Raw genomic sequence first — 124,482 nt, forward strand, 5'->3', positions numbered from 1 at the left:
CCATCTTATCTTCAGACTTCATCAATTTTTGCAACTTGTTCCAATAATATTCATTACAGTGAAATGATCCAGTTCAGGATCATGCATTGCATTCAGCTGTCATGTCTTTTTTTTCCTTCAGTCTGAAACAGTTCCTCAGTCTTTCCTTGACTTTCATAACTTTAACACTTTTGAAGACTAAAGGACAATTGTTTTGTAGTATGTCCCTCACTTTTTTTGTCCTTACTTCTTCAGGATTAGGTTCAGTTACGTATCTGCGACAGGATTACCACATAAGTGATGCTGTTTCTTCCTATTGCATCCTTTCAGGTGGCACACAATTTTGATTTATCCCATTACTGAAAATGTTTACTATCATCAGTTTAGGTGGAGTTTTCTAGGCTCTTCCACCAGAAATTATTCTTTTCTACTAATACGCCAGCGCCCACGTGTACTGCTTGCAAATCTGGAATCATATGAAGTCATTGGACATCTCTGCGCCTTTGCTCAGCCTTCTCTTTCTACCTAAAACGACCCTTTTCTCTCCCCATAATCCCCACATTCGTTGTTTTGGAACCGTCTGCAGCTTGTGAGTACGTAAAGGCCTAACTACATTCACTCCCCCTCCCCCGCAAAGGCCAACAAGTCATAAGTCGTCTTCGGACGCCTTATCCTGAGTAGCCCTCACTCTTCTCCGTATCACTGTCTGGTCCCCTTTCTGTCACTCATTGGCATCTTGCTCTCCACCTTTGTCGCTGCTCGAACGCAAACTCTCGCGCACTCGTTCCGCTCCGTCTGTCTCAGGGCCGCACCAGCTCAGCGCACCCGCCTCTGCCCGCAGTCCGCAGTGCGCATGCCCGGCACCTCCCGGCCCGCCCCAGGCGCGCTCGCTCCTCGCGTCGGTCCACCGCTCAGTTACTCCGCCCCCACCCCGCCCCGCACAGTCCGAACACAGAAACCAGGTTCAGGTCCCATCGCGGGGCGCGGGTCCGCCCCCTCCCGCTTCCAGCGAGACTTTCGCCGGCCGTAAAGCGCGGCGCCAACTGCTGCAAAGCGCTTTGCGACAGAGCCCGGGGCCGAACTACAGCCGGCAGCCGCCCCCGCGTTAAACGTTAGGCTATCCGGAGCCGAGGAAGGCGGCCGCTCGCGTGTTTGACTTCCGCACGCGGCCTGCGTCCCCCGGAGGTGGCTCGGAGCCGCCGCGGCCAGGAGGGGAGGGCCCGCGCCGGCGCCTCCCGGCCGCCATCATCCCGGCGTGCACCGCGGCGGCGGGCCGAGCTGGCCGCCATGTTGCGATAGTTTGTTGTTTTCTTCCTGAGGAGAAGCAGGCTGGAGGGCCAGATACCCGTCGGCTGCCCAGCCCTCCGCCCCCAGGCACGGCCTGCTGCCCCCCGCGTCTCGTCCCCCGCCGCGTGTCTCCGGGCCCCGGCTGGCCCGGCAGCCCCCCCAGCTGGCTTGGTGGGGCGAGGCTGAAGGCCGGGCCCAGCGAGCACTATGGCGGCCGCCCTGGGAGCGGGCGGAGGAACCGGCGCTGGAGGTAAGTGAGCGGCCCCGCGAGGGAGGCGGTGGCGGGGGGCAGCGGGCCGCTCCTGGCCGTCGTTGTGCCCTAGTGTCCCTGCCTTCGCGGCGGTGAGGCGTCAGGCTCACCTGAGGCGGCGGGCGGCCTGCGCAGGGGGGACAGCGCCCGCCCCCGGGCCCTTTGGGGGAGGGTTGCGGCCCAGGGGGGGTTGTCTTGTCGGGCTCGGGGTGGTTGGCAGCCCCGCACTAGACCCGGCTAAGACTCACCTACGTGAGGGGATGTGTTTGTGCGGCGTTTCAGAGAGCAAGGAGTCTGAAAAAATAATCTCCCCGGGCTGGTCTCATTTTCCATGAACTCCTTAGTGGTCTGATACCGACCCATTAGGGCTTCGTGATCAGCATCTTACAGAGATGGAAACGGGGCCGAAAAGGGTCAGCTACTGATGCAGTTCCTCTGGGTAGTTTCTCTTGTTTTCCGAGCGTAGATGAGCTTGATAGGGGACCTAACTCAAAACAGATTTCAGGTCAAGTCACTTTGTGGTTGCAATCACATTTTGTTGATTGAGGTTTTTTTTTTTAACGTGGGAAAAACACTTGAAAGTGACTTTTACGATTGTTCGAAAACTTTGGTAAAGGAGTCCCTTAACTGGTAAAGTATGAACAACAGCAGTGTTTGGGCTTAGTTCTCATTATTGAAAGGTCAAACCATCCTACTGCGTGTTCTTTAGGAATGCCTATTTATGAGTACATTGCAATAATCTTGTCTAGGTCTAAGTATTTTGGTCTAAGTATTGAAGCGCTCATATGGCGCAATGGAAAAACCCACAGAGACTAAATGCAAGAAATGTCACTTCTGGCAGTATGATTTGGTGTATGCCATTTTTTTGTCACGTGATTTTTTTTCTGAGGCTTTCTAGTTAAATTTTGAAAATACTTGGTTCACCTTCCTTACTTGGTTACTTTCTGGGGTTCAAAATCATGGTTCTGTATTATTTTCAAAGTGTAGTCTGGGAACTCCTGGGTCAGAACTGTTTCCATTAATAGTACTAGTGTCACTTGCATGTTTCGCTCTTTCACTAGAGCATAGTGGAGTTTTCCAAAGGCTGCGTGACACGTGAAGGCATCGTTGTACAGGTGGCCAATGGAATGTGTGCTTGCATAGCTTTTTGCGTTTCTCATTTTTAATTTCGAAAATAGCAAATGTCAGTGAACGTAATTCACATAAACAAAAGCTTTTTGGTGTCCTTAATAAATTTGAGTCCAGAAAGTTTTTGAGAATGGCTATTTTAGAGGATTAAGTAGGTTTTGTCCTTGATGATTTGGAGTTTTTCTTTCCATTTTGTCACAGGTGCCTGGTTTCCCATTGCTCTTAGACTAAAGCCAAACTCCTTACCAAGATTTGCGAGTTCTGCATGACTCGGTCCCCCAGCCTCCCCAAGCTCTTGGGTCAACCTGCTTCCCTCTAGGAGGACTGCTCCTGCCCTCCCTCTGGCTCCTCATCCCCCAGGTCTCAGGCTCCTTGGGAGGCCTTCCTTGAGCATTCTTCTTTCTGTCTCAGATATGCCCATCTCTTGCTTGTGTGCCTCCCTCACCTAAATTCTGTGGCACCCTCCTTTCTTCAGAGCATTTATCTGAGTTTGTGATTTTATTTATTTATTTTTTTAAAATCTCCCTTCCCCAGTAGCCTGTAAGCCCCTTGAGGACAGGAATGCTGCCTGTTTTACCTGCCGTGTATTCCAAGTTCCCGGCATGTAGTGTATGTTCAACAAATATTTGACAAATTAATGATTAAAGAATAAAATATTTTCTTTATGAATCCCTTTGCACCCTTTTCTGTGCATATGTAAGTTGCACATTTACAGCTGTGTGGCTTTTTATGGTATGAATGGAATCACGTAGTGCGCCCCAGCTTGTTCACTTAGTAGTAGGTCTTGGCGACCTCTCCTGTGTTAGTAGGTGAGAGTTACATGGATCCACCGTTTATTGATTAACCATTTTTGTATTGATGGGCATTTCAGTTATACGTCCTTTTCCACTGCTATGGAAAATTCTGCACTAAACGTCTACAGATACATCTTGGTGTGCTTAAGCAAATATTTCTGGAGGATTGATAACTCTAGAAGTGGAAATACGGTGTTGTAGGCTACATATATTAAAAACTTTTTTTGTGTGTGTTGTTTCTTTGTTTTTCAGCCTTGTACGTGGGATCTTAGTTCCCCGATCAGGGATTGAACCGATCAGGGATTGAACCCGGGGCCACACCAGTGAAGGCCCGGAATCCTAACCACTAGGCCACCAGGGAACTACCCCTCCACCCAAGTGTTTTTAAATTGAAGTGTAGTTGATTTACAAAGTTGTGTTAGTTTCAAGTGTACAGCAGAGTGATTCATTTATATATGTTTACACATATCTATATTTCCTTTTTCAGATTTTTTTTGGTCACTTGTTTTTCATAAATTTTTTTCATAATGGTGTCTCCGTGCCAAGAGTTCCTCTGTGCTTTTAATACTTTATGCTTCTGTGCTTTTTTATGTTTAGCTTTTATTGCATATGGAATTTTATTTTGGGTGTGGTGTGAATTTGGGGCTTCTAACAGTTCTAATATGATTTATTGAATTCTCTATCTTTTCCAACTTTATAACATTAAATTCTCATTCATAGTTTCAAAAAATTACTGCTTCATGGTGTGTGACTATATATATTATAGCATGTTTTTCAGTAATTTCGATTAGCTCTGCATTTAAAAAAAATAAACTTCAGAATCATCACATTTTATAAAGAATTCTGCTGAAATTCTTACTGGGATTGCATTGAGTTTATTAATATAACTTTGGGATGATGGATACTTTTACAATATGGGTTCTTTCATTCAGCAGCAAGAATGTCTCGCTGTCAAGCTCTTTTTTACCCGTCAGTCATCTGCCACATTTCTGAGCACCTGCTCTGTGCTGGGCACTGATCTAAGAGGTTGGGATACATAAATATTGGAATAGAAGAGATTGTAGATACGAAGAAAATTTTACTTAAGGTAAGTTCCATAGGAGAAGGGATCTCTGTCTTCTGTGGAACGTACCTTAGTAAAATTTTCTTTATATAGTTTTCTTACATTTCTTGTTAGTTTTATTCCTAGATATTTTGTATTTGTTGTTGTTGTGGATGGTATAGTTTTTCATCCTATTATATTCTGAAATTTGTTACTGATCTACTATAGAAAAACTTTTTTTTGGTTATTGTGTATAACTGGCTTATTGGAATCTTGTTTTAAGAGTTTGGTGCTTTAGGTTTTCTAGTCAGACTGTCATATCTGCAGTCTCTTCTATTTCAGTATTCACGTCTCATTTCCTGTACTTCTCGTTCTAGAACCATTCCTTGTCAAGTCCTCCAGTATAATGTTGCGTGATAGGGGTGATGACAGGCATCTTTGTCTTGTCATCTTGTTATGAGTTTAATGAGTGTTCTTTTAATGTTTTACCAGTGAGTATGGTGTTTGCTGTAGTTTTCTGGTAGTTATTGTTTGTTTAGCTAAGAAAGTTTATTTTTTGAGTTGGGGTTTTAATTTTATCAAAGCCTTTTCTGCATCATTGAGGTGATCATGAGGCCCCTTCTTTAATATCTTACTGTGATGTATTGATAGATTTCCAGTGCTGAATCAATCATGCAATCTTGGGTTCAAAACCTTCTGGTTCTGTAGGTCCTTTTCAGTGTTTTGTTGCTTTCCATTTTAGGATTTATCTGTGATCATAAGAGAGATAGGCTTATAGTTTTCTTCCTTTGTATTTGTGTGTGCACATGGTGCTATCCTGTTTTTTTTTAAGATAGGCTGACTTCCTAGAATGAGTTGTGAGATTTTCTGGACACTGTAAGAATCTCTTTATTAAATGTCAGAAGAGCTCTTGTCTGCAAAGCCATTTGGACCTGTTGCCTGTTTATTTTTCGGTTTCTTCTGATATTATTGGTCTGTTTAGCTTTTTTAAATCCACGGGTCAATTTTGATAAATTTTTCTGGGAAAATTATTCTTTATGTTTATATTTTCAAATGAACAAATATAAAGGCTTCAGTTTCTTAAGAGTGGGTGTGTTGAAGGTAGGTAAATTTTTGAGACCCATGCATGTCTGAATAAATTCTTACTTTATTTTCATACTTGATTGATGATTTGGTAGGGTCTCGAACTCTAGATTTGACTTAGATTCATTTTCCTTAGATTTTTGGTGGTACTGCTGTGTTGTTCTCTGGCTTCCAGTTCTGCTCTTGAGAAGTCTGATGACATTCTGATTCCCTATCATTTGTATGTGACCTTTTTTTTCTTCCTGGAAGGTTTTAACAGTTCCTCCTTACTGTTACAACATTCATTAGCATAGGTCTTTTTCTGTTTCTTGTGCTGCATTTGGTGGATACCTTAGTCTGGAAATATGCATCCTTCAGTTCTGGGAAATTTTCTTACAGTACTGTTTTTCTCCTTTCATTTCCTCTGTTCTCACTTTCTGAAATTCTTATTACTGGATTTTGATGCTTCATTTATATACAAAAGATAAGCATGATGAGGCAGTTCATTAGGATTCTTTTGGAAGGATAGATAGTTTGGTAGTTCACAGAGTCAGATAAAGTAGCTGGACAACTAAGACTGCAGAACAACAGCAGTCAGGGTGGTGTGGGCCTTGGGCGGGCTTGCAGCTGCTGATGGGGCTTGCTCCAGCTCGGCTCTGTGGCTGCCACTTCCTCTTCAGTTACTTTTCTTATAGACACAGGAATTTTGTTCCTGTTTGGCCAGGTGCTGTTCATCTTTAGCTGATTTAGCTACAGCAAGATGTGGGTCCACTGTTCTACATCTTTTGATATTTTTATGTTTTTTGAAAGAAGCTGTAACTCTGGCACTTATATATAATTATATTTTTAAAATGTTGGCAAGCAAGTTGATTAAAAAAGGACAACGTAATTCAAAGAGAGTGTGTGTCTTCTAGGCCACCAGATTGCAACCTGTGCTTTAGAGTGATTCTGCCTTCGTGCTTTTGTAGGTTCCATGAATTAGTGATCTTCCTACCTAAACATTGAGGAAGTTATGGTTACCCTTTAATATTTTTACATAGGAAATCAGAGGGTTTGTTACTGCAGTTGCTTCCTGAATAAATTCAAGAGCATTGTACTTCGTGTTTGGTAGACCAGAGTTTAAATCTGATTTTGCTCTTTACTAACTTTGATTAGTCTTAACTTTTCACATCTTTAGAAGGAGAATTTGGGGACGGATTAAATGAGAAGACAAATATAAAAATGCTAGCTTGCTGAAGTAAAATGAAGCCTCTCTTCAGCTCTTCAGTAGTGCTAGGCTTATTTGAGCTTTATCAGTCTTGTTTTAGTTAGGACAGAGGCCATGCTTTGCCTTCCAAGTGTGAAGGGTTTTAACACAGGATTTAGAGGCTTGTACAATCCTTGGAAAGGCTGGGGGTGTGATGGTCAGGAAAACTTAGTCTGGTTATCTGATACTGATGGTCAGGAGCTTGCCCAGAAGCCGTTGTAACTGAAGACTATTGCGGAAGCTCCAGTGGACTGTCTCAAGTCTGCAGCACTGGCGGTGTTGACTTCTGATGGTATTGAGTCTCAAGAAGCCCCCACTGACCGTCACAGCTCCTGCAAGCCCGGATGCCACACATGGTTTTCAAGAGCACATTCTGACCTCTGAGAACCTCATATCTGCAGTGTGTGTGTCCGTCTGTCATCTGTCCTGCCTCTGCCTCATCAGAGTAACTGATGATAATTGTGACTCAAAGCTCCTGTGACAGCCTTACCTTGCATACTCTAACTCAAAACCACACAGGGAAGGAGGCTCTGGGAAGTCTATTCCTCCCATTCTCTGCACCATTGCGTAGAGCGGAGGGGACCACAGTCTCAGCAGAGCTGTTACTTCTGTTTGTGGAAGGAAAGACAGATGGGTGGAAGGACTTTCTCCCTTTCTTTGACATTTCTTCCCGTACACTTCACCAATTTAGCAACTAATCTTTAGCAATTGAGAAGGTTTCCCTTTTTAAAAAGAAGGTGTGGATTCTTGGGAAAAGAAATGGGGTGTCATTTCCTCTAGATTCTAAGTCATGATGGGAACATTCAGTTGGCTGAGCTCAGACTACTTGTCCTCTCCCAGCCTGCCCGGGCCAGCAGAGAACTCAAGGGCCTAGCTTTTATGGCTTCTGTAATTGGGAGGCAGAGCCCTGCCCTGTCTTCCTTCAGGACTCATACTGTGATTAATTTCCAACACAGGAAGAGGAAATTCAGTTGTAAGACCTGCAAACAAATTGTCAGTGTGCACTGCACTTCATAAGCGAAATACAAAGTTCACTTCAGGGAAACCTCTCCAGGGTCCCATGAAAGTAAGAGAGTTTTAGAACAAGACTACAAATAGTTCTTCAAGTACATGATGTAGGGGTGCTTTCTGAAAATTTTGCTTGGTTACTCAAAATTTGATAGTTATACTGTAGGGCGAAGATGCTCACTTTGAATGTTCTTAAATATTAGTCCAATTCTTTTCTCTAGTTGCTGTTTAAATAAAGGGTCTGGATTTCCTCACTTATAAAATATGGAATTTTGACTCTGTTAGTGATTCAGAATATGAGCATGTATACATGAGAATGGTGTTGAGGCGAAAGAAAGAAGGTTAGAACCTTTGGACTAGAGCAAAGATTGGCAAACTTCGTAAAGGGCCAAATGGTAAATATTTTAGGCTCTGCAGATCACAGGGCTTCTCTTGCAATCTTCTGCTGTGCCTTGTAGCTTGAAAGACCTATAGAGAATATGTAACTGAATTAGCATACAGTGTTCCAATAAAAGCTTATTTCTATACATCAGGCAGTAGCCAAATTTGGACAAAAAGAGGTGGCAGACCCTACGTGGCCTGTGGTCTGTAGTTTGCTGACCCTTGGACTAGACAGTTGCTAGAACCCTGTTCCAAGCTAATATTCTGTAAAATTTCTAATCTAAGCTGCAGGTTCCTGGAAAGGATGAGGAAATAAGAATGATAAGTAAAAGAGTTGTGTTCGTTATAGATATCTAATTGCTGTGTAATTGAATATTGTAAAAATTCCAGTAGCTGTTTTTAAGTCTTGCTGATGAGGAAAGTTGATTCCCTTAATAACATAGCATGTCTGGTATAATGTTTAGCCTTAGAAGGAGAGTTTCTAGGTAAAGGCATTGACCACTCTTGTCCTGCTGAGTTAATCTTCCCCTTGGTCTTCAGGGATGCGCTCTTTTTCCTTTGAAACTCTGGATTAGTGTGGACATGTTTTGTTCTCTTGGTTCTGCTCAGTATGACAGATATAAACTAGAACTTTAAAAAAAAAAGGATTTGTTTATATTCTAAAGGAGAACAGAAGGGGAGTGATGCAGAAAATGTAAGAAGAATAAAAATAGGCATACAGAGTTCTTGTCTTAGTTTGTTTCTTAGGATTTTGAGTTAGAGTTCTTTTCATATCCATTTTTACATTCCATATTCCAGGTGGAAAGAAAGTATGTTTTTGTTTTCTGCCTTATCAGGTGTGGTTTTTCCTTTGCTTAATGTGGTTTTGTCCAAGCACAAGGTTACCCACATTTACAACCTTTCGTGTCTCCTTTTGGGAATTCTAGTTATTTTCCACTTCCTTTAGGTATTTAGTTTCTCTCGGCAGTGTTTCATAGTTCTTAATTAATAGGTTTTTCACAGATTTTATTATGGTTATCCCTAGTATGTATTTCATATTTTTATGCTAGTGCAAAGGTTTGTTTTTTAATTTCCAACTGCTCATGCCTTGTACGTAGAAAAACTATTGATTTTTTTAATATTGTTCTTATATTCTGCGACCTTATTTCATTCACTGAATAGTTTCAGTACCTTTTCTTCATAGATTCCATATGATTTTCTACATAGTTGATCATGTTTGCTGTGAATAATGACAGTTTTACTTCTTCCTTTTCTATCTGAATTCCTTTTATTTCTTTTTCTTGTCTGGTTGCACTAGGTGGAACTTCCATTACAGTGCCGAATTGCAGCGTAATGGAAGCCACAATCCCAGTCTTGTTCCTGATTCCAGATGAAAGCACTGAGTCTTTGCCTTTACCTGTGATGTTTGTTATAGGTTATTCTTACAGATGCCCTTTGATCAGGTTAGGGAAATACTATTCTATACTTAAATTTGATGAGAGTTTGTATAAGGAATGTGGATATTGGGTTTTGTAAAAATAATAAATTTATTTATGTATTTATTTTTGGCTGCGTTGGGTCTTGGATGCTGCACGCGGGCTTTCTCTGGTTGCGGTGAGCGGGGGTTACTCTTCGTTGCGGTGCGCGGGCTTCTCATTGCGGTGGCTTCTCTTGTTGTAGAGTGCAGGCTCTAGGCGCTCGGGCTTCAGTAATTGTGGCACGTGGTCTCTAGAGCGCAGGCTCAGTAGTTGTGGCGCATGGGCTTAGTTGCTCCGTGGCACGTGGGATCTTCCTGGACCAGGTCTTGAACTCGTGTCCCCTGCATTGGCAGACGGATTCTTAACCACTGTGCCACCAGGGAAATCCTGGGTATTGGGTTTTGATTAATGCTTTTTCTTCTTATATTGAGATGATAATTTGGTTTTCTACTTTTAGTGTGTTATTATGACACATTACATTGATTTTTAAAGAGTATTGATTTTTGGATGTTAAACGAACCGTTCATTCCAGGGATAAACCCATGTGGTCATGATGTGTATTATCCTTTTAATGTATTATTGAGTCCTATATGCTAATTTTTTAAAAATAGTTTTTGCATGTATGTTCATGAGGAATAATCGTCAAATTTTTTTTTCTTTTAATATCTTTGTCTAGTTTTATAGTGGCCTCAGAATGAATTTGAAAGTGTTTTACTAGTGTTTCATGTATCTCTGCTGTAATCTTTTTTTTTAATGGACACAGTTTTCTCTTTTTTTTTTTTTTTTTAAATGAAATGAGGTTAAGGATTTTTTTTTTTAAGACAATCAGATTTTTTTTATTTTATTTATTTTTTTATGGCTGTGTTGGGTCTTTGTTTCTGTGCGAGGGCTTTCTCTAGCTGTGGCAAGCGGGGGCCACTCTTCATCGTGGTGCGCGGGCCGCCCCACCATCGCGGCCTCTCCTGTTTCAGAGCACAGGCTCCAGACGCGCAGGCTCAGTAGTTTTGGCTCACAGGCCTAGTTGCTCCACGGCATGTGGGATCTTCCCAGACCAAGGCTCGAACCCGTATCCCCTGAATTGGCAGGCAGATTCCCAACCACTGCGCCACCAGGAAGGCCCAGTTTTCTCTTTTAAATACTTATTTTATTTTTTATTATTTGTTTATTTTTGCTGCACCGGGTCTTAGTTGTGGCATGCGGGCCTCTTTTTTTTTTTAATAAATAAACTGATTGATTGATTGATTGCTGTGTTGGGTCTTCGTTGCTGCGCGCAGGCTTTCTCTAGCTGCAGTGAGCATGGGCTACTGTTCATTGCAGCCCACGGGCTTCTCATTGCGGTGGCTTCTCTTGGTGCGGAGCACGGGCTCTAGGTGCAGGGGCTTCAGTAGTTGTGGCATGCGGACTCAGTAGTTGTGGCTCGTGGGCTCATTAGTTGTGGTGCGCAGGCTTAGTTGCTCCGTGGAATGTGGGATCTTCCCGGACCAGGTCTTGAACCCGTGTCTTCTGCTTTGGCAGGAGGATTCTTAACCACCGTGCCACCAGGGAAGTCCACATGCGGGCTTCTTAGTTGCCACACTTGGACTTCTTAGTTGTGGCATGCGGACTCTTAGTTGTGGCATGCATGTGGGATCTGGTCCCCAGACCAGGGATCGAACCCGGGCCTTCTGCATTGGGAGCGTGGAGTCTTACCCATTGGATCACAAGGGAAGTCCCTCTGCTCTAATCTTTATCATTTACTTCCTTTGGCTATGTTTTGGTTTAATTTCCTTTTCTTTCTCCAGTTCCTCAAGATTTAAATTAAGGTTGTTGATTTGAGATCTTTCTTCTTTGTTAGTGTAGACAATTATAGCCATAAATTTTTCTCCAAGTACTGCTTTTGCTGCATCCCATAAACTTTGGTGTGTTGTATTTTTGTGTTCATTTTTCTCAAAGTACATTCTTATTTCCCTGTTTCTTATTTCTTCTTTGACCTGTTGGTTGATGAAGCGTATTGGTTAATTTTCATGTATTTGTGAATATTTCAGTTTTCCTTCTATTTATTTCTAGTTTTATTATACAGTTGACCCTTGAACAATGCAGGGGTCAACTGCAACACCCTATGCAGTTGAAAATCCACGCATAACTTTGCAGCCGGCTCTCCATATCCATGGTGCTGCATCTGTGGATTCAACCAATCACGGATTGTGTAGTACTGTAGTACATATTTATTAAAAAAAAATAAACACATAAGTGAAACCTATGCAGTTCAATCCAGTGTTGTTCAAGGGTCAACCATTTTTTAGTCAGGTTTGTATGCTTTGTATGATTTTGACCTTTTGAAACTATTAATTAGGAATTGTAAAAAAAAAAAAAAAGAATTGTTTTATGGCCTAATGTATATCCCAGAGAATGTTCCGTGTACACCTGAGAAGAATGTATATTCTGCTGCTGAGTTGAGTGTCCTGTATTTATCTGTTAGGTCTAATATCCAGTATAATTTCATCTTTTTAAAAAAATGATAGTACTGTACTATTTATTTTTAAAACGAGCTTTGCAAAGTCTTAAATTTCTATTTTACTTCCAAATACTCTCATCTTAACTTGATTATGTCTGCAGAGACCCTGTTTCTAAATAAGGTCACATTCATAGGTGGGGGAATGGGGAGGTAGGACTTAAACATGTCATTTTGGGACACACAGTTCAATCAACTACAGAGTCAGTTAACAAATTTCTTCTGTTTTTGTTTAGCTGTGAATGTCTTTTTTTCACCTTTATTTTGATAGTTTTGCTGGATATAGAATTCTTTGAGCACTTGGTATATGCCTGTGACCTCCATTGTTTCTGATGAGAATTAGTTGTTAATCTTATCGCATTTGTAAGTGCTGAGTTGTTTTTCTCTTGCTGCTGCTGAGGTTTTCTCCTTGTCTCTGAAACATTTTGACTATGATGTGTGTATTTGTAGATCTCTGTGTTTAGTTTACTTTGAGTTTGTTGAACTTTTTGAATGTGTAGATTAATATTTACAAATAAATATGAGAAGTTTTCAGCTATTATTTCTTCAGATATTTCTCCCTGCTTCTATTTCTGTTTTTCTCCTATTACACATATATTGGTGTGCTTAATGGTATCTCACGTTTCTCTGAAGCTATGTTCATTTTTCTTCATTTTTTCTTTCTGTTCTTCGGATTGGATAATCTGTTGATCTGTTTTCGAGTTTAGCAGTTCTTTCTTTTTTGCCAGTTCAAATCTGTTGTTGAGCCCCTCTAGTGAATTTTTCATTTTAGTTATTTTTCAATTATAGAATTTTTTTGTTTCTTTTTTATAATTACTGTTTATTCATACTGTTTATTTGGTGCAACATTGTCATCATACCTTCCTTTAGTTCTTTAATCGTGGTTTCATTTAGTTATTTGAGCATACTTATAATGGCCTATTTGTCTGTTAAAGCTGACATTCATGGTGTGTGGGATCTTAGTCCCCTGACCAGGGATCAGACCCGTGCCCCCTGCATTGGAAGTGCAGATTCTTGACCACTGGACTGCCTGGGAAGTCCCTCACAGGCAGTTTCTGTTGCCTGCCTTTTTTCTGATGGGTTATGGGTTGTACTTTCCTGTTTCTTTGCATGTCTTGTAATTTCTTGTTGGAAATTGGACATTTTAGATAATATTTTGTGTCATGTCTGAGTGCTGGTCTCCCCACTTCTCCACCCCAGGCCTGTTTTTACTTGCTTGTTTACTTGTTTGGTGACCAGCTAGGTTTTAAGTGAAGTCTGTTCCCAACCGACACCCCACTCTGGGCAGTGTGAAGCTTCTGATGTCACTCCTCAAGGGGGCCACAGCCTTGGGCATGCCCATAGTCACCCTGGGATGGTGGTGCTTTGGCTGGACTCCTTCTGTCTTTTTCTCTGACCACACCTTCCACAGTGCCCTGGGCCATAATTTCCTTTATAGACTGCCCAGTCAAATTCAGGCTCCTTTGATTGGATAGTGTCTGAGGTCAGTGACTGAGATCTGTTATAAGTAAGTGAGGACACTGGCCCCTGTCTCCTCATTTCTCTCTGGTCCACTAGGCATCCTGCAGTTCAGTCATTATCTCCAGTGACTCTTAACTTTCTAATAATCTGTCTTCGAAACCTTCACTGTTTGTGAGAGCACCTTTTGCTTAGGACTTTTTTTGTACTCTGTTCATAACGAAGTTAGTTTCTCTGAGAGAGTTTTGGAGCTCTGTTGTTACAAGGTTTGCTTTGCCCCTTGGGCTGCCTCTGAGCCCCAATTCTTGTGCTGTGGGTGGGGACAGTGATGCACTTGTCTCTTGGGTGACACCCTTGCTCTAGGAGCTGAGTGCCTGGGTGGCAGCAGGGTGGGGGGCGGGTGCTGGCAGTAGCCCTGGATCTGCTTGCTTACCTCTCGGTATGAAACCCCCACCTCGTGAGCTGGGGCAGGGGTGATCTGGGCGCCGGTGGCGTCTGTACCACACTTGGGGCCTGGGTGAAAGAAGGGAACCCCCCCCCCCTCCTGCTCACGCCCGGGAGTTAAACTCAGCGCCAGGCGTAGGGGGAGGAATGCGGAGGTCTGTGTTCTTGGCTGCACTGGTCTAGAGTGGATGGAGTTGGTGCCTCACTGAGCTGCGAGGGGGAGGAGTGAGTGCGTTCTGGTTCAGAAACCACAGAATCCTGTAGCCGTTCTTACCAGATTTGAGTAGGTTTCTTGGATGAGTGTTTTCCATTTAATGTATGCATTTAGAATCAATTCCAGAGATATTAAATAGTCATTTCATTAAAAATAATTTTCACCAGTTTCACAGAGAGTGGGTTGGTGGAGCTCCTCCTGATGTCATACTGGAAGCAGAATTCCCCAAGGATGCTAATTCTTTAATATCTCTCATTCTTCTTCTTCTTCTTTTTTTTTAAAGCACCTATTCTGTTTGGTAGTGTACGGTAGGAATTGATGTATTACTTTGCTAGAACTTTATTGGTTAATTTCTAGCCCCAGGCTGGAAAAATTCCTGGGGTTTTATGTTTATATCATCTCGCTCCCCTAGGTAGACTCTCTGGGGAGACATATGCTGCTGCTTCTCAAGCCTCTTTGCTTGCATGTGTTCTCAGATGAAAAACTTGAATTCCAATTCTTTTATTTTCCTAATAATAAAAATAAATTTGAAAATGAGGTAGGAGATGTGGTGTATATGTGAAATATATACTCAGTATGGAAAAAAATGTAAAATATCTTAATCTTTTCTGTATCGAGTACATGTTATAATGATGTTTTTGATACACTAGGTTAAAATGTTGTCAACATTTAACCTGTTTAAATTTCGTCTTTATTTAAAAATTTTTTTAAGTTCTTTTTTAAAAAATTGGCGTATAGTTGATTTACAGTATTCTGTTAGTTTCAGGTGTACAGCAAAGTGATTCAGTTATTTTTTTTTCAGGTTATATTCCATTATAGATTAGTATAAGGTGTTGAATATAATTCCCTGTGCTGTACAGTAAATCCTTTTTGCTTACCTATGGTAGTTTGTGTTTATTAATCCTGTACTCTTAATTTGTCCCTCCCTCCCTCCGTCGCTGTCCCCTTTGGTAATCATAAGTTTGTTTTCTATGTCTGGTTCTTTTTACTTTTTAAAATGTGAACACTAGTAAAATTTAAAATTATGTATGTAGCTTGTATTGTATTTCTATTGTTTGTTAATTCTCTACATTATCTCTACTGCCCTTAAATAGGGTGTTTTCCATGATTAATTTGGAAAAATGTAAAAATTTCAAAAAGTATTAGAAAAGTCTCTTTAATTTTTGCAAAGTCAGCAATTTCCCCCTTTTATATAGTTGTAGTAAAAAATATGTACTCAAAAACCATTGTTTTATAAAGAAAACAGTTTTACTTAAATTTATGATTTAAAAATAACTATTCTGTCAGTTTTCATGCCTAATAGTGTTTAGTAAGTTGATTTTCTTTAGGTAGATATGTGCTTTAAAATTTTTTAGTTATTAAAAATGGCTAAAGCATTTATAATTGGTGTATATGAAATTTTAGTATTTTAAAATGTCGTGTCAGGAATCCCTAAATGAAACAAGTTGTTTCAGTATTTGAATGTGTGTCTGTTTTAATTTAGTAAGACTGACTTTCGTGGCCTCTCGCTCACAGATGATGACTTTGACCAGTTTGATAAGCCTGGTGCAGAGCGGTCCTGGCGGAGAAGAGCTGCAGACGAGGACTGGGACAGGTGCGGAAACCCCTTGTTATGTGCAGGGTCCATGCTGATTTATCTCCTGTCGCTAGGGCACACAGAGATCTTTACTGAAAGCAGCGTGTTAGCTGCTGATGCTCTTTCCTGGGTAGGCTGGTCCTTACTGGGCGAAAGTAGGGCAGGGGCGAGCACTCCAGGTGGAAGGCTTTGTAGTGGGCTTCTACCCCAGGCCTGTGCTGTCTCAGGGCTGCCAGTGGAGCACTGGGGGTCTTATCTCTCTGTTTTTATACAGTGATGGTACTGACTTGGTGGGCATCCAGAACTATTGTTGGAGTAATTGTACGCCTACAACAACAATAGCAACAGAATTCCTCCACATCCTACATAATATTTGGCTAGACGTTAACATTTTTGCTATTTTAATTTGTGTAAAATGGTATCTCGTAGTTTAAATTTGTATTGCTCTGATAACTAGTGAAGATGGAAATCTCCCTTTAGGAACACACACACACACACACACACACACACACACACACACTCTATTAAAAATGTCGACAGTTATGATAGATGTCAGTTCCGTGTAGTGATTACTTCTGGGAAGGCGCTCTAGTAGGGGTTAGAGGGATGTGCACTGGAGAAGCGCACAGAGGCCTTCATTTGAGTTGGGGGAGTTCTCAAATGATGACTACGCGTTACGTATTTCTTACCATCTTAAATACTGTGTTGAAAATGTGAACATTACCTTGGAGTTGCAGTCAGAAAGTTTGATAATGAAGGTCAATAGACCTGAATAAGGAACAACAACGATATACTGCTGTGAAAAGAATACCTGGTTGCCGTTTGAAAACTGTGATGTCCCAGAAGTTTTACTGAAAAATCTACATTAAAAACTATGTAATTCTTATAGTCTACATAAAGTTGATTACCCTCAGTGACTCTTAAGGTAGTCCATAAAAAAGTGAGAGCTTAGAGCAAAGTTTTCTATATAAGCAGTGGTCCTATTGGGAAGTACTGATAACTAGTTTTATTTAAAAGACTATGATGGGGAGCTGAGTAAAGTCTTGTGTATTTTCATAGTTTACTCATCATTTGGACTTTCTGTTCTCTGTTAGTCATCTGGTAGTATTTATGTCTGTTTTTCGTTTGGGTTGCTTGTCTTTTCCTTATTGATTTTAGGGATTGTTTATACTTTTTGAAATTTTATTTTTGCGCTTAGAGATATCTCCTTCCAGTCTGTGGCATGTATTGTGTTAAACTTAATAGTCTTCAAGTAGATTTTTATAAATAATATCATTATAATCTTTTCCTGTATGGTTTTTGTTTATTTTTTTAAATTAAAATATGAAAAATGTATTTGGAAATCATTTTCAGACTTATGGGAAAGTTGCAAGAATAACCCAAAAATTCTTACAAGCCCTTCTCTCAGACTCACAGTTGCTTTTTGTCATATTCATGTTATTCTCTCCCTCTTTACACGCTCACATACACACACATAGAACATTTTTCTTTCCTGTACCATTTTACAGTAGTTTGCAGTAGTTTGTATCATGCCATTTTCTTCTGAATCTACATTGGTTATCCAAGGTTTGTCAGTTGTCCCAGTAATGTGCTTTCTAGCCAAAAATGAGTTTCTTTTCCTCCTCTTTGTTCTTCATCTGGAAGAATTCTGTCTTTAAAGACTTCTGTAAAGCCTCTGTCTTTAATGACTTTTGACATTTTTGAAGAGGACACACTGTTTATCTTGTAGCAGCCCTCAAGTGTGGCTTTGCTAGTGTCTCCTCAAGCCTAGATTCAGGTTGTGCATTTGGTAAGGAGCACTCTTTGGTGACACCGTGGCCTTCCTGAGGGCACCTCTCCAGGAGACAAGTGATGTCAGTCAAGCTGCTTTCTGCCTTTTGTCCTCAAGAAATTCTTCCCTACCTTGTATTCTGTATGTTCCTATGAAAGTTTTAAAGTGTTTTTTGGTCTCCGTCCCTCCGTCCCTCCCTCCTTTTCTTCCTTCGTTCCTTCCTTCCTCCTGAAATTGATTAAATTGATTGTTTTTTTTTTAACTTACTGAGAATTTCAAGTGTATATGAGAATAGTACAGTGCAGGCAATATACCATCCTTCAGCTTCAACGGTGTCAGTAGGAAGCACTCTTGTTTTATCTGTGATCTCTGTAACCCTCCTCACATCACAGACATAATTTCATCTGAAAATATATCAGATTGTATCTCTCTAAAAAATAAAGGATTTATAAATATAGGCATAATAGAGTTATATCTAAAAAGAAGTCCCTTAATAGGAATGTCTTATTAATGTTCACATTTTCCTGATTGTCTCATGTATATATAAGTATATCACAAATACACACACGTATAGTGTGGATATGTGTCTGTGTGTTCTTTTATAGTTTGACTTGGAGTCCAAATAAGATCCATATTTCATAATTGATTGGTAGGTCTTTTAAGTGTTGTTTCATCTGTAAGTTCTCTCCATAGTTTTTGTTAGTTCCCTGAAGTTTTTGTTGAAGAAACAAGGGGTTTATCTTGGAGAATTTCTACTTTTGGTGATTGCATCTCCTGGAGTGTTTTTAGTATGTTCCTTCATCTCTTGCATTTTCTGTAAATTCATAGTTAGATCTGGAGGTTGATCAGATCCAGGTTTGAATTTGGGCAGGAGTAGGGGCTCTCCAGTGTCTCAGTTGGTGGTATGTTCCTCCGTCAGGAGCTTCACAATGTCTTGTTAACTTTTTGTGGGGTTACCAGCCATTAGATGATGTAAGTGGTGATATTCTCATTCTGTCATTCCTTCTTTTTCTGTTAGTTGTGGTAATTCTGTAAAGTACTTGGTTCTTCTGAGGTACAGAATAAGTGCTTGATTCTTTACTTTTATTTACCAGTTTTCAAAATAATGGGTCAGTTCCTTAGCATCCTCCAGAGGTGAGTTCTATTTTTGAATCATTTCAAATGCATAGATTTAAATACTGCATGTGTTTTTTTAATCCATTGTAGTTACTATTCTTACTAATGTTTGAATTGTCCCAGTATTTGTTCAGTGGGAATTTATTTTGGTTGTTGTGACATTTGTTGGTCTTCTGCTATGATGGAATTGGGTTTTGTTTGCGGTGAGACAGGGCTCTAGTTTTTCTTGTTCTTTCCAGTGTGACTAGCATTTGTCCCAGTGTCCTCTCTTCACCTCTTCCATGTACTGGATGGTAGAGGAGAAGTTTGAAAGTTTAGGAGAAGCGTGAGTCAAAACGTATCAGTGTACGTCCGGTAGGAAAGAGCATGTTGAGGAGGTCTCCACTGAAGGTCATTTGATGATGGGGACGTTGACAGGGCCGGGCTAAAGAAGCAGCTGTGGCACTGGGGGAGCAGCAGCAGGCCCGCGGGGGAGGGGTGTCCGAGGGCCCAGCCAGGGCTGCGCTTGTGTGGGGGGTGGAACTGGAGCTGAGCGGGGGTGGGGGGGGGCATCTCTCCTCCTGCTTTGTGACATTCCGTTGGGAGCTCCCATGGCCGAGCCCATCCAGAAGAAAGGCCGGGGGAACCGGAGAGCCCGTGGGGGCCGTTCCCGGAGACCCTCTCCAGGGCCTGGAGCCGGCAGGGACCAGACGAGGGTGGCCTGGAGTGGGGAGGCACAGAGACGATGAACTCACGTGCAGTCTTTGTTGTCACTTAGATTTCTCATTTTGAAAGGCTGCAGCCAGGTGACTGCCTGCAAAATACCTGTTTCCCGAAAAAGTCTTTTAGTATAATTCTGTTTGTTAGTAAAAATGTACTTGCTCCCTAAGAGCTGGTTGTCTCTCATCTTTGATAAGAAATACCTGCCAAAGAGGTTGTTCTTCCTCCATAGTGTTTACTGGTGAAATCTTGTGGGAGCTCTGCCGTTGAATGCAGGAAGCCTCCTCATCCTTTTGGTACTCCTGTCACTTCCTAACAGTTACCGTATTGTCCACGAGCATTACTGCTCACCCCTTTGAAAGGACTTGATTTGGACCATTCAGTCCCATTCATTCATTGTTGTTTTTGGTGACCCTTGCTGTAATTTCGGTAGTGTTTCGTATTTTACAAGTTTCTTCCCTTTTGTGTACCTCTTTGTAAGGATCCAACTTTATGATAACAATAGAGAACTAACTACATTTAACTTTTGTGGGGTGTGTGCATCGTAGTTAGTATTTGGACTCTGGAGCCAGACTTCTCAACTCATCTACTGGTTTCTGACTTGGCCGCAGGGTGACCTTGGGCCAGTTCTTTAACATCTCGGCCTCTTTGTTTTCACGTTGAAAAAAGTGGAGAATGATGTAGGTGTCTGGTTGCTGGGGTTGTGTTATGTCAACAAAAGAGCGAGTATGTGTGAAACGCGTGGAGTGATTCTTGGCATGTCGCACACTGAATGGGCGTTAGTGATTTCTTGAGCTATAATTTATGCATATTGTAGTCGCGTGCACTTAATCCTCTGTCTCCCGTCTTGCTTTCTTATTTCATGCTATTATTGCCTTTGTTAGTCATGGAAACAACTGTTCTCCACCTCTGTACACTCCACTCATTTACAACTGGTAAAGTTTTCATTTATCTTCTTTTAAAAAATGCTTTTGTTTAGAAAAAATAGGTGGCAGTCCAAGACTGATTTCTTATTTCCATATATTTGTCAGCAACAAATACTTTCTAGATTTTTGCTTGTATGATTACCAGCACCTGTTCATATTATGGTTTTAAGAGCTCTCCTCAGTTAGTTTCCCCTGGGCAAATGGTATTACCTTCCCTTTTCAGTTACTTAGAGGGATGCTCCAGAGGGGTGCTTGTCCCCAAAGGGATGCTTGTATTTTTGGGGGGTAATCTAGAATCACATTCTCAAATGCGCTTATTGTAAATATTGTGACTAGAAAGCATTTTTTCCTCGTCCATGGAAAATGATTGTAACACTGAAGATACAAAAATTGTATCTGAAAGATGATTAGATGATTTGTGAATTGAAAATGTTGGAAGAAGTTATACATTAGTCTCTAGTAACCGTTTTACTTGTACAGGTCCATGAAAGATTTTTTTCCATGAGCTAAGTTCTTGTCCTGAATCTGTCTCTGCTGTGTGACCTTGGGCAAATCATTTAATCTTGTCCTTATTTTCTGTATCTATAAAATGATGGTATACGATTTATGTAGGGTAACATAAGATAATGAAAGAGGTATTCAGTGCATGAATGAAATGACTTGTTGAGTTGTTTCTGGTTCTAAAAGGTAGTAAATAGAATTTCTGTTGTAACTTCATATGTGCATTCCAGGATATTCTGGCATTCTGCACAGTAAACATGGGTTTTGGGTAAAATAGCACTCAAAACTTATAGAACTTATAGATATTTGTAACCAGAGCCGTTATTTAAAAAGTAGCAAATCATAATAAGAACATTGGTGCAGTTAAATCTCCATTGGCATTTGTACCTAGAATCATAGTCTAATTGCGTTTCCTCCTTCTAGATGTTGGTCCTTAGTCATTTGCTTTTAAAAGACGTAATTTAGTGGTAGCCATCTTCATCAGTTAGAGGAACATACAGTGGGAAATGTCTTCAGATTTTTCATCTGGTAAGGGTTTCTATTTTAATTATGAGAAAAACTTCTGATTGCTTCAAAACATAAACATGCTGACAAAAAAATTGGAGACAGCTGACATGACTCCCTTGTTATAAAGATAATTCTCTTAGTTATGATTTACTTGAATGTCCTTATCAGCATTGACTTTTCATTTTTAAACTTTTTCAGTTTTCGCAGTTTGAGTGTTAAATGGTCTTTCAATGATTTTGGTTTTTAATTTTCCTAGTTAATGACGTTGGGCATCTATCTTTTCCTATTTCATCGTAGGTAAGAGAAAGCATAGATATTGTATTATAGTTTCTTCTTTTGCTCATTAATGAACAAGTCCAGAGAAATTAAGATCTCATATTGAGGTGAAAAAACTAAGATTAGAAGTCTAGTGAGAGCCGCTAGTTATAGCAAAGCTTCCCATACTTAAAGGACCAGATGTTCCCTATATATTTGAAAATATGTTTTCATTATTAATAAAGGAAAATGTAGCAAACTTAATGTGAAAGTACCCAAACCCTAAAGTCCTGGATAAATTTCCCAGTGGTCTACAAACTTTGCAGTGTGTAATAGGAATAATACATTGTCATGTCTCTTTTTTTCCACAGTGAACTTGAAGATGACTTACTTGGAGAAGATTTGCTCTCTGGCAAAAAGGTAAGAAATACAGATCTTCCTGAAATTAAATGATAGTTATTTAATTGCATTTAAAATATAGGAGTACATCTTATGCATGGGATGTGTTACTGGAAAGTTGGGTATAGATTAAAATTTTGTGAATCGAATTACTTTTTAAATGCACAAAGAGTTGAGTGTTTAATTTGTAAGTTCTTTGATAACTTAGAATTCAAGCCCTAAACCCTTTGAAGCAAGTACTCTAGCTCCTGCTACGCCAAGGCACTCTAGCAGGCACTGAATCTATGAAGGCGGCAGCAAAGCTGCCACTTGCCCGAAGGAAGTGGCAGCTCCTTCCTTAACATTCAGTGGTTAGTATTTGCATACTGGAGCTGGGATTTACTTTTTGGGAATATTCAGAGATAAGCATAAAAATAAACATACTCAAATATGATAAATATTCAGATAAATAAGAATAAAAGTCTAAAACCTGATGTAGGTTTTTCTAAACTCTTGATCAAGTAAAATCTTGGAAGCAGTTATCGTTGATGTGTATATCTATTTATATATCGTGTGTGTATATGTATATATGTAACTCTACATATATATATATATATATATTTATTTTTTTTTTTGACTGCGTTGGGTCTTTGTTGCTGCGTGTGGGCTTTCTCTAGTTGTGGCGAATGGGGGCTGCTCTTCGTTGCGGTGCGTGGGCTTCTCATTGTGGTGGCTTCTCTTGTTGTGGAGCATGGGCTCTAGGTGCGCGGGCCTCAGTAGTTGTGGCGTGTGGGCTTAGTTGCTTTGCAGCATGTGGGAACTTCCCGGACCAGGGCTCGAACCCGTGTCCCCTGCGTTCACAGGCGGATTCTTAAGCACCGCACCGCCAGGGAAGTCCCCTGCCAATATATTTTGAACAGTATGAAACATTAAAAATAAAAAGCCAAAAATTAAAGTGAAATACTGAATTTTTATTTTACTTATTAACAGTTTAAAGACACTTGTTATTCTCACTAAATATCAAGATAGCTTTTCATGCTTAGTTTTTTTAAGTCTTCAGATTGTGATGGCTCCTTACTGTCAGTTGTTTTCAAGCTCATTGTACTCTTAGGTGATTGGGCCACATCAGTTGTCTGATCTATCAGATCTGATTACATTTTCCTTTTCCTTTTATAATTTAGTTGATGAAGGTCCAGTACTAGAAGTACCAGCTTTGCCATTTTCCTGTAACTTACTATGTTGCATTAACATCTTCTCTAATACATGAATTTGCTGTAGCCGCTCTCTTTTCTGTTTCTTATTGCACCATAGGCCTGCAGGTGTCTTGGCTTTGGCCTCCCCCAACATTTTCTCCTTTAAAAAGTGGCTCTGTCATCACCTGTATCTCTAAGTAAGGATTAGTTCCTGTTATCTGTAAACCCACTTGATCATAGTGACTGAAAGTGAAAAGCCAGGGACGGTGCCCCTCAGCCTGCCCATGTTGAGCTTGTGCTCTGGCCTCAGGATGCCGCATGTGCAGTGTGATTTGGGGGGCCAGGGCCAGTCCTTCTTGTGTCATGGTCGTAGAGGGGAGGGGAGGACTGTGTCCTTTCTGACTCAGTGAATTAGTTTGCACATCCTTGAACTGCACTCACTGTACGTGGGGCTCCACTACCCTAACGTAGACACATTTTTTTCCTTTGTACTTATTTAAAATGCTTTAGTGAGGAATACCAATTACATGTTACAATGTTTAAATGTAGTAAAGTATTTGGACATGAAGTTGGAGTTCTACCCTTGGGCAAGGCTGGTGTCTCATAGTTTGCCCTGGGTTTCTATCAGGGAGCCCACCTGGCCCTAATGACTTCACAGGCGCTCTTGGCCACTCTCTCTTACGCTCTTTTGCCCTGCTTTCCTGCAGACCACGCTGACCAGAGTCCTCCCTAGCTATTCCTCTCTTGCCTGAGGAAACACTTCACTCCAGTTCATCTTTAAGTAGGAACTCAAGTCCTTTTTTCCTCCTCTTTCTTCCCTTGTGTGCATGTTGTCGGGGAGTAGTAACGCACACACACCACAGAAATCATTTTGATAGGGTAGGGAAGTGTGAGGTGCCTCGGGATCTAAGAGACCGGCATGCACGCATGCAGCCTAACAAAGCCTGGAACTGTAGAAATTTGACCAGTTGGCGGAATCACTAGGCTGCTTCTACTTACTGATCTGATGAGTAGACAAGCCTGTCAAGAACAGGAGAGAGGGTCTAAGTTGTGTTTATTTTCATGTGTTCATCCGTACTGGACAAACCAGAGTTTTCTTTTAGTCCATTACCATTTCAGTTGGGCACTCTAGTTATCTAAAATCTGCTTATTTCTAAAATTCCACTATTTTTTTCTTTTGTTGTGCTAAATATAGTCAAATATTAAGGATACCATTTTTTTTTTATGATAAGAAAAAATTACTTGTTTATAGGGTACTGACAAAGGACTCGTTCCTTTTTTTTTCTTTCGTTAAGAGTTACAGTAAATATGATCATTATGCTTGCTGCTTCTATACTTATTTGACTGTGCATCTAAAAATTAGTCTGGGGCCTCCCTGGTGGCACAGTGATTAGGAATTCGCCTGTCAGTACAGGGGACACGGGTTCGAGCCCTGGTCCGGGAAGATCCCACATGCCACGGAGCGACTAAGCCCGTGCGCCACAACTACTGAAGCCCACGCGCCCTAGAGCCCGTGCTCCACAACAAGAGAAGCCACTGCGGTGGGAAGCCCGTGCACGGCAACGAAGAATATCCCCTGCTCGCTGCAGCTAGAGAAAGCCTGCGCACAGCAATGAAGACCCAACACAGCCATAAATAAATAAATTAATTAAAAAATAAATAAATAAAAATTAGTCTGGGGTAGTTAGCCAGTAGGCCATATGTAGAATCTAGACTGTCAAATGGTTATATCAAACTGAGAAAACTTTCTGAATGGCAGATGTTTTAATAACAAGGTTAGAAACAATCCAGTCAATGTAATTTTGCACTTTTGTAACAAGTCTTTTTTGTGGAAGTGACATGCATTAATTAGATTTCTTACTTTAATTAGAATCAATCGGATTTGTCAGATGAGGAGCTAAATGATGATCTTCTACAGAGTGATAACGAAGACGAAGAAAATTTCAGGTACTCAATATTAGCTCATTAAAAATGTTCTTTATGTAACTAAATTTCTAGTAACTAATTTATAATTATAGTGGGATGTAAATGATAATGTACTGTATCTTTAACATATGATTATATTGTAAACAGGATATTAATATAACTTTGATGTGGAAGCCATATATATTTTTCTATAAATACATCAACTGTTTAAAGTCAGTGTTGGTCTTGCATTTAACGACCTCTGAGAGCTCTGTTGAGTGCTGGTTATAGAAGTTCAGTACAGGTATATGCACTGCTCTTTTAAAGAATTCCTTTATTTGGACGGGGGGCAGTGGCCTCCGACTCTTAATACTGTTGGTCACAGTTTGATGTTACTGCTTTTGTTTTCATTTTAGACAGTTTTTATTTATACATATGTAGTAACTGAATTGCCATTTTGAAAATTCCTTTGGACTGTACTTCGACTCTAGTTGACTATCTGAATATAGTGGTTTTAGTCTGTTTGGGCTGCCATAACAAAATATCATAAAATGGGTAGCTTACAAAGAACAGAAATTTATTTCTCACAGTTCTGGGAGCCGGGAAGTCCAAGGTCAAGGTGCTGGCCTGGTTGGGTTCTAGTGAGGACCCCCAGCCCTCTCACTGTGTACTCACATGGTTGGAAGGTGGGAGGGAGCTCTCTCGGGTCCCTTTTGTAAGGGCACTGATCGCATTCATGAGGTTCCACCCTCATGACCTAGGCATCTCCCAGAGGCTTCACCTCCAGACACCATCACGTTGGGTGTTAGGATTCAACACATGAATTTGGGGGGGGTGGAGCACAAATATTCAGTGCATGGCAATAAAGAATATCTTTCTGTTGCTGACATAGTAATGCAATTATAAGAAGAGGAAGAGGCATTTAGTATACTCTGTTAGGTGGAGTAATTTTTTCAGTTTTATGAGGAAACATTTATTGTGAAAATATAGAGACACTTCTTGCTTATAAATGTAGTTAACAAATATATTCCATTCATTGTTGAGCTATAGATTTGTAATAGTTTTTCTAACATAAAGTAATTTTTATGGGTAACAAGTTTTAAATTAATCTATTCTGTCAGTTATTTGTTTCCCAGTTCCATTCTGTGACATCATTATTATATTTTGATCTTTTGAGTTAGTTAAGTTGCCCTTGAAATAAACCTTTGGAATTTTTTTAGCCATATGTCTTCAAGTGTATGTGGCATGTTCAATTTTTTGTTAGGATTGGATACTTAATAAGTGTAAACTTAGATCTAGCTACAAAACCTTGCATTTTAAGTGTTATTATGCATTTTTAATTGTTTGACATTTATCTGTTGTGATTTAACAGGTGGAATATGATTTCTTTTTTTGCAGTTTTAAAACTGCCTTCGTTTATTTTACTCAGAAATTAACTGTTTTTTTAAAATTTGTGGCTAGTATAAACTTTAGTTGAACATTGAAATGTATTTTCATGCAGATTTTTAATATTTTGATTTTTTAAATAGGAGTTTATAGTTTGCGTCATAGATTTAAAAAAGAAAACAAGTTGTTCTTAAAATTCCATCTGTGATTTTATAGAGTAATACCCCTAGTTTTACCTGGATGTTTTAGAAAATAGATACCACCCGTTTCATTTTGGAAGTTAGAATGAAACGTAGTCCATTTGCTTTCAGTCCTGGACTTTTGCCAGGTAGACCTGTTTCTCATGGTTGGTCTGATTCTCCCGGTCAAATAAGCTGCAGCTGATGATAGAGGGGGCACCTTATGCAGTAGGAGTCTGGTGCTGGCCCTGTGTACGTATAGCGCACTGAGCTCTGCGGTGTGCAGGCGGAGTTTGTAGTGCTGGCTTAGTAGGTAGCACGTTGAGTTTTGCTTTCAGTCATTGTTGTTGTCAGTGTGCCTTGATCAGTCACTGGAGTAACTTTTCACCGGTCTTTCTAACAGTTAACTTATGCAATGATTTAGTTTTGAGCTTCACTCCAGTTGCCTGCCTTTCTTTGTATTTTTGTCCCCTCTAGTTCTCAGGGTGTCACAATTAGTCTGAATACCACATCTGGCATGGTCACATCATTTGAACTGTCTGACAACACTAATGACCAGTCTGGAGAACAGGAATCCGAGTATGAACAAGGAGAGGATGAACTCGTTTATCACAAGTCTGATGGATCTGAACTGTATGCTCCTGAGTACCCGGAAGAAGGACAGTACGAAGGCCACGGTGCTGAGCTGACAGAAGACCACATCCAGTACGTGGGGGAGCCGGAGGAGGAGCAGCTGTACAGTGACGAGGTGTTAGACATCGAGATCAATGAGCCTTTAGATGAGTTCACAGTGAGTCTCTCTCCTTTGTATGGCTGAAGATAGCATGGCTGCCTGGGTATAGGTTTCTAGACTGATTTGAAGTCTGTTTCCCTCCCCTGGGAGGGCGGGAAAGTAGACCTTATTATCACTGTCTGCCAGTTTCTTTATCTGCGCTATGACAAAGTTTGTGTTGACAGCTTGTTTGGCCAGAGGTAATGCTCCTTTGTCATCCTGGAAGGCTGCACAGAATCATGACCTTGAGGAAGAAAACAGCTTTGTGTGGTGGAGATACACTGTCAATTGTTAGAAGTACTTAATGCAGGGCTTTTATCCAGGCTTTAGACAAGATCTGATAAAGTCCTTCTAAGGTGAAAAGATTATTGACCTGCTAAAGACATCTTTAAGGCGCTAATATTCCAGAGTGATTGATGTCCTGTTCATTCATCCTTTTTTGTAACCGAGAACTGTCTAAACATGAATAAAGAGATTGGAGGTTAGTTTAGGAAATGTCACACACAATTTGTTATCTGTAATCAGGAAGCAAAGATTGCACTGATTTTTATTTCAGAAAGGTGGTTTTGGTTGGTAGCTTTTTTTTTTTTTTTTTTTTTTAGGTTGAACTGTCAAGAAAGAAAAAGGTATTAGTGAAAGATGGCTCATCTGTCTTCATGATTTATCATTAAAAAAGATTTGTTTTTGAAATAAGCACTTAACGAAATTTATGTTGGAAGGACATGACCTCCACAGGTGCAATCGGATCTTAGGGTTTTCAGGGTGCTAGTCTCCCCCGAGGCGCAGTGTGAGTGGGGCTGCTGGCGTGGGGTCCCCCGAGGTGCAGTGTGAGCGGGGCTGCTGGCGTGGGGTCCCCCGAGGCGCAGTGTGAGTGGGGCTGCTGGCGTGGGGTCCCCCGAGGCGCAGTGTGAGTGGGGCTGCTGGCGTGGGGTCCCCCGAGGCGCAGTGTGAGTGGGGCTGCTGGCGTGGGGTCCCCCGAGGCGCAGTGTGAGTGGGGCTGCTGGCGTGGGGTCCCCCGAGGCGCAGTGTGAGTGGGGCTGCTGGCGTGGGGTCCCCCGAGGCGCAGTGTGAGTGGGGCTGCTGGCGTGGGGTCCCCCGAGGCGCAGTGTGAGTGGGGCTGCTGGCGTGGGGTCCCCCGAGGTGCAGTGTGAGTGGGGCTGCTGGAGTGGGGTCCCCCGAGGTGCAGTGTGAGTGGGGCTGCTGGCATGGGGTGGAGGCAGGCAGCGTTCGGGCTAGAGTTCTGCCTTTATCTCCTAATGTTTCCATTCAGAGTAGGTAATTTTTCATTTGAGAAAAAATGTGTGTGTGTGTGTGTGTAGTTTTGAAAGACACTAATTGTTTATGTGGAGCCTTAGAATATTTAGTTCCAAACACAGTTGCGTTTATATATCACAGTGTTGTTTTTAAGATTTATTCTTTTTGAAGGCTTTCTCTTTAGTAGATACAGTAATGAAAAAATGTTTCTGGGTTTGGTAAACAGAATCCTGTAAAAGGCATCATGGGTCCTTGTTTTTTCGATAACTCTGTAATGATTTGTTTTGGTAATAAACCCTTCAGTAGTGTGGACAGGTGCTCTCTGGTTTACTGGTGTGTCCATATACTATGTTAAAGTGAGACACTGTGATTTAAAATGATTCTTAAAAATTAAGCCAAGATCTTTTAAAAATGTGCCCCGTTATTTCCTGGTTAGAGCGTTTTAGTATTTCTACTGCTCATCCCTAAAATAAGATGGTCAGTCAGTCACATCCCTTGTAAATTCAAAAGCTCAACAGATATTTACCAGTGTCCAAGCAGTGGGGATGTAAGTATTGCTGAAATATGAAGCATGAAGCATGGCCCCTGCCTTCTGTTAACTTAGACTTTAGTGGAACAAATCACAGTGTGGAAAGTGCTTGATAGCACTTATACATGGTCACGTAAGAGGTATCTCTCACTTTGGTGTTCTTGCACAGTTTGTTGTAAAGAGAATTTTTAGTAAGTGAGGACTTTCCCTCTCTTATTTTCCAAACTTGAAGCTACATTTAGGCCCCTCGTTGTATAAAATCCAACTTAACTATCCAGCATCTTGTGCCTAAGATTCAGGTATTGAAAAGAAAAAAATGCAAATTCAATATACTCACAGTACTTCTCCACATTAAAATAAATTTTTTCAGAATTAAAAAAAAAAAATCTTAAAGTAAATAAATTTACTTAACTGAACGTGTCCAAATATTTTCACAGAGAGTTGTGAAGTTTAAAGGTAAGGCGAAGTTAGACGTCTTCCTGTGAGCAGTATCGGCTCACCTCAGTATATCCAGCTTTATAGCCACACTCGTTCCTTCCCTTCTTCCCGGTTTTTTGAAGATTATTGGTTTCTTTATAGTTATCACAGTGGTAGAATCTGGCACCGCCTCTTCTTTGCATGGGAAGAGAAAAATGGACTTAAGCTGTGAAATACTTTTCTCCAGCTCTGCAGTACGGGCCTCTTACTGTCTTCTTAGGCTGTCACTGGTGCACAGATTAATTAATTATTCATTATTAGAGTAACGAACATATGAGTAGATTGCAGTCCTGTGTGTCCCAGTGGTATTTTAGTTTATTAAATGGTTTATTTAACTGTGGTTCATGTCCTAGTTAGGACTTCTTAACTCGTACTCTAAAGCTAGAATTAACTGTACTCATCACGAGTATGTTCTATTTGAGCTCACACGTAACGTCACAGGGAGGAATTTTGTGTATAACTGGGAGTGGAATCATAAAATCGCAGAATTTTACAATTGGAAGGAACAGTCTTACGTATGAAGAAACTGCGTTTTCCCATAAAAAGTTGGTAGTAAATTGTGGTGTTCTTTCCTTTCATACTCAAAAAAATTTTTTTGAATTTTGCTGTCCTAATCTTGAGAGTGAATTGGGATTTGATGTAAAAACTTGTGTTCTTGTATTAGGAAGAGATGTATATTATTTATTATTCAACAGAATATTAGAACACTGTCAGATGATTTATACTTTTGAGCACAACCAGATTTACTTAGTGCCTTTGAAGTTAACATAGATTGAGATTTCATAAACATTGTTCTGTAAAAACAATTTCAGATTGGTAATTTATGTAATGGATAGCAGATTTTTGTTTCCCAGTGAGAGTTCAGTGGTGTAGACTGTTCTCCATTGTATGTTGGCTGAAAATTTTGATTAGCATCGTATCTGACAGTTTTGCTCTCCATGAATCATGGGTAGTGATAGTTGCTCTTTTAGGTAGGATGGTAACAGTTTCTTTTGGGAAGTAAAATGCAGTGTGTTTGGACAGTCTTGAGAGACAGTTGTGGGGACTAAGGTGGTCTGTCACCTTGGGTACAGCTGCTGTTCTTTGTAGAGAGACTATTGGATTCTGGGCAGTAGGGCTGTGCAGGTCCCGCAGCTGGTCCGCTCTTCCTTCCTGCCTATTGTTCACTTGAGCTGGTGGCCAGGGGCACTGGGGAGTTCAGCTCCCCTGGAGGGGATCAGATCATGTTACTTGTAGTGATACCTGTAGGAGCCCTTCTTTCCTTGCAGTTGTTGTTTCTAGCCAGCTTGCCTGCTTCCTTCTCTATGCCCTCAAGAGATGCCTGCCTGCTGCCGTGCCCTTACATTTCATGCAAACCTGGAATCATCCTTCTAATTCAAGGGAGCGGCTGATGGAGCAACTAATTCTAACATGTAATTTTAATACAGCTCCTGAGTTGAATTGAATTGCCCATACTTTTGTTGTCTTCTGTTGCTGTAAAAACGGTTCGAGTTGGGCATGATTCCAGCCCGCGTACTGCTGCTGAGCTGCTCTGTGCAAGCACATACACACTTTCTTTTAAGATTATATTTCCTTAGTGTTGCTTTGAAGAGGAGCTACTTGTCAGGGCCCTTGGAGGTTGAAGCAGGGTCCGTGTCACTCCCTGTAGCGACTGGGTTGGCGTACTGCTCTCTCGCTCTCATGAACACCCAGGGGAGGCCCCATTCTGGTTTTGTGCTTAGTGCTTTTCTGCTCAGTCTGATAATTGCCATAGTAAAATTTGCTAACATAACTAAGCATGAGTCATGAAGGTGAAAAGTGCTTAAAAACCCCAAAGCTATATGAGAAAAACTTACTTTCTCTTTAATGGCTGTTAGGATGAAGAATACTTGCAGGCTTGTGGGCAACAAGGGATGAAAGAGCAGGAAGACTGTGTTGCTGAAGAGGAATTAGATGAGATTACTGATTCCCAGGTTGCTCCTGAAACTGAAGAGGTATTTGTTCATCTTTTAAAAAGAGTCCAAAAGTTTGCTGGAGTTTTTTTTTTTCTTCTAGATTTAAAATGAGCATCCTTTTAATATTAGCGAAAAGTTGATACATCTCTTCTTTGAAGTATGAGTGTAGTTTAAAAAAACCCACAAAAACAAAACCCTGAGCTTTCTAGAATCTTTGGACAGTGAGTTCTGGTTAGCTGTGGCTTCCAGATAGCTGTTTGCCCTTTGAGTGTTAGAATGTTTTAAATGTTTTATGGGAGTGTGGGTAGAAATGTTTTGAAATGCGCAGTATATGTTAGTGCTTTGAAAGGAGTGCTGTAATTATTTCAAATTAGTTAACGTTAGTTAATTTTGACCATTATTCAAAAAATACTGCAGAGTTCCCTGGATTTAGGTGCTGTGTTAGGTATTGAAGAAACAAGGATGATTGAGAAGCTTGGTTCTTGTGCTCAAGGTACTTGCAGCCTCATAAAAGGGAGAGAAGACGTGGGCAAATTCCAGTGATGTAAACATAGACGTAAACCTCCCGGAAGAGAGGCTCAGGTACATGCTTTAGCAGCTCACACAGGGGACCTCTCCGGTCGGGTGTGTGTCTTGAGGATGGATTGGGGAACCGGGGTGGGATGTGTTGAGGCTTTATGGAAGAGGTAGCCTGTGAAGTAGGTCTGGAAAAATAGATGTCATTGGACGAATAGAGGTGTGCTCTGAGATGGAGGCTTATAGATTCTGTTTTCCAACCTTAGAACTTGTCCCATGGGTCAAGCATGTGAGCCACAAAATCATTCTATAGTCTTAGAACTTGTGGGTTAAAATTTTTTTTTTCCATATTAATGTTTTTTCTCACTTATTTTCCTTAATACTTTTTTCCCTCTTTTTCCCAAGAGATCATGAAAAGTGGTATTTCACTGGCTTAGGTCATTTCCTTTAGGTTTTACACCAGTGCTTTAGAAACTCAGTATACAAAATATTTAGCCTTTCTTTTCCCTAATATAATGCTACGGCAGATTATATGAACACTTACAGACACTTTCTGGGACACATCCTTGCTTTTCCCCAACGAGCTAAATTTAACTTCTCTTTTTGTGCTTTCTCTCTGTCTCTCTTGCTATTTGAAATAATTTGAAACTTAGAGAAAAGGTAGAATAGTAGAACGCTCCCTTTTCCCAGATTCTTCAATTGTAGGCAAATATATTTAGCCCAAGGAACCAAGACAAAGCTAAAGAAGATGTTAAGTAAGAAATGGTTCTCCTACTGGTGACTGCTCTGTTCTGAGTGACGAGCCACGGAACCGAGGTTCAGGGAGGCCCGATTTATGCGGGTCGTGTTTAGCACCACGTTGTGCCCAGCGCAGAGCCAGTACGAGCCTAGATTAGGTCAGACCTGTGAAAGGGTGTTTTGGCAAAAGATCTCTGAGAGAGAAATCTAAGAAGCTGTTAAGGCGGGGGGGACAGACGGAAGTGGCTGTGGAGGTCATTCTGGGGGTGAGTAGTTGAAAGGGAAACCTGGGAATCCAGCGCCCATTAGTTAGTTCATGTCCTCTTCATTAGTTTGTAGTATTTTGTAGTTGGAAAATTAATGCCATAGTTTTTTTTTTTCCCCCCAGTAATTTATTCTTTCAGCATTTTAGGTAATACTTCTCCTTACTCTGATAATGTATTGTGTTTGTAGCATATTTTAGAGTGAGAAGAGGTTTTGTAGATTTTAAGCTTTAAATGATCTCTGGAGATATAAACTATTTTATTGTAAAGCAGTTAAAGAATAAGAATGCTAGTAGGTGTTATGCTATTGCTTGGGTGCCTTCTGGAACTGATAAGGTATGACTTGTAGATCTAGATGTTTCCGACTTTGGTTCCTGAACTGTATTCATTAAAATATTGAAGCAAAAGTGGATTATTATTTAAAAAAATGGTAATCTTACCTTCCATTTTCAGTGTCTTCTGAACAGAGAGATTGAGGGAGAGAGTTATCTTTGGAGGAGCATGAATGATCAGACCCAGCCCTCAAGTAAATGGACTCATAACATGTATGAGTTAATATAACAATATCTCAGACATACTTAGGAAGGCTTAATCATTGGGGGAAAAGTTAGATCCCTTCCTTGTACCTTATGCCAATATTGATCTCAGATTAATTCACACCAAACTTTACATGTATTAGAAGAAAATGTTTTAATGTTTTAATAATGGTGTGTTAGCCTTAGGCTTATCTGCAAAACAGAAAACTCACCAAATAGTACAAGTTTATTTCTCACTGATGTCAGAAAATTCCAGAAGGCATTTCAGATCTGGTATTGGCCTCATGAGGTAATCACGTACCCAGGCTTCTTCCAGACTTCCGTGGTACAACTCCAGGGCTGCTGGTCTTACCATGGTCCACATCCAAGCAGTGGGTTGCAGGAAGACTGAATGAGACCATGCCCACCCTTTGAAGACACGTCCCAGAGTTCTCAAACAACACTGTGTAAACATCTCATGAGTTACGTCTTAGTTACGTGGCTGTACTTCACAGCAAAGGAGACTGGTGAATATAGTGTTTTATTAGGTGACAGCATGTTCAGTTAAAAGCTGGGAGTTTCATGATTAAGGACGTGATAGAGAATGAGTAAAAATGAGTACCAAGTTGTCTTGGTTTCACTACTCTACTACTCTTGGTATTAGGCCTTTTTAAGCCATAAAGGAAAAGAATGATTTGATCATACAGAAATACCCCAAAACACTATGAACAAGTTTAGACAATATGAGGAAATATTTACACATGAGCCTAAGAATTAATATATGTAGTAAAGTTAATATGTTCAGTATGGAAGAGTTAACATATTCAGTATGTTCCGTATATACAGATGAGCACTCCTGTAGAAAGAAGGGCAAATAATGTGAGAAAGTAATCCAAAAATAACATAAGCAAATGATCACTAAGTATATAAAATATATTCAATAAAATAAAAATTATAACAGTTGAGAATTCTAACCTGTCTTAATATTGGCAAAAATCAAAACTATTGGTCAGGTATTTTTTATTCTGTTGGGATTATTTTGGAAGTATTGACTGCCAGAAGAATTTTCCACAATTCTGTCATGTCTCTGCATGTTCGGGGGAGCAAGGCACCTCCTTTGTTCCCGACAATCTTTTCAAGGATGTTTTTGTAGCAGCATCTAGGAAAGACGCATCTTTCCCTGGAGCAGGAGGCAGCCATGCCTTCTGCACATTATAACAGTTCCCTAAACTCAGTGCCCCTCCTGTAATACAGCTACCTTTGCGCAGGGTCACCTGGCCTTCTTTGTCAGATGGCCCAATGGGAATTGGGGCTTAGGGAGCTGGGCCCAAATGCTACTGCTATTGTTAAAAGTAATGAATTGTCCTAGTCTGTGGCTGAGAGTCTCGTGCCTTCTCACAGCCTCCATGAAACAGTGGCAGGCTACCTTATTAACTTGCAAGAAGAGTAAAATTACAGACCCTACACTGTTCGTGACAGTATCAAAAGCCTGAAGGTCCTTGGCTCAATAATTCCACTTTGATGAAGTTATCCAAGAGTTAATCTAAGATGTGTTCAAGGATACGTGCACCGGGTATTTGTTTGCAGCGTTGAAAATAAGTGGAACCAATGTAAATAGATTTTTCTAAAAGGTTGAATAAATGATGGTCAGGGAACTGCAGGTTGCCAAAGGATGCCCTTGCTCTGTTGGACATGGAAAGAGGCTCGTGATGCGTTAAGTGAAAGAGCAAGCTAACAGATTTCCTCCCCTTAGGTTCCTCCATAGTTTTGCATGTCTAAATGTGTGTGTGTGACTCTCAAACACGTGTCTGGATGGATAAAGACAGAAATGGTGATAGTGATTACCTCTGGATGGTGGGATTATTTTATACTTTGTGTGTCAAATATTTTAAAATGTTTTTGCCACGAATAAAATAACTTTTGTGAACAGAGAAATACAGAGTGGTTAAAATTTGATCCTTGGTGATTTGGAGGGGAAAGAAGTAGAATGCATTTGTTTAACTCCTGTGATTTCTAGTTGCTGCTAACTCTCACTTGAAACATCTTAATGCTTGTGTTTTCTATGTGACTCTTTTTATAGAGAAGAAAGTAAACTCTCATCCAGATTACATAGTTTATACCATCTGTTAAGAGGTATATTATTTGCTTTTTCTTTTAAGCTGTATGTTCCATAATTTAATTTTAAATATAGTATTTAAAAATATTTTTAAAAAGTCACTCATACAGTTTCCTTATCCTCTGTCCTTGATTGTTGGTTTGTTTATTACCTTGTTTATGCTGCTTGTTTTTGTACTGACTGAAAATTCTTTGTATTGCTCTTTGCTCTCAGGACTTAACTAGTCCTTCTTGGAGGCAGGTGTTGTGCTGGTCTTTTCTCCTGGCAACAGATGTTTTGGGCTTGTTTTCTTCCTCGTAGTGGAATCGCTGAATGTCAGTCAAAGAGATCATTATTGAGAACTTGTATGCACGGTACTGTTGTAGGTGCTGGGAGGTATTATTTCAGTACCTTTTGGTAGGCTTTGCTTTTGGAGGGCTGTCCTCCCATCTTTTTTAGAAGTATAAATAAGTTACAGAGTCCTCAGGGAAGAGCAGCAGTTTTATTTTGCCGCATACACCTGTGTTTTGGTGTCTTGCTAGTTTTTTGACCCATTTTCTTAAATTAACTGCAGTGTGTTGATGAACCAAACCTTTGCACTCCACCTTGCGTTGCAGCGTTCATGGCTCTGGGTTGCTTAAGACGGAGGTGGAAGGCATATTGCAGTTTTTCAGTTGACTTCTTTCTAGGAGTTACGTTTAAGTACACATTAGAATCTGAATTATGGAACTAAAAAGTAATTTCAGTTGAAAAGTCTATTTTCAGTGGCTCCTTTTATTTAACTAATGTTCTTGCTTGGTTAATACAAAGGAATCACTGTACTCGAAACAAATTAGAAAGACCCAATTACGAAGACTAACTCTCAAGCCTTTCTAATTATACAGCCACTTCAGTGTCAGTGATGCTTTTGTCTTCAAACATGGTTAAAAAGGTTTTGGCTTGTATAGAGGAACAAGTGAGAAGTTTAAAAATATCTTTGCACTATTTAAATTCGAAATACTTTTAAAATTGTCATAACATTTACATTCAGTGATAGGCACACATCTGAGGTATACGTTCAGTGTTTTGATACATGTATACATCCAAGTTACTGTCCTTCTGTTGGTGAGAAACAGTTCATCATCCCAGAAAATTCCCCCTTGTTTCTTTCTAGTCTGTCCTGACTCCTCTCAGAGGCAAGCCGTGTTCTTAGTTCTGTTGACTTAAATTAGTCTTTCCTAGTCTAGAACTTCATGTAAATGTAATCATACATTTATGTAATCAGTATGTGATGAGGTAATGCTGTGTGTCTAGCTTCTTTTGCTCACCGTAATGTTTTTGAGGTTCATCCAAGTGGTCGTGTATGTCAGTAGTCAACAGTTCATTCCATTTTATGGATATACCTATTTGTTTTCTCCTGATAATAGATATTTGGGTTGTTTCCAGTTTTTTTTGTTGTTATTATGAATAACTCAAAGCTTATTTTACACGTCATTTTGTGAATGTAATTTTTCGTTTCCCTTGGCATTAACTAGGAGTGGAATTACTGAGACAGGGTGGAAATGTGTTTAATGCTATAAGAAACAGCTGAATGGTTTTCCAAAGTGTTTGTACCGTTTATACTCCCACCAGTTGCGTATGAGAGTCTCAGTTCTCCCATTTGTTTGTCTAGTTTTTGTCCCATTATTTGTTGTAAACGCTTTTCCATTGAGTTGCCTTAGTGCTTATGTTGAGAATCAATTGACCACTTAAGTTTGGGTCTCTTTCTGGAATCTCTTTTTTGTTCTATTGCCAATACTACACTGTCTTGGTTACTCTGGCATGAAATCAGGAAGTGTAATTCACCAGTTTTGTTCCCTTTTCAAGATTGTTTTGGCTATTCTAAATCCTTTGAATTTTGCATATAAATTCTGTAATTCACTTGTCAATATCTATTAAAAATCCGGTTGGGATTTTTATGAAAATTACATTGTATCTTTAGATCATATTGGGGGAAAACTAACATCGTAATAACCATGTTGCCTGTTGATAAACACAGTTTAATTCTTCCTACTTGTTTTTTTTATTTCTTTCTTTTGCTGTGATCTCCAGCATTATGTAGGATAGAAACATTGAGGGCACTAGTTTTTGCCTTGTTCTTCATAGTAGGTGTAAAATAGTCAATATTTCATCAAGTAAGTAATATAAGCTACTTGGAGGTTTTTCAGTCAAATTGAAGTTCTTTTCTATGTCTAGTTTGCTGAGATTTTTTTTTTTTAAATCAGAAATGAGTGTTGAATTTTGTCAATGCTTCTTCTGCATCTGTTGAGATAATCTTGTGACTTTTATCCCCCGTTTTATTAATGTGAATTAAATTAGCTTTAAAAACTGTTAACTATATTCCCGAATTAATTTCCATTTTGCAGGTTTTTCCATTAATGTCCTCTTTCTATTCTGGGATCCAGTCCAGGGCACCACATTGCTGTCTTGTCTCCTCTGGTCTGTAATAGTTTGTTGGTCTTTCCTTGAGTTTCTCGACCTTGATAGTCTAAAGAAGTACTGGCCAGGTGTCCTGTGGAATGTCTCCCAACCTGGGCTCGTCTAATGTTTTTCTCATGATGATACTGGGGTTATGGATTTTTGGAAAGAATACCATGGAGGTTAGGTGTCCTCATTCCATCATACCACTGGGTACAGGACCTCCCTGGCAATGTCACCCTTGATTATGTGGTGAGGTGGCCTTTGCCAGTTAAAGATAGTAATTCTGTAAAGTTACTGTCTTTCACTTTCTCTGCTCTCTTCTTTGGAAGCAAGTAACTAAGTCTAGTCTGCACCCAAGGCAAGGGAGAGGAGGGACTTAAGGTCCACCCCTGGAGGAGGGGAGAGTATGTACATATATTTGGAATTCTTCTCGAAGTAAGATTTGTTAAATTGATTTTTGAATGTTAAATCAACCTTATGCTTCCGGCTAAACCTCACTTGGTCGTGACGAATTTTCCTTTTATTTTTTGCTGGATTCCATGTGCTTTTATTTTCTTAAGGAATTTTGTCTCTGTATTCACGAAGGAGGTTGGTCTGTAATTTTATTCTCTTGTAATTTTTGCACAATTTAATTGCTCAGTCTTTCCAGCTTGTAAATTTTAACTGTTGGTAGAATTAGATACTTTTTGTATTTCATGATATAGTAAAGAAATATTCTCTATCAAATATTTTGTAAGCACTAAAAACTTTTGGGAAGTTTTTTAAAGCAGTGTTCTCTATAGTTGTTTTCTATTGGGTTGGCCAAAAAGTTCCTTCAGTTTTTAAACTAAAAATAAAAGACACATTTTTCATGTTCATCAAGAACTTTATTGAACAACACATTCACCCTTTTGTTCCACTACCTTCTGCCAAGAACTGCAAACAACTGTTCCAGGTGCCCTTTACAATCTTCCAGGGAATTGAAATGTTTTCCATTAAGAGAAGTTTGTAAATGGAAATCCGAAGATGCAATGTCTGGTGAATACGGGAGATGAATTAGAACTTCCCAGCCAAGCTGTAACAGTTTTTGCCTGGTCATCAAAGAAACATGCGGTCTTGTGTTACCCTGATGGAAGATTATGTGTTTTCTGTTGACTGATTCCGGATGCTTTTCGTCGAGTGCTGCTTTCAGTTGGTCTAATTGGGAGCAGTACTTGTTGGAATTAATTGTTTGGTTTTCCGGAAGGAACTCATAATGGAGGACTCCCTTCCAATCCCACCATATATGCAACATCACCTTCTTTGGATGAAGACCGGCCTTTGGCGTGGTTGGTGGTGGTTATTTTCGCTTGCCCCACGATTTCTTCCATTCCACATTATTGTACAGTATCCACTATTCATCGCCCATCACAATTTGTTTTAAAATGGAACATTTTCATTGCAGTTAAGTAGAGAATTGCATGCAGAAATACGGTCAAGAAGGTTTTTTTGCTTAACTTATGTGAAACCCAAACATCAAAGTGATGAATGTAACCAAGCTGGTGCAAATGATTTTCAACACTCAATTGGATATTTTGAGTATGTCGGCTATCTCCCACTTGGTATAACATTGATTGTTCTCAATTAATGTCTTGATTTGATCGCTGTCAACTTCAACTGGGCTACCCGACCCTGGAGCATGGTCAACGGAGAAATCTCCAGCACGAAACTTTGCAAACTACTTTTGACACGTTCGATCAGTCACAGCACCTTCTCCATACACTGCACAACTGCACAAATCACTTTTTGCATTTCAGTTGCGTTTTTACCTTTCTTGAAATAATAAAGCATAATATGCCAAAAATGTTGCTTTTTGTCTTCCATCTTCAATATTAAAATGGCTACACAAAAATTCACCAATTTTGATATTTTTTTTTTAATGTATGCTGATATGACAGCTGTCACAATACAGTCTAACAAAATTGTTTTGAATGAAGTTAGAGACAACTACGTGCTCCTGGAGCCACCTTACAGGAAAAACCAAACGAACTTTTTGGCCAACCCAGTAGTTCAGAGAACTGCCTAATTTTTTTTTTCTTCAGATTTGGGATGGAATATTGAATTTTCTTTCAAAACACTGAGATCACAAGTTCATTTCAGAGTTAGCTGGAGAATGTAACAAAATATACAAGTCTGGGTCTTGCTACCCCTTAGGGTTTCTAATTATTTCTGTGTTGATGTTACGGGAAAACCCGAACGAATTTTTTGGCCAACCCAATATATATGATAAGACTTTAGTGGACTTATCTATTTTTAAAGAACTTTCATGATGATTTTCATATGCACCCTCTGTTAAGCATTACAACTACAAGTTTCAGGTTTTCAAGATAATTAAATAGCTAAAAATCAAACCTTCAAATATTTCTGACAGTGTCTATAATGAAATCAGAGATTTACATACGTATTTAAATTCTTACAAAATATAATCTTAGGCTAATTTAATTTTTATATTGTTATCCAGTATCACCCTTCAGTGGAATTTTAGTTGTGAATGGAATATTGTGAATATGTATGAATATTCCATTCATAAGTATTTCTCTGCAGAGAAAGTCAACATTTGGGCAGGTAGGTTTGTTAGTTAATTCTGTAAGCACATAGCCAAAGGAGATGCCCAGTATTTAGAATAAGAGGTAGTGACCAGTGGCTGAAGGAGCGAGTCTAGCTTAGTGAATGTTGCCAGGTGGCCTGTACTTGAAGCAGCTGAGACCAGGTGGTGGTTCAGTTTCAGCTCAGGGCTTGTCTAATCCTTGATGTAGTTCAAAGCTGAACTGGACCCTGCGACTTGGACCAGAAGTTTGCATTCTAGGACATTTCATCTCTCAGAAAGCTACCTTGTGCCATCCTTTTTGTAGTCAGGCCCTCCCTCCATTCCTAATCACTGGTAACTAGTGCAGTTTTGTTTCTTGGAGAGGGTCATATATGTGGAATTGTCGCAGAATATCACCTTTTGAGTGATAAACCTTTTGACTTCTCTCAGTCAGCATGACGCCTTTGTGATTGAATCCCAGTTGTTGTATCAGTAGTTCATTCCTTTTTATGGCTGAAAGAGCATTCCATGGTTTGGATGCACCATAGTTCGTATATCCATTCACTATTGTTTCTGTTTTCGGTGATCCAAAAGAGAACTGTAAACATTTTCCTGTGGGTTTTTACGTGAACATAAATTTTCATTTCTCTTGGGTAAATATCTAGCAGTGGGATTGCCGGGTCATAGACTAGAATTGTTTGTTGGTTTGTTTCTGGTAGCCTGTAGTATTTGTTTCAAAGAAACAATTTTCAACTTGTCTGTATTGTATTTAGATTTCTTAGATGGAGATTTGTATGTAGAATAAACTATTAGCTTCAGTACTGTCGTGTTTCATGTTAAACTTGCTTGGAAAGTGTTTGAACTGTAATTGCTTTTAATGGTTGAATTAGAAATGACTATTGTAATAGAATCTTTGCTTTATTGGTAGTGATTTCTTTTCCTCCTCTGTGGCCTTGCTACTTAAAGTGTGGTCTGTGGACCTGCATGTTGACTTCACTTGGAGCTTCTTGGTAATACAGAAAGTCAGACCCCACCCTGGACCTGTGGAATCAGAATCTGCATCTTAGCAGGATTCCCAGTGATCGATATAAACCTTAAATTTGAGAAGCACTGCTCTGGAGCATTAATGGCGGTGGAGAAGAGTATTTTGTAAATGAGTTGACGTTTGCTCAGTTTGAGTGTAGCGCAGCACAAACATAGCTGGGTCCATCTCGCACGTCACTCATTCTTGGTTTCAGATATTCAGTAAGACAGAAGTAATGGTATTAAGCCAACAAAATGCCAAAATTTTGGTACTTTAAAATTCTATAGTGGACTTCCCTGGTGGCGCAGTGGTTAAGAATCCGCCTGCCCATGCAGGGGACACAGATTCGATCCCTGGTCCGGGAAGATCCCATGTGCCGCGGAGCAACTAAGTCCGTGCGCCACAACTGTGTTCTAGAGCCTGCGAACCACAACTACTGAAGCCCCCGCGCCTAGAGCCCGTGCTCCGCAACAAGAGAGGCCACTGCAATGAGAAGCCCGCGCACCGCAAGGAAGAGTAGCCCCCGCCCGCCGCAACCAGAGAAAGCCCACACGCAGCAACAAAGACCCAACACAGCCAAAAATAAATAAGTAAAATAAATAAAAAAAAAAAAGAAAGGGACTAAAATTTAAAAAAAAAATTCTATAGTATGCTGAGTATCAGAATACTGAAAAGTGGTTTTGCAATCATTAGGCTAAAAGTTACAGTTTACATTCATTATTTTATTTTCAGGCATTTGATTCTCTACTTTAGAGTTTATAGCAATGAGTGTGTGCATTTTTTACACAGAAAAATGTTGGGGAAAGAATCCAAAATGATTGTATCTTTCTTTTTGCACACTTTCTAATGAAGTAGTTCATATTTGTTTCTGTTAAGAGTAAAGGACATGTAAGAATTATGGATGAGACTGAAGGAGTAGTTTCTGGGTCTTTTTTTTTTTCAAGTTTACCAAAAGTCTAAGTGAACCTAACGGTCAGTAGGTACCTACCTTATTACCTAACAGTAGGTCACTAAGATGTAACATGAGGCGAAAGTGATTAGTGTCAAAAGGAACATGAGTTATACAGAAAGAATTGTTGATGAAGAAATTACTGTTAGTTTGGGACCAGATTAAGCAGAATTTTTGTAGGAATCCTGATGTAGTGAAATATAAGATAAAAACTGGTTTTAGTGTGATGTGAATGAAGAAAAAAAATAGTTTTATGGTTAATAATCTGAGCCAGAGGTGGTAATGAACGAACACTAGGCAGTGGAACGAAGTGGAAAGGGTTGAGAAATGTTACAGGAAAGATTATGGAGGCTGAAAAAAAAACAAATCAACCCAACAGCAGATTTGGAGCGCTTGCCTGGCATTGGAAATCAAAGTAGATGGGGTCAGGAATTACAGGAAATGTGGAGCCTGTTTAACGGGAAGGAGTGTGCTGTCATCTAATGTGAGTTACAAGGTGGGTTATAGGCTAATAAGCTCACGGGAACACTAGTGTTAATTTAATTAATATTTTGAACTTTGTTTAGCTCTGAATTAGACTCCAGAGCAGCAGGGATTTTTGGAATTCATGTTTGTTCTCTTAGAAGTATAAGTAGTAACAATGTGTAAGACTTTGTATATTAACCAGGAGGAGGAATTCGAATTTTTTCTAACATTGTTAATTTTTAATGTTTGAGATTTTGTCTCCTGGGATCAGTTTAATGTTTCACATGGCTTTACAAATAGGACATTTTGCAGTATTTTTACATCTTGAATATAAAGAGCTTTTATGTGTGCATACACATATGTGTATACATAACCATTATTCAATATTTAATTCAAAAGAATATGAACTCACTTTCCCTCCTCTTGTTTTTTGTATGTCTGCAATGTAGGGAGGCATGGAAACTTTGGAGCTGCAGAAGGACATGAAAGAGGAGTCAGATGAAGAAGAGGATGATGATGAAGAATCTGGACGATTACGTTTCAAAACTGAAAGGAAAGAAGGAACAATTATTAGGCTCTCAGATGTAACTAGAGAGAGAAGGAACATTCCAGAAACTTTGGGTAACTTTTTTTGCCTGTCTCCCATCCTTCACTCCCATTTCAACTTCCTCCATAGTACTGTTATGATTAATGAAACAGATTAAAAAAAAGTTACCTTTATAGAGTATTATGCATGGCATTCAGAGGGTGGATGGTCTGTGTGAGGTGAGAGCTGAGTTACGGTGCTGTAAAGGTCGGTCTATAAAAATGACTTGTCTTCTGGATTAAAACATGTTTGAATAAAATATTTGATTGTTTTTTTTAATAGTTTTTCTTTTGGAGTCTGTGGCTTAGACCTGCTCTCATGCATACTGTGTGGTTCTTGGTTGGCTCTGGGAAGGTGGTGTGGGGTGGTACAGGGTCATTTTACCCTTCCCAAGACTGTCCAGGTTGCCAGGGCTAATTCTGGGCCAGACTGTTTTTATTTTGTACCTTTTAGTGTTATTATAACCATCTCTTTTTGTTGTTGTTCTGTATGCCATTCCTCTCAGTGTTTAATGAGACAAGATGACTTGTTTGTAGCACAATCAGTTGAACGTCATTCCTGTTACAGACCTACTGCAGGCTGTTGCTAATCAGCAGAGCCTTTTCCAGTATTGACCCCCCGCCCCCCCCTTGTCTGTGGTTCTGTCTAGTGCCCATTGCAGAGAATAAAGCAGTGGTTCTCACATTTGAGCAGCAGAATCACCCAGAAGACTTGTTAAAACACATATTTCTGGATGCATTCTCAGCTGTTCTGATTCAGTAGGTTTAGGGTGGGGCCCAAGAAAGTTGCATTTCTGGTGAGTTCCCAGGTAATGCTGTTCCTGCTGCCCTGGAACCCATACTTTGAGAACCACTGGGATATTGTCCCGTATTACAAGGAGGAGGGTAGGAGGGTGGAAGGATGGAAGGACAGAGGGTTGTTGTACTTGTTCTCTGGTCTTGGTCAAAGTAAAAGTCAAGAAACTAACCATTAGTTACTACCATTATTACTTCATAAAACTGTTATTTGTAGCCGTGTTCAGTCGGAACCCTGAGTGTGTGTCTTTAAGTGGCAGATAGGAATTCTCTGTCAGGGCACTAAGCTCACAAGATGCCAGAGTTAACAGTAGTGAGCCAGTCTTATCATGTTCCTTTACTAAGTGAGGTTTGTGGAAAGATTGACCTAGAGACTTAGTGTTCTCCATTTCTTCTCCCTCCAGTTTCCTCCTTCTGCCTTTTGGCCCAGGATTTCCCTAGACTGTTCTTAAGTTATGGTATAAAGTTGCCGGTTGGTCTGAACCGGTACACCATAGGTTTCTAAGAAAGCGGAGCTGAAAAGTTGGGCTTGGGTAAAAGGAGATGAATCAAAGGTCTTAAAAAGGGGATGAAAAGACCAAAAGTATCCGTCAGCAGGAGTAATTGGTAACATTATGGAACAAGCTTATTGGAATAGATAGACATCTCAATCTTGGGCTGGGATAAGATGAACAAAGGAAAGATGGCGCCCCTGGCTGAACACCAGAGGGCAATGGGCAGCGGCTTATTAGGGAAGGAAGGTGCCATGTGGGGCGGGTGGTGGTGGTGAATCATCTCTTTTCTGCTTCTGTGTAGGTGGGCTGTGGCTTTGTTACATAAATTGGGGAACATGTGTGTCACATCTTAGTAACTGGGATAGCTACACGTTCTAAGGATGTGAAACCACTTCACAGACACCGTCAGGAATGGCGACCTTCCCCCTCTGCAGCCAGCTCCTCGTGGGCCCTGGGGCCTTGCATGGGTCACCCTCCCCGCATCCTCAGCGCCCTTGCTTCTCCCGTCCCCTGCTCCTCAGCTACGGTCTTCTCATCTCTTTTCACTTGACCTTGACCCAAGCGCTGACGTGTTCTGGAATGTCCAGCTTGCCTGTGTTCATAAATTGTACTTGTTTCACTCCTGCATCTCTTTCTTTTCAGGATCTTTGCCTCATTTCATTCTTTTCAGGGTCATTTGTATTTACTTTACTGAAAAGAATTTGTGTTGAATCTTTTTTTTTTTTTTTTTTTCCTTTGCTTTTTTTCTTTTTAAGGCATTTCTCAGTTGCTATAGTCATGTCATCCTGAGACAAGAGGGTGGAAGGGGGGTAGTGATGGGCAGGTTGGCCCTTTACATATGGGCAGAGAGGGCCTGGGGTTCTTAGAGGCAGAGTGTCTGAAGCATAAACAGTTTGACCATTTACCATTTTTTTAGACGTTAAGAAAAAAGGCTTTAAATGTATTTGTGCAGAATGTGATTCTTTGGCTAGATAATAGGGCAAGTAAAAATGATACTTTAAAAGTATCTTTCTCTGTTCCCTATTTGTAAGCCCTAACTTAAGAAAGCTTAGTGTTTGAAAACATGAGTTTTCTAGTAACTGAAAAGTTAGGATTATTCCCAGTACAAAAACGATTTTTCTGTTCATTTTAGAGATTGGTTTCCTAAAGCAGTGAGCTCCCTTATTTCCTTAAGACCCCTCCCCTCCAACAAAAGGTTAATTTTATATAGAAGAAGAATATTCAGTGAGAAAGAGAAGCTACTACAGTACTTGGTATACTAGAAATTCACATAAATTTGTACTCATCACTTTGTATACTCCTGGTGGTAAAAATATCAGTTTCAGGTTCTGTATACAGATGCTTGCACTTATTTGATTGTATAAAGCTGCTTACCTACTCTTTGTAATGGGATTAAAATACCTTGCTACCAGAGTATATATGTCGTCTCATATGATATGTGTTTCTTGACAAATGATGTCTTTTAACATTCTGAATACAAATAAAAACAATTATTTTGTGATATCATTGATTAATGTTAAGAACACTCCACTCTAAAAAGAAGAGGGACTTCCCTGGTGGTCCAGTGGGTAAGACTCTGTGCTCCCAATGCAGGGGGCCTGGGTTCGATCCCTGGTCGGGGAAGTAGATCCCACATGCATGCCGCAACTAAGTGTCTGCATGCCGCAACTAAAGAGCCCACGTGACGCAACTAAGACCCAGCACAGCCTAAATAAATAAATAAATAAAATATTTTAATATAAAAAGAAGAATGAAATGATGGTCTGGCATCCCCCATTTCTGACCCTTCCATCTGCATGTGGACTAGTGAGTTCTTTTCAAAATCTGGAAGGGCATTTGGTCACTTTTAGTCTTCTTTCCATTCAAATATATGATGTCATCCTTAAATATGAAGAACACTAATTCATATTTATGACAGTCTTGACCATTGTAGAGCCTAATTCACAGTTGTTGATCTGTATTTTGAATTACAGATTGGATTAGATATGGAATTTTGGGCTTTTACCTGAGTTATGATCTTAAGTAGTGAGCTTTTATCCTCAACCAGGATTCTGGGAATTAAATACCTTAGAGAAAACGTGACCATTTCTCAGTTTTCCCAAGGATGGTACAAAACTACGTACTTAGGAAATACATTCATTCATTACATAAAAAGGACTCCATTGGGTAAAAGGGCTTAATTCTCTCACAGAATGCAGTTGAGAAGGGTTTCTAGCACATGCATGTGTAAGGGAAAGATTTATTTTGAATGGAAATGTCAAAAGCCATCTCTGAAACGTGGGTGTCATTGACCAGTTACCCTGAAGTGTCAGCACAGCAGTTCAGAGCTGCCAGTTCTTTTGCCCTAAGAGGTGGACCTCAGATTCTCTTTGGAAGCAGTACAAGCAATAAATGAAAGACTATGTTTATTTTAGTTAGGCTTTGACAATTCTTTCTCTATGAGGAGGCATCTAGATTTTGCCATATTCTCAGTTTCATTGGCACATGTAATGTGTTAAATTATGTTTTACTGCTTTAGCCTGAAGACCGTTGTTATTATGCCCACATAAAGTTCTCTTGAAATAATATCCTCGGTTAATTTTGCTGAAGGCAAAGGATCTTTGGGAAAAATATTTTCATCTAGTAATAAACAGTTTAAGGTCACCTAGTACCAGCAATAGGATACCGCCTTCAGTTTACACGATGGTCCTTGTATTTGCAAGATTTTCACAAATTTCTTGATTCAGTTATCTGTTTAAAAAAAAAAAAAAGACTGTCATTTGTTTTTATTTTGCCAAGTAAACTGTGTTTTATAGATATTCATTATGTATTAGTTCAACTATTATAAAATTATTTATATGTAAATATGTTTTTCTTAAGCACATTTTAGAAAGGGACAACGCTGTAAAACCTTGTTACATTGAGCTATATCTCTTTACTTTGGAATATGGACATAGTTCAGAAAACACTTAAAGGGAAATTAACATTTCAGTTGAAGTTACAAATGTAATTTCCATCCTGTCATATTTTGGTGACCTTTTGTGACAGCTTGTCTCAATTGGAGGAAAGCATTTTTACTTGCTGATTAAAGATGTCATTTGAAACCATTTTATTACTGGGGATAGTGAAATTAATCTTGACACTTAGAACCACTAGCAAAATAATTGCTGATTCACTGCATAAAATGTGTATGTGAACCAATCATGTAGTCAAGATGAGAATAAAAGTCTGTGCTTGTTAAGAAGAGATTAAATTTTCTTTTGAACGGAGTCAGAGATTCATTTGAAGGGGAGGGGAATACCATAGAAACAATTGCAAGAAAATGAAATGTGGCTTAGAGATTTTGGAAGAGTTTGGAGATGATTATGGAATCCAAGGTAGGAGATAAACTGGTAATATTTAAAATTTACCCTTCACTGTGGAAGAGGGCATAACAATCCTTCTTAGTAGAATGCAGTGAAATCTTTAGAAGGTATTCATTTATTAATGGAAGATATATTATCATAACTTAGATAATATTTTAAAATGAAGGAACCATATATGAATAAGTTAGCATTTTTCTTCTAGGAATTCAGAATAACGTGCCAACTGAAGTTTCTTAGGGCCAGAGACTATATGTTTCTTGTATCCCTAAAGCATTGGTCAGAGAGCTGAGCAGCACCTACTGGGTGTCCCAGAAATATCTGCATTAATGGGTTTTTTTCTTTTGTGGCTTTGCTCTCATTTGCTGTAGCTTCCCTCTCAGACTGCATGGCTATAAGCCTTTCTTCACAGAGTTAAGTTGTTATTTTTTAAAAAATAAATCTGAAAATCTGAAATGACAGTATTAAATAAGTTTCCATTCTTTATGAAATTAAGTATTTGACTCGAGAGTGATTTTATTAGTTTTGCTTTTAAAGCAGAACAATCAGGAACTTGTCATTTTTGAGTCTCTTGTGCCACTGTGTGTTCACTAATACTCGTCCTGGTTCCGCTTAGAAGAGTGTCCTGGTTTAGGACTGGGGGAGCCAGGTCTTGACCAGCGTCATCCGCCATCACTGCAGGATACCTAGCAGATGAAGGGCGGTGGTGGGCTTGAACTTCAGCTTCTCCTTCTTAGCTTCCCTCAGCACAAATGAAGACACTTTAAAATTTACAGGAGACCCTTGTATTTTATTACGAGGGAAAGGCACGTCTTCCATTTAACTGGTCTCACTCATGGGGCCTGCATGTCTCTGTGATCGTATCCTGCTTGATGCTGCTAGTTGAGTTGTTTGTAGTGGGTGAAGCACTTGCCGTTCCTAAGTTTCATCGTCATGTATTTCTTTCCTGTTTTTCCCTGTAAGTCTGATTTAGGCTATTGGAAGGTATCTAACACTTATGCATCTTTTCAAATAGAGCTTTCAGCAGAAGCCAAAGCTGCGTTGCTTGAATTCGAAGAAAGGGAGCGACAGCATAAACAGGGACGCTACGGCTCAAGGCGGGGAGGAAGGAGAGGAGGTTCGTCCATGTGTCGTGGAGCCGGAGACCAGAGGAGAGAGAACAGTGAGAGGGGAAGAGCCAAGGATCACAGGCCCGCCCTGCTGCCCACGCAGCCACCTGTGGTGGTAAGCTTTACAGTTTCGTTGTGGGAGCTTGCGACTTGAGAACAAATGGAAATACGCTTTTGTGTGGGTATCATATTTTGCCTTTATCTTAGTCTGAAGTTGAAATTTGGTAAAAGGCATAGTGGCTCAAGTTTCTTTGTAATCTATAGTATGATTTCGTGTATGGTCACACACATTCAGTCCTCTAGTATTCAGGTAGTGCAAACTAATTCTCTGCACACGACTGATAAAGAGAGAGGCGATAAGGAGACCTGGTGTCCTCCAGTGGCCGAACCACAGGGAAGCCTTGCTTTTACCTTCTGCTTGTGGGCAGGTGCTGCTCCTATGAGCACCATTCGGAAAATACTGAACGTCTTACATCTAGAATCTAGCAGTAATGGTATATTTTATAAAATATTTTTTCTTATACACTGCTTACCGTAGGTTTTTCCTTAAATGTAGCAGTTTCTCTTACAGGTAACTGTCATATCCTATCCATAAAAACGGAGATTGTCGTATCCATAAAAAGTTTTCATAATTTAGGAATAAATCAAGTACTTGTAATTTCAACTTCATTTGAATTTCCTCTGTATTTCAAAGATGAGACATCTCAGGAACAAAGACAGGAGTTGTAGTGATTTTTTTGTTGTTGTTCCTTTAGTTAGCCTCAGGATTTTATAGCTTTTTCCTTCAGAAGTCAGTCTTCAAGGACAGATTCATTTAATATAAATATGTGTCCACACTGTCTACCCTCCTACATTATTATCTGAGTTTAGGGGAAAACCACACTTTGCCTCCGTGTAGAAATGATGTTTTAGGAGGCATTCATTTGTGCAATAACAAAGTAGAAAAGATGACTTACTGGTTTTTTGTTTTGTTTTATTATTATTACTTTTAATTAATTTTTATTGGAGTCTGGTTGCTTTGCAGTGTTGTGTTAGCCTCCAGTGCACAACAGAATGACTCAGCCGTACACATACAGAGATCCCCTCCCTTTTGGACTTCCCTCCCATTTAGGTCACCACAGTGCATTAGGTAGAGCTCCCTGTGCTGTACAGTGTGTTCCCATCAGTTGTCTATTTTATACATAGTATCGATAATGTAAATGTGTCAATCCCAGTCTCCCAATTCCTCCCACCCCACTCCTTTCCCCCTTGGTGTCCATACATTTGTCCTCTAAGGATGACTTACTGTTTTAGCATGAGAATTCTAATTTTGATCTACAGGGAAGAGGGTAGGTGGGTTGACTACAGCATAAAGAGGTTGATGATATTAATAACTGCTTTCTGCTCATACAACTGTTCTTAAGCTTCTCTGATAGCGAGAAGACTGGCCCTTCAGTTTTTTCTTTTTCTTCTCCATCCCATCTCCTCTCCCCCAACCTCCACTTGCCATGTACTGAACAGCCAGCTCCGTTATTTTGGCCTCCTGGGGGGGAACCAGCCACACAGGAGACCAGTTTTTTTGCATAACTGTGTCTCCATGATCCTGGAAAAGTAACTGAACTCCCTGTTGTCTTATCTACATAGAGAGGAAGTATGTGCCCCTATGTGTCTCCTTCAGAGAGGCTCAACTGGGAGATCTGTGGGTGCTTTAAAAACGTTGCCCAAGTGTGAGTTGGCCTGAGTCCCTCCCGACAGTGATGCCGTGTCTCTGGAATTCTGTAGGTGCTATAGGGCTCCCAGTGAACTGGGGCTGCACCCACTCCTGGGGCTTTGGCATATATGCTCTATGCTCATCTCTGCTAGTCAGTGGTGTTTTAAAGCTGCAGTTTACTGAAACGGTCACAGCTGTCTGAAACGACCTTAACCTCGCTCACACTTGTGTCCACCCTTGATCCTGGCCACTCCCCACCCCAGAGCTGTCTGTCTCTTTGACTCTTCACCCTCAGAGTTCTGGAAAGAATAACCTTTGCTCACCGTCTTTGCTTGTGTCCATTTTCTCGGTCCATCCTTTGCTGCCTGGACTTCGTTCTTTTCCCTCTCCCGAATGTGCTCCCAGAATCGCCACCTGACCTTTGCAGTCCGTCCTGTTGGACTGCACTCTGGGACCTTGGGCATCACCCATGAGCTCCTCTTTCTTGAGCCTTTCTTATTTTGAGTGTCTGAGCTTGAGGTGTACTCTCTTCTCTTCCAGCAGGGCCCCTTCCGTCTCCCCTGTTCCTCTGGCTGCGTTGTTCTCAGGCCTCTTTTTAGTCAGAGCTCTAAGTCGGGAGCCTTGTCCTTCCTGCCATCTGCTGTCTCCACACGAGCATGGGTCTGTAGCCCTAGCTCTTGCCAGCTCAGTGTCTTCATTTCCTAGCTGCCCTGGGCCTCTCTGCATGGGTGTCGCCCAGGCCCTAAATTCCCCTTGTTTAAAACACACGATTTCCTTAAAAATCCTTCACGCTCTTGAGTGAATGGCCCTGCGCTGTGCTCATTCCCAGTTCTGTTCAGATTTAGCTTAGCTGTCCCTCTGTCAGCATGCTCTCCATGTGGATTCAGTGGTGAATGAGATAGAAAAGACTCCCGCACCATGTGCAAATGTGCACATTACAGATGTCATGAGTTAGAGGAGGGAACAGACTGGTTTCTGGGAGCATATGTATGTATCCACGGATTTAAGCCAGTTTCAGAATCTTTAGAGAAGTCCCCCTGAGGAAGGATAGGTTAGACAAGGTCATGTACACTTTGGTTTCAAAATTCTCATTGTTCCTTTGAAATGTCTTCTTCCTGCTGCTCTTGTTCAGACCACGGCCGTTTCTTCCATTCAGCTCCCGCCGTAGCCTGTTAAATGGTCTGTCTTCTTCCATCCTCTTTCCCCTCGTCCATCTCACACACTGCTAGTCATCGTCGTCATGCATGCTGTGACAACTGAGAAGCCTCCGTAATTTGGCGTCATCCCGGGGAAAACAGCTCATTATACGAGAGACTTTGGTCGGTAGTAGCCTGCTGCCTCGACTGCTGCGTGTGGCCGGTTTGGTTAGTGGTTACAAGCAGGACTTGCGGAATCAGATTCTCTGCTCTTCTGCTTACCAGCCGCTTGGTCTTGTAAAAGGAGAGTCCTAACAAGGGCCCACTGCATAGGGTGGTTGGGAGTGAGTCAATTACTCCACATACTGACCTTTGAGTAGGTGCTTAAAACAAAAGAGCCCGGTGCCCTGCAGCTGTTTGTGTGGGTGGTGGTTTCCTGCTCTCCAGCGACTCTTCCATGAAACAGCCCGAGATCCTTGACCACCTTGAGGGTGTATTTTCCCACCTTCGCGTCCTCCGGTCTTCAGATGTGGCTGTAGCCACACTGGTCTCCCCCTCGTGTACCCAGCAGGCACGTGTTTCTGCCTCTGCTGCTCTCAGGTGGTTCTGTTCCCCTCCCGGCATGGCCCGTCTCCTTCCCCTCCTTCCTGGTTCAGATGCCGTCTTCTCAGGAGCTTCCCCCACCTCCCTTCGGGGAGCCCTTTGTCCTTTTCTGCAGCCTGGTTTCTAGCAGGGTTGTTTGTGCACGTTCTCGCCTCGCTCACTAGGCTTTCTCAAAGAGGAGCAGGGCTGGCTGTGCAGGGACAGCCCAGGGCAGGTTGTGTTCCGTCCCCAGCGCAGCGCTTGGCTCGCGGTGGGCAGTTTTGATGGTGGAACTGCATTTTTTTTCCTTTTGGAATCCATGCGTGTTATTCTGGGGCTGCTGTTTTTCCCTCCTGGCCCTGAGGTTGACTCGTGTTGTCCGACAGTGGCCCTTACTGTGAGCGGGCGGAGCAGCTTATTTATCCTGCTGTTTTACACAAGTTGTTCCTGTAAACTTATTTCCAAGTCATAACTTTTACAGTTCAGTCGATGTGAAATCTGTAAGGCATTGGCCTTTTTTCTTCTGAGTGTTGATCTCCGTGAATGTGTCTCTTTTCCGGTGCTTTTCAGGCGCACTCTCCGAGGTTAATTCCTCCGCCACAGCCTCAGCCTCCCCCGCCGCCGCCGCCGCAGCAGCAGCCGATCAGAAGTCTGTTCCAGCAGCAGCAGCTCCAGCCTCTGCTTCCCCTGCAGCACCCACACCATCCCTCCCCTCCCCAGGGGATGCACCTGCCGCCCCAGATCGAGGCCCCGAGGGCGATGATGACCCCTCCTCCCGTGACTCCACAGCAGCCCAAGAACATACACATAAACCCCCACTTCAAGGGGGCGGTGGTGACGCCCGTGCAAGGTACGTGTCTCCGTTGCTGTTGAAAAGTTCCAGGTTCCTCTGGCAGATCATTCTCATGTGCAGGTCTGTAAGGACGACGTGGATTCCCTGACTCTTCCCCCACCACTCAGATGCGCGCTGCCTGGCCAGGCCACGCTCGTTTGCTGCAACACGTGCGTCTCTTGTTGTATCATTCAGTGGCGGGTACTGAGAAGACACAGTAAATGTAAAGGGCATCAGAGTTAATTGTGGAAGTGTCTGATTGGTGTTCTTCATAAATTCCCAGGTGGGGATGTTTGCAAAGTGAATGTTCCTTTCAGGTTCCACTCGGTGTGCTTCCTTTGAGTTCCAGAGGTACAAACCCATCTTTTAGTTATTAATTCTAAGTGAATAACCTCTTCTGTTATGATTACAGATGCATGTTCCTGAAGCTGGGAAACTAGTTTTGAGCAGTTGATACGGAGCATATCTTCATGCATCTGTTCAACACAGTGTTGATTGAGATCCCGCTCTCCCTGGCATTGGAGATACATTGGTGAACAAAACAGACAAATGCTTTTTGCAGTTGTGACCTAGCTTTCTAGCAGAGACAGTGAGCAGTAAATGTAATAAAATAAGAACGCCGTGTGGCGTGTTAGAGGACGAACGTACAGTGACACACACGTGCAGGGTGGGGGGCATTGGGGTGGGCTGCAGCTTTCCATGGGGTGGTGAGGGCCGGCTTCATTGAGAAGGAAAGAGTTGAAGGTCCAGGAGCTAGTGACGTGACTCTTTCGGGGGAGAATATTCCGGGCAGAGGGGTCGGCAAGTACAGGGGCTCTTAATTCTGGTGAGACTATGCCTTTTGTGTTCAAGTAACTAAAAAGAGACCATGTAACATTAACGGAGTGATACAGGTGGAGAGAAGTGTGGCACCTGGGTCAGCTAAGACCTGGGAACCATCCTGAGAGCTTTGGCTTTTGTTCTGAAAGACATGGGCTGTGATTAGAGCAATTTGAGCAGAGGAATAACGTGATCTGGTGCATGTTTTAAAAGGGTTGTTCTTGCCGCCGTGTTGAGAGCGGGCTTGTTAGGGTGGCAGGGGTGGAGCCAGGCATTCAGCTAGGAGGTGACGCTGGTACTCCAGGCGACAGATGACATGGCTCGGGTCAGGGCTGTGGTGGTGGTTAGGGCTCAGATGCTGGATGTAATTCAAGATGGAGCCGATGGACCGGATGAGCGTGAGAGGGGGAAGAGGCGAGATGGTGCCGAGGGGGCCTGAGCATTTGAGGGATGGAGTTGCCTTCACCTGAGAGCACTTGGGGGAGAGCAGGTTTTGAGGGGCAGCACAACAAAAGTTCTGTGCTGGAGATGCCACCTAGACGTGCAGGTGGAAGCGTCACGTATGAAGTTACTAGGAAGAGTTGAGACGAGGGGTCTGGGCGCAAAGCAGAGGTGGGGGTTTGTTGGCACAGAAGTGGACCTAGAGTCTGCACCCAGTGGGAGACCCAGGCGTCATCGTGTCGGGGGGACCGAGGCCTGGAACCTGGGGCCCTCAACGTGATAGGCGGGGGCCCGCAGGGAGGCGGAAACCCAAAGAGTGTAGAGGACGGGGACAGCAGGGGGCCCACTGCTGCCAGGTCATTGGGGACGGGCTTCAGGCCGTGTGCTGCACGTGGCGGTAGAGGGGTCTTTGGGGTATTGACAGAGTGGTTTTGTTGAAGTGGTGGCAGTACACGCTGCACTGAGGTGGGTTTGAGAGGGAACGGGCGCACAGAAATGGGAGATGGTTGCACTGACAGTTGTCGAAGGTGTCCTGTTGAGACAGCTGGGGAGTGGGGGTGCTGGGCAGCATCGACGCCCACTCGAGCTGTGGGTCCTGACCGGAGACCCGGCCGCGTGCCTGCACGTTCTTCTCCAGCCACTCTCACCTTTCTGTGTCAGGTGCAGCCTAGACAGAGCTGGACTTGCTTGAGTCCAGGTGTTGGCAAAGCAGTAGAGAAGGCGCCTTGCTCATAATGAAGGGCTGTGGCGTGTACGGTGACAAGGGGCCAGGAGATCTTTGAGGGTCCAACAGTTGGAGGAACTGGGGTCCTGGAGGAAGTGGGGTGGAAAGGTAGAAGGTAGTGTGGTAAGAAGGGGGACTCGTAGAGATTGCATAAGGTCATGGATAATGACCAGGTCTCAGGTGTGGAGCTGGGACAGAGGATGGCAGCCGGGCGCCGGGGCGACAGGGCGCTGGAGCATGAGTGTCGCTGCCGAGACCTGAGACAGGGCTGGTGTTGAAGACAGTGGTGAGCTAGGAACTGAACTCTGAGACACAAGAAAGAGCAGTGGTGTGACCAGTACGTGGGCAGCAGTAGGGGTTCCTGGGCCGTGTTGTCCGATGACATGAGATCCAAATCTGGGGTCTGAAACGGCAGTGAGGACCAAGAAGGATTCCCACCCGCCCCCCCCTCCAGAGCCAGCGGGAAGAGGGCTGAGGGAGAAAAACAGCCTCATCCTGTGGGAGAGTTAGGTTTCCATTAGAGCAAGAAGGGGAAGAGCTGAGGCCATCACGGGTTCTGCTGCTAGTGAACTTGGAATTCTAAAGGGTCAGGAAGTTCCAGAAGTTGGAGAGAGGCCTGAGATAGGACTTGGAGTATGGGAGACAGCCAGGGCCCGGCGTCACCATGAAACTGTGCTGTGGCCTTGGAGCAGAGGGCCGTGAGGGCAGCTGGCTGGCCGTGGGTGTCAGTGTCCGCGTGGGGCTCTAGGGGTTGCTCTTGTTTTACATACCCGGGAGGGTCAGAGTCGGGTTGGTACCTGTGGGTCCCTGAACCTCCTTCCCTGGCCCCTTCCCTTGTCCCCATGCTGTGCTGGAGTCACTTGTTGGCCTCACCCCCTCCCAGGGGCAGGCAGTACGGCTGCTGCACTTAACCTTTGCAGTCCCTGCAGCTAGCGCACTGGCGGCCTGGGTCTCCTGCAGCAGCTGTGGGATGAAGGAGCCCGCACACGCTGCGTGAAGGGGGAGGGCGACTCACTGGGGAAGGCTGTTCCACAGCGGCTTCCCGAGACATGCAACTGCAGTAGATCTAATTTGTCGAAATAATTGTACCGATGTCAGCATCTGTTACTGTGTATTTCCTTCTAAAATTGAATGGAAAACTGGCAGTTGATAAGGTGCACAGATTTTCTTTAGCTTAATGAAAATAAACAGTGTTGGAACTACACAGTGGGAAAGCTATAAGGAAACCCCAAGCTGTCCTCTAGGCATGAAAATAGTGTGCTTTGCCAGAGTCAGTTGCCATATGGGTACAGAATGCAGGCCTTGCATCCCAACACTCGCGCCTGATTCAGTAAATACAAGATCAGCTTTCTGACAAGAGTTTTTAAACTCTTAGAACCAGCTAAATGTGTTCTCCTCAGGAAGCCAGGCGACTCAGTGCCCCACCCACGTTCCTTCTCTTTAATGTAACTTTGATCTTGAGAACCCTGACACAGGGAGAGAGAGAAATTGCCTTTGCAGGGTATACACTCAGAACACTTTTGAAGCAGTTGTTTATTCAATATTAAATGAACGAGCTTAATTAAATAGAAAGCTGCCGTTATTCTTGAGAGAGGCTGAATGTCTAGTGGTCTCCTGTACATGAGAGATAGATTAACCCGTGATTCTCAGAGCCTCAGGCAATTAAAAGGTATTTTAAAAAACTGTTTCTAAAAAATTTAAAAATGTATGCCCACCTTTGCCTGATAGTACATATTTTCTTTTCAAGGATGAAGAGTGTTCTATCATATTGTAATTAACCAGTTTTGGTGGAAATTTATCTTGTTTTCCAGATTTTCAGTATTAGAACTGTGGGAATGAATTGAAACATTAATCAGTTTAGTTCATTATTTCGTGGGACAATATGGGAAATAAATATTAAATATCAAATACAAAGAGTTCAAGGTTCAACTAGAATGCTCTGTTAGCATTACAGGTGTTATTTATTTATTTTTAAAATTTATTTATTTATTTATTCGTTCATTCATTCATGGCTGCGTTGGGTCTTTGTTGCTGCGCACAGGCTTTCTCTAGTTGCGGCGAGCGGGGGCTACTCTTCGTTGTGGTGTGCGGGCTTCTCATTGCGGTGGCTTATCTTGTTGCGGAGCATGGGCTCTAGGCGCCTGGGCTTCAGTAGTTGTGGCACGCGGGCTCAGTAGTTGTGGCTCGCAGGCTGTAGAGCGCAGGCTCAGTAGTTGTGGTGCGTGGGCTTAGTTGCTCCGCGGCATGTGGGATCTTCCAGGACCAGGGCTCGAACCCGTGTTCCCTGCATTGGCAGGCAGATTCTTATCCACTGTGCCACCAGGGAGGCCCTAGCATTACAGGTTTTAAATTCTCTCCTGTTCACAGTGAAGAAGGAGGCAGATAAGTAGAAGTGTTCTGCTTGCAAACCAGGTCGTGTGCTACGAGACTCCTGCAAAGACGCTTTGCAAACACCTTGGCAGTCTGACCACGGCCCCCCCTGGGTTTGGCTAGATTTCTGATCTGCTCCTATCACACCTGTTCTCAGATGCTGTCTTCTGTCATCTTTTGTTCTTTTTCTCTTCTTTCTCTTTCCTTGCTTTTTACAGTTGATTAAAAAAAAATTGCCAACTCATCAGAAGGCTTCTGTGTAAGAAATCTATTAATTATGACGGGATTTCTTGCTCTCATCCATCCCCCCTTCCCCCTCCCGCCAGACTTAGAGAGACTTAAAATACTTACCCTTTCATTATATTGGAATTATTTGATAGGAATTGATGTTTAAATCCAAGTTTAAAAATAAGTGGTACATATTCTTGGAGATCTGCGTATTTTCTATTTGGTAGTTAATTTTAAAAACACTGTCTTTATATTGTTGACTATGTAGTTTTTTTTTTTCTTCCTCACCTTCATTATAATCTTCTGAGGTCAGAGGTACTTTATTAGTTTTTTCTTTCTCCACTTCACAATCTAATATTTTGCTTCAGGTATATAATCCACGTACCCCATTGCCTGTTACCTAGCTGTATAAAATTTTATATTGTCTTGCACAGTGACCCACTGTTACTTTGAAATTTTGACTCATTAGATTAGACTGTCAAGAGGGATGGACTTCTCCCATTTTTACATTTTATCAAAGGAAGTTTCTCTTGGTCTCACTTTTTGGCTTTGGTCAGGCAGTTGACACAGGCCCTCACACTGTATCACTTTCAGTTGGACCTGTGGAAGTGTGATGTTAATTAGAAGCTGAGTTATGGAATTCTTTGAGTAATCATAATAACTAAAAAAAAAATTCATCCTTAGCAATCTATTTTAAAAGTAATTTTGATTGACTTTTAAGCTTTATCACTTCTGTGTTTCTCATTTACCAGAACTTTTATTATATTATTCTTGCCAAGTTCTACATGGATATCCCTTTGTGTGTGTCTGTGTTTTGACGTCGTCTTCTTATGAGGACATTGGTCATGTTGGATCAGGGCCCACCCAGGACCTCATTTTACTTAATTACTTCTTTAAAGGCCCATCTCCAAATACAGTCACCTTCCGGGGTCCTCGTGGTTAGGACTAACATACGAATTTGCGACGGGGCCACAGGTCAGCCCACAGCCTCTGACCGTCTGAGATCTTACTGGATGCATTGGCAGGACGTTTTAATGGAGGATACAGCACGCTACCGTGTAGCAGTCACCACTCGGGTGGGCATTTGTTTCACCCCCAAAATCAAAATCAGTATAAGGCATATGTTTTAAATAGCTTAAACATATCTGATTTAGTCCCACGGTGTGAAACTAGCATCTGGCTTCTTCCCTATGATAAAATGTCTGTTTTAAAATTATTTGGCTCCTTGTTCTTCTGGTAAGTTGATGAGAGTTCGGCCTGTTTAAACACAAAGCTAAGACAAACTAATAGTATTGGCATAGCAGGTTGTTGAGTAGGTTATTCTTTGTCACAGTACCCTGGGTGTGTGTATTTTCCTTTCTCTGCCTGCTTCACTTCCTCCTTCCCTCCTCCTCTCTCTTTCATGATCCTAGAGGATTTGGGTTTAAATTCGTATTTGATTGGAGTCAGAAAATATAACTCGGATTAGATAGCCTGGATAACCTGGGTATGGATGTCAAAAATAAAGTAGGTTTTTTATTGTAGAGGAATAATACCTTCTTTTATTGCAAAATATTTTAATTCTAAATAAGAATTCACTGTTGAAATTTAAGCTTCTGCTCGTGCTATTGTATACTGAAGACAGAAGTTCTCTCCCCTTTCCCTTTATGGAATTGTAAAAATATTCAGCACTTACCTTAAGTGTAAACTTATTATATGTATTATACACATAGTATATGTTTTTTATTAAGCTTAATACATTGTACTCCTTTTCTGGTGGGTTTGGATGTGTTGGTAATGAAAGGTGTTTTTCTTGCAGTGCCCTTGCTGCCGGTCCCGAGCCAGCCGAGACCTGCTGTGGGACCCCAGAGGTTCCCGGTGAGTAGCAGCTGCTCCTTCTGCCCTGATAGGGATGCGCACACATTTATTAGGAAATATTAATATAGCAAATATAAGTGGTTCCAGCTAAATATGAGTTCAAGGATTTGTAAATATTGACAATAATTTTTGCAGTGGAAAATGTTTGTTAAAAGCTTAAGGTCAATGGATTTTTGAGAATGGAATTAATTTTGTTTAACTGTAAAATTGTTGAATCAGGATCATCAGTAGAATGCCTTTCGTCTTAAAGAATATGAATTTTGATTTTATTATTGCCTTATGTTAAAGTGAAAAAGGGCCTTTATTATCGTGTGTGTGGGGGGGGAACATGTGCATTTGGGTAAGTACGGGTATGTGTGTGCAATTTTAGGGAATAATAATGAGATGTCTACTTGTTTTTAAAAAAACCCTCAGAAGTCTTCATGAGCCATTGGTTTTATATTTTAAAATGGAGGTTTTCTTTTTAAAATATCGTTAAGAGAAAACACTCCTCCCCACACTTTCCTGTAGTTCCCATAACTTTATCCATTTTTCTAACATGTTTTAATTAGAAGAAAAATGTCCATTAAATAGTTATATCTGTTTAAATAAGTAAATTTCATTTTAGTTGAGTTTTTGGTTTGATTTGTAGTTAGTTCATGGTTTTGTGAAATCAGTGAGAACATGTTCTAAGAACAATTTTGAGGAAACAAGGACCATAACATGTTAATGTAGTTTGTATGTAAAACATGTAGTTTTGTTGAGGCTAAACAATCTGATATCCAGGAAATGCCTAAATGACCTATTTGACTCTAGCTTTGATGCTTCAGTAGATACCATAGTTATGTGGGGCATTTAGCAAAAAGGTTTTAATGAAGGATATCTAGATGTGTAGTCAGATGATTATTCAAAAAATCAGTATTGGATTTAAGGTTCAGAGTGTTTTTTAGAAAATTCCTTGATTTGTAATTATTATTTATGAATTATGATTTCTGAAACTGTGATTCGTACTGGTTTCATACCCTGTATTAGCTAATTTTTAAAAATTACTTACCAAGTTCTAAAAATAGTTTTAAAAATTAGGTGATGTTTATTGAGTACAATTCTGTATTTGAAGCACTTGTCTAAATAGCTAAGATTTATTAATTGTATTACCCAAGGATAAGTGCGTATGATTTTAGTCATTAGATATATTTCTTTTGGTGAAGTAATTTAACTGCTAGTTATTGTAAAGCACTGACGTTTTAAAAAATGGACTTTTTGCTATTTTCAGGGTTGTGAGCTTCTGTGTTAGAATCCTCATTGGACTTGTGTTTATGTTTTATTTGCAGTATAGCGATAAAACTTGATGTGAAAAAGCAATTGTAGCTTAAATCATAAAGTAATGTTGTATGTAAATACAAAATTAGAATAATCATTTGCAGTTTTTATCTACTTATAATTTTTGATTGTACAGATATAATTGTATCTGATACTGGAAGAAGCAAACCTCATAATACTTGAGGATTTTACAAGAGGATAATAAAACAGAATTTCTTTGTGAGAAATTGAACTTATTTTTAAGTTATATTGTACTCTGAGGGTGGTAAATATTATTGAACTGCTTTTGGAAGTTTCTGCAAGGCGTAATGTTTTGTTACTGTTTTTAAGGTGGGATGTGTGTGGGGATGATGGGAAGTAGTTGGCCTAGAAATTAGTTGTCTGTGTGATATAATTTCAGAAATATTTACCGCTGTTTATTATGTATCTTTTATTTATTTACTTATTTATTTATGCCTGTGTTGGGTCTTTGTTGCTGCGCGAGGGCTTTCTCTAGTTGCGGCGAGCGGGGGCTACTCTTGGTTGTGGTGCGCGGGCTTCTCATTGCGGTGGCTTCTCTTGCTGCGGAGCGCAGGCTCTAGGCACGCGGGCTCAGTAGATGTGGCTCGTGGGCTCAGTAGTTGTGGGTCGCGGGCTCCAGAGCGCAGGCTCGGTAGTTGTGGCTCACGGGCTTGGTTGCTTCGCGGCATGTGGGATCTTCCTGGACTGGGGCTCAAACCCGTGTCCCCTGCATTGGCAGGCGGATTCTTAACCACTGCGCCAATATGTATCTTTAAGCCCCAAATGCTGGTTCTTAAGCTGAAGTTACAGTAAACTTGTGATCTTGAAAATGCAGTGCTCTACTTACTTCTGGAATCAGTCTCCCTTAGAGAGAACAATCGGATGTGGAATCTATTTTTTAAAAATTACATTAGAGGTGTTAGGTTTTTTAAAAGTCCATCAAAATATTGTTGGGAAGGGAGAGTAACTCTAGGCCATCTCCTGTCATACGTACGCCAAATTTTTTTAAAAAATATCTTTATGAGTATTAATTTTTAATTTTATGTAATTTTAAAGGTTTCTTTCCATTTACAGTTATTACAAAATATTGGCTATATTCCGCATGTTGTACAGTGCATCCCTGAGCCTATGTTACACCCAGTCGTTTGTACCTCCCATTTCCCCACCCCTGTAAAAAATCCCAGCCCCCCCCCCCCGCCCTTAACCGCTGGCTTGGTCTCCATATCTGTGAGTCCTGCTTCTTTTTTGTTATATTCACTAGTTTGTTGTATGTTTTAGATTCCACATATAAGTGGTAGCGTGCAGTATGTGTCTTTCTCTGTCTGACTTATCTCACTTAGCGTAGTGCCTTCCAAGTCCATCCATGTTGCTGCAGATGGCAACAGTTCATTTTTTTATGGCTGAGTAATATTCCATTGTATACATGTACCACATCTTCTTTACCCATTCATCTGCTGATGGACACTTAGGTTGCTTCCACGTCTTGGCAATTGTAAATACCGCTGCTGTGAACATTGGGGTGCATATATCTTTTCTGAGTAAAATTATTTTTTCCCTTTTCTGCTAATAGATTATACTTGGATTTTTATCAATGTAGGTGTAGTTTTGTGACCATTGAGTGAGTTTCTCCTATGCAGAATGCTCTGCACAGGGCTAGTCCTTAAACTATAAAACGTGTAAGCATAGGTCACTGGAGCCTAACTTTCCTCCTGAAGACAGTACTGTTGTGGCTTAACAAAGCCCCCTGGCAATTTCTTACTGACGGCAGTGTGCCCTGCAGGCTCTTTCTTGGTACTTTTCCATAGGGGACTTCAGTCATTTTTTGTTAAACTGAATTTTGCTTTGTAAAATGACTATACACACACACACATGCGCATGCGAGCACGCGCACACACACTCGTTGATAAAACATGTTAGGAAACCTAACTTCAGTTTCATCATAGGGTCTGTTTGAATCAGTGTGCTTCCTTGGCACACAAAAAGATCTGAATTACAGAAATGTATTGAGCAAAGCAAAGTTGATTTTGATCTTGTCTTTTCCCAGCCTAAGCCCCTTGAATGAATTCCCATTGCTCCTAGAGTAGGTCATGCTCTTGTTCACAGCTTCACACTGTATTGATGTAAGGACCCGATTCACGTCTGTACAGAGACCCAGGCATCCTGTGTCTTGTGGAGCTGACCTGACTCCGGGCCTCGTGCACAGAAGTCCAGATAAATAGTTGTGGAATAAGTGTATACAGGGATTTAATATTGAGTTATCTTGCTATTTATTAGGAACCTACATAAAATTAATAGTGTAGAGAAGGGGTATATACTTTCATTTTTTACTTTTTGTTGTTTTCAAGAATACATAAATGGATTTGCACAATAGAATTACATTATCCACATTTAACTATACAAGAATTCAGCTCTACCCAGTTGACTAAAGAGTGAAAACGGCAGGCAGTAGACAGAAGTACCACTAGATTTCCCAGTTTTAATGGGATTAGGATACAGTTGGTATTAATGCTAAGATATTCCTTCTCTTCCCCAACACTGGTAAACTTTACTTTCTTAATGGTCCAGTTTGTTTGACAATTTTGTGAAAACTTGAGAAATTCTTAATTTAGAACTAGTATGCCTAGAAATTGTACTAAGTGATAACACATCCAGTTTTTTAATTAAACAATCACAGAGGACTCCAGACAACCTAATATGAAACACAATTTTTTAGTAGAATTATTTATAGTTATTTTTTAAAATCACAGTCTTAGACCAAAATATGGTATTCTAGGCTACGCTTAATGTAGCAATACTAATATTTTTATTTCCTGTTAATGAATTTTATTTACAGAATTGAATAAACAGTTTCCAAAACAAAGGTTTGAATGTCAAAGTAATAAATATCATAAGAAAAGGATTCCTTATTTTTGATCATTTTAGAAAATACTGCTTAAGCTTTTAAGCTCACTGCCAGCACTTCTTTTGTCATGTTAGTCTTTGCATCCAGATGGGATTTTTTCCCCCTTCTTCCTTTGTTTATGGAATTTAGTGAAGTGCTTTGTAATTTAGGTTTCTAAAAATTAGATTCACGTATTTAATTTTAGTTACAGATAGAGCCATTACTGCTTTCTTCTCACTTAAGCTTTTATTCCCAGGACTATTTTAATTTTTCATATCAGAGTTATGAATCTTTTTTGGAATCGTAAGTATATCTCAGTTGATAGCAAGCATATCAGAGAATGAATCTTTTTCATACTTATTTTCATATCAGAATATTAATCTGCTGAATGTAAAATGTACCTTAGAAATAGCGACTACTTACAAGAGCAGATTGGCACAGGAGGGAAGCACGTGCCTCAGGAGATCAGGGGGCCATCGAGTGAGTGTTCGTCCTTCCTCCGTTTCAGCTCCTTGTCTTCTGCCCCATCCTGCCATCTAGCCGCCTGCTTGCCCGCAGTCCACTCCTGAAGCATTTTTGTTCATGCCACGACCTTTGAGTGTGATTTCACAGGACAGTTGTGGTTTTCTCGTGTGTGTGTGTGTTTTTGTTTTTTTTAAAAATAAATTTATTTCTTTATTTTTGGCTGCATTGGGTCTTCGTTGCTTCGCACTGGCTTTCTCTAGTTGCGGCGAGTGGGGGCTGCTCTTCGTTGCGGTGCGCGGGCTTCTCATTGCGGCGGCTTCTCTTGTTGTGGAGCACGGGCTCTAGGTGCGCGGGCTTCAGTAGTTGTGGCACGTGGGCTCGGTAGTTGTGGCGCACGGGCTTAGCTGCTCCGCCGCATATGGGATCTTCCCGGACCAGGGATCGAACCCGTGTCCCCTGCATTGGCAGGCGGATTCTTAACCACTGTGCCACCAGGGAAGCCCTCTTTTTTGTTTTGTTTTTGCAAGGGAGCGAGGATGGGGAGACTAGTTTACCTTTCTGCAGGTCAGCTTCTGTTTTTGTGTCTATTTGAATTCCGTTTTCAGTTCCATGTTCTTTGTTTTACACATTAGTTTAATAGATCTCTCTTTCCACAGAGGCTGTTCCTGATGTTTTTGTCATTAAAGTTTTAGGTCCTTTCCTTATCTATAAGTATGGCTATCCAGTTATGTATTTGTCCTCAAAGAGATGTTTGTTGTTTTTAAACTTTGTCCACTTGAAAAAGCAACAATGAAGTGTTGATTAATAATATTTTTAAAAGTGTTTTCAGTGTCAGGTAAGCATACAGATAAATTTCAAGTAACTCCCATTGTGAAGATTCTTGACCTAGGCTATTTTAAAACCTGCTTAGTCGTTCATTTTGCATTGGTGTTTCTGGTAAATGCTGCTATTTCAGGGTAACCAGTTAAATGCTGAGTAATTTGGCTACTGAATAATTTCCTAGTGATCTTTGTTTAAATTAAAACTAAAAATTATGTTTAAAAAAGACTACCATACTAAGTTTAAATTAGTCTCCTTAGTGATTACCTTATTAGGTAGACCCAGTAAATGAAATTGCCATTTGTGCTTACTGTGTAGTTAGAGCACCTCACGGGTGGGTCTGACTGCACTGTGTTTCCGTGTAACGCGGATGCATGGTGTCAGGGGGTGGTGATTGACGCTTCCTGGATGTATTTGTATGGCGTTTCATGCAAGTCATGTTTGATGAGACCGCTGCATCAAATTACATTGCTGTCTGATGATAGCCCTTGCAGATGTGAGTCCAGACCTTATTCCGTCTAGGAAAAAGAAGTCTTTCTTTTGAACCCTTTTACTGTCTTTACAACTTGCCTGCAATGCCTCGTAATTATTAGCACTTAAGATGGGTAAGGAATGATGGGCATTTTCTCTTATCAGATCTCTGAGTAGTAGCAGGTGAATGTGGGAGGAGGTCCTTCCCCCTGTCAAACATTGTCAGGCTTGCAGCAAGAGGATGCGTTTTAAAATGCAGGTGACATAATACCCAACATCCTCCATTTGCTAGTGGGTTTCTGATTAATCATGATTACCATACATTATCATACCATCAGATTTAATCATATCAGTGCATTCCCATCTGCAGCAGTAACAGGAGCAGCTAAGCACTGTGGTAACAGCTATTAAATGTGGTGGTTATAACATTCAGTGCCCTGTTGACGTGACTTGCTGTCCTGTGTGCGCTGGGCGGAGAGACGGTGGTGAGCATCCACAGCGGTACCTCGGAGGCCGGGGAGTACTCACTGAGATCGTAAAGGCCAGCCATTAAGGCACAGTGTAAAAACTGCACTGTAAAAGTGTGATGCACTATTTTGTTTCATTTTCGGCTAAGTAAAACTGTTACATTGAATTGAATACCTTTCATAAATCCTCCCAGATACATAGTGCCATTCATTGTATAGTAGACTTGAACTTTGAGTATGACTTGCCCATCTGTAATTTAATAACTCAGCCAATGAAATGTTGACAATAACACAAAGTTTCAAAGTCTTAGAACTCCTTCCATGCCAAGAAAATCTCTGTCCTGTTTTTACTGATTTGTCCTGCAAAGCACACCAATTTTTTTTTCTAATGTTTATTTTTCCAGGAGTCCTTGAAGATCCATAGTTCTGTTTAAACTTTGAAAGTGGCCCTATTTTAAAGTACCTGAAAGCACTTCTTCCAAAAGATTTGAATTTTTTTAAACTTTGAAAATTTTGTCCTTTTGATGTACACTCTGATTTTTAACAAATACATACAGTTGTGTAATCACTACAATTAAGATAGAGAACAGTTCCGTCTCCCCGAAAGACTTCCTTGTGCTGCCCCTTTGTAGGCAGCCCCTCTCCCCACCCCAGCCCCTGGCAACCAGTGATCTGCTTTCTGCTCCTCCAATTGTGGCGCATAAATGGAACCACATGGCATGCTTCATTTCGAGCCTGGCCTCTTGCTCCCGGCACAGTGTAGTTGAGGCTCGATCATCCCGTTTGTCGTCCCTGCCAGTGGTTTGTCCTTTCTTATTGACCAGCATTATTCCATTGTGCACATGTAGCCCAGTTTGTCTGCCCAGTCACCATTTGGACATTGGAATTTTTTCTGGTCATAGTTGTCAGTGAATAGTTGGGAGTGGGGATTGTGGGTCATACGGTAGGTATATTCAGATGAGAATTTTGAGGCAGACTGTGTGCTTTCAGTCAATAAAGCTGATACCGCTGCTTTGCTTTCTTAGTCCTTTATTGAATGAGGAAATACCATCTTCCTAGAGCATATACTATTGATGACCAGTGGGAAATGAAGAACATTATTGAGTGATGACAATATTCCAGATTTTGCTCAAAGCTTGTGTTCAACAACCTCATGAAGGTACCATTTTCTCCACTTTACAGATAGGGAAACTTTGAGTCTTGGAAAGATGAAATCGCTCAAGTTCACATAACTGGGTGCAGGAGGTAGGATTTGAAGCAAGGCGACCTGAGTCTCTTAGTCATGCTGAACCTTCTCCCTTTCTCTCTAAATATTAAAATGCACCTCAGTAAACCGGGTAAAAATAATTGGATCTGGTAAGATGAATCATAACTATGTAAGATTGTGACCGTCAGGAGTGCTGAAGTGGAGAAGTTTACCGCGGTAGGGCCTGACATTGGGTGAGCTTGTTTACGGAGGAGAGTGGAGGGGTGAGGTATAGGAATAAAACGTTTTTCGTTTTATGAAAAAATGTAAATAGTCTTCAGTAGGTTCATCGGAAACAGTATTTTGTACTAAAGTAACAGTGTTATAACTTGCAGTGCCTGCTCTAGCTTCACCGCTTGAACCAGTAACCTTAAATACCCTAGCGTATTTAAGTTCATGTGGTGTCCTCCTCCTCCCCCCACCACCTCCAGTGTGAAACCTCGCGCTTGCTGCTGGGTATATGGTGCTTCAGAATGTTAAGAATGCATCTGCAAATACACGAGTATCTTCTAGGAAAATGAATGTAGGTATTTAAACAGGGCATAACCTGAAAGAAAAAAATCTCTGGAAAATACTGAAATAAGAGGATTAACATTGTGACAATGGGCTATAATTCTAATTACGTCGTGGGTCACTAGTGGTCTTGATTCTTTGCACTTAACCCATCATTTAATCAGAATTAACTGAGAGGCATTCTCAAGTGTCTATTGGTTTCTTATATAGTTCTTTGCATTTTAAGTGAGATTAATAAATGAAAACACGTTGTAGCAGAGGCTGTAATTTATTGAAAGATTCATGAAGTTTCAATGACATTGTTAAGGTATTCAATTAGTCTTATTAAAATATACCAACTGACCCTTTCAGGGAAGCTGATAAGTCACATAATAGCTGTTAGAGCCTCTTTATTCTTTGCATTATACGATTAACTTTGTGCTAAGCAATTTATGCAAAGTTTTTCATCTTTCTTTTTTTGTAACTGAAGTTATCAGTTCTTCCTGAATAGGATTAACATAGATAACATCACATAATTAACAAGAGATGCAAAAAAGAAAGTACAATTTGTATAAGAATTATATGTGGGAGAATGATAATTTCTTACCTCGGACTTTTAAAGGGATATAAAGAAAAGCAAAACAGAGCAGTTATTTGAAAGGATTATGGTAGCTTTTTCTTTCAAAAGGCAGAATTACGGTAGTCCTAAAAGTTCTGTTAAGTGAGGTATTTACAGCTCACTAACAGTCTTAAAATAATTCTTCATTTTCTAGAGAGAGTTGGTCATTTATTATCCTTTCTACTTGTGAAATGGCAGATGCTATTACATGAATGATTGCATCAAGAGAATTTAGGTAGTGAACGCCAGACTCAGGAACGACGGTTTATTCAGCATTACCTGAGGACAGGTTGGCCGCAGCGGAAGCAGTGCGCGAGGGGAGAAAAAGAGCATTTATAAACCACGAGTCTGAAAATGTGGGTTCGTGTCTTGAGTTATTTATTGACAGTGTAACTTTGGATAATTGTTTAACTCTGTAAACCTGAGTTTCTTCATCCCCTAAAGGAAAAGTTATTGGTTCTGCCTGATTCTTGGCACTGTATTTATGAAAGAAACTTGGTTTCGTGGTTTATCAGTCAGGATGTGAATGAGGCTGCAGGTAACGGAAAACTCAGTTAATAGTGACTTAACAAACTGAGTGTCATATTTTTTGCATAAAAAAGAAAGTTCTTCTGGGTGGGTATAGCACTTCTGTGTTGTTATCAGAGATCCGTTTTTTTCCCCTACCCAAGTTTCAGGCTGAAAGAGGAGGGGGGGTCAGGCAGCCCCTAGTGAGCCTTCCCGGAGGCCCTGTCCAACTGTGCCAGCTCGCCTTGTCACAGGCTGGGATTGGTGGTCTTCTAGCTGGGCACAGTGTTGTCCTTCTGTTACTAAGGAAGAAGTGAGAATTTATACTAGGTAAGCAATGGGAAGTCTTTTCCATGTGGCTAAAACTTGTGGTCAGAATTTAAGTTGTGTAAATCGAGAAAAAGAAAGTGACATCTGTGTTCAAAACAGAACAGAAAACAATGAGGAAAAATGGTATTGTGAGCTTAATGATACCTACTATTTGTTAAATTTTTATTTCATAAAGCCAATACTGATAACAGTAAGCAGCTTCTAGGACCTTAAAGCTGAAAATTGTTCAGTTTGTTTACATATTCAGACCCTCAAGTTCTGTTATCCAGTGAGGCAAATGGAGGCAACTAGGGGCCCGCTTATCTTCCCAGATGGTTTCTCCCTAGCGTCCGGCATGGTCTGACATCGCCAGAGAAGTAGCCGTTGTCACTGTGGTTTATTTCATGTATCAGCCATCACTGTGGTTTATTTCATGTATCAGCCATTGTCTTTCTTTCGGAATAATATCTTGTATTATCTGCCCTCTTCTTTCTAATCCTCTTACGTAGGCATTTGCCCTCTTGGAAATGGGCTTCTTCCTCGTTGGATACGCCTGCATTTATCATTAAAGCTGTCTCTTTGCCAGTGTCGGCCTCCCTCATTTGTACACCTCAGGGTGGCTTTCAGCTTCCTGGGGGCCTGCGGGTCAGCTGCCATGATCTTAACTGGCACCCGCTGCCTTCCACCTGGCTGTCCCAGGTTCCCACACCTTGCTAGTGTCACTTAGTTTCAAGGTTAAGCCCACAAAACCCCTCTTTTTCCATTCTTACTCTATTGAGCCAACTTCCAAAGCCAGAAATTTCCTTGTTTACTCAGCTTGAGTCAGCTATTTCTTTCTAAGCTGTGGATAGCATCTCTGGTCCTCCCTCCTTTATCAGTCTCTCAGGTTGATCAGATAAGAACTGCTAATCTGTATTAGCCATTCAGACCAGCCATGGAATGTCCATGGCTGTCTGACTTGACTGGATTTAGTATTTACTGGTTTTCTTAACTCTAAAGTGCACACACACTCTCACGCAATTACATATACGTATGTGATTGAAAGACACTGAGACAGATAAGGGGATGTGAAAGTTAAGTCCCTGCCGTTTGCTGTTCCCAGCAAGCAGTAGATAGCATGGTGGGTACGTGTCCGTGCTCTGGACATAGGTGACCTGTGCTTTCTAACCTTGTGCTTTGTGCAGGTGATTGAAGTGCTCAGAAGATTTCTGTGAGCACAATAGCTCCCTCGTAGGGCTGTTGGCAGGATTGAGGGAGACAGCAGAGGAGCTCTCTGCACAATTGGCAGCAGCAGCAGCAGTGTGGGTTGAGCCTTAGGTGGGCAGCAGCAGGGCCCGGGAGGGGCATTTGGGGTGCCCAGGACTAGGTAAGGGCACAGGGGATGCAGGATAGGAAGGAGGTGGCGCCCCCAGGGTAAGATGGGGTTTCAGGTAAAAGTCCCCAGCCCTGGCCTGATCCCCAGAGGGTAGGGCTCTGGAGCGTAAGTTGTCCATCCTGGGGCAGAGGGCAGAGTGCGTGGCCATGTCAGGCAGTCCTTGGAGAAGGACGGCATTTGCAGCACCTGGGGCATGTGGTGCTGGCCCAGTGAAGGAGACTCGGCGATGGCCCCAGAGCGTCCAGCGTGGGAGTATCAGCCAGAGTGGACTGACTTCACAGCGCCACCGGGATGCCTATTTCTCACTCAGATCACCCTCTGGGCATCTTCCTCTGGCCCCCAGGGGCCTTCCTCTCCACCCTCTGGCAGGTGGGGAAAGAGGGAAGATTATTCACGGGAGGTTGTCTTTCACTGACCGGGCCTGGAACCCGCCCACCTCACTTCTGCTCACACGCCATCTGCCAGGAACTTGGTCATGAGGCCGTATTGGCTTCATTCATCTTACAGGTGCATGGTTCTTCAGTTGGATCTACAGGCAAGATGGGGACACTGGCCTGGGCTGTGTTCCTGAACAGCAGTGCTGGAAGTGTACCCCACCCACTATCCACCTCAGTTTCATTCTTCTAAAATTAGGGGCGTGGTCATAGGGTGAGGACGAGAGTCTCCAGGTTCACGTCACCTTTCCTCTCTAATTATATTACATCATTACAGGACAAGTTACAGCAAATTCTCTCCGACAGTTAGGTTGGAGAGTCAGGGTCTGTTGGTCTTGGCTGCTGTCTGGTCCTGCTGCCCTGTCTGTGCTCCGAGTCCGCTCGGCGCGTGAGCCTCGGGGCTGGTCGCCGGCGCCTTGGTCAGCGCGGTCCGCCCTCCTCTGCTTGCCTCCTGAGGCTTTCAGCCGTTCCCTGACCGTGTGCTTCCCGGGCAGCCGGTTGCTGGGCGTGCTGCGGCATTCTCCGTTAGATGTGGGGCCTGGCTCCCCTCGCCTCGGAGTCAGCCGGTTCATCCATCCCTTACGTGTTATGGGCGTCTTTGTGCCAAGCTCTGTGCCGAGCGTGGAAATGCACTGGTGAATGAAGCAGTCGTGGTCTCGGCCCTCGTGGCTCTGTGGGTGAAGGGTAGAGAGAGGCGGGGGTGGACTTGAGGGAGATTTAGGAGGTAAAATTACTAGGACTTGGTCATACCTGTTCTGTGAAGGCTTTCCGGTTTGAACTCAGAATGAGAGCACAGGAAGGAGATCTGTGCTGATTTGTCTTTCACCTTACAAGGAAACACGTTAATTGTCAGAAGCTGATACGTTTATTAATTGTAATTATATTATAGTATAATTATATCAATATAATATACTATATATTATATAATAGAGGGTCATTTGGAAGTAAGAATAAAGTTCTAGTTAAATATTACTGGTGGAGAAAGAATTCCGGGGCTTTGTTCTGTATTGCTAACACTTGAATGCCTGTGTATGTGCAGTTAGCACATGGATGATTAGTAAAAGGGAAGAGGGTTTGGGGAAGAGATGAAAATCACAATATTAAAATTCCAGAGGGGGCAAGATTTATGATCCCAATGTTATTTTCAGTTTAATACCAAAAAATGTCTTTAGAAGTTAGGAATGTTCAATATAATCTCCCAGGAAACCTGAAAGTGCTTAGAGACCCAAGAAGTAATGTACTTAGTTCTCAGGCAACTTGAAATTATCAGTCTCTCTTTGAGTTTATTCTTGTAACTCAGTGACTACTTTTTTTTTTTTTAAACTTTTTAAAAAAATTGATTTATTTTTGGCTGTGTTGGGTCTTTGTTGCTGTGCACGGGCTTCCTCTAGTTGCAGCGAGCGGGAGCTACTCTTCGTTGCGGTGCGTGGGCTTCTTGTTGCGGTGGCTTCTCTTGTTGCGGAGCACGGGTTCTAGGCGTGCAAGCTCAGTAGTTGTGGCTCGTGGGCTCCGTAGTTGTGGCTCACGGGCTCAGTAGTTGTGGCTTGCAGGCTCAGTAGTTGCGGCACACGGGCTTAGTTGCTCCGTGGCATGTGGGATATTCCTGGACCAGGGCTTGAACCCGTGTCCCCTGCATTGGCAGGCGAATTCCTAACCACTGTGCCACCAGGGAAGCCCCCTACTTCCTTTTCAGAAAAGGATGAAGGGGCTAAGGGGTGAATACTTTCCCTGATCTCAGCCTGTGGCAAGGTAAAAATCAAAATTTAGCAGACTTTCTACTTACAGTGGAGGGAAGCCAGTCTACTTTTCTACTTACATTTTGCCTTATCTGTAATGAGAAAACCTATCGTTGGGAGGGCTTGAAATTAACTGTCTAATGGAAGGAGGAAAAGAAGGTTATAAAGAGCCCTGTTGCAGCAGCCACGTGACCAGTGCCGGTCAGAGCTTCATCAGCAGGGGGTGAGGCTTGTGGCACTAAAATGCACTCATGGAATTTACAAATAACTACAGATTTCAGAAGAAACCGAGTATTTTCCCAGCCTGATGCGAGCCTGCTAAGAAAAGTGGTAAGAAATATCGGGGCTTCACATGTTAAGTAATGAAGAAAGCTGTGTTTATTAGTCAAGACAGAAAAGTCAGGACGCTTTTCCAGGCTTCTTCTAATTGTGAGCAGAATCAAGGAAGTAAGGCAAAGAGAGTCAGTCACTCCCTGGCTTCCGTGAAGCTGAGTGAAGGAGCAGTTCAGGAGTCATTCTTACGGGGCTGAGTTCTGCCTTCCAGGTATTGGCAGTGCCGATGTCAGCACTGTGCAAAACCCCACGTGTCCTGCAGTGACCCACACCGGACGGAAGTGGAAGTGGGCCGAGCTGGGGTGCAGGAGCAGTGCTGGACTGGGGCCTGTGATTACAGTGGTTCTGAACAACAGAGGTTAAGTTTTGCTTTACCCCTTATGGGAATCGGCGAAACATTTGTAAGTTAGTAAAAGTTCCCACAACGAGTGATGCTGCTTTCTAGCTATTCATACAACGCAGTACTGAAAGGCTAAGTGGAAATAGCCCCAAAGGACTTTCCCTCTTTCTCAGAAAATGCGTTTTACTCTTCCCGTCCTCCTTTCTGACACCGTCTCCCTGTGTCTGTCCTTTTTTGTCAGCTCGTTAGCATAGTGGTGACTGATACAGCTAATGAGTTTATGAGCCCTGAAGTATGCTGACTGTAGTTCAGATTGAAAGCTTGTCAACAAATCAGTAGCGTAATACTTTCAACTGCTGTTATAATTCAGCATACTGTTCCTTTCTTTTTTTTTAATTAATTAATTTATTTTTGGCTGTGATGGGTCTTTGTTTCTGTGCGAGGGCTTTCTCTAGTTGCGGCAAGCGGGGGCCACTCTTCATCGCGGTGCACGGGCCTCTCACTATCGTGGCCTCTCTTGTTGCGGAGCACAGGCTCCAGACGCGCAGGCTCAGTAGTTGTGGCTCACAGGCCCAGTTGCTCCGCGGCATGTGGGATCTTCCCAGACCAGGGCTCGAACCCATGTCCCCTGCATTGGCAGGCAGATTCTCAACCACTGCGCCACCTGGGAAGCCCTGTTCCTATTTTTTAAGTGAAAAATCTGACCAAATGCAGTAATAGAATGAGAATTAATATTTTTAACAAATAGACTGCTGCTAAAAATTAGCAGCAAACACATGATTCATGCCAGAAACTTCTCTGTAGATGTAGCTGAATGAAAGTGGAGGGGACAGAAAGGAAGCGAGAACGCAGAGAGCACTGTTGGCGGGGGAGGAGGGGAGGGGGACACCTGACGGGGGGTGGGTAGGAAGCATCTTACCTGGTAGGAGGGTGAGAGAGGGCAGGTCAGGAGGCTGAGGGACTAGAAGATGCTCAGAGAAGGGAGAATGTCCTGGGCATTGGGAGGGCTGGCCAGGAGGAGGGGAGACTGTGAGGGACAGTGCTGGGCCCGCTAAGAGTAAGTAGAAGCTCGGCTTCCCTGGTGGCGCAGTGGTTAAGAATCCGCCTGCCAACGCAGGGGACACGGGTTTGAGCCCTGGTCCGGGAAGATCCCACGTGCCGCGGAGCAGCTAAGCCCGTGCGCCACAACTACTGAGCCTGCGCTCTAGAGCCCGCGAGCCACAACTGCTGAGCCCGTGCGCCACAACTGCTGAAGCCCGTGAGCCTAGAGCCTGTGCTCTGCAACAGGAGAAGCCACCACAATGAGCAGCCCGCGCAGCGCAACGAAGAGCGTAGCCCCCAGAGAAAGCCTGCATGCAGCAACGAAGACCCAACACAGCCAAAAATAAATAAATAAATAAATTTATTATTTTTTTTTAAAAAAGAGTAAATAGAAACTTAGAGTGAGTCCGATTCAGCGTACGGAGAGTTTTACCCAGCAGTACTCAGCAGCCGTAGAGAAGCGGGGCGCTGGGGCCCACGTGCACGCAGGGTCTCCTGAAACACTGTGGCTGCGGGACGGACGGGTCGGTGAGAGAGTGAAGGAGGGACGGGAGAAAATGAAGTTTGTATAATGAGGGCTTACGAGAGGGCTCACGTTTTGGCTGAAACAGAAGTATAGAGTGAACATTTCCTGAAGAAATCTGTAGTATATGGAAGTTTGTATGGGATGTGATGGTTTCCAGAATTCATGTGCTAGACGATCATTTTCATATCTAAGTCAGGGGAAAGTATGGTTTTTAAAATCCCCACATTTAGTCATTTTGACAAGATTTATACCATATGGAATGAAATTTCCCCTACCTCGTCTTAACTTGTTTTTCTTGGGTATTGAAATCTGTGATTTAAAAAAAAAAATAGAATGGTGTCACCTTGGACACATTATTTAATGTCCTGAGTTTCAATTTCCTTGGCTGTGAAGTAGGACACATACCCCCGATGTCACTGTGCTGTGCGTTCATGAGCTCAGGTGGTCAGGGGCTCTGCACAGGGCCTGGGGGGGCAGTGCATGAGCCACAGGTGGTGGAAGCTGCTGCCGTCACGCCTGGGTCCTCATTATTTCTTACTGTGAAGCAGGTGCTCACGCTGGCTTCACGGGGTTACTTGTGTGAATTCTGTGCCAGTCGCTGCCGTCGTTATCCGCTGTACTACAGTGGGAGTGTGTCAGGAGCATGGGCTTGCACACACACAGGCTGAGAATCCTTGTGAGTAGAAAGGATTATCTCCCGCTCTGGTTGACCATGCCCGGACCTGAGCCTTGATTCAGGCTCTGGCCTGGGTTCTTACGCGGGTCCTGAGTCTCTGACCAAGCTCCCCCAGGGCTGTCAGACCAGCCAGAGAAGCAAGAGAATCGACACTGAATCCAGGTGACTACACCAAGTAAGCACCCACCGAGTCCCAGCCCCTGCATTTCACCAAGCCATCATCCCCCAGGTCTCCCTGTCTTGCTTGGAGCCGTCCTGATGCCACCCCGTGCCCAGCTCAGCAGACGGACCTGCAGGTTGCTGGTTGCTCCAGCGCTGGCCCAGGTTCACAACTCGGTCTTTCAGCTTGCCGCCTGATTCTCAGAACACGGACGGGCCTGAGGTCCTTTCCTGGTGCAGCAGTCCCCCTGCCGTGGGGCACTTCCATACCCAAGGGGCTTTTCTGAGGCTTCGTGGTGCTGTTCGCTCCCTGGCTGGGATCTACCCCACCAAACCCGTGTCCAGACAAACCCTGCCCTAGTGACCTGATGCAGGCTAACATACACCTGCTTGTAAGTGATCACAGCACAGGTATATGAAGAGAGCTGTTGTTTCTTAATACACTTTAAAGGCTGAAAATGTTTTCTGTCTTCAAGTAGGTGTTAATATTTTACTATTTGTAAGCTAAAGCCTCATGAAAAATACATATATTTCATTTTTAAAAGATTTTAAATTTCAGTGATTTCTTTTACCTTTTACATCCCATAGCTTGTTTTATTTAGTCTGTGGTGATGTTAATGAATCTTATCTGTCCCTTCTGTATTTATCTGTTCGAAACTCCTTCTTGGTGTTTCCCCCTCCAGAAGAGGGACAGTCAGGTATACATCAAATTAGTTTAAGGAAACACGCCGTATAGCTGAAACGGGGTTTTACTTAGGTGAACGTCGCTAACTTATGCAGTCAGATTGCACGGATCGGAGGCAGCGTGACCAGTCAAACCTTGCCACAAGCCAGAGGGCAGACAATTTAAAATTCTATTTTCTGGGCCACTCCAAGAAAAATGGTTTAAACATTAAAAAAAAAAGGCTGGGGACTTCCCTGGTAGTCCAGTGGTTGAGAATCCACGCTTCCACTGCAGGGGGCACGGGTTCGATCCCTGGTCAGGGAACTAAGATCCCACGTGGCACGGCCAACAACAACAAGAAAATGAGTGGACCTTGATTGCTAATTTGTTATCGTCCAGAAAGTTTTGAAATACGTGTATACACGAGGGAAAAGGCCTGTAAAACTATACACAGGGTACTAATGCTATATTTTATAAAGAAATACTTTATTAATAAATGTTCTGTTTAAGTTACCTGGCAAAATATCCATGCAAATGCACACCACGTATTTCATCGGCTTCACACAAAAATAAGAGTAGTTTTAAAACGAGGAAAGAACGCGGCAGTGGAAGACAGAAGGCAAGTCCATTGAAACTCCTAGTGCAGACGTAATCAGTACCAATGTAGGATAGCCGATGCTATTAGAAATGTGTTTTTCTAGTGTATTGTTACCATAGTAAAAAATAGTAGATATTGAAGAATATCCATATCAAAGCATCATATTAGTAAAGTCTCAAACATTGCGATAAAATATATACATTTATTAGGGGTAAAAAGCTTTATGGTTTAGTATGAGTGTATACAGTATGTATTCTCAGTTATAAATCCAACATTTCTCTGATGATGTTTGCTTCAGTTGTATCTTTTTTTTTTTTTTTTAATTTATTTATTTATTTATTTTTGGCTGTGTTGGGTCTTCTTTTCCATGCAAGGGCTTTCTCTAGTTGCGGCGAGCGGGGGCCACTCTTCATCGCGGCGCGCGGGCCTCTCACTATCGCGGCCTCTTTTGTTGCGGAGCACAAGCTCCAGACGCTCAGGCTCAGCAATTGTGGCTCACGGGCCCAGCTGCTCCGCGGCATGTGGGATCTTCCCAGACCAGGGCTCGAACCCGTGTCCCCTGCATTGGCAGGCAGACTCTCAACCACTGCGCCACCAGGGAAGCCCCCAGTTGTATCTTAATTGATGCCTTTATCTAGAGTGAGAAGTGATGTTCCCTAATGTCAGATGTCAAACACTGGTGAGGTGAGAATACCCTTGATTTCACGTAAACTGATAGACACAGACTACAAGAATTTAAGCTTTGCAACTTTCTGATCCATATGTTTCAGTACCATGTGTTTTTATGAAGATGTAATATTTGTGTGTAAATCTAATTTCGTTAATGTTATATAGCCAGTGGTCATATGGGTTTGTGGTGTTTATTGTGTTCATTTTGCATTATTCTTACAACACTATAGATAGAGCAGACCTTTAAAGAGAGAAGGAAGGCAAATGCAGTTTGCAAAAGCATTTTCAGTGTTATATGATGTCACATTTAGAAAGAACAGCTAATTCGTAATAAAATGACAGAAAAGTCATTAGAATTTTAAGTTTATGAGAAAAGTGTGGTTTTTGAAAGTTGAGAAATACTTCAAAGAATGAGGTGTTATTAAATGAATATTATTTTGATGATGCAGTATGTATAATCAATGAATTTCTGGATAAAGAAGTGAAAAAAAGTTGTGAGGCTTTCTTAAGTAAATGTGGTGTTTTAAAAGAATCTCCATAAATGCTTGAAAGGCCAACTGAAAAATGAAGTAATTTTTCAAAATTGAGGTATAGTTGATTTACAATATTAGTTTCAGGTGTACAACGTAGTGATTCAAAATTTTTATAGATTATACTCCATTTAAAGTTATTATAAAATATTGGCTAAAAAGTGAAGTAATTTTAATTTGTCTTTGTAGAGTTCTACTGGTAACCTGCAGTTATTGGAAAATGGTAATCTGTTTTAAGAGTTCAGAATTTCTAGCCAGTGGAATCTGACTGTATTATTTCTTTCGTAGTAATGTGGTTTCTTAAACATTTCACATTGTCCTGTTCCATCAGAGATTGCTGATTTTTGTTATGGTACACATTCAGTTTCTTTTTTCTTCTGTTGAAATAAAGCAGCTTCATAGCTGTGGCTTATGGTTGTGTGAAAAAGGTAGCAAAGAATAGCATGTTTGAGAAGATGAGTGTCAGGAACACTGAAAGCAGACATTTAGTCTTTTGGATTAATGGGCAAGAGGCTCAGTAATTGCATGGATTTCAGTAAGCTTAAAAATAATACTCTTTTGGTTTTGTAGTGCTGTTAAAACATTGAATTAATTTTTAGATGCTGCATTTTGACGTTTGACTGTTTCATTATGGCAGAATCACCTATTTTGTAATATGAGGTTATATATATATGTGTGTGCGTCTATATACGGGGGTGGCGGCTTCAGGAGATAAGTTCCTTGACGTTTGCAGAGGAAAACTTAAAACATGTACACCCTTCTGAAAACTACCGTTTATTTTCCCGCCTTCCACCCTGTTTTCCTGCTGTGCTTTAGGGCCCTCCAGAGTTCCCACAGCACACACCTGGACCTGTTCCCAACACTTTCAGCCAGCCCCCTCGGCTTCCTCTTCAGGACCAGTGGAGGGCCCCGCCGCCTCCCCAGGAGCGAGACCCTTTCTTCTTAGGAGGTAAAGGATGGCGCAGAGTAACAGAGCAAAGCCGCGTGGGGCGACGTGCCTGAACACGCTTATGTTTTAAACGGTATTTAGCTCCCAATAGGAGATTTTGTTAAGAGTGTCAGATTTTTGTCCCGTAACCCTTCTGCCTGTCATTTCACATGCTAAAATTGGACATTATTGGTATCTGAAATGTGAAAATCTCATGCGAAGGAGGAAATCATCTATAGAAAATGACTAATGTAGCAATCTAGAAATAAGAGGCAAAATGTAGAATTCTTTTCAGACGTTCACCCCCAGCCACCTCTTGTAATTTTCGTCCATAGTAAGACAGTACATAAAACTGATTTCTGTGAAGTGTGTATTCTGTGTGACCAGAGGGCAATAACGTTGCAACGCCCTTCCATTTCAGGTGAACCAAGGTTCCCGAGCCATCTCTTTCTGGAACAGCGAAGTCCCCCTCCCCCGCCACCTCCTCCCACGCTTCTTAGCAGTGGTCACCCTGTGCCCACTCCCAGTCCCTTACCGTTCACCCAGCCTGGACCAGCGTTTAACCAGCAAGGGCAGCAGCCTGTGTTCCCCAGAGAGAGGCCCGTGAGGCCAGCCCTCCAGCCGCCGGGGCCGGTGGGGATCCTGCACTTCAGCCAGCCAGGGTCCGCAGCAGCGCGGCCGTTCATCCCTCCTCGACAGCCCTTCCTGCCCGGCCCAGGACAGCCCTTCCTGCCCGCCCACACACAGCCTAACCTGCAGGTAGGCATCGGGGCTGGCTTTGTGTTTCAGAATTCAAGTCAGAACCTTTCACATTTTTATTCTCGTCTGCCAAGATGTGGAGATTATTTAAAGAACAAGGGTATTAAACTTAAATGTGCTCTTTATTAAAGACAACTTCCTTAACAGTATTGCTTATCTCCTTAATCATAGGAGAAATGGAGAAAGTGATGGTCGTTTTTTGGGAAATGAAAAAATTCAGTAGTAAGATTTTGTAAAGGATATACTATACACTGCTAATGAAATTAGGGCATGTTTTGATAATACCTTTGCTTATCATTGCCAGATTCTTAAAAGGTTAACAGGAAATAAGGTTCTTTGTCAAATTATGTTCCTGCAATATGTAGTGGGGAAAAAAAGCATTGCTGCTCCCTCATTATTTGAGAGATTTGAGTGCCCTCTGCTGGTGTTTTATGTTTCCTCAGTTGCCTTGAGTCTGATACCCCTCTCACCCAGTATGTTTTTTCTTTGTTTTAAGTTTCCTGTTAAGGTATGTAATGATGATGTGCTTGAACCGATTATTTAGAAACACATAGAATATGTACCTAAAGTAAGAACAGGAAAATGGTTATTATATAAGGTGTTACAGTAGAATAAAATGTTTTTTTCTTTTTATTAAAAAAATCTAATTTGGGAATTTCCTGGCGGTCCAGTGCTTAGGACTCTGTGATTTCACTGCCAAGGGTGCGGGTTCAGTCCCTGGTTGGGGAACTAAGATCCCACAAGCTGCTCCGCACAACCAAAATACATATAAATGTGTGTGTGTGTGTGTGTGTGTGTGTGTGTGTGTGTGTGTGTGTGTATATATATAAATATATATATATATAAAATATAATATATATAATTACTACATCTGCATTGCAGAAATAAGTATAGATAGGAATTTGAAAAGGTAATGAAGTCATCCCACCATCTAGAAACAGTTACCACTAACATTTGGGTGCACATGTCTTTCAGCCTCTTTAGTGCTTGCATCCTCATCGTGATGCTTTCTTTTCCCCGTTAACATGTAATTACCGTCTTCTCATGGTGATGAGTTCTCTCACCACGGCATTTGAAAACACTGCACGAGTTGACGTTTTACGGCTGTCACTGTTTCTGGCGCACGTTTATTGGTTTCCGTCCTTGGGTATTGGAAACAGTGCTGCAGGAAACGTCCTTGAGGCTGTGTTTGCTCGCATCCTTAGTTATTTCTTTAGGATAAATTCCTGGAATTTCAGGATCTAAAGGATTTAGGGCAAATATAAAATGCAGGGTAGTAGCTTTTGGCTTATCACTGCATTTAAGATAGTATCAGCTTCATCAACAAATCTAAAATGAAACTTTAGTGCCACTTGAAGTTTCTTTCTGGTGTTGGGGTTTTTAAGGAAATGGCTGAATTGGAACACGAGCAGTGCGTACATGATAAACTGTTGCTTCTCTCTTTTTGGCCTGGAAGGGGCCCCTGCACCCCCCGCTGCCGCCTCCCCCTCAGCCCCAGCAGCAGCCCCCGCTCCCGCCCCCGCTCCAGCCACCCTCGCAGCACCAGCCGCCGCCGCCGCCGCCGCCGCACCCGCACCAGCACCAGCACCAGCACCAGCACCAGCACCAGCACCACCACCTCTCTGTTCCTCCCCCGCCCCTGATGCCCGTGGCTCAGCCCCAGTTCAGGCCTCACATGCAGACGGGGCCGCCTCAGCCAAACAGCAGTCGGACGCAGTGCCCCCAGCGCCAGGGGCTAAGGCATGTAAGTGTCCAGTGTCCTCAGCTGTCTTCCAGGGGCACCTTTTATGTCGCGGGGCCTTGTGTATCTAGATCCTCCTGTAGTGTGAGATGGCCTTAGTAATTGATGCATAACTTCAGAAAGTAGTTTTGGGTGATAATCATTCTACCTTTGCCGGTACCGAGGTTCTGTCTATCTCCTTGGGCAATGAATGCACAAGTAAATGAATTCCGGAAGAATTTCTTGAATATCCTTTGTTGTCAGGCACTACTCTGGTTCCTGGGAATACAGCAGTGAATGAGTGAATGAGAGAGACACATTTCCTGCCTTCATGGAGCTTATAGTTAATCGTGGGGGATGAACTGCATTGATCTGTGAGCTTACGCTCTCGAGTACCATCAGCAGACGTGTGGCTTGTCATGCATTGGAAGAGACTGGGAGATGCGTGTCGCTTTAAACATCAAAGACTAGGCATGGCTACTGTCTTATCCTCCATTACATAACTAACCCCGTAAAGAGGCTCAGGGTTAGCGAGTGCCAGGCTGTAAGGGGAGATAGTTGGGTTTTCCCTTTAATACTGGTCCTTTTGACCTTGAGCTTCAAGCATGTCACTTACCTACTTTTAATCTCAGTTTTTTTCATACCCGCCTCTTTGTTTCTTAAAGTAACATTGAGACTAAAATGATGTAAGAAATAAGAAAGGATTTCTAGATCTGGAAAGAGGGTGCTCTGCAATCTGGGCTTCATTTTGTAAGAACAGTGGCAGACGACACCCCCAGCCTGGAGCTGAGCAGCCGTGGAATGCAGTCCTCCCCCAGCCGGCTCACAGATCTACACACGCCTCTAGGCGTCGGGTCTCTGTTAAGAATCCTCAGGGTGAACGTGACTTGACAGTCTCCTCCCCGATGAGAGCTTTGGGCATCTTTCTCCTTTTTCTTAGGGCACTAACTTAATGCTTTGTTCTTTGTTAGTTCTACCTTCAATTTAGGAGACCCGTTGACAGTGGTGGTGCCATTAACCCAGCTGACTCCTTGTGCGGGAGTCCTTGTTGCACTGTTGATTCTGTTAAAAATGTTTGTCCCCATCCTGTAAGTCACCTGGTGTAATGTCCATGACGAGGAGCCTGTGTGTCGGCAGGTACGGTGCCTTTCCCAGCCCCAGTCCTCGTCAGTGAGGGCATGCTACTATGTAGAGCAGGAAGCATTTATGCAGGAAAAATCTGTTTACCAACAGGAAGGTATCTGCCCCCCGAAGGAGACGTCACTTATTCAATTCGAATGATTTTTTAAAATATTTTAGTCTAACGTGCCTTTTTATGTTTCTTCTCCCAAGTTTCCAGTTGTAATTAGAATTTCTTTCTTCTTGCGATGATAGAACACGACTTCTCAGAATGTAACCAAACGACCAATGCAGCAAATGCAGCCAACTGCTCCACGGAACAGTAACTTGCGTGAATTACCAATAGCGCCGTCACATGTTATAGAACTGAGTAACAGCCGCTGCGCCTCCACACCTGCGGCTCAAGTAAAGCCGATTATCAGCACGTCACCGCCCACGAGGCCCGGGCTGGGGCCCAGGACTGCGCAGGGGAAGGCTGATGTGAAAGTCAAGCCAGTTAGCCCTGTGGGCCGGCCTAAAGAGGAAGCAAAAACAGAACCAGAGGTAGGACTTCTCTTTTTCTAATTAAAAAATAATGTTTGGTCTCAAACAGGGAGACCTTATAACCAAGGTTTGTACCTCTTATCTCAGTTCACTCTCACCCAGTGAGTTCTTCACAAAATCTTCCCACCTTCTTTTAACCTAACAGCCATATTCATATAAGATACACTTTCATTCTCACTGGTACTATATCAGATTGTATTTATATATTTATACAGTTATAGTTGTGTGTTACAGAATCTGTGTCTATCAGGGATCTTAACCAACTGTTTCTCTGAAGGGCCCAGATAATAAATATTTTAGGTTTTATAGCCCAAATTGTCTCTCAGAATTACTCAACTCTGCTGTTTTATCACAAAAGCAAACATAGACAGTCTTACATCAATGGGCATGGCTGTGTTCTGGTAGCACTTTACGACAAAGCCAAGTGTTGGGCTAGATTGGCTCATGGGCCATAGTTAGCTGACCCCTTATGTTTACTCTTATGTTCCTGTGGCTTTTCTGGTTTTACACTGTGAACTTCTAGAAGGTAGGACCAGTTTGGACCTTTAAATAAGATGGGGAGGGGTGTTTTGTTCTGAATTGTGTATATTATTGCTGATTTCTAAATAGGTATAAATGTTGTAAGAATAAATGATAAATGCAAGTCAGTATTCTACATGATTTCCAATTGAGATGTTATTTGCACCTTGGTTTAGTTTTGGCCACTTGGTTATGTTTTGCTTAGAGGCAGTTCAGTGTTAATGTAGTATATTAGTCACGAACTTTTACATTTTTTAAAAAAATTTCTTTACGTCAGTAAAATTTATGTCTGAGACAAACTCCTTGAGGCCCTTGGTCTCCTGTAAAAGAAGTGAATGTGCTTGTCTAATGCTTCCCTGAAGTCAGGATTCCATTGTGGGCTGTTCCCTGGAATTATAGATACAAAAGTTGGGCAGTATCTGTATAATGTAGGTTCTAATGAAGCATAGGCATCTAGTGTAGCACAGGTCAGAACACGCCCTTGGAATGATCTGCCGTCGCTAGCAGTGCGGCTCTGAGCCAGTTACTTCACTTATCCCAAGCCTCAGTTTCCTTAACTATTGGGTGTATGTGCCTGAGACGTGGCAAGAGGATCAGTACATGGAAGTTACGTTAATAATAATATGTATAATGTAATAAGTAAGTACATCTATTAACTTTATAAAATAATGGCACAAAGTTTCCTTAGATGAGAATATAAGCCCTTAATCATAATAAAAACAAGCGTTAACTGGTTTTTGCCTTTCAATCAGTTAAATTGCGGGGGGGGGGGTCAGATTTTCTTCTAGTAAATTATTATAGCAGCTGTAATGTAATGTTTCCAAGTCAGAAATGTAAGTATAAAGTGAAAATACTGAGTTAACGTTTAATAACATCTTATTAGAAGAAGGGTGACATTTCGGTTTTAAAATCAATATATGAAAAAATCATGTAGATTTACAAACTGGATTGGGATAGCTTATAAAAAGAAATCATTGCTAAAAATTTTATCCTGCTTTTAGTTTATATAGCTAGCTCCTAACTCATATGTATAAATGGATTTGGCTCAAAAATGAAGTCACATACACTTTTATAGTAACAGTGGCTAAGTAAAATGAGAAAAGTGACTTTTTAGGCATACCACTAGCCACGTTTGTCTGTCCCTTTCATAATAGTTGATTTAATAAGCAGGCTTCTGAAGAAGTCTTCTGTAGAATAAAATGGATGCTTTGTGCGTGAAGTGCAACTTGCAGGTGGCCATAGTGTAAGTGGCGCGTGTCTTAATTTGTTTGCTTTTAATTTTCTGTGCACATAGAATGGGGCCAGGAGTAAAGTTTTTTTTATTTTTTAAAATCTTCCGTTTGTTTCGCTTAGGTAAATGTGGTTTATCTTCTTATATTCACCCAATTGGTAATGATATAATGAAGGACAAATCTATTTAGAAGTATTTCTACCTATATTCTTGAATATACTTTAACTCTTTTTTGATTACATGGGGAAAAATCCTAGTGAATATTAATTATTCTTGCATTTGAAACAGTGGGCCCTCTGGACCTGTTACTATTTCCCCAGAATGCCCTGGCCCCTGTACTTTTCGAACTTCTGTTTTTCTGTCTTCCCCTTAATGTCACTTCTAGCTCTGTGTAGCCCTCACCCAACTTCAGGTTTGCTGTTTCAGATCTGTCCTAGACTTTGAAATTAGGTGACTGAGTTGGTCAGGATTGCTTCTGAAATGACAAGCAAGCGCCAGTGAGGGGGCTTGGCTCTGTGTCTCTTAGGTCAAGTGCACGGGCTCTGGGGGCACCAGCCAGCGCTTCAGCTACATTTTGGTCTTATAATTCCTAACTTCTAAGGTTTATTTGTTAACAGCTGAATTCTAGATAGAGTAAATCCTGTTATATTCTTTTGCGGAGGATCTGTGAGTGATGATATCTATGACTTTTTTTTTTTTAAAGAAAATTATTACAATTTTAAACAAATGCTAAACTTTTAATAAACTTTCCTCTTTGGTTGCTTTTTTTAAGAAAATTATTGGACTTTTACAAAGATTCTTCTGATAGACTTTCAGAATGGTTTGGGACTGGCATATTAAAGGCATTCCTTATATACCATTAATATTCCAATACTGCAGTTGGCAGCATTTTGATTCTGAGGAGAGTGCATGAGTTCAAGGTCAGAGAGATTGACTTGTGCTGTTCATTATAAGCAATTATTCTGTGACAAATGAGTTTGAGATCAGGCTGAAAATTCTGTACGAAAAATCAATAGTTCTAATCAGGCCCTTTCAGGTCATTTACACCCCACCTTTTGTTGGTTCGTCAGAGGAGAGCCAGATAAAACCTGTGTGACAGCGAGGCCTCCCTACTGTTGCAGTTTCCATTTCAAACATATTTTGATATCTTAAATGAATAGTTTAATTGGTTTCAAAGTTGTAAATGAGTGGAAATTTACATTATTTCATTTTTAATATTCTGATAAGATTTTCCAAATTAGCTTTAGCTGTGTAATTTTTTTTTCCCTCCCCAGGGGAAGGAGTTATACTTAAAGTCTATAAGCAGATTTTGAATGGCTTCTTTCAAATCCTGAATTAAAGGGTTTTTAGAAAGTGCCTTTTCTTAAGTTTGCTGAAACAGACTGGAACCATCACCTAGCCTTGTACTCTAAAGTAAACCATGCATGTTTTCTGCTTCAGTTTCCTGATGAAGATGAAGAAACGAGGTTATACCGCTTAAAGATAGAAGAACAGAAGCGCCTCCGAGAAGAAATCCTGAAGCAGAAGGAGCTGCGGCGGCAGCAACAGGCCGGCGCGAGGAAGAAGGAGCTGCTCGAGAGGCTGGCGCAGCAGCAGCAGCTCTGCCCGCCGCCGGCCCTGGCCGAGCAGGGAGAGCAGCTGTCGGCACCCTCGCCCACCAATGGCAGCCCACTGTTACCCTTCCCGGGGGCACAGGTCAGGCCGCATGTGAAACACAGACTTCTCGTGAAAAACCAAGATGCCACTGTTTCAAGTGTTCCACCCAAAACATCCAATTTTGTGCCATCTGGTGCTAACACGCAGTATCAAGGACAGCAGATGAAACCACTGAAACATTTGAGACAGGCCAGAACCATACCTCAGTGTCCAGCTCAGCACAAAGTCCTGCAGGTAAAGCCTGCAGACGGGGAGGGACCGCCACCCCCCTCGCAGACTGCTCGAGCCACGTCCCTCCAGGGCCGGCCCCCGGAGGCCAAGCCTGGCACGAAAAGGACTGTCATGCACCGGGCCAACAGCGGTGGCGGAGACGGGCCGCACGTCAGCTCCAAGGTCAGGGTGATTAAGTTGTCAGGCGGGGTAAGTTGACGAGGTCACCAGTGCCTCTTGGAATCTGTGTTTCACTTAGTATGTCCTAACTCCCAGAGAGGATTTTTGAAGGAAGGGAAGTAAAGTTGCCTGTCTTAGAATCATGTGGACCAGCCTTTCCTCACTTGAAGCTGGTGTAAGAATTGTCGTTTAAATCCTGCTTCCAATTGGGACCCATGTTTCAGTTGTCTCTTGAGTCTTAGAGAAAAACCAGTGTGACAGTTCCTAAATTAGATGTTTCTCAGTTTTAGCTTCTTTTTATAGATAATTTATGCTAGAACCATCAAGTTTGTTTTAAAAATAAAATTTCCTTTACCACAGAACACATAATTTGTTGTGTGTAGCTTTAGATTCAGGGAGCATCTATGTCAGCGGGGGGGGGGTGGGGGGGACAGTGTGTGTGTTGCTTTTAAGCAGCGTTGTTTCAAAGACTGTTTCCTGTCTTCCAGTTCAAGCTAATTGCCCCCCCCCCCCCCGCCCACATTTGAGGGAAAAAGGGATTGACAGTATTCTAAAGTGAAATCATGTGTGATCCTACCATGTGCTTTCAGAAGTGGGGCACCCCTCATTTCTGTCTTCATCTCAGAACAGTGCCCATTTTAGAGCATTTTCAATAAAGCACAGTAATTGCAGTTTGGATAAATTCAGTACTTAAACTAAACAGAGTTGCTGCAGATAGATTCCCATTGCAGGAGATTCTCCCGCCAGCGTCTGTAGAATACTCGCTTCCTTAATTCTGCCGTATAGTCTTTATTTATTATAGGAGGTAACGCTCATCTCTTGCTTTAATTATGATGAATTCTGCAGCGAACTCTCTTTGGTCCGAGTGACTGTCGTACTCTCTGTCGCAGCTCCCTGTTGTGTGCACTTTGTGTTACAAACTGGGGAAGAAGGGGGAGAGCTGTAAGACACGGGCTCTTAGAGCAAACCAGCTGCAGATGGTTACTTCTAAAACCACAAAATACTGACAGTAAAAAAAGAAAAGGACTTCTAATTCTCAGTTCACCCAGGGAGAGCAGTACCGCTAGGAAGGGCAGGAGTTGTTTGCTGTGCTGGAGGAAGGGCAGCTCCTCGTTAGCTGCTTAATCAGTTGAGTTTTAATTGCTTTTGTTTCTAGGTTTGTAGACTGAGGTGTGAAGTTTTTCACGTGCCATAAGAAACTTTGTGACAGAGCAAATCTGTTGTTTCTCACCTCCGTTCATTGTGATTCAAAATGTTGATAAGTAGATGGCCTGTATTATATCAGATTGTTTAAATATTGTATGAATTTATTATCTTTAGGCGAAGACCCAAGTGTTGATCAGTTTCCGGTGTCTGTGTGGCCTTTTGCTTTTGACCGTGTTTTAATCATACTTTGTCGGTGTCTCATTGTTTTACTTGAGTTAGAAACTTCTGAGGATGGGCCATGGGGCGATGGTTTGGGAATAGGCCTTTTCCCTGGGCAGCCACAGTGGTGCGGTGCGGGCCTGGGCACTCTGGGCTCCGGCAGACGAGGAGGTGCGGGGCACGGCTCTGCTGTCCACAGGCAGCCTTCAACTAACGAATTCATCTACTTCAGAAGAATTTATCTACCTCAATTTTTGCTATCTTTTTTTCTCCAGTGGAAAAAATATATTTTTTATATCAGACCATATTCCAAAGTCATGCTATATAATTTTACAATACACAGGAAAACAACAGAGGAATTTTACATGAAAATAGCTATCTGCCAAACTTTGAAATGGTTTTTTAGCTCCCTTTTTAATTCTTAAGTATTAAGTTAATTAACCAACATGTTCTGTATATTAGGATTTATTCCAATAATTCCTCCAATAGCACGTTGGCAACTTTCACCTTATCAGAGGATAAATGTCTCTTGTTTGTATCTCTCTGAACCAGAACAAACAGTGTTTTCCTAATGGCCTGGGGGTTTTTTTGTGTTTTTTTGGTGGGTAGGAACTATTTGTAACATACCCATTGTGCAAAAAGGAGACAGTTCTTGCAAGTGCTAAGTATGCTCTCATTTTTCCTTTTATCTCTGTCCCTGCTGGTCCCTCTCTCCTTTCATGCACCATGGCATTAATGCCCAGGGCTGTGCTGTGTTGTGTGCCTGGAGCTGAACCGGCCACCCTGGTGAGGGTCTGACAGGGGCTTAGCATCTGGGAGGATTGACTTGTATATCGTACCTGTGCAGAATATTATTTGTGCATTTCAGGTTTATAGTTACTTGTTTAATAAAAGCATTTCATTGTCAGTTCACGTTCTTGTATTTTGCTATGAGCCCAGGACTTCTTCACATTCTGTTAGTGCAGAAATACAATAGATATTCTGTTTATAAGGTTTTCTAGAGAAATTTACTTTTCAGAGAGTCGTTTGATTTCTTTCACTTTTTTCTAACGTAACCTGGCATCGAATGTATTAACTAAACTATTCTTTGCATTCAGTGGTCTCCTCGTTCTAGTAGTTGGTCTTCAGACAGGACACAGAGCTATCGCAGTACATAGTGCTGTTCTAGAAATTGTGCTCTGGTGGTGATCACAGTAAAAATATGTATCTACAGGATTGTTAGGAAAGCAGAATTTTCTTGGCAGTCTTATTCTGATGTACAAATTGGAAATATATTACAGCTTAAATTAGGTTTCTTTAGGTGAACTTCTACCTGTGAGGCAATTGTGAATCAATAAGGTCTTCTCTTTTGTCATTTTCCATATTTCATTACCTGTAATTAAATAATTTATCTTTGGATTTTATTAAATTGGGGTTTTTGAAAGGTGAAAGAGCCTGAGTCTTAAGACTATAGGTTTTTCAGTCTGCCCTTTCATTAATTATACTATCTTCAAAGTGATTTTAATTCATACTGATCATCGAAGGAGAATTTCTAGTCTTTTTATATTGTTCCTCTTTGTTAGAGCTAATGCATTACGGACATGGGAAGCATTTTCAAAAAGAACGTAATGAAAAGTCTTTCTTGGTGTTGGTTCTCACACAGTCCCTGACCAGGGTCTGGTCTGGGTTTGTAGCCCGCAGAGTCGTACCTCACTTTCTTCGGGGGCCGTCTTGGCATCATGCGTTCTTTGTTGGCCGTTCCGAAGCTCCTGTGTGTGGGGCGTGGAGGTTGAGGCCCTCAGTCACCAGGAGGGTGTGATGAGGTGAAAACAACGTGGCTGTGTTTGAGGAAGACCCGTGGCTGGATGCTTGTCTATTATTTATTGTCTCGGGGACCCTTCTAACACGTAGAAGCTACTTTATAACTGTCCATTTTCTTTTTGGAATGCTCCGAAGGCCCCTTCTGGAAATACATTCCCTGATTTTATGCCGCATAATAGGTAGTAGCTGCTGTTTATCAGGTGTTTAGCATGTATTCACAGCATCCTTATGAGTTAGATCTGTTATTGCCATTTCATAGGTAAGTAAGTTGAGTCTCAGATAGTAGCCCAGGGCCGCTCAGCTACTGACTGGCAGAGTGAGGCTTCTGAATCCTGTGCTTTTTACCATTACTTATAGTAGCTATTTTTGCTGCTCCTTTTCCTCCAATGTTTCTTAGTTCTAGATTAGGGAGAGGAGTCTACTTTTTCCACTGAGTTTTTTAGGGGGGGCTTCTAGGATAAGGGGGTGATGAGGTTTCATTCGGCTTGCCAGCCCCGGTTGGCAGTGGCGGGCCGCAGAGCGCGTTGAGAAGGGTTGAGAGGCGGGACGCAGCGCCCTGACCGCTGAGCGGCCTCAGCCGTGGGTCAGGGCTGGGGGGCGGCTGGGCTTCCGTCACGCCTGGTCCGGAACCTGTGTGGAGGAGCCTGGCGTGGTGAATTAAAGCGAGGGACGGTGTACCCGGGCGGAGCGTAGCTATGACTAGCTGTGTGCTAGAAATGTGTCATTGACCATTTCTATGTAAATCAAAATAGATCAGATTTTATATTTAAAATTGAAATCATGAAGGGACTTCGGAATTTAAAGAGACCTTTTGTGATGAGGCTAATCAATCTCTTTGTGAATTTTAGTTTTTTCCCATTTATATTGTCTGGATTTGTTGGGTGAGATTTAAAAAGGAATAAATTAATGCTACTTATAAAGAGTGTTAAATGTTGGCAAATATTGCTTCTAAAATTTCATGTGCCTCCCTGAATATTATTTATATAAGTAATCTACTTAAAGAATTTTATTTGATGGAATGGTTCTCTTTTTATTATTTAAAACATAGGAATAGTCTCCATTTGCTCATTTCTCAGAAAGCTACTTTTAAGTATTTAATTTTCAGAAACCAAAAGAGCAATCTTGTTAAATCATAATTTCTGGAATTCCCTGGTGATCCCGTGGGTAGGACTCCGCGCTTTCACTGACGAGGGCCTGGCTTCAGTCCCTGGTTGGGGAACAGATCCCACAGGCTGTGCAGCGTGCCGTACCCCCTGCCCCCAATCATAATTTCACTCAAAGCCAGTACGTAATCCAGAAAAACTCTTCAGGTAATAACAGAGCGTATATAAAAATGTAAAATGTTTGCTTAGTGTAAACTTATTATAACCATTCTCAGCCATGTTTTGTGATTAAACACCAGAAAAAAGAATTAGGACGAGCAAGTGCCATGCCAAATTTGTTTATCCAGGAATTTAATTAGGCCTGCAGCTCTGTCTTCCAGTTTAGGGGAAATGGGGAACCCTTGAGATGTTTGCGTCGGGTTACCTGGCCAGAATGAACCCGTCTCCTCCTCAGAATGAGGCTAAGCTTCTCCCAGGGTGGCTGTGAGGGTTAACTGTCGTGACATGGGTGAGATGAGTGGCTCAGTGCTTGGGCGCATGGCAGTGGCTCCGTAGATATTACTACCCTTTCCTTTTAATTAAAGGAAGAAAAAGTGTGTTCTTACAGTGTTCTTTAAGAAAAAGCAGATTCTGAATTCAGCTGCTTTATTCTAATTGAGGTCATGAAAATTTTAAGAATTTGGCAGCAGATTAAGTAAAAAGCCCTTTGTTCTGCTGGCCACACAGAGAAATGGGAGAAGCACAGAATGCCTCAGCAGGAAAGCCAGCTGTCCAGTCGTGATACTCTTGTATTTTACCTTTAAAAGGCTGTCAAAATGCTTCACGTAGAAGGTCCCAATTTGTTTGTGTGAGCTTGCTTTTGGGGGTTGGTGTGCATTTGTAGATTTCTTCTCTTCCTCAAAAGTTATTCTCAGATTTTCTCTAGCGCGGTGGTGTGTGCATACCTGATCTTTTTTTGTGGAGTGGAGGACGTTTAATTTTGATATACGTAATCTCAATTTAAGAGAAGTTGCAAAAATAGTATAAGGAGTTTCTTACACTGTGTATCAGATTTACTAGAAACAGAAGTGCTGGTCTTGGAGTCATCTGTCAGTCTTCGGGGACCGTAGTCTGAGAAGGAGTCGCAGGTGGGGATGCAAGTGGTCACCCTCGCGGCCTCCCGTTCTCCGGACGTGCCCTGTTGTTCTGTGGTCTGGCCGCCTTGCTCTTGCAGTTCTGTCTCCCCGCTCCGTCCACACTCACGCTGCGCCCTTTCTCGGCACCGCACCTGCACGCCGCCGCCACGCCCTGCCCTTCTCTGCCCACTGCTGGAGCTGGCTCCTGGTCACTGCTCCTGACTGAGGCTGGGTTTCCGCTTCAGTTCATTTTTTGTCTCAAATACATTATAAATATTTAAGAAACATTCGTTGAAATCGTAGAGAAAATAAGTAGCTTCTCCCTTTAAAAATACAGGTATTGTTTACAGTTTCTTTATGGAAATATCCAAGGAGGAGTTAACACGGTGTCGTGTCGTCGTCAGCCCCACCCACCCACCGCCCCACGGTACTTCTGATTATAAAAGTAATAGCTGTATATCGTAGACATTTAGATGACACTAGTAAGCAGAGTATGATAACACCAAAAATAGCATTAATCCTTGTTAATTCAGTTTACAAGAAGCGATTGTGTCGTACATTTGGCTGCTGTTTGATGAGTCTGTGGTGATGGCTCGTTCTTGGGGAGACCCATGCCCCAGGCCAAGGCGGAACAAGGCTCACGCTGTGGATGTCATTCTGTGACTCGCCAGGCTGCCTGGCCACGGCTGGAGGACTCAGCTGTCCTGACTCATTGGTTTCTGGTGGAAGCTGACTTGATGCCATGGTTTCGGGCAGTACCCAAGAGCTGATGCCATGCTAGAGGACCAGGAGAAAGCAAGTCAGATGAAAGTGAGTTGCAAATGGGTAGTAAAGGACAGAACTGCAGTGGGCTTGTGATAGAGAAACACCTCTGGGAAGCTGAGTGTAAGAGAAGCTGCTTTGACACAGGTAGGGGAGCCAGGAGAGGCCCTGCCCAGATGGACGGGGCGTGGGGGTGGGCGTGGAGGCACCACCGTCCAAGGAGGTGAGAGCCCAGACTCCCACCTTGCTGACCCCTGGTTCCCTCTCGTCCTGCCATCCCTCTCCTCTCTGGTGGGGAGAGTGGCCAAGTGGCTGGTTGTAGTTGGGCCTCATTTGTTGCCCGATCATTTCCCTGTTAGAGGAGCTGATGAGCAGTCAGGTGGCCGAAAGGCAAATAAGAGAGGAAGAAAAATGGGGCACGAATCTTGATTAATTGCTTGTTTGATAAGATGTATATTCTAGAATCTTCTTTTGGAGGAGAAGCTACTGTGCATAAATAATTGTTTTTAAGAGCTTTGAAACACTTTGGTGGGAAGAATTGATAACTTCTAGAGGCATGACCTTTTAAGCATTCATAAACATGTGACCTCTAAATTTGGGCAAAATAGACTACTGTTCATTAGAGGACAGAAATCAGTTTTAATGAATTAGAATGTCTACACATGAATTTATAGGTGTTTTTAGGCATATGGTGTTTCTTTCAGAGCGAAATAAGTGGTTTAAGTCAGAAATAATTCTCTTGTAATTAGGAATCAGGATTTGCTAACCCACCTTCTCCAGCAGAAAAGGAATCTGCTTTCTCCAGCGTCTTGAGTAACTTCCCTCTCCTCACTTCGAACGGCTACCAAGAATAGGAGCCTCGTCATCTGGGCCGGGAAGTCACCCAGCGCTCTAAAGTAGGTCCTTCCCAGCTGCCCATCCGGGGCAGGTTGGAAGCGTCTGCTTTCCAGAGTCTGGAGCTTCACCCCTACGGGGGCGCTCTTGCTGGAGAAGCCAGAGTTTATGGGCCCCTGCTGCTGGGTGAACCGCAGTCTCACTTCTGGCAGTCCTTTCCTTTTTTTAGATTGGTAGGTCTGTGCTGTAGAAATTGGAGAATCCTGGGGTATCAGATCCCCTCACAGGCTCAGGGCTTTGGTATATTTCTCCAAAGGCCAATTAATTTTGCTTTTAAAAGATTCCCCAAACCTAGCTAGTTTCAGAAAGGTAGAATGTTGAGAGAGAGAGAGAGAGCAAGAGAGAGAGAGAGAGAGAGAGAGAGAGAGAGAGAGAGCAAGCACGTGAATAACTGTGCCGTGTTATCCCCATAAGGCGAAATCCTGGTGCACCTACCGCTTGAATCCTTTTTTTCTCCAGGAAGCCCAAGCAAGCACTTGTGAGATCCCTTTAACCTTATGGATTTTGTTTCAGTTCAACCCGTGTAGACCTGTTACTGGAATTTTATAGGAAGCATTTTAGATTTAAGTTGCTGCTTTTACATGTTTTGCATGCTTGCCGTATGTAAGGATAGTTTATTGCATAGAAGAGATGGACACTGCACATGTGAAGTGTCCTCACCACATATCATATTGCAGCAGTTTAATTAGGGAATTGACACAGGAGCCTGGATAAGAATGTTATTAGCCTGTTTATTTTCTTTTATCTTTTCTCCTTTAAGTAGTAGTCTCAAAGACAAACTAGAGCATGAAATGTATTTGTGTTTAGAAACTTCGTAGAGCATGCATATCATTTATTGTCCAGATTCTGGGTGAGCTTTCTAAAGATCACAGGGCTAGGCCCAGCATTGTTGTAGTTAATAGAAACCTGCTCTGTGAGGTCTGTGGGCTGGCAGATCAGCACCATTGCCATGACAGTGAAGTAGGCCTTATCGAAAGGAGAATTCATAAGAGGCTGCCCTGGGACCCTAACCACTGTCCTTCTCTGTGTCCCGACAATGTTATCTGTCCTCTCAGTACGGAGTATCAAATGTCTGTCATGAGTATAGAAATTAATTTAATGTCACCTGAAGACATGCAATTAATCTTTTAGAGGTTTTCATAATACCTTTACAGAAAGAGTTGCCAGTTTGGCGGATTTGGATTTTGGGGTTTAGAAGAAGATAAGGAAAATTAATTTTTCATCAGGGTTAATACAAGCTAGCAGGGCCACAAAGGCTGAGAAAAATGGTTGGGGAATTTGTCAAGTGTTGTCACTCTAGAATAATGCTGCTTAACGTCTGATAGGTGTAATCAAGAGTTGAGATTTCTATAGAGAGGGATTAATCAATTTGCTCACTAGTGAATGCAAGCCAGCGATACCACTTCTTCATGAGGTTTAAGAATGAAAATAAGATTTGATCTGTCAAATTGCAGGATACCCTGACAGTATCAATGGGCATTTATATCTATATGTTTAAACAATTTGTTATAAATAAATTTGTCATGCTAATAATGTTGGTTGGCTACAAACCTCATTTTTTGTAACGATTAAGCTGATAAAAAGTGTTCCCTAAGCTTACTTAACTCAGGAAGTGCCTTTTATATTTAAGAAAAACTGCTCTCAAAAGACATTTTTATAGTATTCATTAAAAGATAATTATTTGTGGAAAAAAAACAAGAAAATATTTCCAGGTTGGTCTAAGACAGGCCAAACTTCTTTTCTCTTCATCTGTTTTGGAGTAAGTAAAAGGTATTTAAAATCATGTCTAAACACACTGCTGTGTAAGGAATTTAAAAGGGAACTGTGCCACCCTAGAGAAATGAACTTTGAAAGTGGATTTCCTTTCTTTGAGTGGAATGTAATCTGCCATCCACAGATGACTAGTTATTTCCTTACATTAAGATGATAATGTAACTTAATAAGTTTTTAATGAAACTTTCAGGTTTCTGAAAGTCCTAATTTGAATCGACGGTATTTTTAAATTTACATAACTAATAATTTTGGGATCTCCTTCAGTGCTGTTAACTATATGCACAAGTTGTAGAAGACTTCTAAATAAATAGGTGGGTTCAGTTTGGCTTGGTTCTCATTCACCTTTTTTCTGTGTCTGTGAGTATGTGAGTAGGTGTAAAAAATATGTTTCTGGCCACAGCCTAGAAGTTAGTAGGTTGAATGCTGCCTAGTGTTAACTGGAATAACTCTGGGATTTAAAATTTATCCTAAGAATTAGCTTTTCGTTGTGCTAATTTGAAAGAAAATAATTGTTCTCTCAACTGAAAAAAAAAATCTGCTTTTCTTACAAAATGAAATAACCTATTACTTATATTTAAGCCTTGAGTCCTCAGCATGGTTTCCAGAAAAATGTCAGAGCAGAGCATTATAGTAAACCTTCATTTCCTTAAAATGATTTAATTGAATGATGGTTAGTCCCTTTGTTTCCAACCCTGCTAAAAATAGTTATGTTAGTATAAGCTCCTTGCCTGTGAGGTCGTGTGGAGTCCATGCTCTGGAACCACTGAGACAGGAAGTCCTAGAAGCACTTCCTGTGTGACCAGGGATCTCGGGTTTTTCATTTGCAAAGTGAGAATAGTAATATTTACCTTGAGGGAGGATTGAAGGAAAACAGTCTCTGTACAGACCCCAGTGTACTACTTGTCAAATTGAAGACACCCAGCAAACAACTCCATCCATCTTCCCATGAGTGGAGCATGTTGAATGATGCCATTCAGCATGGTGGTGGGGAGCCTAGCGTGCCTTGGAAATTTCTGTTATAAAGTTTATTACATCATTTGTAGCTGTAGAAGGTATAAAACATTGTTCTGAATATAAGTAACTCCAGAGCTTACCCAGACCTTCCCGTCACTTGTCAGTAAGCTGGTGATAGCAGTTTTTCCCAAAAGTTGGGCCTTTGTTATAATCCCTGCCTGAAACATCCCTCTTTCTTGTTCATCGTTGACTCACCCAGCGCTTGTCGTCTGCCTGCTCGGGGGTCGGTCCTCTCCTCTGTCCTGAGGATGCCGTGGTGACCGGTGCTCCCCGCGGGGCGCCCCTTCTCGTGAGCATGACAGGACTGTGAGTGGTGATGAATGCTGTGGAGAAAAACAAAGCAGTTACGTGGCCTGGGAAACCTTAGGATCGGAGGTGCTGGGGGCCCCCTCGAGTGAGCGGGTCAGGCTGGCGGCTGCGGAGGCTCCCCGGGCGGGGAGGGGCGGGGGCGCTCACCGTGCTCGTGAGTTTGTGAGATGCAGACAGAGCGAGGAGACCGCCAGGCGGCGAGGTCCAGACCTGCGGGCGCTCTGACCACAGACGTCGTTTGCCTGTGTCTTCTCAGGCCATCTCTTAGAAAGTCCTAAGTGGAGAGGCTTTTTGTGATACCTGTACCTGTATTTCCGAACTGCAGATGGGAATCGAGCTTACTGTAAAACGTAAACTTGTTTTGAAAGGAAAATAAAAAGTTTAGAACTTTGTTTTTCAGGGTGTTCCTCTGACCTAATATTGTCAGACATAAATCATCACCAGTCTCTTAACTCATAATAGCAGTAAAGAGAATTTTTGTTTGGGGTGTTTATTGACTAAATGCTTCTGTTCTCAATTCCCAGTTTAAAAATCATCGGATCACCACAGTGTTACATATTTATCACCCAAATACATACACACAGTGTACACCTTAAAAATAGGCAGATATCCTACTTCTGGTGCGAGCTCTTCTTTTTAAATAAAAGTTTACTATCTAGGTCATCTACTTTTTTTTTTTTTTGGCCGCTCCTCGCGGCTTGTGGGATATTAGTTCCACAACCGGATATTGAACCCAGGCCCCCGGCCGTGGAAGCACAGATTCCTGACCACTGGTGGCGAGGGAATTCCGTTTTTGTTTTCTCTCTTTTTCTTTCTTTTTCTTTTTTTGTTTTTTTTTAAGATCATCTACGTTTTTAGCTCTGGATTGCTAAAGAAAATATCTGCAACGATATTCACCGTGTTGTCCACCATATATATGGACATCATTCCTTTTAGACCACATGTACCAGCTAATTACCGATTTGTACAGCATGACAGTATGTTTTCCGATGCACCCAGTATCAGTGCTGAACTGAAGGCTGGCCTTTTTAGTATCACGGTGGCATTTAGTAAATATGTATGTACTAATTGACAGTGGCTATAACCTAGTATCCTGATACTGTAATCTTTTTTTTAATAGCACATTCAGAACTACGTAGTTTTCAGAAGCCTGCTCTACCATTGATTGTTTTCTTCAGTAAATACCTCAGTGCCATCTACATGCATAGGAAATTTTGGCTTGGGGAACAAAAGCAGACTCAGCAGAGTCGAAGCCGCTGGCGCCTCTAGACCCTTACAAAATGGCACGTGCTCTAGGTGTCCATAGACTTTGCCCTCCTCTGATGAGCTGCCAGGGAGTCCGCAAAATGGAGGACTTTTCCCAGAGAGCTAACCATACGCCATAGCCAGTTCATTTATCCACATTCGTGAAAAAGGTAGAGGGTGGAGAAGCAGTCAGTAGACTGTTAGGTAGCTGAGCTGTGTGGAGAATTTAGTGACCCAGTGCCACCTGCATCTATGGCACAGCCTCTGGTGGGACCTGGGGGCTAGTGTGAAGTGTCAGCCCATGTAAAAAGATGTTTTTAAGAACAGTGAGACTTAACACTTGAATAGTGAATTTATGAATCTTATACTAACATAATTTCAATATGATTTTAGGTAAATTAATAAGTGATGAATTACTGGCTTTTAAAGATAGGAATATGTGGTGTATATCCTTACAATTTTCAACTTTTTAGTATAGAAAATTTCAAGCGTATACAAAACTAGAGAGTGTTCACATAGCTTTTCAAGATAAGGACTTTGAAAAATTGTGTGCTGAGAATAGGCCATCCCTGCCTGGCTGGGGCACCTGCTCAAGAAGCACAAGGAGCAGTCTGAGTTTATGTGGATCCTGGTCCTGCAGAAGGGCCTGCCTTTCCATAGTGCTTCCGTTTCCATTTGGGGAACCAGTCTTCCATCAGGTTGGAATAACTCCCAGCAGGATCACGCTTCAGGCAATTATAGCTGACGTTATAGAGTCACAGAGTCACAGAACATTATGGGGGGACCCGCCTGGTTCAGCCATCCTCAGCCCTGGCTGGACAACATCACTGGACGAGCCTTTAAAATATGCTTATGTCTGGGTTCCAGCTCCAGAGGGTCTAATTGGATGGTTCTGGGTTAAAGCCCAGGAACACTGACACCCGAGAGCTCCCCGGGTGACTAACGTGCAGGTCGAATACCCCTGACTAGTCTCACACTAAGCATGATGTGAGCTGTCGATTTTTGCTAGATTTCCTTTATCAGGTTGATTTGTCCCTTCTGTTCCTAGTTCATTGAAAATTTTTATTATGAGTTCTTTTCCTGTGTCAGTGCAGGTGGTCATGTGGTCTTTTCCTCTACTCATGTGGTCTGATAACTGATTTTTGAGAGTTAAACCAACCTTGCATTCCTGGGGTAAATCTTACTTGGTTATGGGGTATGATTCTTTTTCTGTGTTGCTGAATTTAGTTTGCTAGTGTTTTGGTGAGAATTTTTTTCATGTATATGTATGAGGGATATTCTTCTGTGGCTTTTGTTTCTTTTGATGTCTTTGTTTGACTTTTGTAAAAAGGTAATACAAGTCTGAGAGAATGAGTGGGAAAGTTGTCCCTCCACTTCTGTTTTCTGAACCAGAGTGTGTAAGATTGGGAGTCTGTCTTTCTTAAATAGTTGACAGGATTCACCAGAGGATCCGTTTGGGCCTGGGTTTTTCATTTCGTAGCCTGGGCTCCTAGGGAGGCAGCCCTGCTGCTGCCTCGCTTAGTGGTCAGCCAGCGTTCAGGAGTCGCTGGTGCTCGGTGCCTCGCCCTCGGCCGGCGGTCTGTGTGCAGGTTGCCCCCTCAGACCCCGCCTCAGCTCTTCTTCCTGCTGCCCCCCCGCGACTCCCTGTCAGCCACGTGGGGAGGACTTGTCTGGGCCTCCAGTAACTCTTTCATTTCTAGAATTTCCTCATTCAGTTTCTCGGATTCCTGGCTGGTCTGCTCTTGTTCCAGACAGGACTGAGGCCGGAGGCCAGCCTACGTGTGGACACTTGTGACTCAGAGGAGGAGGGGTGGCCAGGGTGCTCCTCAGCCTGCGGGCGCTCTGGGGAGCCCAAGTGTTCAGGGTCGTGTCTGCAGGGAGGGAGGCACTTGGGCGCGCCCCAGGATTTACAACCAGCGCCGGGGGGGGGCAGCGGGGCGAGTCAGGATGATGACCCACTTTCGTTAGGTTCGGATGGGAGTTAAAAGTTTAAAACCGCTGCCTAGACAAACTGTCAGATTTTAACAAGAACGCTCATGAAAATGGAAAAGGCATGTTGAGTATGAAGTATTTTTAAAGTCAAGCACTATTTCACTGAACTCAACAGCACTTACTTTAGTAATTATAGACCTCTTGAGTGGATACAGTAATTAAAGATCTTAGTTTTAAATTTGAGAAATACTGTTAAAACCCAAACACCCGTCAAATAAGAAATTTCCTTAGTGGCCCTAGTGAAATGGCAGCCTTGATGGTTTTGCTTCTCAGCTGAACACTGATCGAGGTGGACCCCGATGCTGGGGGGGGATGCCTGCTTGTGCGGAGACTGACCAGTGTGCTGCCTTGGTTTCAGCAGGGAGGAGAGAGCGATGGCTTTTTTCACCTGGAGGGCCAGCCTCAGCGGCTCCCGCAGCCCCCAGAAGCGAGACAGCAGCCTGCCCGCAAGGTGACGCTGACCAAGGGGGCGCTTCAGCAGCCCCAGCACCCTCCGGTGGGGGCCCACGTGCACTCAGCCGGCCCTCCAGGCATCAAGAGCATCCAAGGAATTCACCCGGCCAAGAAGGTACTGCCTGTTACTGCCCCCGCCCCAGGAGCGTGGCGCCGGCGGCCCGTGAACCCGCTGATGGGAGTGCCTGGCGCGGCAGGAGTGCTCAGACTGTGGACAAATGAGCCACAGTTTCCTTCGCCCTGGCTTTGGAAGCTCACGTGTTCACAGAAGCGCTTTCCTCTCGCGGCTTTTTTAGTGGTACGATGCTGGGAAATCACCCTAAACCCAGGCTGCGGGTATTTCGGGCAGCTCTGAGCCGTGCTCTGGGGACAGCCCTGCGCGGAGCCCAGCCCGGCGCGCCTTCCTCCCCTGCCAGCTGCTCCTCCAGAGGCTGCTCCCTCCTTGTCACCCCAGCTCGCAGGTGGGAAGCCTTCGGGGCTGAAGGACCTTGCCCGAGACAGTGCCTCTCCCCCCGGCTCTTCCCTCCTCCCTCCCTCGCTCTGGGGGTCGAGGGGGTGTTTTCCTTCTCCGAGCTCAGTGTGGGAGACGAGGTGTGGGCATCTAGTACCCCTTGTGAATTTAACCTTCCCGAGGAGAGGGGCGTCCCCCTTGTCCCGTCATGTCCTGCTGGGGACCGCCCCCCCCCCAGCTTCTGGTGAGGGTGTCTCTGTAGCTTTCCCAAGGCCCCCTTCTCTGCCTGACAGCAAGGTCCCCTCTTGGCGCAGAAGCCAGATGCCCCTTGCCTGATGACCTTAGGGTGGAAGAGGGGCAGCAATACCTGCTCTGAGTTTCTTCTAGAAAGCTCTGAACTCTGCCAGTTCATCCTCTCTGCTTGCCTTGCAGTTGATATTAAGGAGTAGTGTTAGCCTGAAGACCATTCTAGGTCTTTGAAGTAATTCAGTTACTCCGGATTTATTATCTCATAAATACCTTATGATACAGGGACAACCAGAATTGTGACATTTTTGCTGCAGGTGGCACAGGCACAGACACATTGTCGTATCTTCAGATACACTCTTTAAAAATTGCTCCAGTCTAAATTTTCTTCAGTCAGGTGTTGTCCCTGGGTATGCGATGAGAAAGACCGTAGAAACCCCCACCCCCCGCCCCCCCAATACAGCTGTTGTACACGTTAGATAAAGCACTCGCGTTTCTTCATCTTCACCCTCAGGTTACTCTCCTATAAAGCGAGGACAGTAATCTTTCCTGTCTTATTTGGGCTTTTGTGAGGGTTTTATAAGAAGATACACGGTGCCTGGAATGTAAGCCAGCATTTGGTAAAGGATTGTTATTAATGTTATAGAACACAAGAATGGTTATTTACTGCTGGTTTCCAGGCAGTGAAACTTGCACTTTTTGATGGTGTTTTCCCGTGTGACTTCTCTTGAAATACCCTTTTGCACTCCAAGAACTCACTTCACAGGAGTAGTTGTGTCACCTTCTGTGGAATGTTCAGAAGTGTTGCGTTTTTTTCTCAGTTTCCCTTTGTGTGGTACCCATTCATGTACTAAGGTTCCATTCTGATTTCTGTCCGCCTTCCTCTCTGCCCTTTCCTGTGATGGGACGGGAGGTCATTTTTGGCTCTTTGTACCCCGACTCTCGGGCAGAATTGGGCAGGGTGTCTGGAGAGCCCAGTGAGCCCAGGCACGCCCGTGTCTGCGTCTCACTGTTGTCCTGATCTGGGGGTGCTGCTGCTGCTTTATCTGATTGCCGGAGTAGAGAAGACCGGAAAGCTCAGCTGTTCCTTCTTGTTTAAAGGATCCCAGAACAGTGGTTTTGAGCCCTGGACGGCTTTAAACAATGCTAAGGTCTGGGCCCTACCTGAGGCCAGTGATGGCTGTAATTTCGGTGGGGGACAGGGGCACTCAGTCGTTGTAGTTTGGGTTCTTGGTTTTGTTTTGAAAGCCCTGCAGAGGAGTGTAATGTGCAGTGGTGCAGCCGGCGGGACCCCTGCTGCAGAATCTGCCCTCCAGGGTACGTAGAGTTGTGGCGTGCCGTGACAGGGAGGCGGCTGTGGGGGGCACCATGCCCAGCCCCCGGCCCCCGCTGGGTTTGCCTGGGATACAGTGGGAGAAATTTGGGCTCTGAGGCCGATAAGGACTGGACCCAGATCTTTGTGTTACTCGCAGCAAGTTTCTGAACCCCTGTGATCCTGCTGCTTTGTCTACAGAATGATGGTAGCACAGAAAGTACCTACCTAGTACCATGCTTGGCACCAAGATAGGTGCAGACTTCGCTACTTCCTTTTCCTTCCTTTTCTTTCACTCCAGTTTGCTGGGTACTGTGGTCTTATTTAGACATTAAACCCTTTTCTGATAGTGGATAAAAACTACAGAAGGTCCTTTCGCTCACGGTATATTTTAATGGATTCTGATTTGTTCACTTTTGTATCTTAGTAGCTGTGAAAAAAAACCCCAGGCTTCAACCTTGAGTAGTTCCTCTGTCGTTGCCAGGTCATCATGCACGGGAGAGGCCGGGGAATGGCAGGTGCGATGGGCCGGGGCCGCCTGATGCCGAACAAGCAGAATCTCCGGGTGGTGGAGTGCAAGCCTCAGCCCTGCGTCGTGTCTGTTGAAGGGCTTTCTTCATCCACTACTGACGCCCAACTGAAGAGCCTGCTGATGTCAGTAGGACCTATTCAGGTGGGTCACCTGGGCCCGCTCTGTCGGTGCCTGTTGTCCTTCCCAAGACTCGGTTATTTCTTCATTTAAAATCCCTTTGTGTTGGTTACTTCATGTTAAAACAGGACTCTTGAGAAGAAAGACACATATTTTATCTACTGTGCACACTTGATGCCAGAACTTTTGCCTTAGGGTTAGATTATTTAGAAATTATCAGGTGCTCAGAAACGTTATGAAATATTTATTCTAGCTGAACAAATTATCCTTTGAAATCCTCAAATTATCCTAAAGTTCTTATATGCACCCAAACACACAATCTTTTTGCTTTATCACACACTTGTTTTGTGTGTAACAATTTTAAAATTTTAAAGTATTTAGCCTTTTGACCTTAATTTTCAGAAATAGCCTCACATGTTAACACCTTTGGAACTTGCTTTAGACTTTACAAATGTAAAATAATGTGGACTATATTTTGGTCTCTTAATTTTAAAACTGGCTAATTCTAAATGCGTGAAGATCTCTGCTGGCTGCAAATAGGTCTCCAGTTGTGTTGTAAACAAAAATTGCCACTGAAATCCCTGATCGCTCCAGCCTCTAGAGCCTTGGAGGTAAACCAGCGCAGTGGGTAGACTTGGTTTTCCTTGAGCAGCGTGTCCCCAACTCTGGCCTTTCCTGCCAGCTCCCCGCCTCCCCGCCTCTCCCCCCAACCCCAGTCACAGCCATGAGCAGCACACCCCCCAATCCTGCGCCAGGATCCGTGTCTGAGGCTGGAGCACTTCGGAAGGACGTTTGATGCAAATCGTAGGACGTGGAGTGTGAATGTTAGATTTCTGAGTAAAAAGTGCACAGAAAGGGGACGTCCCTGGCGGTCCAGTGGTTACCGTGCTTCCACTGCAGGGGGCACAGGTTTGATCCCTGGTCGGGGAGAACTAAGGTCCCGAAAGCGTCATGGCCAAAAAAAAAAAAAGAACACGGAAAGCACAGAGTGCTTTCTTTTAAGGTGTCTTGCTTCATGGGTTAATGGGGAAACAGAGTTGACACAAGTAATTAATTTTTAGTGTATTTTAAGCCTTCATCTACCATTGAGTGTTGACAAGAGTGAGGCGTAGATGGAAGCCCTTCCGAGATGATTTCGTTGTTTAGGTTTAACTACTTCTGCCTTCATCCTTGGATTCTCAGAGAGATGGTTAAGCTTAGTTTTCATGTGTATGTAATAGTGAAACGTTAACCAGAGACTGTGGCTTCTGTTTTTAGTAGGGTCAGTTTCCCAGCTGTGTGGTCAGTAGCGGCTTGTCAGTCATCAAGAGGCATTAAGCTCTTGTCCAAGGAGAGTTGTCCTTGGACAGTCCGTCATAACACGGATTAACCTGCAGGAACAGAACTGGCATTAGAGAACTTACAATGCATTAAAATATGGTTATCCTGAGTGGATTCTCAAACAAATGGTGGTTGAAAACTTGGGGTCAAATCACAGTTCATCAGGGAGCCTGGAGTTAAAGACCCGGGGCCTCGTCCAGTCTGTTCTCTGAGGGCTCGTGTTCCTGGTGTCTGTGTTTGGGTGGGAAATGGTAGCACTGTTGCTTTCCACATGTGACCTGCTCGTTTCCTGGGCTTTGCTTCCTCCTCCGTATCTTGAGCATGCTTGAATGTGATTCGGTTTTCAGGAAGTGTGAATGGCAGTGCCGTTGCTGCTTACAGCACTGCGTGAGGTTGACCGCCCTGCGAAAGTTAGCTTGGAGCCACTGCTAAAACACCTAGCCTTGGTTTTATCCATCTTAAAAACTGAATTTTGAGTTCTTCATTTTGGAGGCCATCTTTCCTCCCATTTGCCTTTTTTTTTTTTTTTTTTTTTTTTCCTCCTGTTCTGGAAAGAAGGATTAGAGATCATTGTGTTAAGTAAAGTTTAACTGAGGGCACTTAAAGCCAGGCAAAAACAATGTCAAGTGTTTTAAGGGCTTCTCTTAACTAGAAAGGGAGAGGAAGATAGGAAAATGAGAGTGGTGTTTTCTGAGTTACATCAGGTACCCTGAAAATGCCACCGTAAAAAATCCCCATGGGTGATGAATCTAGCACTTACTCAGTAGGGCATGTTCGTCCATCCCAGGGAGCAAAAAGCAGAGCTCTCGTTTCTTGCCAGTCTTACTTAGTTCCATGGAATGGTTTTGAGGGGAAGTTTATAGATTTTTAAACACTGCATTCACAAAGTGCTGAGTTTCTCAATTTAAAAAAACAAACAAACTGACCTGTCAATAGCAAGCTTCTGCCAGCATTAGATAGCTAAAGAATGATATTGCTAGGTATAAATTTTTTAAAGGCGTTTATAACAAGACTTCATTGTGGTTTAACTATAAGTACACTTCAGAGGGATGGTTAGGGGACCCAGGCCCCCCGCCCCGCTGCGCTGGCTGAGGAAGAAACGTGTGTCAAGCCTCTGGTGGGCTGGACTGTGGTGCCACCTGGCGTTCACTTAGTGTAACAGCAAGAGGCGGTGTCTGGACTAGAAAGGCCCGTTCCTTTGGGCCTTTAATTATGGGAACGGCAGTAACAGCACGTCAGCTCTGCTTCTTTACTGTGGCGGCGTCACTCCCCGGTTAGTGTGCTGTCCCCTTAACCTGTTCTCATAAGCCTCTCTAAAGAGTCCTTTTTTTAAAGACATTTATCTGTAGACTCACTGACAGAATAAGGAAAAATGATAGGATTTTGTCAGAAATATTCTGACCAGCGGTAGAAATGACACAGGAAGCATCGCAGCGTGTTTGAGAGTTTCAGGTGAGAGGGTGCAGTGAGAATAAGCCCACCTGGTACTCTCTAGCAGTGATATAGAAAGAATCAGAAAGAAGGTTCTGCCCGGACACTGGGGGGTCTTGCTCTTAGGGAAGGGAGGGGCCGGCTGGGTGCGGGTGGGGCTCCGGGAGGCTGACCTGTGCGGGGGCGCGGGGGCTCCACAGACAGGTCAGCCTCGCGCAGGTGCCCCTCCGGGGACCAGCGCACGTTCCCGCGGAGCGGCCTCCGCTGCGTTCCGCAAGGCTGGAGCCGAGGTAACTCTTAGGGTCAGGAAGTAAGGTAGTTATAACTTCTGAGCCCCTTTGCTGAGCTATCCTTATTTCCCTGTTTGTGGGATTTTGCCTAAAACTGCTAAGAAGAAAAATGTGTTATCCTATAGAGAAATGAAATGCCACGGTGTAAAAATAAAAGTATTTTCCTTGTTGTGATCATCACTAAAATAAAAAGCCGGGCACTGGCCATGAGCAACGGCAGTAATAACCGCTGAGGCTTAGATTAGGCCAACACGTGCCTGGCACCGTGCTGTTCACTTTTCCCCGGCTTCTTCCCTGATTTCTCCAACAACCCTGGAAGGTAGTCACTAAACCGAGAGCCCGAGTGACCGGAGTGGACATGGCGGCTCGTTCTCGAAGCTGCCGGGCCCTCCGAGATGCGGCGGTGCAGCAGCAAGTGTTGGGCTTTGAGAGAGGGCTTTGGTTTCGGTCCCGAGTCTGCCGTTTCTTGGTGTACAGCTCCCCAACCAAGTACGTCACCTACGTGAGTCTCATGAACCACACAAGCTTGCAAGCGCTGTCTCCTACCTCTTTCACCATTCCCTGGCGTCGCCCAGAAGGGGGAATGGAAGAAACACGGAGGCCTCCACATGCCATTGAGGGAAAGCGTGTGCTCTCGAAAGGCGGCCTGCTGTCCCAGAGCAGAGTCCTCGGGGGGGGGTCGCTTCAGGCTGCTGAGGAGAGGCCCTCCGGGACCCACCAAGTTTGCCAAGCTCCCAATGCGGTAGTTCCAGGGAACCAGACACTTGGAAAGCCCTCATTCTGGCGGGTATCTTGGGCCACCCAGTGAGAGAGAGCCCCTTTGAGCAGTCGTGTAAGGTGGGGTCACGTTGGAGCATCTCGCCTTCTGGGATGAGACCATGTTACCTTCTTTGCGTCTGGTTCTGACTGACCAGGGATGTCTGGTGGGTGATGTGGAGAAAGCTGGGATCTCAGTGAAAGCAGTTCAGTCATTTTGAAGTTCAGGACGTTTGGGAAGGAAAACACCAGGCATAGTCAAATGTAGGCTTTCCGAAAACTGACGTCACGAGGTTTAAAGAAAATATAGGCGTGGCCACATGATCTGAAACCGTAATGGGAAAAACTGTTAATTGGAGGCTCCCACACAAAGTTCTGAAAACACTGTTGTAAATAATCCCAAAAGAAAAAAGAAGATTCCAGGCAGACCATGTGATAAGACACGGGCTCTTACCTGCAGGGCACGTTTGTACAAGATGAAGGTGAGTGTGGAAGAGGAGGGCCTCAGAATGTCTTTAAACTGTATCAGAGCAGAAAGAACAGCACTTACGCCGTGGACACAAGGAAGCCCAAACATAGGAATCGAGGAAAAAACAGAATCGGCATCAGAAAAGACCACACACGCTGCGATGATGAGTTAAATGTGAACAGGCACGGGAGTAGTCGTTGATTTCCGTGAGGAGCAGCGTGTGTGATGGAGCAGCCTGAGACGCTGCCCCGTCACCAGCGAGAGGTCGGGTGGGCTGTGCACAGAAAGGAGTCCGGAGCGAAGGGGTCCTGCGCCATGCTGCCCGAGGACTGGCTTGAGGAAGCCGACTGCGAGGCCGGAGAAGAAAAGATTTAATGGGCATAGGCCAGCTGCCACCAACACGTGCAGGTGCCATCGCGTGAGAAAGGAGGACTAGCGCGTGTCCCTCGATGGTTCCCAAGCTGTCCCTGGAGGCTGGGCCCACCCCAGGGTGTCTTATCAGGTCTGGGGTGGAGCCCGAGAGAGTAGATATCTAATGATTTATCAATGGGGCTCTTGTTTGAGCAATTTCACTTGTTTAAAACAACTAATATCAATATCATTTTTGGCTTTAGGTTGATTCCTGAAGGTGCTGGGAACTGTTGGCCAGAGTGGGAGAATAGTTTAATTGATTTTCAGGGCTGCAGAATCATTTCAGAATTCCCTTAACATTCACATGGGGATAGAAGTATACGTATAGCTGATTCACTTTGTTGTACAGCAGAAACTAACACAACAATGTAAAGCAATTATACTCCAATAAAGATGTTTAAAAAAAAAAAGAATCCCCTTAATATTGTAATTTATTAGTATACATGGACATGAACACAAGCTCTTTCTAGAAAGAGGAAGAACTTCTCCTAATCAGGGAAGAAACGGCCAAGGTTCTGAACAGCATGGACATTTTTCTGGACTTAAATTGTAGGTTGTCGCAGCTTTTCTACCGTTAACGTAATGCCTTGTGGCAGTTCAGTCAAATGGCCCTGAATGGGATGGCTGAATATAAACAAAGGAAGCGGCCAATTAAAGGAGTATTTTAACTGGTAATTTGCTACTTATAGTAGCACAGTTATTCTCAAATTGTCTGCAGATGTCTTGTCTCTGAAAAATGAGAAGTGTATCAGGGTGGGCGTGGGCAAGTTAGCCTGTCTCTCCGTGGGCCAGTACCGTATTTGTGGGGGAGATGGGGCGGGGTCAGAGTGAGTGTGTAGACTGGAGACAAAGTTTAACTCTTCGTTCATTCTGGGTGAATTGAAGTGTTTAATTATTTGGAAATGGGCTGCTGATTAGAAGAAGCACATATTTTCAAAGTAGAAGCTGGTGATCATAGTAAGTTTTTAGCTTATTAGTGGACAGTGTCTTTTCCTCTCTTCCCAATAAAGTGATCGCTAATACTTGTCGTTTTGGTAGGTCAGAAATGGTTAAATATTGACAGTTTTAGCAATTCAATCTTATATCTGAAAATAGGTTTTGTTTTTTGGAAAAGGGTGCAAAAATGTCAATAAAGGGGAACAGACAGAAAACATTTTAAGACAGTGTTCTTATTACTTTTGTTGACTATTGAGAACCAACTCCTTCCTGTGATTTAAAAATTTCGTTGAGGGACCTCCCTGGTGGTCCAGTGGTTAAGAATCCGTCTTGAAATGCAGGGGACACAGGTTCCATCCCTGGTCGGGGAACTAAGATCCCGCATGCCGCGGGGGAACTAAGCCTGCGCGCCACAACTGGAGAGGAGCCCGAGGGCCTCAACGAAAGATCCTGCATGCCACAACTAAGACCTGACGCAGCCAATAAATAAATAAATAAATATTAAAAAAATTTCATCGAAAGTTTATGCTCTCTTGATCGATACCTTCTCAATCGAATTGAGCTTTAAACCACTGAGATACAGATAAGCGTATCTTCTTACCTCTTACCTTATAAATTGGTAAATGGTAAAGAGGAAGCTTCATGCCTTCATTCCACATTGTGAAATCACCCAGAGGAAATGACATCTAGACATGCTTTTTCTCAAAAGAAGAGCATAGTATTTTCAAAATCCAGATTCCATCTGTGAATTGTAGAGTGGGGGTAATTATTTGTGATATCATAACAAATTAGTTTTTTCTTGTCTGTTCCTAATTGAGCGATTTTTGTAGTTTTGGACAAAATAAGTTTAGGTAAGTTCTTCTAAGTCTTGTGGTAAGAACTGCCACAGTGCTGGCAGCAGTTAGTATGAAGCTGTGCCTACACCCCAGCGCCCTCGAGCACTGCAGCCATGTGGCCGGAAGAGGAAAAGGGTGCCTGAGGCGCCCGAGATCGAATTAGAAAGCAGGGCCTGGTGGGAGGTTCTGCTGCAGTGCTTGGGTTGGACTTGTGACTTGAAGCAGGCTCTTACCCACATTCTTCTCTGGCCTCCTCTGGTGGTGACAGGACAGCACTGCATTTTCTCTTCAGGAGCAGTGCCAGAAGAGCTTCAACAACTGGAGATCGTTCAAGAGATCGTTCAAGGATAAGGCACAGAGTGGGCGTGAGCCGAAAGCTGGGGCTGGCAGAGAAAACAGGTCTTTGTCAAGTAACAAAAGTGGAATTTGAGAGGCCAGAAAAGCCGCATGCTGACAATGTGTCCAAGAGAAATTAATTGATGGCGTTAATTAAAGACCAAGTTGCTGAGCTTTACTTGTCCAGTTAACTTAATGATAAGTGAAATCATCAAGAAAAATCTTCTGCGTCTGGTTTTTATATCTGAAAGAAGAGGAAAACTCTGGTGTCTACTAAACTGGTTTCAGAAACCCAGGCAGACAGAGCTCACTGCTGCCTAGTGGCTGCCTCTGCCACCTCCGGGCCTGTTCCTCTCACTGGTCTGGGTCTGGTTGGTGATGTGCCCCAGACTATCTGACTGCCCCTCCGAGGGGAGTCTGTGTGTAAACCTTAGTGCCGTGTAACGCGGAGACTTGAAACTCTTTATTTCTGTGTGAAGCACTGAAAAGCAACTTTTTGGGAAGAATTATTTTTTTAGCGCTCTCCTGGTCATGTTTTACTCATGGGAGTTCTGTTTACTAAAATGGAGAGTGCTTATTTCATATACAGTATACCTTTTTTGAACATATTTCAAGGAATTGATATTTTGCCTGTGTGCTTTTGTTGTAGGTCTTTGAACAAATGCTTTAAAATGAAACAGCCATGTGTGTAAGCACTTCTAAAGGGTTGTGTGTTACCATTAGTTATTTTTTCTGGCTGTTAAGCATCACTGGACAGAAGCCCAGACACAGCAGACGGTTCCCTGCCACTGAATCCTGTGCTGCCTCCTCAGGCTGTGTCCCCGTGGTAGCAAGGCCCCCCCCTGCCACTTTGCTCATTGCCCCAGACACACATGGCAAGTCACCAAAATGCTTGAGAAGGATCAGACTCTGGAGAGTGGGACTGGCTGAGAAATCCGAATTCTCCTCTGGCCCATCCCTCCCAAATCCTGGAATCCTACATCTCCAGTCCTCGGGGAAGCACAAAGCTGCCCCTTGTCCTCAGGGCAGGTGTGAGGGAGGACCAGGTGTAAGTCCACTGTCCCTGCACCCGTCTCTTCACTTGATGGATCCATCTTCTTCATGAACTCACTTGGTTTTTACTGCAAACAGTAGCCTCAGGAATGGTTGTTTCAAATCCTAAAGATTTAATTTTTTTTTTTTAAGGTTTTTTTGATGTGGACCATTTTTAAAGTCTTTATTGAATTTCTTACAGTATTGCTTCTGTTTTATGTTTTGGTTTTTTTGGCCACGAGGCATGTGGGATCTTAGCTCCCCGACCAGGGATCAGACCCGCACCCGCTGCATTGGAAGGTGAAGTCTTAACCACTGGACCGCCAGGGAAGTCCCCTAAAGGTCTAATTTAAGATGCCACTTCTCTCAGACTTTTTAAAGCACAAACCGTGACCAAATTGTGCTGATGGCTGCCACAGACACAGCTGCCCCTCACTGTGGCCCAGCTACATATATGAAACCCTTAATTTACCCCAGTGGTAATTAGGAGGTAACTACCCACTCCGACCGTGGGGTCCCATTGCCTTACAGCAGTTCCTCCTGTATGATGAGTATTGTACTTTTAAAAAGCTGACTGAGGGCCCCGTGGAAAATCGCCTGACAGGAAGACGTGAAACCAGAAAGTAACTTTCCAAGGACACCTGTCCTGGGCCTCCCCAAGAAGGTTTAGAGAGAAGATTGGGTGGCTGACGGGGCAAATGATGGCAGGTCTTTATATATATATATATATATATATATATATATATATATATATATATATATATATATATATATGTGTGTGTGTGTGTGTGTGTGTGTGTGTGTGTGTGTGTGTGTGTGTGTATTTATTTATTTATTTATTTTATTTATTGTTTTTGGCTGCGTTGGGTCTTCGTTGCTGCGCACGGGCTTTCTCTAGTTGCAGCGAGCGGGGGCTACTCTTCGTTGTGGTGCGCGGGCTTCTCATTGCGGTGGCTTCTCTTGTTGCGGAGCATGGGCTCTAGGCACGCGGGCTTCAGTAGCTGTGGCTCGTGGGCTTAGTTGCTCCGTGGTATGTGGGATCTTCCTGGATCAGGGCTCGAACGTGTGTCCCCTGCATTGGCAGGTGGATTCTTAACCACTGCACCACCAGGGAAGCCCCCACGATGGAAGGAAGGTCTTAACACCAATCTGGGAGGATATGAATGAGTGCTGCTCAGGGCAGTGACTTACTGAAGCACTGGTTTTGGATAGATTATCTGGATAGGTTACAAAAAATTGCCAGGGAGGTAGAATTAGTTTGTTTTAGTGATCTAAGGGTCAGCCTGGACTCAAATTTTGCATTAAATCTAATGTATAAAAATATATATATATATATTACACCCTATACAACAGGATTCTAAAGTGTTTCTATCATCTTCCTTCAGAGTTTACAGATGCTTCCCCAGCAGCGGAAAGCCATAGCCAAGTTCAAGGAACCCGCCCATGCATTAGCGTTTCAGCAGAAGTTCCACAGGTAGCCTTGGATTCCCCGGTGACAGGTGGGAGATGGGAGGGGTCCGTGCTGCCACCTGCTCTCTGTCTCTGCGGAGACGCACCGGGGGTGCAGAGAGAGGGCACGCCGCCTCTTTTTATGACGTGGGTGGTCACCCCTGGGTTTGTGTTGATCTTCCCTGCCAGTCCGCATGTTTCCTTCTACTTGATCAGGTGGCTGCTGGTGTGCAGAGGTAGCTTAACGGTCACTATTTCTTTACATCCCCACAGGCATATGGTAGACTTGTCCCACATAAATGTGGCCCTGATTGTTGAGTGATTTCTGGCAGGAGAGCCCGACCGTAACGCTGCACACGCGCTGTGGGATTTCTTCCCGGGAGCCGCCGCGCAGAGCCCCGCGCGCTTAGGTCTCTCCGTCCGCAGCCCTGCGTGGCTGTTGTCCGGAGCGCCCAGCGGCCCAGCACTAACTGCAGAAGAGCTGACCTTACGGGACGCGGCAGACTCGACTCGGTGTTAGGTCGCTTCACATTCTCTTGTCACCACAAAGAACTACAGGTTTTGCTTTCTTTTGTTTTCAAAGTGCTTACAATGCATGTAGACATCGTTCTTCGTGATCTTATGTATGATCGATTACAGCGACTTAGAGTGAGTAAAGAACATTAACGTCACAAATTCTCAGTAGTTTTCACAGCAAAGAATATTTGATAATGGTTGCACTTATCTTCAGTGCAGGCTAGATGAGCGTTTTCTCAACCAGCTTCACTTGTGTTACCTTCTCAGAAAACCCTCAAAAGGCTGTTGTAAAAACGTAGGTTAAAATTCGGGTGATTATGATTGGCAGTTGCATATCCTGGAAAGCAGGGTATGAGGGTGGTTGGGAGCGGTGCCAATTGTGTGGCCGATTCTGCTTCTTGTAAATATTCCAAAAGCGCCAACTGTATAGTCCTAGTTCCAAAGGGAAAGCCCCTTTTTGTACTCGTCCTGAATGCGGCAGCAGTGCTGCTGGCCGTCGTTATGCGCCCCCAGGCTGAGAGCAGGTGTCGGGACGCCCTCACCTCCGGCCCTCGCCGGGCTCCCTGCGAGGCGAGCTGCGTAGCATACCTGCCAGGCGAGGAGGGTCGGACAGCCGGAAGCTTTCGCAGGCCTGTTTGGTTTTTTCCTCTTTTTAAATGCAGCCCCAAGTGGCATGTTCATGTCACCGGCTCTGTGACGCATATAGAACATTCTTGGGCAACCTGTGATTAAGATTTTCTTTTTTGAAGGCCTTTTGAGCAGGGGCTGCGCTGTCCTTCAGCGGACCCGAGAGCGAGGGGACGTTTGCGCTGGCTTGTCGCGCTCCGTGGCGTGTGGCGCAGTGTGTCTGGGGGATTCTGGGTAGGCTCCTTCAGGTGAGACACTTCCTCCCCTTAGAGTCATCTGTAGTAAAATTCATGCTGGGCAAACGTGGAAAAAAGTGCCTTATCGTACTGCTCATGAAGGAGTTTCACTATTTTGGATTGATTCTAACGTGGACCTGAACTATTTGAGCAGATGATACCGGGACATACTCAGACTTTTTAAGCTATATTTTATACCTAAGGTTTCCTGTGAGATTTATTAATGGAATTAAGGGAAATAGAAGCCTGTTACCACCAGTTAATGCGTCTGGTTAGCCTAGCGAGGACCAGATGTGAGCAGGAAGCCCCCTGCAGCAAGGCGTCCCTCCTTCTCAGCCTTCTCTTGGGAGCTAAGACACAGGTCATGTGAACTTGTACCTTCTTATTTTCACAGTTGAAATTTTATGTTACTTTTTCAAATTAAGTTACCAGAACCAGAGGAGAGCATTTCAGACCCGGTGAGACTTTCTGTAGCATTGATTCCACTGTGGTACCGTGTGGTAGGAGTGAGCTTGGAATGTGAAGGTGGGTGTTGATGGCTGCTCTTCAGAAGATTTCGGTTCCAGGAAACTATAGGCACTCGTAGAACACACTAGAACACCCCCCCAGCTGAGGTGCCTGGCCACCCGTGTTCCAGAAAGCCCCTGCCTAAGCCTTGGGAGGTGGTGGTGTGTGCCAGCCTGGCCCCGGGTGCTCCAGTGGAGCTTCCAGGTGGCCAGTGGCCACTGCCCCGTCCTCACAAGTAGTAGATACAGGTGTGTTCACAGGTTAGGAGCGTAGCTTATGTGGCTCCGTCCACAGAGAGCTGCGTTGAAGTGGTGAGTTGGGTAACCTGCAGGCACCACATAGGAGAGATCCAGACCACTTCCCCGCCCTGGGCAGCAGGAAGGCTCACAGTTAATGGACTTATTTTATCACTGAGGACTTAATGACGCAATGAGCTGAGTTTACAAAATTTTACCGCTTTTTGAAATAGTCTGAGTGTGTTGTGGCTTTGAAACTAAAAATCTGCATGTTGTCTCAGGAAAGTAGCCATTCAGGCATACTTTCTTCTAGTTAGTGGTAAGAAACGAATCCTATTTGGGCTCCTTTGTTCAAGGCAGACCTCATGGCTACTTTAAGGTCTGTTCTTGTGTTGTCTGAGTCTGACAGGGGTGCCCCGGGACAGGTGTGTGTCTGTTAACAGTCTACACACACAGAGAAGTAAGCTTTCTCTTGATAGAATGTTCTTGAAAGGCCAAGTCGAGCCGGGCCTTCCGGAAAGGACTGGTTAGAAAGGCTTCCCACGGTCGCCTCCTGATGCACACGGCCCCTGGTCACGGGCTCTGTTAGTGCCAGCCAGGCCTAGGAACAAAGGCTTGATTTCCTTGAGGGAAACTGGAAAAGGAAAGAAAGAAGCAGAATTAGAAAGGAACGTTATTTCCATTTTCGGTGCACTTCTCGCAGTGAAATCAGACCACCGTGAGCTGAACCCTCTTGGAAGATCTGCTGCAACCATTATCTTTGTTCTTTCTTTATCATGCATTTAAAGGATACGCAGGAGCAGTTAGCATACCCTGTAAATATGGACCTCTTAAAATGAAATGTTATTGGAAATGCTTTCAATTCAGCAGCAGCATCTTAGCTATTTGTTAGTTCTTTTGTGTTGTCTTATCAAAGTTTAATGGATACAGTTCCATAGCTGTTGATGTGTTTGTGTGTATATTCGATTTTTATAAAGATGGTAGTAAGTCAATACATTTATCCTGACCTGTGTATCATTTGTTCACAAATCCAAGAAGCCAGTAAATATCGGTGCATCTCAGAAGGTAACGCAGCAGGTGACTGGCTGTGTGGCGCTGAGGAGCTTTTTCTTTTCGCATTATCTTGTTTTGATTTTATGCTGTAATATAAGTTCACTTAGCTACTTACCTGAGCGTAACCTGCACTACCGTTGGTCTGGCCACATTTGTTAAATTCTTATACTGATATCCTTCTCAAGGAGAAACATCGTCTCTTTTTTCCAAAAGAAATATTGCGGGTTCCCCCCTTTCTGGGCAGGCAGCATGCTAAGTGGGTGTCTGTGCCCCCTCCCCACCGGGGGGGGGCGGGGGGGGACGGGGGAAGGGAGGGGGGCGGCATCATAACCATTCCTAATTGGGGGTCTTCCTTCTCATGATTTGTAAAGGTCCTGGATAAACAATTGTTTGTGCTTGGTTCTGTAGCATTTCTGAATTGTGACAGCTTAGATCCTGCACAAAGGGGTCTTTTTTTAAAGGGCATTTGGCTTAATTATGCAAACAGACTTTGTTGCTGGAAGGAGGCTGGGAGAGGTGTCCAGGGTGAGGGAAGAAGGAGCCCAGAAGTGGGGCGAGGAGAGTCGTAGCACGGAGGGGTGGTAGCGAGGGTCCATCAGAGGCTTTGTTCTGACACGCTGGCCCTGCACAGGAGTCAGCCGGTCTGGTGGGGAGGCCGACGGGCGGGCGGCGGGCACGGTGGGCTCGGTAGATGTCCGCTGGCGGCCCGGGCTGGAGGAGGGTCGTCCGCACCAGGTCCAGCCCCTTGGGCTTGGTGGACCACCGGGCTCTTGGACAGGAGGAGGCCTGGCTGGCTTGCGTGGAGGGTAGATGAGAACTGAGGCCGTGTTGTTTTGAGAACCTGTCACTTTCTTTTTTTAGTTTTTTTTGCTTTTTTGTTTTTTTGTGTTTTTTTTTTTTGGCTTCTGGTTTTTGTTTTGTTCTGTTTGGCTTTTGTTTTCTTATGTTTTTAAATTTCTTTGTTGTTTAATTGAAGGTAAGCTCAATGTGCTCGTCGTCCCCTTCTGGGGACGGTCAGGTTTTGGTCGAGGTCTGTGTGCAGAGCACCTAGAGCCGCTCTTGGGGGCTTCTGTCCTCCCTTCTGTCCCTTAGATCCTGGAGAGGCAGCAGGCCGCTTGTCCAGAAGCGTGTCCCGGCGGGCGCAGGCCCGCGCTGCCCTCGCTCTCCTAGTGCCTCTCCGGGCTTCACGCACGCCCCAGTAGAACTGCTTCTACTTTCCTGTAGTCAGCTAGAGCCGCCCCGCCCCGCCCCGTCCCCCCAAGCCCAGCTCCTTTCTCTTTGTTTGTTGGGGGAGGGGGTGGGGTGCTTGAAAGGTATTACTGATTTTTTACAGGGTTTTAAGTGACAGAATTCTGAAAGGGGATTAACCAACAGGGGGGGGGGGTGATGCGAAATAGGACCAGGAGACGCCCCCACCCCCCATGAAGGAAGCCACAGGAGTTTACATCGATAGAGGGAAAGTTGAGATATTCCATTGTATTTAATGAGCATTTTAATTAACCTTCTCAACTCTTCTTAAAACTTGTGAATGACGCGTTATTTTGGACATTGGTAAATACGAACTCTGCAAAGGCAGTCAGCCTTGACTTCTATTAAATCCTAAGGATTTTGTGTAAGGTTTTTTACAACCTATTTAATTTTTCTCATTTAAAGTGCCCTTGGTTTTGTGTCCTAGAACCAAACAAAACTCACTGATTCATATTGGATCCCAGGTATACCTTCTGGTAGCGTGTGGTTGGGAAGGATCATTGGTTTTACACGTGTAACCTGCCCTTTCTAGAGAAGGTGCAGAAAATCTTAACTGGCTCTTTTCTGTGCCGTGTTTTGGTAGGAGATCTTTTCATTAAGATGGGCAGGCAGAACAGGTATTTTTAGTGAGAAGTTGCTTTTTGCTTTTACTTTTTACCAACTAAAATGTAAAAAGGTCTCCATGTTGGTGTTTTGTTTTACTAATTTTGAAAGGTATGTAGAAAAATACAGGCCTTTTAAAAAGGAACATGATGTAGTCTTTGAATTTTAATATTTTCCAGAGTGGACAAACAGTTGTACTGTTTTAATATATTCTGTATTTAGTAATTTATATACTCTAGAAAGTAGACCTCTTGCTAGCATGATTTTCTTTTAAACTATTTTTCATTTTAAGGGCACGTAATGGAACCTGATTTTTAAAGGACTATTTAAATTGTGTGCACTCTGCAGTATTGTCTTAGAGTATATAATTTATGTTTTTAAAGCAACACGCATGCATGCAACACACATTTATAGTGTTGACGGAAGAGCAGATAATCATTTGTTTTTATGATTCAGCTTTGCTTTTCACAGGCATGGGATCCAGAATTGTTCTTCCTTTGTGAGGATTTTAACTCTAAGGCTTTAATTCCACTGTTTAATTTTCAGGTTCACCAACAACACAGCCTGAAATCTGATTTTTTTTCCCGCCCCCCATTTTTGAGTTGGTTCTCTTTGCTGGGCTCCCCGTCGCGTCTTGCTGCTGCTGCTGAGGGTCTGGGCCACGTCAGCCAGGCCTGGTGCACACCCTCCTTCCTTCCTTCGGGGGTCTCCCTGCCAAACCTACCTTCCCCCGTCCTCAGGCGCGGCCCCTTCTTTCACTCGCCATTGCTGGGTGTCCATTCTCTTCTCCTGCCGTCTCCCCTGGTGACGGCTTCTTCATCTGGTGACGGCGCTCCTTCCTGGCTGCTCTGTCCAAATGTTAACGTTTAGAATTCCACTCTCAGTGCCGTGAATATCTTTGTGCTGTGTCGACAACTCGATTACATATAAACCTTTGCTTTGACAGGTTTTACTCACGGTTTGTCCCTCCAGGTCTTTGGTTGGCGAGAGTAACATCTGGATTCTGTTGTTTTGCAGTCCGACTCAGGGGCTGGGGCCCCGCGGAAGCCAGCGTCCTGCAGCCTGCGCCGGCCCTGCCATTAATCACCCCTTCTCTGTTTTTATCCACTTTTGCAGGACCTCTTTTGCATGAGTTGAGTGTTAGTGGTAGCGTGCCTCTTCTTCCACTGGGAGGTGGCGGCCTGTTTGACTTTGTTACCGCTCTCGCTGACTGTGATCCTTCCTAACCTTACTGCTAATCGCTGTGAGCTGGCCTGGGCCAGCTCGGCGTCGAGTCTGAAGCTGTGGTTATGGGGCGCGCACTGGGAGTTGAGACATCAAGGGCTGAGCGAATTGCTTTCCTCTGGGTGATCTACTCCGTGTTTTCTACCAAACGCTACACACATTTGCGGGAAATGATGTTGCCTTGTTTTACCCCGTTTTTCACTTTGCTCTAATCACTGTGACAGCTTTATCAGGAATATATGTGAAGAACAGTTGTGACATGGTTGGAAAAAATGTATTCTTGTGTGTATCATTTATGTGATTCCATGCTGAGAAATATGTTTTGAACTGTACTGTAATTTGAAAGATGTGTTAATAAATACCTTGCAGTTTCTGCTTTTGTCCTGTGTAGCTTTTATTTTTTCTCGCACTCGGGTTCGGTCCGTCCCATGTCTTGCCCGTGTGGACAGAGGGCCCTGGGACCGTCCCTCCGAGGCTGGGAGTTGTCCCCAGGCCCCCCAGACCCGCCTCCTCTGCTCAGCGCTGGCCTTGAACAGGCGTCTCATTGGTGGAGGGTCAGGTGCCTGTCTTCCTTGCAGCCCATGGTCTCGTGAGTCTGAACCGACCGAGCAGACGCGTCGTTGTGTGTTTTGTTTGTTGCAAGTGGGAGACTTCTGTTCTCTTCTTTAATTTTTTAAAACATCACGAGTAATCTGTACAGGTTTTCAAAGGAAATCTGTACTCCCGCACTAATCGTAACACTGAAAGTGGGGAAAATCAGTCGCCCATGCCTTTCTACCGCCATTGCCTGGTGACTTCTGTTTCTGTCACGTGCACACGGCCTGTCTGAGAAGCCACATGCACTGGCCCTGCTGTGTCCGCTTCCCACTTAAGGCATCCTCAGTGCTTTTCACGCTGCGACAAATTGCTCATAATTCATGGTCTATTTTGAAAATATTTAGAAAAATAAAGGTTCCCCCCCCCCACACACACACACAAACCAAACATTGTTAAAGGAAAAGCTTGAGGAGGAGAAAACCAGAGGTTCCCCCCTCCCACTTCCCGTCACGCTGTACAGGCCAGGAACCTGGGCTCCATGCACACACACCCGCTGCCTCACTGACAGAAATGAGACTGGCTTTTAAAGGTAAGCCATAGCTTAGCGCTGCTCTCCCCACGGTAAGGGTGAGGAGAAGGATCCCAGGTTTCAGGTAAGGAAGGGAGAAGGTGAGAAAGAAGGCTGGTTTGGGGGAACACAGAAGGAAGTGATGTATCACAGAGGTCAGTGCATCTAATCAATTTCTCAGATCTGATTTAGTGGAATTTTTAAACCTCAGTCAGAATCGGAAAATACCTTGTGATTAAAGTCAAAGCCATTTTTCTTCTATTTTAATCCATATTCCATGGATAAGTCATTCTTCTTCTAAAAGGCTGACCTTTGCGCGTTGAGTGATGGGATCTCAGGAAGATGGACTCAACACCTGGAGATGTCAGGTCGAAAGTGGGTTTCTCTGAATTGGGGGGATTCCTTATGAATGGAGCTCCTTTGAAAGGTGCTTTCAGGTCTCCAGCCCTTTGTATCCCCGCCCGGCCTGGAGAGGTCTGGGCGAGTATCCCTGCAAGGGCTGGAGGAGAGAGCGTGTGTCTCCGGCAGGTGGGAGCCTCCTTGCAGGCTCGGGAGGCGGGGAGGTACTCTGCGCTCCCGTGACTCCTGTTGAAAGGCTGCAGCTGTCTCCACGGTTCTCACCCAGCTCTCATCTGACAGGCTCGTTTACTCAACAGTGTATTTCCATATTTTGAAGGAAATTATTTATAGTCAAGTCTGAAGAGAAAAATAAGTCGTGAAAGAGTTCTCTAGGCGAGTACAGTGCTTAGGAATTGTGGCTCCAAGAAAGAGAAGCGCAGGAAGTCACGTGTCTGCAGCTTGAGGTGTGGCTTCCAGATTTAAAGAAGTGACGAGCACAGCGATTTTTCAGCTTCATGTTCGAAAATATCGTCTCCTCGTTCCACTTCTGGTGTCGCCTGTAGACGGGGTGAGAGGCAGAGAGGTTTAAGTTAGATCCAAACCAGAAAATAAACGCTGAGCCTCCCACCAAGTACCTCTCCCTAACCTGCGTCCACACTTGTGCCTGGGTGATGAAGGGGGGCAGGACGTGTCAGGGACCCTCGCGGACGGATTGCCCCCCGCCTTGAGGTGAGACGGGTGGGCCCGGCCTAGGGACCCAGATCGGCGTGGGGAGAAGGAGAGCAGAGGTTTGGCCGGAGGACGGCAGCCCCCTGCGCTGGCGGCCTGGTCGGGAGGGGTCCTCGGGTGGATGCGGCTCGCGGCGGCCGGACGGTGGGCGCCGAGGGCTACGCGACCACTGGGAGGCCCTGCCCCTGCAGCTTCCAGCCGCGAGTGCCAAGCAAGCACGAGCACCAGCCGGGGAGCACCCTGCAGGTCGCCCCGAGGGCGCAGGTCACCGCACAGCTGAAACGGCACTGCCCCGGGACCCACCCTGCCCCGCGCCCGCCCGGCCTGCATCCTCCTCGATGCAGGTCCCAGCCCTCCTTCCCTCCCGAGCCGGCTGCACGTCGGATGCTCGGGTCTGCGTCACCGGGAACTCCTCCCTCCTCAGGGGTACTTGCCGGAGGCCCAAATCCTTGGACGAACCAGAGGTGGGACTCTACCACTCACTGCCCACTGTGGATGCCATCTCCCCAGGGTCACCACCCTCCCCCATGGTCACACACACATCCCCGCCCCCCGCGTCACGCCCTCCCGGTTTCTCTCCCCCATTTCTTTGGTCGTTACTCTTAGGAAATGTCATTCCCACAACATGATATGAGATGGAGACTCTCGGTCGCTTGCCTTCCTCTCCGCCCTCAGCTGCCCCCTTCCACCCCTTGTCGGCCACCGGGTCATGGCCAGAAAATATCCCCCGTGGCCTGTGTGGACACCTCCTGGACTCCAGATCGGCTGGCGCCCCGACTAGCAAGTCTCCACGCCGCCGGGATCCCCCCGCCCCAGCCCGGCCTCTCTTGACTGCTTGTCCCCCGACGTCGGTTTCTTGGCTGCCGCTGGGAACCAGCTCCTTGCGTTCTTTCGACTCCCTTGCTTCTGTCCTCTTCCTGCTCTGATGCTCCCTGGGCAAGACCCCAGTCCTCCAGGACACTTGCCTCGCACCCCAGCTGTGACCACGGCTGGAAAAACGGGCAGCCACACTGCCTGGCCTACTCGGAATTCACAGCTGCAGACCTCAAAGGTGAGCCCCCAGTGCAGCCGGGTAACCCTACCGTATCTCCCGATCAGGTCAGAGTCACGCTCACGGGAGCATTTTCACATCTCATCCTCTCTTCAGTGTCAGCAGCCCCTTCCCCGCTCCCATTGCATTACTACAGCAGGAGCGCTCAGAAGAGAACGCCCACATCCCCTCACCACCAGACCCCCAACACGCCTTCAGGTGCCCTGCGTGAACCGCCGGCCGCTGCTACGGTAGGCAAGCATCCTTGCTCCTATGCAAGGCCGGCATGCCAGCCGCACCGCCTCCCGCCCCCCTCACCGGAGGACCGGCACCTGCAGGTATCTCTTCTCACCCCTGGATTGTTTCTTCTGTACTGCACCTTTCCCGTTAGCAACAAACATGCAGCAATAGCCTCCATTTAAGAAAAAAATTCTCCCTTGACCTCGTAACCACTTTTGGTGACCAATGCGTACTTCTTTCCCCCTTTTGGTAAAACTCACTGAAAGAGTTATCTTTTCTTGCTGCCTCCGCTTTCTCTTTTAAAAATTCTCTGTTGAATCCACACCAGTCTGGCTTTCGACCCCAATGTTCCCCCAAAACTTCTCTTGCTAAGAATGTTCCTGGTGCCCATGTCACCAAATTCAAGGATCAAACCTCAGGACTCCTCTCAGTCCATTGGCGTGTGTGAAGCAGTTGGCTTCCCCCGGTGTCCAGGACACTGCCTTCTCTTCGTTTTCAGCCTACCTCACTGGAACCTGCTTCTTGGTTTCCAGGTGGGGTCCTCCTCACTTCTTGGCGGCTAAAGGTCGGAGCCCTTGGACCTCTCCCTTTCTCAGTCCACACACACTCCCTACATGACCTCAGGCAATTCAGTAGCTCTTTAAAGCCATTGAGTCCCATGGACTTTCCCATCCTCCTGGGGACTTTCTCCTGAACCCCAGACTCGAACCTTCTGTTCCTCCTGAGATGTTCAGTAGGCAGCTCACACCTAATCCAGCTGAACTCTTGATCTCTGCCCTTCTCTCCCCATCTCAGGAAATGGCAGCTCCTTTCTTAAGGATGCTCAGGCCCCAAACTTTGGAGCCATCCTTGCCTCCCCTTCCCCCCTAACGCACCACCCACACTCAGCAAGCCCTGTCCTCCAAGTGTATCTGGAATCTCACCACTTCTGGCTCCACAGCTGCCACCCCAGTGAAAGCCACCAACCTCTCACCTGGAAGCCGGCCTGGTCTCCAGACTGATTTCCCTGCGTCCACTCTTAACCTTCTACTGTCTGTTACCAAACATCAGCTGGAAGCATCGTAAGATGTAAGTCAGGTGACATCACTCCTCTGTTGGGAATGCTCCGGTGATTTCTCATCTTACTCAGGCTAAAATCAAAATCCCCACGACAGCCTTCCAGGCCTTGGGTCCCCTGACCCCCATCATATTAGCTCATCTCACACCCTGCCGCTCACTCGGCCCGAGCCAACACTCGCTGCCCTGCCCTTCCTTGATAAGCCAAGCAGGATTCCACTTGCTGTGTCCTCGCCCTAGGATGCTCTGCCCCTGGATGTTTTCCTGGCCTTCTCCGTGCACGCTCTCAGGCCTTTGTTCTCTGTCAGGGCG

General features: G+C 43.4%; 1 protein-coding gene across 10 annotated transcripts; it reads left to right on the forward strand.

Moving 5' to 3' along the window:
- The first annotated feature begins 1,332 nt into the window (after nucleotides 1-1,332).
- RBM33 (RNA binding motif protein 33) lies at nucleotides 1,333-120,044 on the forward strand. 10 transcript variants are annotated; one of them, XM_082398927.1, is made up of 19 exons: nucleotides 1,333-1,516; nucleotides 15,757-15,835; nucleotides 21,964-22,012; nucleotides 25,034-25,110; nucleotides 27,111-27,423; nucleotides 31,522-31,638; nucleotides 43,598-43,769; nucleotides 49,379-49,587; nucleotides 53,451-53,730; nucleotides 60,093-60,151; nucleotides 79,624-79,756; nucleotides 80,157-80,494; nucleotides 81,951-82,238; nucleotides 83,589-83,876; nucleotides 87,067-87,702; nucleotides 101,403-101,612; nucleotides 103,991-104,179; nucleotides 113,358-113,446; nucleotides 113,695-116,537. In XM_082398927.1, exons 1-19 carry the CDS (start codon nucleotides 1,474-1,476, stop codon nucleotides 113,741-113,743), a joined length of 3,618 nt encoding a protein of 1,205 aa, XP_082255053.1. In that variant the 5' UTR covers nucleotides 1,333-1,473; the 3' UTR covers nucleotides 113,744-116,537. The 10 variants fall into 10 exon arrangements, with proteins under 10 accessions (XP_082255053.1, XP_082255055.1, XP_082255056.1 ...); XM_082398929.1 differs by having other exon boundaries at nucleotides 101,406-101,612; XM_082398930.1 differs by having other exon boundaries at nucleotides 87,067-87,675.
- The last annotated feature ends 4,438 nt before the right edge of the window (nucleotides 120,045-124,482 follow it).

This window comes from Balaenoptera borealis (assembly GCF_965194805.1).
Source record: "Balaenoptera borealis genome assembly, chromosome: 7".
NCBI lineage: Eukaryota > Metazoa > Chordata > Mammalia > Artiodactyla > Balaenopteridae > Balaenoptera > Balaenoptera borealis.

Bases quoted from the DNA above. Each gene is read 5' to 3' on its own strand.
- RBM33 (XM_082398927.1), top strand. From the start codon at position 1,474: ATGGCGGCCGCCCTGGGAGCGGGCGGAGGAACCGGCGCTGGAG. The intron at 1,517-15,756 runs GTAAGTGAGCGG...TCTCGCTCACAG, and splicing joins CGGAGGAACCGGCGCTGGAG to ATGATGACTTTGACCAGTTT. The intron at 27,424-31,521 runs GTGAGTCTCTCT...AATGGCTGTTAG, and splicing joins AGCCTTTAGATGAGTTCACA to GATGAAGAATACTTGCAGGC.